At 45.3% G+C, this 124,195-nt stretch overlaps 2 protein-coding genes across 4 annotated transcripts; both read right to left on the bottom strand.

The window, feature by feature from the left end:
- Positions 1–12,855: 12,855 nt before the first annotated feature.
- LOC115476542 (protein-glutamine gamma-glutamyltransferase 6-like) lies at positions 12,856–61,508 on the bottom strand. Of its 3 annotated transcripts, none has more exons than XM_030212966.1 (13): positions 61,389–61,508; positions 55,221–55,365; positions 50,276–50,518; positions 43,300–43,418; positions 39,991–40,119; positions 35,467–35,644; positions 30,725–30,860; positions 30,416–30,519; positions 28,223–28,465; positions 26,470–26,847; positions 22,255–22,412; positions 19,716–19,849; positions 12,856–14,007 (listed from the first exon to the last, which is right to left on the bottom strand). In XM_030212966.1, exons 2-13 carry the CDS (start codon positions 55,351–55,353, stop codon positions 13,854–13,856), a joined length of 2,109 nt encoding a protein of 702 aa, XP_030068826.1. In that variant the 5' UTR covers positions 55,354–55,365; positions 61,389–61,508; the 3' UTR covers positions 12,856–13,853. The 3 variants fall into 3 exon arrangements, with proteins under 3 accessions (XP_030068826.1, XP_030068825.1, XP_030068827.1); XM_030212965.1 differs by having other exon boundaries at positions 55,221–55,394; XM_030212967.1 differs by lacking the exon at positions 55,221–55,365.
- Positions 61,509–74,623: 13,115 nt separating this feature from the next.
- On the bottom strand, positions 74,624–120,923 carry LOC115475888 (protein-glutamine gamma-glutamyltransferase 6-like). The gene is made up of 14 exons (XM_030211953.1): positions 120,885–120,923; positions 114,508–114,603; positions 112,476–112,640; positions 108,970–109,203; positions 106,980–107,098; positions 103,467–103,595; positions 100,823–101,000; positions 98,792–98,927; positions 96,092–96,195; positions 93,001–93,243; positions 86,018–86,350; positions 79,237–79,394; positions 76,238–76,371; positions 74,624–75,225 (listed from the first exon to the last, which is right to left on the bottom strand). Exons 2-14 carry the CDS (start codon positions 114,524–114,526, stop codon positions 75,075–75,077), a joined length of 2,103 nt encoding a protein of 700 aa, XP_030067813.1. The 5' UTR covers positions 114,527–114,603; positions 120,885–120,923; the 3' UTR covers positions 74,624–75,074.
- Between the last annotated feature and the right edge of the window lie 3,272 nt (positions 120,924–124,195).

Raw genomic sequence — 124,195 nt, forward strand, 5'->3', positions numbered from 1 at the left:
GCACCCCCCTCCCCCCCCCCCCCCCACCCCGTCCACCTGTGCACCTCCCTCCAATTGCAGAGCTGGCTATAGCCGGGGAGAGAGCCTGGGGGGGGGGGGGCAATGCATTACTCTCTCCAGAAAAAAAAAGATTAAATGATCCCAGTTCCAATTTAATTCATGTGTTAATGTGGGATAAAATGCCATAAATAAGTAATAATATAAACTTTTAATGTTGAGCACCTGATTCTCAAAGTGGACATATTCCAAACACTATAATGAAAATAAAATGAATTTTTTCTACCTTTGTTGTCTGGTGACTGTTTTTCTGATCATGCTCAAGGCCCAGTATCCGATTCTGCTGCTATCTGTCCTCTTACTCCGTTTCCAGGGCTTCCTTTCCATTGTATTTCTTTACTTTCCTCCTTTCTGCTTCATTTCTTGCTCTATATCCATAAGTAAAGCTGGGTCCTCCGCAGACTTGACTGTCCAGTGGATCCAGCTTCTGCCTATTTTCTTCATCCATGTGCAGTTTTTCTCCTGTCTTCCTTTTCCCTCATCTCCTTCCTCACTCTTCCATTCCTCCATCCATGTCCATCATTTCTTTTCTCTCCCTTCCCTTTCTTCCATCCATGTCCAGCACCCTCCTCTCCCCTGTCCTTCCTCCATCCATGTCCAGCAACCTCCTCTCCCCTGCCCTCCCTTCAGACCCCTGTCCAGCAACCTTCCTATCTCCTCTTTCCGCCCCCATCCACGCATGTCCAGCAACTCTCCTCTTCCCTCCACCATCCATACCTAGCAATTCTTTTCTCTCCCTGCCCCCCTCTATCCATCCATCCCCAGCAATTCTCTTCTCTCCCCTGCCCCCCTCCATTCATCCATCCCCAGCAATTCTCCTCTCTGCCCTGCCCCTATCCAGCCATACCCAGCAATTCTGTTCTTGCCCCTGCCCCCCTCTATCCATCTATACCAGCAATTCTCTTTTCTCCCCTGTCCCCTCCCTCCAGCCATCAGCGATTCTCCTCTCGCCCCTCCCGCTCCCATCCATGTCCTGCGATTCCACCTGCCTGCCCGGAGCCCTCTTCTCCCCTCCAAAAAATTTACAGTGCAGGCTGAGCTCCGTTCCCGCATCTGCCTCCCTCACTCTCACGGCAGCGCTTCCCAAATGCTGCCCACCGCCGCCACGATCGTGGGATTTACCTCCCTCCGTCTCAGCACTCAGCAGCAGCAGTAGCGAATCATACACGCTGCCTCCTTCTAACCCAGAAGCGTCTCCTCTGCCGCTTCCGGGTTAGAAGGAGGCAGTGTGTATGATTCGCTACCGCTGCTGCTGAGTGCTGAGAGGAGAGAGGTAAATCCCGCGATCGTGGCGGCGGTGGGCAGCGTTTGGGAAGCGCTGCCGTGAGAGTGAGGGAGGCAGATGCGGGAACGGAGCTCAGCCTGCTCCCTCCGCTCCGCTGCCTCAACTGCTGGGTGGGCCTGAACCAAAACTGGGTGGGCCTGGGCCCACCCAGGCCCACCCGTGGCTACGCCCCTGTACACAATATCAACCGGCTCACCTTTATCCACATGTTTGTACACCCTTTCAAAGAAATGTAGTAGATTGGTGAGGCAAGATTTCCCTTCACTAAATCAATGTTGGCTTTGTCTCATTAATCCATGCTTTTGAATATGTTCTGTAATTTGTTCTTTGTAATAATCTCTACCATTTTGGCCCAGTAGGTTCACATCAGGTTCACCATTCTATTATTTCCCAGATCACCACTGGAACCTTTTTTAAAAATCGGCGTTACATTGGCCACCCTCCAATCTTCCTGTACCATGCTTGATTTTAAAGATAAATTACATATTACTAACAATAGTTCTGCAAGTTCATTTTTCAATTCTATCAGTACTCTCGGATGAATACCATCTGGTCCAGGCAATTTGCTACTCTTCAATTTGTCAATTTCACCATTACATCTTCCAGGTTTATAGAGATTTCCATTTAGTTACTCCGACTCGTCAGCTTTGAATACTATTTCTGGCACCGGTATCTCTCCCAAATTTTCCTAACGAGGCTACCTACTACTAACTACTACTACTATTTAGCATTCTATAGCGCTACAAGGCATACGCAGCGCTGCACAAACATAGAAGAAAGACAGTCCCTGCTCAAAGAGCTTACAATCTAATAGACAAAAAATAAATAAAGTAAGCAAATCAAATCATTAATGTGAACGGGAAGGAAGAGAGGAGGGTAGGGGGAGGCGAGTGGTTACAAGTGTTACGAGGTCAAAAGCAATGTTAAAGAGGTGGCTTTAGTTAGATTTGAAGACTGCCAGAGAAGGAGCTTGACCTACCGGCTCAGGAAGTCTGTGCCAGGCATATGGTGCAGCAAGATAAAAGGAACGGAGTCTGGAGTTAGCAGAGACCTACCTTTTTCAGCAAGCATTCCCATAGCAACCACTGCAGGTTTTGACCACTCTGAGCCTGTCCTTGCCCTCATGTGTGTCCCCTTATCTCCTGTCTTCCTATCTTTAATATTGTAGCTCCCCCACCTTTCCTCTTCTGGTCAGTGTGTCTTTGTTTTCTCTATCTTTCTAATTTTTTTTTTGTATAGTCTGTACGCCGCTTAGCTGGTGTTACTGATAGGCAGGAGGATAGCAAGCTCGTATAAACTTGGGGGAAAAAAGCATACTAACACTTCATCAAACATTTTCTTCGTACTGCAGGATGTACAAAATATTTTGAATTTCATTGGGTGAAAGATCTGAAGCATATGCGGAACAGGAAATCTAATTACCGTAAACCTTACTGAGGGAAGAGCAAGAGGGGGGAGGCGGTGGGATGTGGAATTTCTGTACAAAGAGTAGAAAACAATTGATAATACATTTTGACCTTTGTCTGCATTCTCCAGAATTTCCCCACTTGCTTCCAGTGACAAAAAGAGCGCGGTAGAAGCAGGCCTTCTCCATGCATTTTCCCCACCTGCTTCAGCCATTTTGCTGCGAATTTGTGCTGCAGAAATTCTGCTTCTAGGAGCCCCTGCGCATTGCACCGCAATAAAAAAGACGCGATAATCTCCAGGGCCGCCAAGAGACCCAGCCAGTGCCCGGGGCAGGACCAGACCAACGCCCCCCCCCCCTCCCACCTGGGCTGCCTCTGCTTCCACCCACTTGGGCCGCTTGCAGCACCGCACCGCCCCCCCCCCCCACTTGAGCCACCCCCCCACCCCCTTACCTTCCTGTCTCAGTGACTGCTGCTGTTCTCGCCTACTCCTGTGTGCCAGGAGTCAGACCCGGATGACTGTATTAACGTGATATCGCGTTAATGCAATCATCCGGTTCCTGGGCAGCATGCAGCAGGAGCAGGAGAGACAGACCCGGAAGCAGGCAGGCTGAAGAAGCTTGCTGGCGCCAGGTCAGGGGATTTTGCCCCACCCCCTGCCCCCCTATCTCGGCAGCCCTGATAATCTCAGACGCAGAGTCTGTATACTGGTGCTATACATTGTACTGTCAAGGGTGGGGGGCAGCAGGCATAACCATGACACCAGTTCATCATCTCCCCTTGGACAGGTGCCTCTCTCATTGGTTATTCTTGGATAGTGATGCCGAGGATGCAGGACTTATTTTGCACCTCGGCGTCCCCCAGCTCTGTTCTGGAGGCACACCCAACTGACCTGATTTTCAGAATACCTGCAATGATGTGTAAGATACATTTCCATATCTGGCTCTGGAGTGAATGCAAATCAAATTCATGCATGTTCACTCCAACTATCCAGAAATAAAATAGGTGTGCCTGCAGGACTGGGTTGAGAAAGTGTCATAGATTTATAGTGACTATTAAGAGATTCTTTAAAATTACAAAGCAGCAGAGATCAGACCAATTTGAATTTCCAGCCGAAGTGCTTATTAAATTTCTGGAGAATGAAATTTCAGGTGTAACTGGTTTTTTTGGAAACTACTCAGGATAATTTCACTGTGCGTTCTACTTTATTAGTTCCTTTGCTTCAGAGTTGGAAAAAGTTTTAAGGGGCCCTTTTACGAAACTGCATAAGCGTCTATGCACGCCCAACGCACGCCAAAATAGAGTTACAGCCAACTACTGTGTGGCTCTTGCGGTAATTTCATTTTTTGGCATGCGTCCGATACGCGCATCTGAAAAATATGTTTTATTTTCGGCCGAGCGTAACGGACGTGCGCCAAGTGGCATTTGACACGTTTAGGTCATTACCGCCTGGATTTTTTACTGCTAGGTCAATGGCTGGCGGTAAGGTCTCAGACTCAAACTGGATGTGCGGCAATTTTGATTTTGCCGCACATCCATTTTCGGCAAAAAAAAAGAGGCCTTTTTTTTACAGGCGCGCTAAAAAATGGATTGGCGCATGCCAAAACCTGTGCCTACCCTACCGCAAGCCATTTTTCAGCGCTCCTTTGTAAAAAAGATCCCCTTGGTTTTGAAAACTTATTTTAAAATGAAAAATTATTTTATTTTGTGGTGCAAAACATCAAATATTTCCAGACTTAGCTAGAGCTACGCAGCTTCGGCATAAACAGTTTTTGCAATTAAAGAGTCGTGTTTTAACTCTACGGGTTACTTTTTTTTTTTCTAAAGTTTCCTTCAAAATGTATTATAACTTTTCCTGATGCCAACTATGTTTTCTTTGAACCACATCAGCTAGAAAGGCTAGTGATAGATAAGGAAGCTGAGTAATTGATCAATAGGTAGAATTTTGTTTAGGTCACTTTAAAGTAATATCCAGGAGAAATTATTGTTTAATTATATTTTCTTTGATTTTTTTTCCTGTATCTTCTCTGCCTCCCGAGATGTGGGCTAATGGTTTTTGAAAAATCTTCAATTAAAAAATAAAGGGCCCTGTTTCCTAAGCTGCATTATAGGCATGTTAACATTTTTAATGCGTGCTAATCATGTATGCACTTTAACTGTCTACGCACCTACAATATCTCTATAGGTATCTATACAGTTAGCATGCCCGTTATTTGTAGGCACGTTAAAAATTATAACCCGCCTTAGTAAACAGGGCCTAAAATGTCTGGAGTATTTTGTGTCTGAAAATATCATTTCACTAGTAAAAAAGGCCAGTTTCTCACACAAATGAAACGGGCGCTAGCAAGGTTATCATGTAATGGCGATTATGTTTTTAAGGGAACCGTTAGAAGAAATGTTCTGTCGTGATTAGTAATAATTGAGAAGGGTGTATGAGATATGGATTGTTTTATCTATGGTTTTTTTTTTAATCTTTCTTTTTTTGTGATTTTTATTTATAGTATTTTTTAAAAGATAAAGAGTACGCAGACTCCATCCATGTCCAGCATTTCTCCTCTCTTCCCTCCCCTCAATCCATGTCCAGCATTTCTCCTGTCTTGCCTCCCCTCCATCCACGTGCATCTCCTTCCTGACTTCTCTCCCCTCCATCCATTCATCCATGTCCAACAACTCTCCATTCTCCCCTGCCCTCTCCTCCATCCACCCATATCCAGCAAATTTCCTCTCTCCCTGCCCCCTCCATTCATCCATCCATGTTCAGCAATTCTCCTCTCTCCCCTGCCCTCCCCTCCATCCATGTCCAGCAGCTCTCCATTCTCCCCTGCCCCGTCCATGAGAGATGAGAGGTAGTGAGGAGTCATAGAGTGGATGCATTTAAAGGTCAGTAAGAGGAGTTTGAACTGAATACGGAAACGGACAGGGAGCCAGTGAAGTGACTTGAGGAGTGGGCTAGTGTGGGCATAATGATTCTGGCAGAAAATAAGTCATGCTGCAGAATTCTGGACAGATTGGAGAGGAGAGAGATGGCTGAGCAGAAGACCAGTGAGAAGTAAATTGCAATAGTCTAAGCGAGAAGTAACAAGGGTGTGGATAAGGGCTCTGGTGGCGTGTTCAGAAAGAAAGGGGCGAAATGAAATGAAAAAGAAAAACTTGAAATTGTGGTTTTTCCTGTGTTGTAAATAGTGCACACTTTTCTGAAAAAGTGCATATTGTTGGGAAAGAGTGCACCAGTATTCACGAACACTGCTAACTATTGAAAAATAGCGTGTACACTTTTTGAAGACTGTACACTATTTCCCAAAGACTATGCAGTTTCCTGATAGCATGCATGTATGAATAGTGCACACATGAATAGTGCATGCATCTGGTGCCCAGTTACCTTCTAGGTAGCGGCCCTGTATAATCCCCCTCCGACCCCCTGGAATGGAAACAACCCCCCCCACTGGCCCAATCCTGCCTTCTCCTCCCCCCAAAGATACAGGAAGTGCACACATGTATGCACTATCAGGAAAGAGCTTGTGTTCTTTTGGAAATAGTGCACTCTGCTTGTGAATAATCCACACTCCCAGCAGTGCACACTTGTACGTAAGAGTGCAAACTATTAGGGATATTTCTTCAGACACAAACAAACAAAGAAACACAAAGAAAATTCCCATAAATGACATGGAAATGAAAGGACAAATCATAATCTAATATACATATGTAGTTCACATCATACTTAGGGGCTCTTTTTCAAAGCTGTGTTAGGCTCTATGCGTATGCAGTGGGGGCCAACATGAGACTACCACCAGGCTACTGCACACCCCTGGCATTTATTTCAGATTTACCTCACGCCCATAAGGCCTGGGTGATTTAATTCCTCCCATGTGGCGTTTCCAGCGGTAATTGGCAGTTGACGTGTGCTGACCAGTCACCCCACGTAGAGCACGTGAGCCCTTACAGCTAGATTAATGGGTGGCATTAAGGGCTCAGGCTGGTTTTAGGAGCTCGCTGGTTTCAGTTTTTAACGCATGCCCTTTTCTCATCCCATTAAAAACAGCCCTTTTTTTTGCAGACCAGTGGCTTAGCCACAGGTGGGCCTGGGTGGGCCGGGGCCCACCCACTTAGGGCTCAGGCCCACCGAACAGTAGCCCACCTTTAGTAGTAGCTGCGGGATCCCAGGCTCGGCCAGCTGAAGACTTCCTCCAGATGGTAACGAAAACGCTACTCTCCATGATACCGGCACCTGCGTATGTTCAGCTTTCAGCGCATGCCTGCTGCAGACTGCCAAGGTGGAAAGAAGTGTTTTCCCACCAGCTGAGATATTTTTTGGGTGGTGGTTGGGGGGGAGGGAGAACAACTGGTGCCCACCCACTTCTTCCCTAGGCCCACCCAAAATCTGTTGTCTGGCTACGCCCCTTGCAGACATTGTAAAACTGGCCCAGCACGAGCCAAAAACACACACCTACACTACTTCAGGCCACTTTTTACCGTGGCTTAGTAAAAGGACCCCTTAACGCGATGAGTTATCTTGTTGGGCAGACTTGGCGGACCATACAGGTCTTTATCTGTCATCATGTACTATGTTACTCTATGTAAATGAAATGAAAATGTTCGGCTGCACACTCCTAGTCTATAGTAGATTAAGATGCTATATGAAGCTGAACTACTGAGGCAGTGAACAGAGCTGCGGAGAGATGGAGAGCTATGCATTTTTGCTGAGCGCCCCCCAGTGGCTGTCTTGAATAATGCCCACAGCTTTGAAGAAGGTTGGGACAAATAGATTTGGCATGAGTTTGATGACTGAATAGGGGGAATAAAAAAAGAAAGCAAGCATGGAAATACACTAGAAGGTTTCCTTCTCTATACTTCTGAGGATCTACCTGACTTACACATATGTCAGTTAGGGTTGTTAGGGTCCCACATCTATGCAAGTCATGCCACTGCATATACAGTTTTATTTATTTATTCACTAGCCGTTGAGCCCGTAAAAACGGGCTGGTATTGAGGTTTTCTTCCCCCCGCGGTCACCACCGCTCCCCTCCCCCCCCCGCGAAGTCGCCACCGCCGCCACCCCTCCACCTGGCCCGGACCCTCTCTTCCCTTCTGAACTTACACATCCATTCGCCGAACGCAACAACGCACATCAGCTGAGCTGCCCCTTCCTTCTCTGCCTGTGTGTGTCCCGCCCTCGCTGACGTTATGTCACAGGAGGGCGGGGCCACAGGCAAAGAAGGAAGGGCTCACTGCAGCTCAGCTGATGTGCGTTGCTGCGTTCGGCGAATGGATGTGTAAGTTCAGAAGGGAAGAGAGGGCCCGGGCCGGGTGGAGGGGTGGCGGCGGTGGCGACTCCGAGTGGGGGGGGAGTGGTAGCGACCTCGGCAGCGCAGTTTCCCTCTCTGTCCCGCCCCCCCCCCGTCATCACGTATTGACGTGGGGGCGGGACAGAGAGGGAAGTCTCTACTGCACATTTGCGAGTGAGTCGGTCACTCGCCATTTATGTTTGATTCTTGTATCCCACTGTTATCCAAAAACGAGTTTCGGTTCAAAGTGGCTTACAATTCACATTTTGGTGGAGTTACAATCAAGTTGTGCAACGTGGAGAGGGCATCTATAGTTCGTGTGGTTGAGGAGAACATGAGTTACATGAGAAGCAAAATAAGATGATATGATGCACATCCAGAAGCATTGCTCAGTCCCATGTATTACTTTTGAAATGAACCAGAGACGTAACATTGAACTGAGTATGTATCATAGCATGGAGCTGTCTGGGATAAAACTGAACATCTGTCATATTCTATCACATTACTTCATTTATTTTTGTTACATTTGTACCCCGCACTTTCCCACTCATGGCAGGCTAAATGCGGCTTACATGGGGCAATGGAGGGTTAAGTGACTTGCCCAGAGTCACAAGGAACTGCCTGTGCCTGAAGTGGGAATTTAACTCAGTTCTTCAGTTCCCCAGGACCAAAGTCCACTACTGTAACCACTAGGCCACTCCTCCACTGTTGCTACTATTTGAGGTTCTACATGGAATGTTGCTATTCCACTAGCAACATTCCATGTAGAGGTCGGCCCTTGCAGATCACCAATGTGGCCGCGCAGGCTTCTGCTTCTGTGAGTCTGACGTCCTGCACGTACGTGCAGGACGTCAGACTCACAGAAACAGAAGCCTGCGCAGCCTTCTACATGGAATGTTGCTAGTGGAATAGCAACATTCCATGTAGAATCTCCAATAGTATCTATTATATTTTTGTTACATTTGTACCCAGCGCTTTCCCACTCATGGCAGGCTCAATGCGGCCTTACATGGGGCAATGGAGGGTTAAGTGACTTGCCCAGAGTCACAAGGAGCTGCCTGTGCCTGAAGTGGGACTTGAACTCAGTTCCTCAGGACCAAAGTCCACCACCCTAACCACTAGGCCACTCCTTATCTGCTGGACAATTCCTTCCATCTCCCTACAAAATAGTAAGGGCCCGAAATTTACAATCTTAAGTTAGGGGTCTTTTTACTAAGCCACGGTAAAAAGTGGCCTGCAGTAGTGTAGATGTGTGTTTTAGGCGTGCGCTGGACCAGTTTTAACCGTGTCTGTGTAAAATGGGACGGGAAAAGGGCATGCGATAAAACTGAAACCGGCACGTGCCTAAAACCGGCCTGAGCCCTTAACACCACCTATTGATCTAGTGCTAAGGGCTCACGTGCTACATGCATGGCGACCGGTCGGTGAACGCCAACTGCCGGATACAGCCGGAAGCAATAAAGAACGACAACATGGATACAGCAGCTCAGAAGTTTGCTTGCATAGTTTTGAGTGTATGGTGATGATGGCTGTGCGTGGAAGGGGAAACAGAGATTCACCTAAGTGGCTTCAACTTTTTATCAACCCGACTCCATCTATCCACCTCCCCTCCGGCCCTGGATGCCCTCCTGGCACATTTCTCAAGGCACCCTGGTGGTCTAGTGGCTTCTTCAGGGCAGGAAAGATCCCCACACTTTCCTGCCTGCTGGTGATCCTTTCGCTGTCCCTGCTTTTTAAAAATGGCTGCCAAGAGTTCCAGCAGTGGCCTCAGAAGACTTCCACAGAAGTATTGTGAGGGCACCGCTGGAAGACTCGGCAGTCATTTAAAAAAGGCAGAGACAAGATGATCAGTGCTATGGCAGCAGGCAGTAAAGAGTGGGGATCTTTCCTGCCCCGAAGAAGCCACTAGACCACCATGGTAACTTGAGGTATGTGCTGGGAGGGCACCCTGCACTTGGGGGAGGGAAGGCACTTCTGCGGGGATTCCACAGGACCTGGGTTAATCCCCATGGGATCCCCACAGACCTGGAGGGGGTCCCTGCGGGAATCCTGCTATCCCCGCTCACGTGTAGCTCTCTACTGTGGAATACCAAGGGTAGAAGCTTGAAACTTCTCAATTTTCAGGTTGTAAAGGCTAGAGATGAGGTCTGGATGGAGAAGCCAGCCCTCCTGATGTGTGGTCAGTGCTGGGAAATGAAACAGGTTGTGAGGAGGTAGAACTGCCAGATTCTGGAGGCCAGTGGGGTATTAGTATATGAGAATCATTGTACAATTGCTCTGTTGAAATTTGTGCAGTATTCTGAGTGGAATTGGATGGCAACCATAAAGAAACAGTCAAGTTTGTAGAACTGGTAGTGTATCTGCTACGAGATATGAGGGAGAAGATAGCATGGAACAGCAGACAGGAAGCTTTGCATTATCTTCATTGGTAAAGAGGTCTGAGGTGTTCCCCAATCTAAGAGGAACATCAGAAAATCTACATTGTGTGGTTGAAGCACCTACTGAGCTTTTTGGCTAACTGATTCCTCAATCTGGGTATGTAAGTGGCCTATATCTGGGATCTGCTTTGCTACCATTAAGTCCCAGATTCTGGCTGCTTCTCAGAGATAAAGTGAGCCTGAATTCTCTTACATGTTTATATAAAATGTTGCTACTTAACTGTTCATCTGACTTAATACAGAAGGACTGTGAAGATGTGGGCAAGAATACCCTTAGGGCATAAAAGATTGCCTTGAGCTCCAGGTGGTTAATGTCAAGAGTCCTCTCGTATCTGGTCCACATTTTTGAGACATTATTCCCCATCTGACTTTTGCAAAATATTTCCAAAAATCCAGTAGTGAACATGACCATTTTCAACCAGAAAAACATCCAACTTTTTGTTTTGAAAATAGCCATTTGCTAGATGTTTTGGTGCTCAGTGTATGTTTCTTGTAGGACCATTTTTGAACCCCCACATGCAAGGGAAAAATGCACATAAACAAGTCACTGGGATGTATGGGGGGACAGTATTCTTAGTAGACTGGCCACACAGACATCCCAGTAGAGCAGTGGGGCAGCCTAGGGAGCAGTGCACTGGACATCACATAGAAAGGTGGCAAGTACACATCTCACCATTACCCCTTTATTTTGTACGGTGAGCCCTCCAAACCCCACCAAAAACCTACTTTAAGCCATTTTTGAGACATTCCTTGTAAATATTGGTTGTATGCATAAGTTCCCCACTCTCAGGATGAAGCATCTGTGCTGAGGACTATCTGATGCTGCCATGGTGCAAAACACACACACACCCTGTTAGGTTGGATGCGTGTATCCATCAGCTTAACAGAAGATGAAGATGGGACGGTATATAGAATATGACACAAAGAAGTGAGCGCTGGTTCCACCGGAATTTGAGAAACCACTCAAATGTTGCATATCCAGACACACTAAAGGCATGGTGTGGAGAGTGGCAACCATGTGCCCCAGCTGGCTGCGAAACTTGAACATTTGCTTTGAGCACTTGGATTTTGTCTTCAGGAAGAAAAGCACTGGCTTGGGTAGAGTCTAAGACATTCTCCAGTAAAAGAAAAGATGTTGGTTGGACGAAGTATAGACTTCTGAAAACTGCTAAGGAATCCTAGACACTATAGAAGTTCAATTGTTTTCTGTAGACAAATTAAGGACTGTGAGTCTGACTGAGCCACTAGAATCTCAACATCCAGGTATGGAAACACTAGAAGGCTTTGTTTGTGAAGGTGCATTATTGCTAAAATAAGATACTTATACAGTAATACCTCGGTTTTCGTTGGTTTCGGTTTTCGTTTATTTTTTATTCCACGAAAAATTTGTCTCGGATTTCGTTGGCGTGCCCATGTGACCTCACTGCTAATTTTGTGAAAACAAAGCACGACCCATGTGTTCTCCTGCTCATTGATTCATATGGAAATAATTGCCTCGGTTTTCGTCGGTTTCGGATTTCGCCGATTGTTGTCAGACGGATTATCAACGAAAACCGAGGTATCACTATATATCTATATAACATTTTTCTTCATTGTGATCAGAATATTTTTCTTATATTTCTACATTAGCAACCAATCTTGGAACCAGTAAATTATTAGAGAAAAAAAAGCAACCTTTTAATGTCTTAAATTAATTATACAAAACCAAGTATTGTTTTAAACAATGGAACAAATATACAAGTTGGAAAGGGTTCTAATTTCCGTCCATGCCTCTTAACCCCGACATCCACGCCTACCCAAACCCATTGAACAGCTCCATGTGTTACCTCACCCCCCTGTTTACTAAGCCGTGCTAGCGGCCGCTGCGCGCTAATGCCGACGCAGCCCATTCACTTTGAACGGGCTGTGTTGGCGTTGCTGCGAGGTGGCCACTATCGCAACTCAGTAAACAGGAGGATTAATATAAAATCCAGCTCCAGTTTCACTGAACCTTGAATTTCTCAAACCTTGAATTGAAGACGTTTTGGATATCTTAAATAATTATTTGACCAGTTCAAACTATCAGCTCCAGGGGCAGTGGGACTTAGGCCCTTTTTGAAACGGGCGGTTCTTAGGGGTAAGAAAGTAATCCTTCACCAATGGATAACGGCAGAAGCCCCCACTTATCAGCAATGGAGGTCTAGAATGATTTCCTTATGTGCATTAGAACGTAGGGGGGTGGGAGACCTGGCCTCACCCAAAGGGGATGCTTATTGTCGGAGGTGGTCGCCTTTCTGGGATTCATTAACCCCGGTAGCGCGTAGTAGAATTCTTAATTGTTGACAGTACACCATGGAAACTCGGGGGGGGGGGGGGGGGGGGGGGGGGAGCGAGGGGGGGTTGGGAGGTTTGGTGGGGAAGAGACTTTAGACCATTTGAGGACAATGTCTGTTGATGCCCTGATGGGAATTTTTGGTTAGTTGGGGAATGACTTGTGGTTATTTGAGTCATGGAGTGCCGTTGGGGATCATTAGAGTTTTAGATGCATTGGGAACTTTAGAGTTAGGTTTAGTCACTATAGGTATATGGATGTACTTAATGGTGTGGGGGGGAGGGGGAGGGGGAAAACTGTTATGATGGTTTAAACGTGTTGAATTTGATACCTGTTAATGGCCAAAGGTGCTGGTGTCTTGTATGGTACTTGGTTATTACTTGCATATATCAGTAACAAAAATGACTGACATAGAAAGCACGTGGAGGAGGCTAAAACTGTGAATGTTTGCATGATAGATCTATTAGTATGAGTTTTTACATAAAATAATAATACTGTTTTGATATGGAGTCTCATCACATAATTTCTCCATTAAAACGTTGAAACCATAGAATAGAAAGTGATGGAGGGAGGAAGATGGGAAGCGGGAAGAAAATGTAAAATACACTGTGACTTCAGTTGTATGATGATACTCTGTATGTATTCTTTACTTCGAGTAACGTACATGTTATTTTATGCTATAGCTAATAATAAAAAAGATTTTAAATATAAATAATATGCGATGGAAGAAGTTAAAATGAAGATTTATGGTAAATACATAGTTTCAGGAGATACTGAGGGCAAAGTCCATTCCATCCATTTCAGGCACGCATTTTCCGCTGCTTGGAACATACCCTACCAATCATTAAAGTTTAAAACTCATACACAGAAACCCAAGTGAAACATGGAGCTGGGATAAGACTCGAATCTCATCTTCTGCAATTATGGGACATGTGGACACTTTTGACTCACGTCTGTACATTAAATGCTGTTTTCTATTTTGAACAGGATTTTGGCAGGTCTAATCCAAGTAGTACATGAGCCGGATGATGATCCAAATGTGGTCTCTGCCCAGCGTTGTGTGATATGAAATGATTAATAAGCCTCTTCCACCTCGATACTCTTGAATCCTTTAATATCCGAAAACTTTTTTGAAGTAAAGTCAGCCAGCAGCTGTCTGCTGCCACTCCTGTAGGGGACCATTTCGAATATGACACTGGCGCTTTCTTTTGGCTTGAGCGATGGAACCCTAAGGCATAAAAGAAAAACAGGCTGGGTTATCATCAGTCAGTTTCAGGATGAGTTTTGTCAGTCGGTATTAATGGGGTTAGTAGTGAACTGCAAGATTAATTTATCATCTGTCAGGTTGACAAGTTCATTCAAATCACGCTATTTTGTGTCTTGCACTGTTCGGGAAGTGAATATGTCACAAACATGCCCAGTATTTATTTATTTATTTATTTATTTATCGCCAGAGCTGGTGGTGGGAGGCAGGGCTGGTGGTTGGGAGGTGGGGTTAGTGCTGGGCAGACTTGTACAGTCTGTGCCCTGAAAATGACAGTTACAAATCAATGTAAGATATACACAAAAAGTACTATATATGAGTTTGTCTTGTTGGGCAGACTGGATGGACCGTGCAGGTCTTTTTCTGCCATCATCTACTATGTTACTATTGCATTTGTACCCCACATTTTTCCACCTATTTGCAGGCTCAAGGTGAGTTACATTCAGGTACTCTGGATATTTCTCTGTCCCAGGAGGGATTTCAATTGGCTACCTCTGGATTGCAAGACCGGTGCTTTAACCTCTAGGCCATTCCTCCACCTGTTATGCTTTAGGGTTCTACATGGAATGTTGCTACTCTGAGATTCTGCATGGAATCTTGTTATTCTTTAGAATTCTAGAATCTTTATTTATTTGGATTTTGCTCACACCTTTTTCAGTAGTAGCTCAAGGTGAGTTATATTCAGGTACTCTGGATATTTCTCTGTCCCAGGAGGGCTCACAATCTAAGTTTGTACCTGAGGCAATGGAGGGTTAAGTGACTTGCCCATGATCACACGGAGCAGCAGCGGGATTTGAACCGGCCACCTCTGGATTGCAAGACCAGTGCTCTAACCACTAGGCCACTCCTCCACTCCACTTTTGCTCAGAAAGGTGCTGAAAACCTATTTCTTTTCAAAGCAACAATTCCACTCAGAAATATGTGTTTTATCTTGCTAGATAGAAATGATCTTTACATTAGTCAGATTAATAGATACTGCTACCATTGACTTCTTTCTTTGTTATTGTTAATTCCTGCTTTTATGAGAAGATTTGTTATTGCTTGTAATCCGCTCTGCAACCTTTGGCTTAAAAGCAGAATTGAAATTCATTAATACAATACAATACATCCTGCCAGTGTTGTGAAACCCTGTCAGAAACTGCAGCAGTCAGCGGTCTAAGCCGTCGATGCCAGAACCGCATGTATGCGCGGTTCTCGTGAATGCTCATTTCAAGCATGAAAATTGCGCTTGTGCAAGGTGTCGACTTTGGCGGTGCTGACTGGGGTGGGTGGGGGGAAGGGGTTCGATGGGATTCGCAACTTCAGCAGACGGCTGATGTCTTCAGCTGGTGAGGCCTAGGTATCCTCACCAGTTAAGGTACAGCACGTTTAATTTTACAGGAAATATGTGCCCAGCCAACCTACCCATCGGTCCACGCAAATATTGATTTCTGGCTATTGCTGGTGCTTAGTGAGTTCATCAACATGCGTTAGACCCAAATGAATTGTGAATGTTGCTTACACAGAGCAGAACGCTTCATTATTCCTGCAGGAATCAACCATTTTGTGATAGCAACTACTAGTATAGCAAAGAGAGGGAGCAAAGTACAAACCAAAGTCCGAAGAACAAAAACCAAAAAGTACCGGGGGCCTTCAAAAAAAAGGGGAACACCTTTGGTCATGTATTTTGTTGAAAACAATCCTTAAATGGACCCGACATGGTCCGTGTTTTGGCACGCAACGCCTGCGTCAGGGGTCTACATTAAACACAGAAACAATAATTTATCAACAATATAAATACACATATATTTAACTTTAAAAGATATTGTTTCTGTGTTTAATGTAGACCTCTGACGTAGGCGCTGCGCGCCGAAACACAGACCGTGTCGGGTCCATTTAAGGATTGTTTTCAACAAAATATATGACCAAAGGTGTTCCCCTTTTTTGAAGGCCCCTGGTACTTTTTGTTTTTTGTGATAGCAACTACGGACACCCCCGCATTCTGTATAGCTCGTCTAGAAATCTGCGCCAAAATGGGTGTGGATTCTATAAGAATGCACGTACCTTAACAAGCTAATGAGCGCTAATAACAACACTTAACAAAGCAATAATGAGTAATAATGGGCACTGATTAGAATTTAGGCGCACAACTTCCTAAGTGTATTCTGTAACAATGTGCGCCAAACTTCTAATGCGCACAGGCCAAAATGGGCAGGGTTATGGGTGGGGAAATGGGTGTTTCATTGGCATTCCAAAATTTATGCCCCTAGTTGTAGAACGTACTATATTCAAGGTCTGCACTCTGGTTCATAAAGTCATTCATGGAGATGCTCCGGCCTACATGTCAGACCTTATTGACTTGCCACCGAGGAACGCTAAAAGATCAGCAGGCACTTTCCTGGGGTCTTCACTTCCCAAGCTGTAAAGGTCTAAAATGAAAACTAATACATGCGTCCAGCTTTTCCTACATAGGCACGCAGCTGTGGAATGCATTGCCACTTGACCTGAAAACTATTCACGATCTAATCAACTTCCGAAAATCACTAAAGACGTTTCTTTTCAACAAGGCATACCATAATAATCAATAATAGGAATTCTAACTCATCACTACGTCCTTGATATTCTGACTAAGAAAACAGTCAGAATATCAAGGACGTATATATACCGAATTGCTTATATCCAGTGGCGTAGGAAGGGGGGGGGGGGGCGGGAGGGGCGGTCCGCCCCGGGTGCACGCGCTCGGGGGGTGCCGGCCCCGCTGGTTCCCTGCTCTCTCTGCCCCGGAACAGGTTACTTCCTGTTCCGGGGCAGAGAGGGCAGGGAACCAGCGGGGCCGACGCAGCTCCGAGTGACGTGCACTCGGGGTGGATCGGCCCTCCCGCATGTAACAACGCAGTCCGGGGGGGTTGCGCTCCGGGAGGGGGGAGGTCGCGCTGTGCTGCACAGGGGGTGCGCAGCGGCGACCCGCCCCGGGTGCCGTTAGCCCTCGCTACGTCACTGCTTATATCTACTATGTTACACTTGTTCTTTATGTAATACCAATTGTTTCTTTACTCTTGAATGGCGCTTGCCATGATGGAATATTATAAGCCACATTGAGCCTGCAAATAGGTGGGAAAATGTGGGCTACAAATGCAACCAATAAATAAATATGGTCCAGTGCGCCTAAATCTACGTGCTGGGATTTTACACCGCATTTTCACTGTTGTAAATGGATGCTTGTAGATTTAAGGACTGAAATATCAACTATGCATATTTATTCTAGCATACGCTTATTTTTTTTTTTTGTTACATTTGTACCCTGCACTTTCCCACTCACGGCAGGCTCAATGCTGCTTACATGGGGCAATGGAGGGTTAAGTGACTTGCCCGGAGTCACAAGGAGCTGCCTGTGCCTGAAGTGGGAATTGAACTCAGTTCCCCAGGACCAAAAGTCCACCACCCTAACCACTAGGCCACTCATCCACTGTTGTTACTATTTGAGATTTTACATGGAATGTTACTATTCCACTGGTAGCAACATTCCATGTAGAAGTCGGCCCTTGCAGATCACCAATGTGGCCGCGCAGGCTTCTGCTTCTGTGAGTCTGACGTCCTGCACGTACGTGCAGGACGTCAGACTCACAGAAACAGAAGCCTGCGCAGCCTTCTACATGGAATGTTGCTAGTGGAATAGCAACATTCCATGTAGAATCTCCAATAGTATCTATTTTATTTTTGTTACATTTGTACCCTGCGCTTTCCCACTCATGGCAGGCTCAATGCGGCTTACATGGGGCAATGGAGGGTTAAGTGACTTGCCCAGAGTCACAAAGAGCTGCCTGTGCCTGAAGTTGGAGTGACGCTTTTTTAAACACCATATATAGAATACTACTACTACTACTACTTAACATTTCTAGAGCGCTACTAGGGTTACGCAGCGCTGTACAGATTAACAAAAAGGACAGTCCCTGCTCCAAGGAGCTTACAATCTAATGGGCGAAATGTCAAGTTGGGGCAGTCTAGATTTCCTGAACAGAGGTATGGTGGTTAGGTGCCTCCTTAGTGACATCAGCACTGGGCAGAGTAAGTTAGAGAGGGATCAGGAGATCTATAAGGCTTGGGCCTCGAGCTTAAAGGGATCCTCAAATTTAAACATGTGTTTTGCACATTATTTCGTTTTCATCTGTTATTTTTATTTCATATTTGTTACAGCGAGGGGAGGAACCTGGGACTTTCCGCACTGCTGAGAGGACCTGCTATGCTCAGTTCATGTGGCACAAATTGGATGCTCCCAGCAACCTCAGAAAACCCACTCAATGTTAGATTACAATTCGTCAAGTATAAGTTGGAATTTTCACCTGGCTGGGCAATTTTCTCCTTGGCTTCTGAGAATAAAGATTTTGCTTCGAAGTAATTGCTTCGGTTTTGAAGATCCTCTTGTTTAGTGGGATGGATTGGGTTGGGTTAGGGTACAACTGGTGATTATTTTGTCTGTATTCTTTTGAGAACCACTGCTTTAGTCAATAAAATAAGGACTTTTAGGGTTTGGTTTATAACAGAATGCCTATGTGAGGTCCCAAAAAGTGCCAAGTTTGTTTATTTTTTCAAAGTAAGATAGGTGCCTATGGAATTACTGCCCAGGGAACGTGGTAGCCGGACGGTATGCCAATTTGATATGCGTTGGACACGTGTAGGTGCTTACGCACCTTTCTAAAAGGGACCCTCATAAAATAACTAGGTGCCAATATTTAGGTTCCAACCTTTACATCTACTTTTTACATGGTGCATTGGCACCCAAATGCCAACTTAGGCTCTATTTTATAATCAAATTTGGGCACCTAGAGGCTGTTATAGAATATTTATTTATTTATTACATTTGTAGCCCGCGCTTTCCCACACAATGCAGGCTCAATGCGGCTTACATAGTAATTCAAAATACAAAGTCTTTTCAAATAAAGTTGAGCTTAAATAATGTATGATAAGTTGAGTTTGATAATGTATGTTTAGGATAAAATAGGGTAGACAGGATAGGATAGTATAAGTTGGGGGAAAGGGGGTAAGGAAGGATATAATAAAGGGGAGATGGAGAAGAGAAGGATGGGATGCGTAGAGGGGGAATGGGGAGGAGGGGTAAGTAAAACCAATGATGAGGTCGGTTTCTAAGTCAGAACAGAATTGGGAATGGAGGTTGGTAAGATTAGGTTGGGACATTAGAGTAGGCTTGCTTAAAGAGGTGAGCTTTCAACATTTTTCTAAAGGGCAAGTAGTCGTTAATTAATCGTATAGGTCTTGGTAGAGCATTCCAAAGCTGGCTGCCCAAAAAGGAGATACTTGCTGCCGCTTGCTAAAAGGAGCCCTATGTAAGTTCTATGCACTCGTCCAGTATTTACTCTGCTTCAGCATTTTCAGATAGCCTAAAAAAACTGGACTACAACGAACTTTTTTAAAAATTTGATTACCAGCTGGAACACCCATCATGAATGATGGCTGCCACAGATTTTGGGCACCTAATTTTTAGGGCCCTTTATAAAATTGCCCTCTTTCTGTGCATGTACTTTCTATGCATGTATACGGTCGTACAATTTTATGGAAGTCCTTTTGGAAAAAGCTCTCCCCCTCCATGTGCAGGATGTTCTTTAACATTGATTCAAAGACTAGCTTTCTTGGAGTGACTCAACAATACCAACAAGAGTACATCCCTCTTTACTTACCACTTCCTGAGTTTCCCTTCAATTAAACCACTGCCTTCCAAATGCAGTACACCATCTTTTATCCACTCCGAGAGAGGATTGACTAACATGACTTCTACTTCAACTGGTTCATGTACCACAGCATCTCCATGCACCTGTGAACAAAACAAACAAACACAACTTCTTGACCCAGAATCATTTGACTTTGATTTCTTTCCTATCCTCAGAGCAACTGAAAATTAACTTAGGAGGTAAGGTATCAAAGTTTGGTAAACAGCTAGCTTTTACTGCACTTTAATTTTCCATGGGATTCAGCAACCACCGTGCCTCCCAGATGAAGACCACCTCCAAAGACCTCCTGGATCAAGACCTCCCCATAACTCCCTCCAGATCAATATCCTCTGAAGCCACTCCAATCAAGACCCCCTTGAAGACCTCCCAAATCAAGACCCTCCCTGAAGACCCCCGATGGAGGCCACCTCCGAATGCACCCCTAGATCAAGGCCCTACTGAGGACCCCTAATCAAGACTCCCTGAAGCCCCATCCAGATCAAGCTCCTTCTCAAAGACTCCCCAGGATCAATACCCCCCTAAAGATCTCTCGATGAAGGACACCTCTGAATATCCCCCTAGATCAAGACCCTCCATGAAGCCCCCCCTGATCAAAGCCACCTCCTCTGAAGAACCTCCTGATGAAGATCATCCCTTCCAAAGAATACTCTGAACAAGACCCCCCTCAAAGATCCACCTTCAGCAAGGGACCAATGGCTCCTTACTTGGTGAACCAGTAGGAAATATGACCCCTAGCAAGACTACTGCTAAGGGTGCCATTTTGGACACAATGCCAAGAGGGCAGGAGTGAAAGGGGATCACTTCTGCCAAACAGCCACTGCACCAACAAGTAAAGGGCCATGAAGCCCTTACTGTAGGCAGGTCTTTGGGGTGGCCTTGATATAGTAGAGGTCTTTGAGGGTCTTGATCTATAGAGTCTTTGGAAGATCTTGATTTGAGGGTGTGGCTTTGAGGGGTAGCCTTCATCGAGGGGCATGATAGGGGATTAACAGAAGCACCGCAACCTCTTTAACAATGGACCTGGTAGTATCAGGCCACTGCTTTCAGGCCCAGTACTCCAGCTTGGTAAAATAACCCTAGCTTTTGTCTTTGTTTATTTTAGCATGATTTTGAGACCCAGTGCACACCGCATTGTGCTTTTTACTATGTTAACGAGCAATAACATGTCTTAAAGCCCTAATACAGCTTGACAACTTCCCCCCTTAGTGGCAATTTTGGGAAAACCTGTATGTCTTTATAAAACTAGTTCTGAAAAACACCAAAAATTGCTTCTGAAATGAAGCCACAGACATTTGTGGTGGTGTAAATGTTCACATGTGTGACTGTGTATATTTTATTATATATACTGCACATACTCCACCCAAAACCCAACTCTGAACATGACTATACTTGCGTTGTGATCACGGATGCGAGTTCTTGTCATCGCACACACTTTTATGCAGTGGATAATTTATAGGTGACGTAAACACTTGAAAATACCTTTATTGTCTATTCTACTATGACTGTTCCTGTCCAATATTTTGTGGAGTTCTTTTCAGTTTCAATTTTATTATATCTTATTTCATTGTGAACCGCTGCGATCTTGTCTAAGTAGTGGCGGTATATGAAATTTCTAATAAACATTTAGGGGCCCTTTTACGAAGGTGCACCTAAAAGTGGCCTGCGCTTGTGCAGGCATGTGTTTTGGACGCGCGCAGGCCCATTTTGCTCAGCACGCCTGGAAAAAAAGGCATTTTTTTTGTGCGCCGTAAAATGGACGTGCGGAAAAATTAAAACCAGCACTTGTCCATTTCCAGGCTGAGACCTTACCGCCACCCATTGACTTAGCGGTAAGGTCTCACGCTGTAACTGGGCGGTAAGTGGTCAGCGCACGTAAACTGCCGGGTAAGCGCCGCGCGGTAGAAAATATTTTCTACCTTGTGTTTTGGGCATGTATCAAAAATGGAATTACTGCCCGGGGCTTGTGGTAGCCGGGCGGTGGTGCCAAATTTGATACGCGTTGGATGGGCATGGGTGCCTACCGCCGGGAACGCCCCCGTGATAGAAAATAATTTTCTACCATGGGATTCGGTGTGTGCCAATATCAGAATTATTGCCGGGTGTACACGCTACAACGGCAGTAGTGCTGATTGGGCATGCCCCGCGCCTTTGTAAAAGTGCCCCCAACTGCTCAATTTGGATGTTCAGTGCCACCTGTAATCCAAATAGCAATGCTGAAGGTGTGCGGTGGCCAGTGTTAAAAAAAAAAAAGGATGACTGATGGATAAATATTGGCCCATTTTTTTAAATTTCATTTTGTTTCATTCTATTTCTCGTGTATGCTATTTGGAAAGTATGTGCTCTAAAATTGAAAATGAAATGAAACAAAAAACTATGAAAGCCCCCATAATAAAGGAAACCAAAAAAAGGGGGGAAACCCCCCACGATTGCTATTTCATTCTTCCTTATCGCATTTCTATTCAAGGCAGCTGATTGGACAGTTCTTTACCATGATTCTGATTGGAGGTTTCTCCAGAGAGATGACCTTCCGCACTAGCAACTTCCTCCCTTGTTTCACTTCACACAGGGCCGACACTTCTATCATGCAGTCTTTAGTTAGATGTGCTTCATATTCAGAGTGTGAAATTTCTAATGGGAACTGTTTCTCTGAAACGGTAAAAATCAGTCGTAAGGCAATGGACATACAGTCAGCTTCTATGCAGCTTATTTGACACCTACCGTTGTGGTTAGCATATCCAAGAAGACGAATGCTATAATGGCGTAGAGTTAGTAACTTGTACCCAAAATTATGCACCATTAAGATCCACGCTAAGGGCTTGATTCTATTTATGGCACCTAAAATTAATGCACGCTAGGTAATTATGCCTAAGCGTATTCTAAATGCCTCGCGTAAATCTATATGTGGTATTTAGAATACGCTTAGGCATAGTTATTGCAACTGAATGTAAGTGCGTCCATTTATACCAACGAAAAGCTGGTGTAAATCACTGCACGTAGATTTACTCACAACTACGTGCATAACTTAAAGGAATGCCTTCGATCTGCCCATGACCCGCTTATGACCCTCCCATTTCCACACCCCCTTTTTTGACTCACATGTAAACTGTAGGCGTGGACCCGTGCCTAAATTAATGCATGTACATTTCAATTAAATCTAATTAGTGACAATAATTGTTTGCTAAAAAGCCAATTATTGGCCCTAATTACCTCATTATTCAATTAAATTGTGCATTCAAATTAGGTGCATATCCAAATTTGCATGTGCAATTTTTAGCGCCTTTTATAGAATAGCGCTTAGCGTGACTCTCATACCTAACTTTTGGCATGAGATTTACGCATGCTGAAATTTGGTGTAATGCTGGCACATAATGTAGGCATGGAAATGAGATTATTCCTATAACACTGCGCCTAAATCCTGAGAATTCCCCTTACCCACCCATGCCCTTCACATGGCCACACCCCCTTTTGCAGTTACACAAGAGGAAAGTTGAGCCCCTAACTTTAGGCATCATTTATTGAACTTTGGGGAATGTGCACTGTTATTTGAATATTTTTTTCTGCTGAATTTTTCTATTGCCTATATCCAGATCATTCTTCCTGTCTTGGGTGAATTTCTTCAAAAGGGCAGTAAATGAATCCAAATAAATAAATAAACAAACCTAGGGTTTTCTCTAAATTTCATCTATTACACTAATATTCTATAAAGGCAAGTAGGCACCTACTTTCGTTTATAGACTAAGTGCTACGTAGGTGAGGTACCTAAATAATAATCTAAATTTGAACAATTTGTACCGTGTCTAGGAATGAATGTTGGAGGCCTATCACAAGCTCCACCCACAACCGCAAACAATCACTGAACTCAAGAAAGCGCTGCAGATGATCGGAGACAGCCTGTCACAGGGACCGATCGATAAGGCTGTTAAGAACATCCCAAAGCAACAGAAGGCCCGTGTTAAAGCTGGGGGTAGACACTTTGAGTATTCACAGTGACTGCAAAATCCTGACACATTTTTTTTTTGTTACATTTGTACCCCACGCTTTCCCACTCCTGGCAGGCTCAATGCGGCTTACATGGGGCAATGGAGGGTTAAGTGACTTGCCCAGAGTCACAAGGAGCTGCCTGTGCCTGAAGTGGGAATTGAACTCAGTTCCTCAGGACCAAAGTCCACCACCCTAACCACTAGGCCACTCCTCCACATTGTTAATGGTAGCCTTTGAATGGCATTATTTTACTGGGTTTTAGCTCAAACATTTTTAATGTGCAAAAATCTATAGGTAGTAACGCTAAAATGTCAGTAACGTCAACATAGCTTAAGGTACTACTTCAGGAAGCAGGAGAAAGCTTGGCTCTTCAAACAGGCCTTTAATGGAAGAAGTAACTAATGTGTTAGTCTCACTCACACACACACACAAGGAGTGACACGGGCTGCATATACTGCAGCAGGACATGATTATCCACTCCTACCCTAGTTCAGATAATATTTAATCACCTCTCTGACCTCATGTGCAACTTTCTTTAAATTAGTCCCTTATTTTCTAACTCCTCTTACTCTCTTACCTATCTATATGTTAATGGTGGCGGGAGGTGGGGATGGTGCTGGGCAGACTTATACGGTCTATGCCAGAGCCGGTGGTGGGAGGCGGGGCTGGTGGTTGGGAGGTGGGGATAGTGCTGGGCAGACTTATACGGTCTGTGCCAGAACCGGTGGTGGGAGGCGGGGCTGGTGGTTGGGAGGTGGGGATAGTGCTGGGCAGACTTATAAGGTCTGTGCCCTGAAAATGACAGATACAAATCAAGGTAAGGTATACACAAAAAGTAGCACATATGAGTTTATCTTGTTGGGCAGACTGGATGGACCGTGCAGGTCTTTTTCTGACATCATCTACTATGTTATGTTACTATGTTAACGATCTCTCTGACCTCATGTGAAACTTTCTTTAAATTACTCCTTTATTTTCTAACTCCTCTTACTCTCTTACCTATCTATAGGTTCCATCCCTCGTGAAAATGCTGTGCAGCAAAATGGTTAACTTACTGCACATACAGTAACAAAAGAGAGGGTAACAGCATACAAATATAAACAGAAACACAAGAAAAGCAAACACTGGGCCTTCAGGATTGAGAAAAATGTTGTCCTTTATTCTGACAATGACCCGACATGGGCCGTGTTTCGGCGTGTAAATGCCTGCATCAGGGGTCAAGATAGTACTTTAGGTCTGCTCAAGGATTAATAAGATAAAATAGAATAAACACTCAGGATATGTATCCCAAAGTCTGTAAGTAGTCTGTGTACGCTGCGAAAAACGCCGTCAGTAATAAATGATGCTGTACCAACTCCTGTTGAAGAGCTCCTCCCATTTTGCTTCATTTGGTGAAACTTGTTTTCATGAAATAACAAGTTTCACCAAGTGAAGCAAAATGGTTAATGGTGATTGCCATTGCGGCATAATTGTAAGCCACATTGAGCCTGCAAATAGGTGGGAAAATGTGGGATACAAATGCAGCAAATAAATAAATAAATAAATAAATAAAATGGGAGGAGCCCACAGGTCCTTCTAACACATTGAGGGGCATAATTGAACGAAAACGTCTATCTCCATGGGCGTTTATCTCCGAGAACGGGTCCGTGAAGGGGCGGACCGAACCGTATTTTCGAAAAAAAATAGACGTCCATGTTTTATTCGACAATTTGTGAGCTGGGCGTTTTTGTTTTTCAGCAATAATGGAAAATGAAAGCGCCCAGCTCAAAAACGAATAAATCCAAGGCATTTGTTCGTGGGAGGGGCCAGGAGTCGTAGTGCACTGGTCCCCCTCACATGCCAGGACACCAACCGGGCACCCTAGGGGGCACTTTTACAAAAACAAAAAAAAAGGTAAAAGAGCTCCCAGGTGCATAGCACCCTTCCCTTGTGTGTTAAGCCCCCCAAATCCCCCTCAAAACCCACCGCCCACAAGTCTACACCATTACTATAGCCCTAAGGGGTGAAGGGGGGCACCTACATGTGGGTACAATGGGTTTGGGGGGGTTGGACGACTAATAAGCATTAAGCAGCACAATTGTAACAGGTAGGGGGGGATGGGCCTGGGTCCACCTGCCTGAAGTCCACTGCACCCCCTAACAACTGCTCCAGGGACCTGCATACTGCTGCCAGGGAGGTGGGTATGACATTTGATGGTGAAAATAAAAAGTTGTGAAACATCATTTTTTTGTGGTGGGAGGGGGTTAGTGACCACTGGGGGAGTCAGGGGAGGTCATCCCCGATTCCCTCCGATGGTCAACTGGTCATTTAGAGCACTTTTTTGGGACCTGTTCATGTGAAAAAAAGGGTCCAACAAAAGTGTCCTAAATGTTCGCTAAAAACGCCTTTATTTTTTCGAATATCGCCCTAACGCGTACATCTCTCGGCCGAAAACCACGCCCCAGTTCCACCTTCGCCACACCTCTGACACGCCCCCATCAACTTTGTCCGCATCCGCGACGGAGTGCAGTTGAAAACGTTCAAAATCGGCTTTCGATTATACCGATTTATTCGTTTTTGTGAGATAAACATCTATCTCCCGATTTGGGTCGAAATCTAGGCGTTTTTCTCTTTCGATTATAAGGTGGATTGTTACTTTTTCTCATAGGCACTGATCTGTTTTTTCATGAAATAAGAAAAGAAAAATTAGTGAAGTATGTTATGCTATAATTTGAAAGGTTACCTTCTTTTGGACCAATTGTTGCATAAATCGAGTCCCTCAAGATCTCATATGTTGGTACCCCGGTGTACATGATGGTTGAAGAACTAATCTTGCCCTTTACGTGCTTGCTCTTGGAGGTCAAATTTTTGAGAGTCAGAAGTATGTGGATATCGTCGCCAAATGCAGGGGACTCACGCAGCTGGAACTTTCCAGAAATGTCAGGCACACCTGGATCTTCAGGGACTTCACTGGAGGCTTCAGATCTGATATTAGGGCGTCTTTTTCTTGGCTTCTTATTCCTCCCGATAATGGCTCTTCCCATGTCTTTTTTGTCGATTACTCCAGCTTTCAGTAGCCTTTTGCGTGCCCTAATATACACCATTCTTTCTTTAGCAGATCCTGAAGGATACAGGAATATGGTTATATACTGCACCTCATGAAAAGCCAAAAATACCATAGTATACTACAAAAATGATAATACAAACAAAAGAAGTAGCTGACTAAATTCTAAGAGTAATCACATAACAAGGTATGTAAATAAGCATTTCTTCTCATTATAATGCTACTATTACTAATCAATTATATAGCATTACTAGATGTATGCAGTGCTGTACACATGTGGAGGTACTTTCCCTGACCTTAGAGGGCTCACAATCTATGTTTTTGTACCTGGGGCAATAGTGGATTATAAGTGACTCGCCCATGTCACAAGGAGTTGCAGTGGGAATTAAACCCAGATTACTAGGATCAAAGACCGCTGTACTAACCATTAGGCCACTCCTCCCACTATAACTATGTAATACCTTAAGTGAACTCATAGAAATACAGTATAAGAAAGTTACTATTATAATCATTGGCCCCAACATTGAGACAGCGGGAGTTAGAGCAGCTAACTCCCACTGTCACTGGTGAACCCTGGAAATTCAATGCTGGGGCAGTATCCGGCCACCAGCATTGAATTTGTGTGTGTGTGTGTGGGGGGGGGGGGGGGGGGGGGGGTTGGTGCTTCAAACATAGCTGGATAAGCTGATATTCATTGGCTGACTGGCAAGGTTCTAGTGGCCAAAGATTGACCTGCTATTTACACAGGTCTATCCGGCTGCTAAACTTAACCGGTCAGCTGCTGAAAATCAGTGGTAACTGGCTATGTCCTGCGAGCCAGTGACTAGGCTAGCTGCTGACCGGAATATTCAGTGGGAGATAACCGGGTATCTCCCACTGAATATCAGTGGCAGTGGTGTAGCTACGTGGGGCCAGGGGGGCCTGGGCCCCCGTAGATTTGACCCTGGACCCCCCTCCCGCCGTCGCCGTGGGCTACCTTTGCTGGACGTCAGAAACAGAACGAAGCCTTCGGAGGAAGAAGAGGACCCCCTTGACTGGCGGGGATTGGGGGTCCCCCGCCAGCAAAGGTAGCCCACGTCGACGGCGGGAGAGAGTTGGCGGCGGGAGGGTCGAGAGGGTCATCGGCAGGGGTCATCAAAGTTGGCGGTGGCGGGGGGGGGGGGGATCGGCGACACCGGGGGGGATGGGGGGCTAAAATGTGCCCCTCACCTTGGGCTCTAGCCCCTCCTCCCGCCGAAGTCTGGCTACGCCCCTGATTCAGTGGATAGCTGGCTTAAATGTATTTAACTGGCCAGGTACTGTTTCTGGCCGGTGAAATACTGTTGAATATCATGCAGATTAGCTTTATATATATATATATATATATATATATATATATATGAGAACTTTTTTTTAGCTTATAAGATCATACTCAGTGCTAGCTTTTCTTTACCTTCTGGGTATTTGTAATTTGCTGTAATGTCTACACGGTCATCACTGCCTACTGCCTTGGTGCTGATGTTTTGTCCAACTAATTTGGTATCACAGTAAACTCTCTCTTTTATATTCTTGTCGTAGTAAATCCAGGTAGATCGGTCTGCATTCACTGAGGCAAACACAAATGCAGTGTCATAGTCCATCTGTACATCTCCTTCCTTAATGGCTTTGACTGAAGCAGGACCACAGCAATACCTTCCTGGAACAGCAAGACAGATGAAGAACTGTAGATGCACAAGGCAGTAGGAGATCAAAGAGTTGCATTTTAGAAAGGACATACAAATCAGAATTGGGACATCCAGGTCAGGACATCTCAAGTTCCGCTAGCATTTTACAACAGGATCTGCTGACATAGAGTCTGTTTTAAAACGCTAAGCATGGTTTTTTTGTGCCATATTTTGAACCTGGCCCATTATGATTAATATGCACTAATTGGGCAATGCACAGATAAATATGAGCGCTTAGCACCTCTTAAACAGAAGGCAGTAAATGCTGCTCCTAAGTTAATTTTCTGCAAGTACCGCATGCTATTAGCACTCAACCTACACACAAAAGAAAAAAGGAAAAGAAAAGAATAAAGCCCATAAAAAGTACTGCATTAAATCCAGGTTTAATCCTATATTGAAATGCGATAAGCCCAGATTGTACCATACTTTCTGCCCGGTTTACTAAGCTGGGCTGTAGGCACTCTAACTTTTTAGCGCACGCCAGGGGTGTATCTGCGTGGGGCCACAGGGGCCTGGGCCCCCGCAGATTTCGCCCTGGACCCCCCTACCGCTGTTAACCCTCCCCCGCCTACCGCCAACCCTTTCCCTGCCTACCGCGGTCACCTACCCCCGAGGTCCGCTCCTGCCGGTTTTTTTTAAATATTACTTTAGCTGGCGGGGGACCCCAACCCCCGCCAGCCCAGCCGAGGTCTTTAACTTCTTCATCCTCGTGCTGTTCCTGCAATGCATCCTTCCAGTTGGACGGAGTTTGACGTCGCAGCACGTTATACGTGCAGGATGTCAACGTGCTGCGACGTCAAACTCCGTCCAACTGGAAGGATGCATTGCAGGTTTAACAGCACGAGGATGAAGAAGTTAAAGACCTCGGCTGGGCTGGCGGGGGTTGGGGTCCCCCGCCAGCTGAAGTAATATTTTAAAAAACCGGCAGGAGCGGACCTCGGGGGGGTAGGTGACCGCGGTAGGCAGGGAAAGGGTTGGCGGTAGGCGGGGGAGGGTTAACGGCGGTGGGGGAGGGTTAACAGCGGTGTGGGGGGGGGGTTATAATGTGCCCCCTCACTTTAGCCCCTGCCCCCCCTACCGCCGAACCTCAGATATGCCCCTAGCGCAAGCTAAAAATTAGCACATCCTAACGCTAGAGACACCCATAGGAATATATGGGTATCTGTAGCATCAGTGCATGCCAATTTTTAGTGTGTGGCTTAGTAAACAGGACCCTAAGATAAATGGGCCCCTAGTTTTATTTATTTATATTTTGCTCACACCTTTTTCAGTAGTAGCTCAAGGTGAGTTACATTCAGGTACTCTGGATATTTCTCTGTCCCAGGAGGACTCACAATCTAAGTTTGTACCTGAGGCAATGGAGGATTAAGTGACTTGCCCAAGATCACAAGGAGCAGCAGCAGGATTTGAACCGGCCACCTCTGGATTGTAAGACCGGTGCGCTAACTACTAGGCCACACCTCCACTATAGCAGTATTCCATGTAGAATCTCAAATAGTAGCAACATTCCAGAATCTCAAAAAGTGGCAACATTCCATGTAGAATCTTCAATAGTAGCAACATTCCATATGTTTATTTAGATTTTGCTCACACCTTTTTCAGTAGTAGCTCAAGGGGAGTTACATTCAGGTACACTGGATTTTTCTCTGTCCCAGGAGGGCTCACAGTCTAAGTTTGTACTGGAGGCAACGGAGGGTTAAGTGACTTGCCCAAGATCATAAGGAGCAGCAGTGGGATTTGAACCAGCCACCTCTGGATTGCAAGACCAGTGCTCTAACCACAGTTGTATTTAACTGGTTAGTCACTGACTAACCAGTTAAATACAACTGAATATCCATGTATAGACAACAGGATCAATATTGCCTTCATCAGCAAGTTTTTCAATACTGACCCCCAAATACTTATATTAGAACCCCTGTTACCTTCACTGATCTCCTGGGGAGTTGAATCCACAACTTGCCACCCACTGTAGGATTTTTTCAGATCATTTCTTTTGAACCAACATTCATTCCACACATGATAATTCCTGAAGATGAGAATGAACATAGATAATCTGATTTGGGATTAATTCAGCATCTCTTATACTCTAGTTAACGAGAATTTATGGTCTCACTCTCACGGGTAGATTTACAAACAGCTCTGAAGACAGTGTGAGGAGAAAAAGGCAAAAATAAAATATAGAAAAATACATGACATATAGAGTATGAGATTGTATAAGATTTTCCATATACCACAAAGCATCAATGGTTTTCTTCAGAGTCCTTCCAGTACTGTCATAATATTCATCGATACTGAGGTTTTGATCCTTGTCATGAGCAGAGACAAAGTTGGTCACCATACGTGCAGGAATTCCCAAACACCTCAGGACTAAATCAAGCATAAAGAGTTCATTATTAGTTCACCAAATATAACTTTCAAGGTAATTTTATAAAGCTGTGCACATGTGTAAAGCCTGCTTGGTTCGGATACAGAAAACATTGTGGGAAAGGGTTGAGAAGGCAAGGTACAATCCACTGGAGGAGGGGACAAGACCTCTTACCAATTTTGTAGCCGCCCGATGGAGTAGGACCAGAGGGCAGTGGCGTTCCTAGGGGGGCTGACACCTGGGGCAGATTGCCGATGCGCCCCGCCCCCCCAGGTGCAGCGCCCCCCCCCCCCCCCGGATGCAGCGCGGACCCCCCCGGCGAAAGGACCACCCCGCGAAGGACCCCCCCAGGTGCACGCCGCTGGGGGGGGTGCCGCGCGCACCTGTCCTCCGTTCGTTCCATGCTTCTTCTCTGCCCTGGAACAGGAACCTGTTCCGGGGCAGAGAAGAAGCATGGAACGAACGGAGGACAGGCGCACATGGCACCCCCCCAGCGGCGTGCACCCGGGGCAGACCGCACCCACCGCCCACCCTAGGAACGCCATTGCCAGAGGGAGGCTACAAAATTGGTAAGAAGTCTCTGCCATAAAACGTATAGGGACAGGCTTATAAATCTCTACATGTATGCACTGGAAGACAGGCGGGAGAGAGAGGATACGATAGAGACGTTTAAATACCTCAGTGGCATTAATGTACAGGAGGTGAGCCTTTTCCAAATGAAGGAAAACTTTGGAATGAAAGGGCATCGGATGAAGATAAGAAGAAATAGGCTTAGGAGGAATCTAAGGAAATACTTTTCCACGGAAAGGGTGGTGGAAGTGTGAAATGGCCTCTCCCTGTGGAGGTCTTGGAGACAAGGACTATGTCAGAATTTAAGAAAGCGTGGGGCAGGCACATGGGATCCCTTAGGAGAAGGAGGAATTAGTGGTTGCTGAGCAGGGGCACCGAGAAGGGGGGGGGCAAAATTCCCTGGGCCTGGGCCTCCGGGGGGGGCCCGGTGCTGCCACCGCAGTCCGGCCCACCCGCCCTCTGTCGCTCCCTGACATTGGATTTAAGTGCCTCACCTTCAAAAGTGCAGCAAGCAATGGCAGACCACTCCTTCCTTCCATGTCCCGCCCTCGCCTGACGTAACCTGCGAGGGCCGGACACGGAAGGAAGGAGTGGTCTGCCGCTGCTTGCTGCGCCCACGGGACCAGAGAGCTGAGAGAGAGAAGGCTGAGTGAAGAGCGACACGGGACCACAGAGCTGAGAGAGAGAAGGCTGAGTGAAGAGCGACGTGCACGCTGAAGCGCTGCTGCTACCGCGAGTCACACCGACGAGGTGAGGAGTTTTAAAATTCCAACAGAGGGAGAGAGGGGTGCCTGGAACGGAGGGAGGGAGCCTGTAATGGGGGGAGGGAGGGAGCCTGTAATGGAGGGAGGGTGCCTGGAACAGGGAGGGGGCCTGTATCTATTTTTCGGACTATAAGATGCACTTTTTTTTCCCTCCAAATTTGGGAGGAAAACCTAGGTGCGTCTTATGGTCTGGTGCGTCCTATAGTCCGAAAAATACGGTATATACCACTTAATCAACTCAAGTGGTTTAGAAAAGAACATACATAATAAAAAAAAAATCACATACAATCAGTTATATACACAATCGAAAGCAAAATCATATGATATCATATTATGGGCCCTGTTTACAAAGGTGTCCTAGCGTTTTTAGCACGCGCTAACCATGTAAATGCCCATAATATTCCTATGGGTGTCTACATGGTTAGCATGCTCTCATTTATAGCACACGCTAAAAATTCTAGAAAGCCTGGGTAGTTTTTACCCGCTGTGGTGAAAAGGGTCCTGGTGCACGGGAAAAACAGCACCCACTGTCAGCGCAGGGCACATTTTTCCGCAGCTTGGTAAAAGGACTAAGCTCCTCATGCTATAATTAGTGCTGATATTCTAACTTTGTTTCCCTGACCTGGACCTGCTGACTTATTAAGCACTTAAAATTAGCTGCTCGGGGAGGGGACATTTTTGATTTGGCAGATCCAAGAGGTCATTTTAGAAAGACTTTTCTGTGTATTAAGAGGGGGGGGGGGGGAGATCTTTTACGAAGATGCACTAGCGTATTTAGCACATGCTAATAATTAGGATGTGCTAAGCTCTAGAGACGCGACTAAATTTAGTCTCGGTCAATTACGCCAGCTAGAATCTGGTGTAAATCCCTCTGCTTAAATTAGGCGCAGAGTGAGTGTATTCTATAACAACGGGCACAGATTTTAGAAACACCCACGACCCGCCCATTTCACGCCCATAGCCACGTCCACTTTTCAACCATGCGATTTAGAATTTATGCTCACCATGTTACAGAATACACTTTGCAAGTACTGCATGTCAATTCTAATTAATGCCAATTAGTACTAATTGCTTGCTAACATCCAATTATCAGCACTGATTAGCTTGTTAACTAATTAAGTTATGTGCATTGGTATAGAATACGCTTGATTTCCACTCGGAAATCGAGGCTCGCTATATAGAATCCCGGGGATATTGCTTAACACCCATTCAAATTCTTCACTTGTAGTATTTAAATTTTTTAATAGTAATGGCAGAAAGACCTCAAAAAACCATGGTACTTGTCAGAACTTCACTGATATATAGTAACCACAGGATAAATCGCCATAATTGGTCAAAAACCTCCAATTTTTCATTGCATATATTACTCTTCACTCAATATTTTTAGCATAGGCGCCCGGTATAAGAGACTTGGACAGGCTAAGCCTCCCCTGCTGTGCTCTGAGAGGCTTAAATTGTTGATTTACCTCCATCCTCACAGCAGGAGCTGCAGTGAAAGCCCTCTAGCCTTTTGTAAGCAGTTGTAGAAATTGGTTTATGGTTTGTTTACCTTACTGCTGGGAGAGCGGGGGAGGGGGGGTTGGCTGGAGGTGTCCTGTGTTGCCAGGGAGATATTTAAAGAGGATGACTTCCTGACCTGCACTGAGGACAGATAGCAACAGAATTGGATACTGGGCCAGCATGATCAGAAAAAGTCACCAAACAAAGGTAGAAAAGATCATTTTATTTTCATTATAGTGTTTGGAATATGTCCACTTTGAGAATCAGGTGCTCAACATTAAACGTTTATATTTATTTAGTTATTTATGGCATTTTATCCCACATTAAACATGAATTAGGGTGTTTTGTGGCTCTACATGAGAATTGTGATATTATGATCCCATGTTTCATATTGTTGACGGTCTGCATTTTCAGTATGGGTGGTATATTTGGTGTATTAGGTTCTGCCCAGTGTAATATTTATGGTACAGTAAGGTTCTGAGTGTGTTTTTGCACAAAGTTGTGCATAGTGTTTTGCAGTTGAGCGATTGTGCTTAGAATATGCTTTGAGCAACCACTTTATTCTTTGACATATGATACATATCTAATATCTAAATTTAATAAAAGGTATTAATTGTGACTTTTATTTTTATATATTTATTTTTTTCTGTGTGTTATCAGACAATTATGGATTTAAGCCCCACCCCTGGCCCCACCCCCTAACCACGCCCCCTTTAGCCTCCCCAAACAGTTGGGCCACTGACCGCCTATGTTTTACTGTATATATTTCTCTTCAATTTCTCTTCATCAATGTTCATAAAACAGTAACAATATACAGAGCAGGAGCAAAAGAATAACCGGAGGCACATTTACCTTACTAATCCCAACGGGGTCCCATTTTGCCCATGGCCTTTTTAAGGGATAAACAGCGCTCCAGCTTTTATTTTCTCTGGTTCGCTTACAGCTGTGTCGATGCCGGAAGACACAGCAGGAGACAGCTAGTTATCCCTCGCTGAATATCGGTGAATAGCTGGTTAATATCTATTTAACTGGTCAGCAGTCATTCTGGTCAGTTAAATAACATAAATACATAAGTACATAAGTAATGCCATACTGGGAAAGACCAAGGGTCCATCAAGCCCAGCATCCTGTTAACGACAGCGGCCAATCCAGGCCAAGGGCTCCTGGCAAGCTTCCCAAATGTACAAACATTCTATACATGTTATTCCTGGAATTGTGGATTTTTCCCAAGTCCATTTAGTAGTGGTTTATGGACTTGTCCTTTAGGAAACCATCTAACCCCTTTTTAAAGTCTGCCAAGCTAACCGCCTTCACCACGTTCTCTGGCAACGAATTCCAGAGTTTAATTACGCGTTGGGTGAAGAAACATTTTCTCCGATTTGTTTTAAATTTGCTACACTGTAGTTTCATCGCATGCCCCCTAGTCCTAGTCTTTTTGGAAAGTGTGAACAGACGATTTCACATCCACCTGTTCCACTCCACTCATTATTTTATATACCTCTATCATGTCTCCCCTCAGCCGTCTCTTCTCCAAGCTGAAAAGCCCTAGCCTCCTTAGTCTTTCTTCATAGGGAAGTCGTTCCATCCCCGCTATCATTTTAGTCGCCCTTCGCTGCACCTTTTCCAATTCTACTATATCTTTCTTGAGATGCGGCGACCAGAATTGAACACAATAGCGCTGAATATTAGGGGGATTGTGGATATCTTGAAGACCTGACTGGCTGAGGATCCTCCAAAACAGGTTTGGGAATTACTGATTTAGTCGAAAACTTACTTGTGCACGCTACTCCTGCAAAGACCCAGCACTGGCCGTATTTTACAGGCTTGTACCCTCTTTTGCGCCATCTCCAGAGGATTTCAACGCTTCCACTCCACAGGGCTGGGTTAACCCCACCAGAAAAGTTTTCACCCCAGAGTCCTTCCAACACCCCTTTATCATCATAGCTGTTCACCTGGGAGAAATAAAACATTACAAGTTCAACGAAATATTAGTAGAACTGAACGAATAACAAAACAATTGACATTTTGTAAAATTGGTCTAAGCACCCAAGCTAGATAATACGTTGCAACACCAAATAGTGGCAAGTCTGCAAATGATCGTAAGGATGTGCTTTGGTTTCATGTCCTATTTGACTTCATTTTGTTTTCAAAACTAAGGGACCGTTCTATTAAAATTTGTTAAGCACATAACCTGTCACTTAACATGCTGTTAGGACACAGGTGTCAGCACTGATTAGCTTGTTAATTAATTAAGTTATGTAAATTGTTATGGAATACGCTTTAATATCTACACGGAAATCGAGGCACGACATATAGAATCCCGGGGATAGTGCTTAACAATCCATCAAATTCTTCACTTGTACTATTTAATTTTTAATAATAATGGCGGAGAAGACCTCAAAAAACCATGGTACTTATCAGAACTTCACTGATACATAGTAACATGCTGGCTTGACGTGCGTAAATTCATTTATTACATACATAGCATGGAATGGGGTGAGAAATGGATAGGAAACGTATATGGGTTGAGTGTGAACTGTTGACTTCTTCCAGTTGCATCTGATGAAGTGGACTCTACTCCTTGAAAGCTCATGCCTCAATAAATTGGTTAGTCTATAAGAAACCGCCTTCATCTGTCATCAATATTTATGGTGAAAAGGTCTATCGGTCATATCTCTTCCTCCTTCCCTTCCCTTCCCTTAAGAGTAGATAGTTTAACACGTTGTGTATCTACTCAGATAATTGGGTTTTGAAAGTCATCCTCACTGAGGTCTAAAAAGCAGTCTGATGAATTTCCCCAGAAGGTACATTATAGTCTGAATGTTCTCACCCTCTCTTGTCCCAGAGATACCATAGAAGAAACATTCGCCCTGATTCTATAAAGGTTGCCAAACATTGTGTGCGCAAATTAAGCCGCGTTCTGGATTTCCCTGCACAATTTAACAGAATAATGAGCCAATTAATGCCAATAATTGGCTTTTTAACAAGCAATTATTGGCACTAATTAGATTTAATTGGGACTAATACATGTAAAGGTGGGCATGGAATCTGCATCTAAAATTTACACATGGTAATGGGAGGGTCATGGGTGTTTTGGAGCAGATTTGGGGCATGGTTTTGAGTTACTTGCATGATTGCAGAATAATGGCACTCTGCTTGCAAATGTAGGTACAGACATTTGCACCACATATTCATTGGTGCAAATGGCGGTGCCTAAATCTATGCGTGACCTGTCCCGCACCAAACTTTAGGCACGGCTTACAGAATACTGTTTAAGCGGGTATTTTTCAGTGCCGATATTTTTAGGTGCCATATATATAGACCCTCATTGCCTCCTTTTGTAGTCAGTGTTCATCCCTTAAAGGCAATGGGGGGGGGCTATTCTATACAAGCCACTGAGATATAGGGGTGCCCATACACTAATTCTTACAGGATGAGGCAAATAAAGTAACCTCTTTGTTTTGTTTTTTTTTGCTGTTTTCTCAGCAACTGCTTTGAATTTCAATGTGAAATTTTACATACTTTATTTAATCACCATACTTACGTATTACTATTAAACAGCATATAATTATCTTAAGCTATGTTGAAGTTACTTACATTTTAGCATTACTACTTATCGATTTTTGCGCATTAAAAATGTTTGAGCTAAAACACAGTACAATAATGTCATTCAAACGATACAATTTACAATGGTCAGAATTTTGCAGTCACTGTGACTGCTCAAAGTGTCCACCCCCCAGCTTTAACACAGGCCTTCAGTCACTATGGGAAGTTCTTAACAGCCTTGCCGATCGGTCCCTGAGTTAGGTTGTCTCAGATCATCTGCAGCGCTTCCTTGAGTTCAGCGATTGCTTGTGGCTTTGGGTGGAGCTCGTGATAGGCCTCCAACATTGCCCCCCCACCCAGACAAAAGTCTATATCACTGTATATCATTAACAGTAAGCTGGTGTCCTAAGGTTTTTTTTTTTTTTTTTTTAAATAATGGTAGTTTTGCAGTGCCTTAGGAGGAGAGAAGCTGTCCTGTAGTGTAAGGTTTCTCCTGCTGATGTGTGGTGATTGTGACCTGGCTCAGGACAGTTTCCTATTTTGATTAAGAAAACTCGATCGCTGCATATAACATTCATTTTCTGTCAGAAAGAACTGAGACCCCTGATGCAGGTGCTGTGTGCCGAAACACGGCCCGTGTCGGGTCTATACTTAAACACCTATTTTTTCAGAATTGTGTCCTGTTTCTGAAGGCTCCTGGTGCTTTTTTGTTGGAGTTTTGTAGTGCAAACATCTTTCAACGTGCGAAAATCTCTGGGTAGCCATGCTAAAAAGTCTGTAACTTCGTCATGTTTAAAGATAATTTCATTGTACTCGGCACATAAACATAGATAGTAACAAGAAATACAACTGTAGAATTTCACATTGACCTTCCAAGCGGTTGCTGAGAAAACAGCAAAAATCTTTAGGGGGGCAGGGGTTACTTTTTTTTTTTGCCTCACCCTGTAGGCATGCCTAAACCATTACAGAATACCAGCACAAAGCTACTTTAACAAGTTAGGCACGCCAACTGATGTCATGTGAATGGCTGGTGTAAGTTGGCGTTCCTTAGTGTGCCATGCAACAACCATTTACCCTTCAGGAAAATGTTGAAGACCTACCTCTTTAAGAAAGCTTACCCGACTGACTGTACTTAAACTTTTAAACTTATCCACTTGATCCTGGTCCTGAGGACTGTTATACCTCTGACTTTATCTCCCAATTCTACTCATGCACTTCCCTTTATCTTTCCTTACCATCCTTCCTATCTTTTACCCTTCCCTATCTCTTTTCCTTTCGATTTTCTCTCTTTGCTTGTCTCTAGTTTTTAACTCACATTTCCTCAAAACCTCACAATTACTACGTTTACTACAACTTGTAAGATTCTCATCTAGACTTTGTAACTGTATTTACTATCCACCTTATAATTGAAAGAGAAAAACGCCTAGATTTCGACCCAAATCGGGAGATAGACGTTTATCTCACAAAAACGAATAAATCGGTATAATGGAAAGCCGATTTTGGACGTTTTCAACTGCACTCCATCGCGGAAGCGTACAAAGTTGACGGGGGCGTGTCGGAGGCGTGGCGAAGGTGGAACTGGGGCGTGGTTATCGGCCGAGGAGAGATGGGTGCCTTTCGCCGATAATGGAAAAAAAGTATGCGTTTGTAGCTAGAATTTAGGGCACTTTTCCTGGACCCTGTTTTTTCACGAATAAGGCCCCAAAAAGTGCCCTAAATGACCAGATTACCCCCAGAGGGAATTGGGGATGACCTCCCCTGACTCCCCCAGTGGTCACTAACCCCCTCCCACCACAAAAAATGATGTTTCACAACTTTTTATTTTCACCCTCAAATGTCATCCCCACCTCCCTGGCAGCAGTATGCAGGTCCCTGGAGCAGTTGTTAGGGGGTGCAGTGGACTTCAGGCAGGTGGACCCAGGCCCATCCCCCCCCACCTGTTACAATTGTGCTGCTTAATGCTTAGTCGTCCAACCCCCCCAAACCCACTGTACCCACATGTAGGTGCCCCCCTTCACCCCTTAGGGCTATAGTAATGGTGTAGACTTGTGGGCAGTGGGTTTTGAGGGGGATTTGGGGGGCTCAACACACAAGGGAAGGGTGCTATGCACCTGGGAGCTCTTTTACCTTTTTTTTGTTTTTGTAAAAGTGCCCCCTAGGGTGCCCGGTTGGTGTCCTGGCATGTGAGGGGGACCAGTGCACTACGAATCCTGGCCCCTCCCATGAACAAATGCCTTGGATTTATTCGTTTTTGAGCTGGGCGCTTTCATTTTCCATTATCGCTGAAAAACAAAAACGCCCAGCTCACAAATTGTCGAATAAAACATGGACGTCTATTTTTTTTGAAAATACGGTTCAGTCCGCCCCTTCACGGACCCGTTCTCGGAGATAAACGCCCATGGAGATAGACGTTTTCGTTCAATTATGCCCCTCCACGTAAACCGCATTGAGCCTGCAATATGTGGGAAAGCGCGGGGTACAATTGTAATAATAATAATAATAATAACAGGCACACCTAATTGTACTCTATAAGTTGCATGTGTCATTGGCAATACACCCATGCTCTGCTGACATGTATGTCTCCTTATTTACCAGTTATAGATTAGCACCTACCACTCGTGAATTATTGGTGCCAATCACATGTGTACATCCTAGCATTCTGTAACATATGCCCACTATTAGCACCTAAATTTGGGTGCCAGCTCATAGAATGGCCTTTCTAGAGTATACAATGTGTACATCAGGTCCTTACCATGGCACTCACTACCCTGCTCACATACAAAGGATTGTTCCTGCAGGAGCAGTCTAAGACTGGGTCTTCAAGGTACTTCAGGTTCCTATCCAGTAGAGCAAGGCAGATATTCAAAATGTTTTCTTCAAACTTCAACAAAAAAAGAGAAAATTAAAATGAACTGCAATGCCTCATTTTAAAAAGCTGTCATTAGACATACCATAGGTTTATTATAAGCATTATTCTCACGAAGCAGTTTCAAGCTACACTGTCCCTCAGGATTGAAAGCACAATATTGTAGCACCACCAGCAGGAACATCAGAGAGGACTCCCTCACAGCTGCTTAGCAGGAACATTGGTTATAATTTAGCAGTTTAATTTCATTTCATTTAATACAGGGTTTTATAGCCCACTGTTTCTGAATTTTATTTTATTTATTTTTAGTTACATTTGTACCCCACGCTTTCCCACTCATGGCAGACTCAATGCAGCTTACATATACAGGTACTTATTTTGTACCTGGGGCAATGGAGGAGGGTTAACTGACTTGTCCAGCGTCACAAGGAGCTGCCTGTGCCTGAGGTGGGAATCAAAGGGGAATCAAACTCAGTTCCCCAGGACCAAAGTCCACCACCCTAACCACTAGGCCACTCCTCCACTGTTGCTACTATTTGAGATTCTACATGGAATGTTGCTATTCCACTAGCAACATTCCATGTAGGAGTCGGCATCACCAACGTGGCCGCGCAGGCTTCTGCAAGTCTGACGTCCTGCACGTACATGCAGGACATCAGACTCACAGAAACAGAAGCCTGCACAGCCTTCTACATGGAATGTTGCTAGTGGAATAGCAACATTCCATGTAGAATCTCCAATAGTATCTATTTTATTTTTGTTACATTTGTACCCTGCGCTTTCCCACTCATGGCAGGCTCAATGCGGCTTACATGGGGCAATGGAGGGTTAAGTGACTTGCCCAGAGTCACAAGGAGCTGCAGTGTGAATTGAACTCAGTTCCTCAGTTCCCCAGGACCAGAGTCCACCACCCTAACCACTAGGCCACTCCTCCACTCTGTACAGAGTGGATTGCAACTTTTAATCACTTAAAAAAATCCTTAAAATTCAACCCCACGATATTCAGCAATTTAAGCAGGTAGAAGAGCTGTCCTAAAAAAAAAAAAAAAAAATTTGTTTTTTAAAATAAGAGGAATTTGAGCAAAACGCCCATGATGAAGAAAGTGTAGCTTTTATCCCATGTTGCAATTTACTGGGAGGAGCTTATTCTTGAGGCGATTTCCTCTTTATATGAGATAATCTTTGACTTACTTTTTGAATAACTGATTCTGTATTTATAAGTTGAGCTAAAAAGAATTGGAACCAGTGCCCCTGTGTCTATATTTTTACCTAGTGGAATAGCAACATTCCATGTAGAATCTCAAATAGGGAAAGGGAAATGGGACTTGATATACCGCCTTTCTGAGGTTTTTGCAACTACATTCAAAGTGGTTTACATATATTCAGGTACTTATTTTGTAGCAGGGGCAATGGAAGGTTAAATGACTTGTCCAGGGTCACAAGGAGCTGCAGTGTGAATTGAACTCAGTTCCCCAGGATCAAAGTCCACTGCACTAACCACTAGGCTACTCCTCCCCTCCCTTCCCTTCCACTCCACTCCATTCCACTAGGTGGTAAGAGTTCCCATGTTAATTCTCCACTAATCAGTAAGAGGTCTTTTTACCAAGTCTCGTTAAAAAGTGGCCAGCTCTATTGTCATGCCACTTTTAGCGTGCTGTGGCAACTTTTACCACTGCGGTACAATGGCCACCTTGTCATATTTTTTTTGTAATGGTTATGTGCTAACTTCCCCATTAGCACATAGCCATTACTGCGGGATCCATTATCAAGGCACAAGGTTTGGTGCCTTTTACAGAATTAGGGGGTTAGTGTTTACTAATGTCCGTTAGCGCGATTAAGCTTTAGTAAAAGGGTCCTTAAGTTTGTACGTGAAGAACTGGAGGTTTTAGGGGTTACTTTACTAAGGTGTACTAAAAATGGCTTGCGGTAGTGTAGGTGCGGGTTTTGCGTGCACGACGATCCATTTTTTAGCGCGCCTGTAAAAAAAGGCCCCTTTCTTTTTGCAAAAAATGGACGTGCGGCAAAATGAAAATAGTCATGCATCTATTTTGGGTCTGAGACCTTACCGCCAGCCATTGACCTGGCGGTAAAGACTCACACGGTAACTGGGTGGTATTGACCTATGCGCATCAAATGCCACTTGGCGCGTTTTCATTACGCGCGCCCGAAAATAAAAAAATATTTTTCAGACACGTGTATGAGATGTGCACCAAAAATGAAATTACCGCACAAGCTACGTGGTAGTCAGGCGGTAACGCCATTTTGGCACGTGTTGGGCGCACGTAGACACTTATGTGGCTTACTAAAAGGGCAACTTAGTGATTTGCCTAAGATCACAAGGAGTAACAGTGAGATTTGAACCAGGACTTCCCGGATTAAAGTCCACTGCACTAACCATTAGGCTACTCCTCCCCTCCCCTCCCCTCCCCTCCACTAGGTGGTAAGAGGTGGTAAGGACTTCCGCTCCATGGATAAATCCTTCTTATCTGTTCCCTTCTCCACTACTGCCAACTCCAGACTTTGCGCCTTCTGTCTCGCTGCACCCTACGCCTGGAATAAACTTCCTGAGCCCCTACGTATTGCCCCATCCTTGGCCACCTTTAAATCTAGACTGAAAGCCCACCTCTTAAACATTGCTTTTGACTCGTAACCACTTGTAACCACTCGCCTCCACCTACCCTCCTCTCTTCCTTCTTGTACACATTAATTGATTTGATTTGCTTACTTTATTTATTTTTTGTCTATTAGATTGTAAGCTCTTTGAGCAGGGACTGTCTTTCTTCTATGTTTGTGCAGCGCTGCGTATGCCTTGTAGCGCTATTGAAGTGATAAGTAGTAGTAGTAGTCTCTTGTAACCAGAGCTAATATTGTGATGTCATAATGCCTCAGGCCACCAATAAGAGCCAACCTCATCAGTGATGTCACAATGGCTTGATTGTCCTATACTTGGTTCACTTTTATTACATAGCTCTTTGAGCAGGGACTGTCTTTCTTCTATGTTTGTGCAGCGCTGCGTATGCCTTGTAGCGCTATAGAAATGCTAAATAGTAGTAGTAGGATTACCAGCCCTGTGCTGTAACCACTAGGCTACTTCTCAACCAAGAGCACATCCCTTCTGCTTATTGATCCTTTATTTCCATGAATTCAAGTGAACTAAAACCAGGATCGCGCTAGAAGGTACCATTTGCTCCTCACCTGTCCAAAGTTCCATCCTTCTTCCCTAATAAGTTTTTCATGTCCAAAGTAAGAGATTCCATGGTCATTCAGAACATACTCCTTCCTCTCCTCCTCATCCTCTATGTATACGTCATCATCTGGAAAACCAAAATATGAGGGGGCCATTAAATCTGTCCCTTTGTCGAAGAAGATCTGAGGCCTCGCTTTGGTGGAATATCTGCTTCATGTACTTGGTCAAAATATGTCCGACTTTAGGTGTTCTTCCCTTTTTGAAAGCTGACCCCTTATTTTTCCAAATGTTTATCTTTAGGAGTTAGACACCTAAATCTGCTCCTTTGAAAAGAGACTAGGAATGAGCAGTTAAATTTAGGGACCTAGTTTCACTTTCATTCATTTCCCAGAGAGGTGTACAGAGATAAAACATTAAAATGTAGTTCACACAAAAAAGAAACTTTTCTCATAAAAATACTAGCATTAAAAATATAAAATAATCAAAACTAGGTAGGAAACCAGGCTCATTATCCTAGAATATAAAGACACATTAGGCCTGATTTTCAGTGGCAGTGACACGTTATATTTAAAGCATGCAGCCCCCAAATTTTCATTTTGTTTAGTTTCCCATGTCATTCATTAGAATTTTTGTTTTGTTTTAGTTAAAGTAGTGCACATCCTTCCAAAAGAGGGCGCCCTCTTTCTAAAGAGTGTACACAATTTCCCAGTTGAAGAGCACTTTTCCAAAACTCACTCAGTCTATTTTTTGTCGGTTTTGAGTTATGCAGAGCTCTTTTTGAGGGGGTACTGAGTACCGGCACCTTTTCCATTGTCTGCTAAAATTGACCCATGGACCCCAAGTTTTAATGAAAGAGCTCAGGCTCTACGCACCAATTCTGCCTTGTCATAGATTCTGTGACTGGTTGCAGAAGGCCTGGCTATTGTGGGGTGGGTCCTTCAGTGATCACCCCACCCCTGAAGGGTGACCTAGCGTTTATGAACCGGCATCTTTTTTGCTGGAAAAAACGCACTGGAGTTATGTGATTAATTTTGTTCATCAAGGCAAGATTCATTTACTGTAGCTTATTCCTGGGCCAAAAACTCACTCGGTCCATGGTATTTTAATGACTTTGTGTTGAATACTCTACGCAAAACTCAATGGGCCTGATCTTTAGACCACAGGAGTAGCCAGGTTGCCTCCCGCGGTCAGTGTCAAGTCTAGATATTCAATGCCAGGTCGTTTCTGGTCACCAGGTTTGAATTTTCAGTTTACTTTTGACTGATTTGAAGTTAACCAGCCAAGTCAATATTCAGCACTGGCCAAAGACATTCCACCTATTCACGTGGCCACTTTTGGCCACTTAACTGCTGCTGAATATTCCCGGCTAGCTGGTTATATCGCACAATATAACCAGCTAACCACTATACGCTGATCAAAGTTTGACCCTGAAGTGACTTGCCTTAGGTGGGATTTGAACCAGCAACCTTATGATTATAAGGCTGGTGCTCTAACCACTAGGCCACAGCAGCAGGAGATAGCCAGCTGTCTCCCTCTGAATATCACTGGATAGCTGACTAAGTACCATTTAACTGGCCACGTGCCATTCCTGACCAGTTAAATGGTTTTGAATACAGGGGGACTCAGTCAAAAAGTCGCTACTTATTTTTCTGAAAACTGCTGCTGATGAATTGAGGGGTACTTTTACTAAGGTGCGATGAAAAATTGTCTCCGCTAATGTAGGGGTGTGTTTTGAGCATGCACAGATCCATTTTTCAGCACACTAGTAAAAAAAAAGGCCTTTTTAAAATTTTTGCCGAAAATGGACGTGCGGCAAAATAAAAATTGGTGCACGTTCATTTTGGGACTGAGATCTTACCGCCAGCCATTGACCTAGCGGTAAGGTCTCACGCGTTGAACCGTGTGGTAATCATCTATGCGAGTAGAATGACGATTACCGCCCAGTTTCTGCCACGTGCCAGAAAATAAAACTTATTTTCTGGCGCGCGTAGCGGACGTGCGTCAAAAATGAAATGACCGCAAGGGTCATGCGGTAGCTGGGCGGTAACTCAAAATTGACACATGTAGGTGCCTACGTGGCTTAGTGAAAGGGCCCCTGAGTGAGTTTTGGTAAAATGTTCTTCAATTTAGGTGCTCCCACTTATACCAGTTCTATGGCTGGCATAAGTATGGGCACCCAGATGTTAAGCATAGCTATGCTTAACATCTGGGTGCCCATCTATTATAGAGTACTAGCAGGTTATTCTAGTATTCTATAATTGAACCAAGGTGCATGGGAGCCAACTTTTCAAAATGATTGGGGGGGGGGGGGGGGCTACAGTGAATACATGTGAATGCTCCCCCTTCACAGGAAAGAAGTTTGCTCAAAATGGGGAATATTCAAGCACTCACAACACCCACAGAGCTGGGACCTATGCCTAGGCGTCTAAGTTCTGATACAGATTAAGACCTCGTACCCAGTGGCGATCCTAGGTTGGCTGCCACCCGGGGTGGATCGCCGCTGCGCACCCCCCCTCCCCCGGGTGCAGCGACATCCGTCCCCCCATTGTGCAGCACGACACCCCCCCCCCTCCGGTGCAATGACACCCCCCTCCCCGGTGCATCAAGCCCCCCCCCCCAGGTGCATTCTTGGCTGCTGGAGGGTGCAGAGAGCAGCCGCGCGCCTGTCGGCTCCACTGGCTCCCTGCTCCCTCTGCCCCGGAACAGGAAGTAACCTGTTCCGGGGCAGAGGGAGCAGGAAACCAGCGGAGCCGACAGGCGCGCGGCTGCTCTCTGCACCCTCCAGCAGCGTGCACCCGGGGCGGACCGCCCCCACCGCCCCGCCCTTCCTCCGGCACTGCTCCTACCACATATACTGCTTCAGTCTATAATATTGCCACAGTTAGGTTAGTAAGTAAGACTAATTAGTACGTTGCAATTATTGCAAAATACCGCAGCTAAATTGATATATGATTATTCACATTATGACCATGCGACAGTGCTGCTCAGATGATTGCAATGGTGATCAGTTTCTGCTCGGATAGTTTTTAAGATTGCCTGTATGGGGTTTAGCATATTGCAGGGGAACTGTTTCTCTCTCCTTCCGCAGTTGATAGCTCATCCAGCGTTGCTAAGGAGCGCTCATTTCTGTTCTGCTTTGTTGTTGGGGATCCCATCTGTTAGGAAAATTTGTTATTAAAGAATCCATGATGATTGTTTTTCTTTAAGTTGTGGAATTCCATACCTGTACAACTTCGTACGATTTCTAGTTATTTATAATTTGGCAAGGGACTGAAAACTTTATCTTTTCGATAAATACTTGAATGAGTAATTTTTGTAAGCTTTCCTAATTTTTCAATTTATGTTTTATACTTATGTAACCCGCTTAGACTCTTTATTGATTTTAGCGGGATATAAATGCCCTGAATAAAATAGAATAGAATAGAAACACCCCCTGATTGAGCAGCAAGTACAAAACTTTACTGACCTTTACTAAGGGCTTCTTTTACTAAGGTGCAGTAACGGATTTTGCACGCACTCACAATTAGCACATGCTAAATACTAAGCAGTTCATAGGAGGCTTCTTACTCCCCCCCCCCCCCCCCCCTCCGATATTCAGCACTATTTAACCAGCCAGAACGGCTGCTGACTGGTTAAATAGTGCTTAACCGGCTATCCCCCGCTGAATATCCCCAGTTAGCAATCGGCAGATAGATGGTTTTATTGGCCAATATAACCAGCTATCCACTGATTTAAAAGCCAGTTTTGCGGCTATATTTGGCCATGTGAAAACCTGGTATTTCTTTGGCCAGTTTAAAGATAACAGGGTAGGTCACGATATTGACATGGAGGGGCATTTTCGATCGTGGACGCCCATCTCTAAGGGCGCCCATCTCTGAAGACGGCGCCGCGAAGGGGCGGGGGCCGATCGTATTTTCGAAACGAGATGGCCGGCCATCTTTCGTTTCTATAATACGGTTGGGGCCGCCCAAATGTCAGAGATGGCCGGCCTCGGTTTTTGCCCATAATGGAAACCAAGGCCGGCGATCTCAAACCCGGCCAAATCCAAGGCATTTGGTTGTGGGAGGGGCCAGCATTTGTAGTGCACTGGTCCCCCTCACATGCCAGGACACCAACCGGGAACCCTAGGGGGCACTTCTAAAAATAAAAAAAAATAGCTCCCAGGTGCATAGCTCCCTTACCTTGGGTGCTGAGCCCCCCAAATCCCCCCCCCCAAATCCACTCCCCACAACTCTACACCATTACCATAGCCCTTATGGATGAAGGGGGGCACCTACATGTGGGTACAGTGGGTTTCAGGGGGGGTTTGGAGGGGTCCCATTTAATACCACAAGTGTAACAGGTAGGTGGGGTGGATGGGTCTGGGTCCGCCTGCCTGAAGTCCATTGCACCCACTAAAACTGCTCCAGGGACCTGTATACTGCTGCGATGGACCTGAGTATGACATTTGAGGCTGGCAAAAAAAGTTTTTAAAGTTGTTTTTTTGAGGGTGGGAGGGGGTTAGTGACCACTGGGGGAGTCAGGGGAGGTGATCCCCGATTCCCTTCAGTGGTCATCTGGTCAGTTGGGGCACTTTTTTGGGACTTGAACCTGAAAAAAAGGGACCAAATAAAGTAGACCAAATTCTCGCCAGAGACGCCCTTCTTTTTTCCATTATCTGCCGAGGGTGCCCATCTCTTAAACACGCCCTGGCATGCCGCTGTCCCGCCTTCGCTACCCTTCCGACACGCCCCAGCGAACTTTGGCTGGCTCTGCGACGGAAAGCAGTTCGAGCCGGCCAAAATTGGCTTTTGGTTATGCCAATTTGTCCGGCTTCAGGAGATGGCCGGCCATCTCCCGATTTAGGTCAGAAGATGGCCGGCGATCTCCTTCGAAAATAAGCTGCTTAGCCGTTATCTTTAAAATGGACAAAAATAAACCAGATATTTAATGTCGGTCACCAGAAATGGCCCGTCATTGAATTTACGGTTTTAGCGCTGTCTGCGGGAGTTTGCTGGTCTGTCTCCCATGGTCTGAATATCGGCTTCTCAGTATTTAGTGCACGCTAATCATTAGCACATGCTAAATCCATTAGCGCACATTAGTAAAAGGAGCTCTAAATGAACCCTTTAAGCAAATTAATTCTCAGTGCGCAGAAGAACTGTATCTTCAGCACGTGCATGGTTTGGTTTAGTTTAGTTGCACTTGACATACCGTCCTTCATTGCAACCAGAGAGGCAATGCAGACAGAAGTTTCTCCTTTATAGGTAATTACAATATTGCAGAAAATGTTAGTAATTATGAGGGCCAGTGACTTCATTGAGGAGCTTTCAGAATCATGGGGTTAGATGGTTTCCTAAAGGACAAGTCCATAAACCACTACTAAATGGACTTGGGAAAAATCCACAATTCCAGGAATAACATGTATAGAATGTTTGCACGTTTGGGAAGCTCGCCAGGTGCCCTTGGCCTGGATTGGCTGCTGTCGTGGACAGGATGCTGGGCTCGATGGACTCTTGGTCTTTTCCCAATGTGGCATTACTTATGTACTTATGTGGTGAAGGCGGTTGGCTTGGCAGAGTTTAAAAAGGGGTTAGACGGTTTCCTAAAGGACAAGTCCATAAACCACTACTAAATGGACTTGGGAAAAATCCACAATTCCAGGAATAACATGTATAGAATGTTTGTACGTTTGGGAAGCTTGCCAGGTGCCCTTGGCCTGGATTGGCCGCTGTCGTGGACAGGATGCTGGGCTCGATGGACTCTTGGTCTTTTCCCAGTGTGGCATTACTTATGTACTTATGTGGTGAAGGCGGTTGGCTTGGCAGAGTTTAAAAAGGGGTTAGACGGTTTCTTTTGAGTTCTGTTTTATCAATATTTGATATAATTTTAGATGATGTTTTCTATATATGTATTGCCCAAGCGATAAGTGTTATATATAGGGCATGTTTTATGAGATACATATGATTTTAAATTTATGTATGTATATACATGATATATCTGTTGTACGTGCATATACATGTATGTGTATATATTTTTTATATATTTTATATATGTTACCTAGATATGTAATATTATAGCAGATTACTCACCAATTTTATTTATTATTTTTTTACATATCTTTTATAGCCCCTGAAGCAGCCCAGTTGGGCGAAACACGGCCTGTGTCGGGCTGTTTGTACTCATATAAATATTGTTGTATTGTTTAAATAAATTGCATTTCATTTCCACACGATCTGCTCTTTTTGTTTTCCATCTTGGAGTTTGCAGACCGTCTGCCTTCGTGCTTTCTTGGACCCTCCCGTTTGGGAAGCTCGCCAGGTGCCCTTGGCCTGGATTGGCCGCTGTCGTGGACAGGATGCTGGGTTCGATGGACCCTTGGTCTTTTCCCAGTGTGGCATTACTTATGTACTTATGTCCTCTACTTGGCTCACTTTTATTACATAGAGCCGTGGTTTAACCTATTGTGATGTCATAGTGGCTCATTCCACCAATAAGAGCCAACCTCATTAGTGATGTCACAATGGCTTGATTGTATAGAATGTTTGTACGTTTGGGAAGCTTGCCAGGTGCCCTTGGCCTGGATTGGCCGCTGTCGTGGACAGGATGCTGGGCTCGATGGACCCTTGGTCTTTTCCCAGTGTGGCATTACTTATGTACTTATGGTATTCTGGGAGACAATTCATTCTCATGCAGGATTAAGTGTTTTCTGAATCTCACTTAGGCTGTGCGATTGCTGCTCATAATAGCACCTCATAAGCCAACATTTTTAGCCTTTTGTACTACTTTTCAGTGCAGCATTTGCAATTTTTTGACGGTTACATAATGATGAAGCGATACGTAATCCTGGTTTATGCTTGATGATGGAAAATCACATTAAAAGACATAACATAACATAGTAACATAGTAGATGACGGCAGAAAAAGACCTGCACGGTCCATCCAGTCTGCCCAACAAGAAAACTCATGTGTGCTACTTTTGTGTATACCCTACTTTGATTTGTACCTGGTGCCCAAGAGTTAAAGAGAAGAATGAAGTGACCAAGTCTGAAGGAGGTGGTCTTTCCTCGCTTGGTGGAGATCTGTATGCTGAGTTGGTAATATCCAATGACAGCATTTGCTGGACTGGAGAGAGTGATGTTCACCTTACTGGAACCACTGGTTTCATTCACGGCACTCCAGTAACCACTGCTCCCAGAAGTGGAAAGAGGGAAGATGGGGTTAGTATTATAATCTGAAGAAGGAGGCCCTGTGGGGGGAAAAACAGAAGGGGAATTTTGAAATGAAGTCAACCATAGCCCTGGTGGAATAATTAAAACCAAAATTAAAACAAAACTAGAAAATAGATTGTTTCCAGTTAGATGGGTGCCTTAATACTTATTTCTGTGAGCTTGAAGGGCCTAAAAGAGGAGCATAATTGAACAGGGCACCCAAGTTTTCCTGAGGGCATTGTCACAGGACGTCCTCGCGAAGGGGCAGGGAAACCCGTATTATCGAAACAAGATGGGCGGCCATCTTTCATTTCGATAATACAGTCGGGGACGCCCAAATCTCCACATTTAGGTCGACCTTAGAGATGGTCATCCCTAGAGATAGTCGTCCCCGATTTTCGGCAATAATGGAAACTGAGGATGCCCATCTCAGAAACGACCAAATCCAAGCCCTTTGGTCATGGGAGGAGCCAGCATTCGTAGTGCACTGGTCCCCCTGACATGCCAGGACACCAACCGGGCACCCTAGGGGGCACTGTAGTGGACTTCAGAAAAAGCTCCCAGGTGCATAGCTCCCTTACCTTGTGTGCTGAGCTCCCCCAAAACCCACTCACCACAACTGTACACCACTACCATAGCCCTTACGGGTACAGTGGGTTTCTGGTGGGTTTTGGAGGGCTCACATTTACCACCACAAGTGTAACAGGTGGGGGGGGGGGGGTGGGCCTGGGTCCGCCTGCCTGAAGTGCACTGCACCAACTAAAACTGCTCCAGGGACCTGCATACTGCTGTCATAGAGCTGGGTATGACATTTGAGGCTGGCATACAGGCTGGCAAAAAATGTTTTAAAGTTTTTTTTAGGGTGGGAGGGGGTTGGTGACCACTGGGGAGTAAGGGGAGGTCATCCCCAATTCCCTCCGGTGGTCATCTGGTCAGTTCGGGCACCTTTTTGAGGCTTGGCCGCAAGAAAATATGGACCAAGTAAAGTCGGCCAAATGCTCAGCAGGGACGCCCTTCTTTTTTCCATTATTGGCCGAGGACACCCATCTCTTAAGCACATCCCAGTCCCGCATTCTCTACGCTGCCGACACGCCCCTGGGAACTTTGGTCGTCCCCGCGATGGAAAGCAGTTGAGGGTGCCCAAAATCGGCTTTCGATTATGCCGATTTGGGCAACCCTGGGAGAAGGACGCCCATCTTCCGATTTCTGTCGAAAGATGGGCGACCTTCTCTTTCAAAAATAAGCCTGCTTGTGTTTCATGCTGAAATCCAGCTATATTCTACAACATAGTGTGTAACTTTTAATTGGTCCTGCTCCCGGCCCTTCAGCATTGAACATAGAACAGAAATATTTGTTAAACAATTCCGCCTTATCTTTATCAGCTTCTACATATTCCTTGCCTTCACCTTTGAGTCTCACAATGCCACTTTTGCACTTCCTCCTACCACTAACATATCTAAAAAAAATTGTCTTGTCCCCTATTTTGCTGTATTTGCTATATTTTCTTTCATTGGCATTTTTGCTTTCCTGACTACTCTACCAGCTTCTCTTAGCCCTTCCAGATATTGTTGCCTCTGTCTTCCTCTTTCTGCAATCTCTTGTAGTTTATAAAGGCTTTTTCCTTACCTTTTCAGCTACCTCTTTTGTGAACCAACGTGGCCTCCTTTTCCTCTTACTTTGATTTACTTTCCTTAGAATAGCTCCTTCCAGTTTTGCTCACTGCTTTCCCCTCCCCCCAGATGATCACCTACTATAACAGCAGAAACGGTCTCCCCATTAGAAAGTACTAAGTCAGGTGTGGCCCCATCCCAAGTGGGTTCCATTACCAACTGCTTGAATAGTTCCCGCTGTAGAGAATCCAGGATTTCCCTGCTTCTAAAAGACCCTGCAGTAGGGAAACCCCAATCAACAACTGACATATTAAAATCAACTGTTAGTAGTACTTCCCCTTTCACTCAGGATTTTCTAGAACTCAATTATATCCCCCTTCAGCCTTCTCTTTTCTAAGCTGAAGAGCCCTAACCTCTTTAGCCTTTCCTCACATGAAAGGAGTTCCATCCCCTTTATCATTTTGGTCGCTCGCTCTTCTTTGAACCATTTCTAATTCCGCTATATCTTTTTTGAGATAGTGCGAAGGGACTTGAATGCAATACTCAAGTTGACGTTGCACCATGGACCTTACTGCATATTATCCTTACTGCACAATAAGGGGCCCTTTTACTAAGCGCAGTAAGCCCATCGCAGGCTTACCGTGTGCCCAATCCAGAACTATCGCCGGGCTACAAGGGCCTGGCGTTAGATCCACCCCTAGCGTGCGCTATTTTTGGTGCTACAAAAATATGTCCTATTTTTGTAGCACCGGAACTTAACCAGTGATTATTGGGCATTGGTTACCGCCGGGTTAGCTCAGGAGTCCTTACCGCCATCTCAATGGGTGGTATTAAGGGCTCCCCCCCCCCCCCCCAAAATGGCTGTGTGGTAAATGTTTGACTTACCACATGGCCATTTCTTTTCTTCAGAAAAAGACAGACTTTTACCTGCTGTGGTAAAAGGGGGCCTCAGCTCATATCCAAAACACACACGCTAATGCTAGCACAGGCCCCCTTTTACTGCAGCTCAGGGGCGTAGACACGGGTGGGCCTAGACGGGCCCAGGCCCAGCCACTTTTGCTCCAGCCCCGCCCAGTCTCTTCTGCCCGCTCTCCCCATCCGCGTGGTCTGCTCACTTTTACTGCCCTGAAGCGCCGTTCTCCCTCCAGCACCGGCGATTCCCATAGCCAGCCTTCTGCCAGTCCACGTCGTCGGGGCCTCTTCTCAGGCACGTCCCGCCTACTCTGCAACTTCCTGCGTCCCACCTTTGCGGAAAACAGGAAGTTGCAGAGTAGGCGGGATGGGACGCACCTGAGAAGAGGCTTCGACGACGCGCGCCGGCAGAAGGCTGGCTATGGGAATCGCCGGTGCTGGAGGGAGAACGGCGCTTCAGGTCAGTAAAAATGACCAGAACTGACCATGTGCATGGGGCTGTCACGGGGGGGGGGGGGGGTGTTAGTGGGTGGAGAAGAAATGCGAGGCCTCTGCCCATCCAGTCCACCTCCAGGCCCATCTAAAAATTAAACTCTGGCTACGCTACTGCCGCAGCTTACTAAAAGGACCCCTAAAGGTTTGGGGGGCGTGTCAAGATGGCGCCGTGAGCGGTGGTGTTAGAAGCGAGCTCCTGCCTACTAACTGCTGAAATTTGATTTAAATACCTGCTTTTGAGATATGCCGCATACTAAACGTAAGGGGACGATCCGGGGGGTTCCCCTTCACCCCGCGACGTCCACACCGGCAAGTGGAGGTTTGGAGCGCTTCTTCCCCGCATTGTCCCGAAGAAGCGGAGCGGAGTCCTTAGCGGGAGGGACCGGTGAAGCGATCCCCCCGCAGGAAACAGAAATATCTCTCTCCCCGCCTTTCTCTACGACGCCTCCTTGCCCTGCAACTGCCTTGAGCGGGACGGGGTTTCTTTCGGATCCCGGAAAGGGTGATTCCGAAGAGCTCAGAGTCCAACTCTGTAAGGATATCTGCAGCTGCAGGAGAGACAGAGGTGAGCCTGGGTAAGATCTGGCTGAAGTTACTGGAAATAGAAAAAACCCTGAGACAATCTTCGGACGAGGTAAAGACTCTGAGTTTGAATGTGCAGGAAGTGAAAAAACTCCTTAGATATGGCAAAACAAGACTTTTCTTCTAAGATTGATGCCTTACAGAGAGAGACAAAGCAAACTGATGATTTTAAAATGGCTGTGATAAAAGATAATATGGAAATTAGAAGAAAATTGGAACAAGTAGAGAACTTTAATAGGAGATTAAATCTCCGAATATTGAATTTTCCTAGAATATTGGGAGTACCCCCAAAAGATACGTTCCAGAGATACTTAAAAGAAAACTTAAATTTTCCCCAAGAAGTATTTCCTCCTTTGAACAAGATTTATTACATACCAAGCACGATGAAAAAAGTTGGGACAGAGAATTCAATAGATTTACAAAATGTCACAGCCATTTTGGAGCAAACAATTGAAGAACCATCTGAAAGGGGGACGTTGATAATTTCTTTTGTATTTCAACAGGATTTAAATGCAGTAATGCGTCTTTACTTTAAATCAACTAACCGTGTATTTGCTGGCCAGAAGATCTGGCTTTACCCGGATGTGACTAAGTTTACACAAGAAAAACGTAAAATGTTTCTCTCTATGAGGTCAAAAGTTTTGGAATTGGGAGGTTCTTTCCTCCTGGCTTATCCCTGTAAATGTGTCATCAGGTTAAATCAAGTTAAATATATATATTATATGCCTGATCAGCTTCAGACCTTCCTAGACAATAAACAACGATAGAGTTGAGATATATATGGGACTGACGGAACCATATTAATTTTTATTTATATATTATGATTGTGTTATCTTCACTAATTCCTACCCCCCTATTATTGAGGTCTAAGGAAGCCAAACTTTGTCTTTATTAGGACGTTTTTCAATTATAATTTTCCTGTATTATTATTTAATGGCTGTATTACACTTTTGCAGTATGATAATCTCTGTAATAAGTATATAAAATTAATAAAAATTATGAACAATAAAAAAGGACCCCTAAATTATTTGCTCTAAGATGCAGTAAGTGCAAAATCTTATGCCCCTAAAAGGGCCCCTAAAGTGAGCCTGATGACATACATGTGATACAGATTACCTGCTGCAATGACAGTTTTACATACCTGTTACTGCAACAAAATGAAGTGTGTCACCTTTGCTGATAGGTCTGTTGAAATTCAGCGTGATACTAAATGACTGTCCTCTCCTTACTATCAGGTCTGAGCTGTTGTAGTAATCAGTATGGTGTGCCACCATATTTGAAATGAGCTGCAAATCATAGTTCCTCACTTTAAGAGCTGTAAAAGAAGATTGAATAAAAGTTGTACCTTCATGAATTTTACTGTAATTCTTCCACTAAAACGCCATCTCTTAGGCCTGGTCACTCATGAGATTTTTCTCTACACACGCAAATCACTTTTCTTGCGTACTCTCAATCTCATGCTTGTATGTTAAGCACGCGAAGGGCAATTCTATAACCGGGTGCCACATTTGCATGCCCCTTGCGTTCACAAACGTACAGAATGCCCATCGTTTTCATGGGTAAGTGGACATGTAGGAGAGAATTCAATAAATGGCACCAAAATTTCGGGGAGTGCGCCCTTTAAAGAATAGCGTTCGGCATGGATCCGGCGCTTAACTTTTGGGCACCATACTTATTCCTTCTAAAAGCAGCTGTAAAGGCTGGTGCTCAACTTAGGTGTGCTTCTGGCAAATTCTGTAATTCCGTGCGCCACTTTTTGAAATGTCCTTGACCTGCCCCCTAGCCACACCCCCTTTTAAGATCTGTGCTAAGAGAGTTAGGCAACAAGCCTTATAGAATAGTGCGCAACCAGTTGGGAGTGAAAATTCTAATCGATGTCAGTGAACTACAATAATTAGTTGTTAGTTAAGGGCTGGCAGATCAATTAAATTGTGTGCGCAAATGTATGCACCATCCCCCTGATTCTGTAACGGTCACTGAAAATTGTGCGTGCAAATTTAGGCGCAATCCCAATCAGCAAGTGCAATTTATTTGAATAGCGAGCCAATTAGTGCCAATAATTGGCTTTTTCACAAGCAATTATTGGCACATTAGATTTAATTGGGTGAGGTGTGCCTAACTTTAGGCGCGTCATACGCCCCTAAAATTTACGTGAAGCCCAAAAAAGGGGGTGTGGAAAAAGGATGGTCATCAGCATTTAGGAGTAGAATTTTCAGTCACACGCATAATTACAGAATAAAGACCCCTCCGCGTGTAAATTTAGGTGTGGTAGTCCCAGATCAGTGTATGGTAAGCCCACAGTTGTCTTACCGCTGCTTAGTTAAAGGGCCCCACAGTGCATAAATGCAAAGGGGGAGGTTTACATGGGAGGAGTACGGGTGGTGTTGCCACTTATGCGGGAACCTTACAGAATATTGTAAGTTACGTGCATCCTTCTGCATTTAAGCACTCACAGTTACTGAAGGTCTATAACTGGTGTAGCTACAGACACATAGCTTAGTTATACTAGTATTCAGTTTTTCTTTACTCAGCGTGTAGTTGGACTCTGGAACTCGTTGCTGGAGTATGTGGTGGCAGCGGCTGGCCTTACGGAGTTTAAGGGGGGTTTGGACAGATTCCTGAAGGTAAAGTCCATTGAACATTATTATTTTATTTCATTTTATTATTTTTTTTTTTTGGGGGGGGGGGGGGGGGGGGGTTGCCAGGTTCTTGAAGCCTAGATTGGCCGCTGTCAGAGACAGGATGCTGGGCTTGATGGACCCTTGGACTTTTCCCAGTATGGCGGTGCTTATGTGCTTATGTGGAATCTGGGTGAACATAAGAGTAGCCATATTGAGTCAGACCAATGATCCATCTAGCCCAGTATCCCGTTTTTCAAACTGTGGCCAAGCCAGGTCACAAGTACCTGGCAGAAACCCAAATCGTGGCAACATTCCATGTAGAACCCCAAAGAATAGCAAGATTCTGGAATCCTAAAGAGCAATAAGATTCCATGCAGAATCTCAAAGAGTAGCAACATTCCATGTAGAGCCCCAAAGAACAGCAAAATTCTGGAATCCTAAAGAGTAACAAGATTCCACTCAGAATCTCAAGGAGTAGCAACAATCCATGTAGAACCCCAAAGAATAGCAAGATTCTGGAATCCTAAAGAGTGACAAGATTCCATGCAGAATCTCAGAGTAGCAACATTCCATATAGAGCCACAAAGAATAGCAAGATTCCATACTACAAATCCCAGGGCAAGCAGTTGCTTCCCATGTCTGTCTCAAATAAGAACATAAGAGTAGCCATACTGGTTCAGACCAATGGTCCATCTAGCCCAGTATCCTGTTTTCCAAACAGTGGCCAAGCCAGGTCACAAGTACCTGGCAAAAACCCAAATCATGGCAACACTCCATGCTACAAATCCCAGGGCAAGCAGTTGCTTCCCATGTCTGAGCCCAGATCTGTTATATCAGTGATTCCCAAACCTGGTCCTGGAGGCATCCCAGCCAGTCTATTATTTCAGGATATCCACAATGAATATTCATGAGAGAGATTTGCATGCCCTGCCTCCACTATATGCAAATCTCTTTCATGAATATTCATTGTGGATATCCTGAAAACCTGACTGGCTGGGGTGCCTCCAGGACCAGCTTTGGGAATCACAGACTCTCACCTCAGTGCACCGGGGAGCCTAAAAGCCCACTTATAGAATTGCCACCTTGGGGCTAAATATTCAATAGCTTAGTTGGCTCAAAAGCCACACAAAAAAGGAGCTTTGTGTGAAAATTGGGGAAAGGCACTCAGTGAGAGAAAAGTTTTATTTTCCATCAATATTCCCAAGCTATTATAAAATTACATGGCGATATACATGCAAGAAAAGTAGCTGCATGGAAAGACAGGGTCAGATTGTAAGTATTTCTGGGGCAAAGCAGGGCAGAGTTACGATATATACATAGTAACATAGTAGATGATGGCAGAAAAAGACCTGCATGGTCCATCCAGTCTGCCCAACAAGATAAACTCATATGTGCTACTTTTTGTGTATACCTTACCTTGATTTGTACCTGTCATTTTCAGGGCACAGACCGTGTAAGTGTGCCCAGCACTATCCACGCCTCCCAACCACCAGCCCCTCTTCCCACTACTACTACTACTACTACTACTTAACATTTCTAGAGCGCTACTAGGGTTACGCAGCGCTGTACAAATTACCGGCTTTGGCACAGACCGTATAAGTCTGCCCAGCACTATCCCCACCTCCCAACCACCAGCCCCGCCTCCCACCACTGGCTCTGGCACAGACCTTATAAGTCTGCCCAGCACTATCCTCGCCTCCCAACCACCAGCCCCTCCTCCCACCACCGGCTTTGGCACAGACCGTATAAGTCTGACCAGCACTATCCCCACCTCCCAACCACCAGCCCCTCCTCCCACCACCGGCTTTGGCACAGACCGTATAAATCTGCCCTGCACTATCCCCGCCTCCCAACCACCAGCCCCTCCTCCCACCACCGGCTCTGGCACAGACCGTGTAAGTCTGCCCTGCACTATCCCCACCTCCCAACCACCAGCCCCGCCTCCCACCACTGGCTCTGGCACAGACCTTATAAGTCTGCCCAGCACTATCCTCGCCTCCCAACCACCAGCCCCTCCTCCCACCACCGGCTTTGGCACAGACCGTATAAGTCTGACCAGCACTATCCCCACCTCCCAACCACCAGCCCCTCCTCCCACCACCGGCTTTGGCACAGACCGTATAAGTCTGCCCTGCACTATCCTCGCCTCCCAACCACCAGCCCCTCCTCCCACCACCGGCTTTGGCACAGACCGTATAAGTCTGACCAGCACTATCCCCACCTCCCAACCACCAGCCCCTCCTCCCACCACCGGCTTTGGCACAGACCGTATAAGTCTGCCCTGCACTATCCCCGCCTCCCAACCACCAGCCCCTCCTCCCACCACCGGCTTTGGCACAGACCGTATAAGTCTGACCAGCACTATCCCCACCTCCCAACCACCAGCCCCTCCTCCCACCACCGGCTTTGGCACAGACCGTATAAGTCTGCCCAGCACTATCCCCGCCTCCCGCCACCGGCTCTGCCACCCAATCTCAGCTAAGCTCCTTAGGATCCATTCCTTCTGAACAGGATTCCTTTATGTTTGTCCCATGCGTGTTTGTAAACTATCCATGTGTATGTACTTTCAGTTTCTTTAAAACTTTGATATTTGTCTGTGGAAACCTTCAACAAAGTAAGTTCCATATTTTAATAACAGTGGCTTCCTGTTAAATGTCAGCATATATTTTAGTCATTGTCAACATAGATAAGATTATTCGTTGTAATTTCTGCTACACAATAACCAGAATAATTCCATATATCTCTTTCCAGTTTGGTGGTGCCATAATATCCTATCCTATATAATGAAACGCACCGCCAACGTTCTGAAGCCGAGAAAGTGAAGCCTTCAAGCCTTGAAGCATTCGTGCGCTCTGTAAGGCTCCATCTCCTCAATTGACGACATGTAGTTCCGGGTACTTCACCCGCAGCACTGACCAACCGCACAGCAGCACAAGGCCCCGTCCCTGCCGCCCTCGCCGCAATGCCGCGCCCCCCCCAGGAGAACGCTGGAGGTGCGCTTTATTATATAGGATGTGTTCGGTGCTTTTCTGTAGTACATGGGGGGAATTTAATATATGCTGATTAAAGTGGAGGAGTGGCTGGAGGGGGGGCAGGGGAGATAGGACAATCACTGGGTGGCTGGAGAGGGGCAGGGGAGAGAGGAGATTCGCTGGGTAGCTGGAGGGGGGGGGGCAAGGGAAAAAGGAGAATCGCTGGGTGGCTGGAGGGGAGCAGGGGAGATAGGAGAATCGCTGGGTGGCTGGAGGGGGGCAAGGGAAAAAGGAGAATCGCTGGGTAGCTGGAGGGGGGGCAGGGAACAGAGGAGACTCGCTGGGTGACTGGAGGTGGAGCAGGGGACAGAGGAGACTCGGTGGGTGGCTGGAGGGGGGGCAGGGGAGAGAAGAGCATCGGTCGGTGGGTGGCTAGAGGGGGGCAAGGGAAAAAGTAGAATCGCTGGGTGGCTGGAGGGGGAGCAGGGGAGAGAGGAGAATCGCTGGGTAGCTGGAGGGGGGGACAGAGGAGACACACTCACACCCAGCAGTCTCACTCTCTGTCACACACACACACACTCGCACATTCACTCTCTCTCTCTCTCACACACAGTCAATCTCACACATATTCTCTCAAACATACACACTCTGAGGAAAACCTTGCTAGCGCCCGTTTCATTAGTGTCAGAAACGGGCCTGTTTTACTAGTTGTATTATAATAGTTTTACTAGCTTGTCCCATTGTCCTACTATGACTTCAACTGAGTGATGTTTTGTAGAATGCTCTGCTATCCATTTCATTAAATAATCTTCTTTCTAATACAATGCATATCTATTTATTTGAAACTATTTCTCTACTGCTTCCTTATTCCATACAATAGGAGGGAATTGAATAAATGATGCTCAAAATTTGGCACAGGAAAAAAATCGTAACACCAAGCACAATTCTATACAGGGTCCCTCATAGAAATCACACTTAAGCACTGATTCCCATGTCTTAACTTTAGGGGCCAGACTTACACCAGACTTACACAGACTTAGGCGCCCTGAGGCTATATTCTATCATTACTTGTGCAAATTTTCACAATGCCCCTGACACGCCCGTGGCCATTCCCCTTTTGAGTTATGTGCAAGGAGAGCTAGGTGCCATTCCTTCTAGAATAGTGCAAAGCCAGATTTTAGTGAGTACCAGTTAACACGAAATAATTGGTTGTTAGCCCCCAGTTATTGACAGTTAAGGGTTCGCTACTCAATTAATTTGCACACGCATCTTGGGTGCCTGCACATATACGGAATCCGCAGGATAGCTGAACGCATACTTGAATCCTCGTATGCTAGGATATTCTGTAGTCTGAAATCTGTTTGTACAGAAGAACGCCATATCTTTTGTTGGACCGTCCTAAGAATCATCCAAAGCTCCTACTGTCCATGATCTTCGCAAGGCAGATATGTCCGTTCTGAGAAGGGTCATATGTCATCTCAAAAGTATTATATGTTGGTCAAATAAGATATATCAGGATCTGCAAAAAAAATCCAGCTTCTTTTTCAAGGGCAAATACATTTCTGCACATCAACCTGGAATATAATATGGCATCTAAAGTTACTATAGGTTGAAAAATGGAAAAAAAAAGTTTACATCTATTGAACATGGTCATTTTTTCTGATTGTGACCAGGAACCTAGTGGCAAATGCAGAGAAAGAGATTGCCATTACCTACCTGCCATGATGGCTGGCTGTTGCCTGGTGAGCTCTTTGCTTTTAATTTACACTCATAGATGGACTTCCAATTAGGTAGTGCCACTTCCAATGAAGTCCTGCAAATAAAAAATCTACAGCCTTTTCCTGTACGTTGTAAGACTGAAATTTAAATGAGTTCAGGGCGAGACATCCAGCCGCAAACATTTTATTTGTCCACCCTTCCTGAGTCTCAGACATAATATTTTGTCACATTTGGGAGTGGTTACGGGCGGAGAATTCCCATTAACTGGATGTTATTCATGTGCAGAATCTAAATGATGAAGAGTTAATGGTGACTAAAACATGACACCTTTTTTTAATGACAGTACATGAGCCATGACTAGGAAAAAAGAACAGGTCACATTGAGCGTAGCTCAGTTCTCTCATAGGCTTCACCTGCTTCTCTATCATTCCAAGAAGGTAGTTGGGTTTTTCAGAATATGGCATATGGAATGAATGATCCAGTCTGTAGCAGGGGCGTAGCCAAACAACAGATTTTGGGTGGGCCTGGGCAAGAAGTGGGTGGGCACCAAGTGTTCTCCCTCCCCCACCACCATGAAAAAAATATCTCAGCTGGTGGGAAAACACTTCTTTCCACCTTGGCCATCTGCAGCAGGCATACGCTGAAAACTGAGCATGTCCAGGTTCCAGTATCATGGAGAGTAGCGTTTTCATTACTATCAGGGGGAAGTCTTCAGCTGGCGGAGCTTGGGATCCCCACCAGCTACTGCTAAACAAACATGTGCTACTGATGGGTGGGCCTGAGCTCTAAATGGGTGGGCCCCAGCCCACCCAGGCCCACCTGTGGCTACACCACTGGTCTGTAGTACTGTCAAATGCCCTTCACAGTGCTTGATTCTTCCAGTTCCAAGTTTTCCATGACCTCTGTTTCACCACAGTAACACGTATTTGGCTTACTGGAGGAAATCTGTATGAAACCCAGACTGATGTTTGAAATACTCAATCCATACTCCTTGCACATGTCTTTCTTTTTCTCGTTAGCCTCTGACCATCGATAGAAGGGTTAATTTCAATAGCCTTTTTGGTTTTTTTTTTTTTGTTACATTTGTACCCCGCGTTTTCCCACTCATGGCAGGCTCAATGCGGCTTACATGGGGCAATGGAGGGTTAAGTGACTTGCCCAGAGTCACAAGGAGCTGCCTGTGCCTGAAGTGGGAATTGAACTCAGTTCCTCAGGACCAAAGTCCACCACCCTAACCACTAGGCCACTCCTCCACTCTTGCTACTATTTGAGATTCTACATGGAATGTTGCTATTCCACTAGCTGAAACCACTTGAGATCTCCAAACTACAAAAAATCTTTGGTAAATTCAATCACGCTCTTCACCAATCCAAAGATGAGAACTATATATATGCAAACAGCCTACCTATGGGATGTTTTTTATTTTAGTTATCACAAAACCCAAACATCTTGTATTAAATAAAAATACATATAATTGTATATTGGTTTGGGAACCCTCGGAAGATACCACTTTAAGGCAACTTCATAACTTCTTGCCTAGTGGCATAGCCTCTCTTCATTGGGTCATCCCTTAATTGACTATTTTTATGGTGCTGTTGCAAACACGCTCCAAAAGTGCTGAAAAATATACGTGCTCTAAGTGCAAAACTTCTAAAAAACTTATCTTAAATTCAATCCGTGTCTCTCGCTGTTGGAGTCCACTTAGGCTTCCCCTAAATTGCGCCCGACGCCGCGGGTTTCAGTGCTTTCATCAGGGACTTGGGTTAAAGTTGCCCGCCTTGAATTCACAACAGTCTATGAACGCAGACATCGGTAATGCTCATGTTGCACTCAATTGTTCTTTATAGGCGCTATTTAATGACTACAAGATGCTGACGTCTCTGATAATATTGCTTTGCTCAGCTAACACAAAAGACCCAACCCAACTTGTTTTTCCCAGCAGCCCCCATCGCTAAAGCACTGAAACCCGCGGCGCAATTTAGGGGAAGCCTAAGTGGACTCCAACAGCGAGAGACACGGATTGAATTTAAGATTCATTTTTCCTTTTTTTCTTTTTATTATTTTCTATTTTTTTAATTTTTATTTTAGTCATCTTCGCTGTTCTTTCCACTCCTTTTTCTGGAGCCATATGGTAACCCTATTTACACGCATATCGTGTTCTATAACGATGTGCTCCTAAATCCTATCAGGCATACACACTTGAGGGTGAAGAATAGGGGCATTTCCAAATGTTATGCGCATTGATATACAATATGGCAAAACTGTGCCTATCTGTAGGTTCCAGCATTTAAGCCTGTAAGCGTAGGCCTAAGAGTTTATGCCTAAGCGTGATTCTGTAAAGGACTCACGCTAAGAGGGAGATTCTATATATGGTGTCTAAAACAAATTGGCAGTGATATCAGTGCCGACTAAGCATATTCTATAAATGGCGCCTAGATTTAGGCGCAGTATATAGAATATGCATAGTTGATATTTCAGCGCCTAAATCTAAGCACATCCATTTACACCAATGAACATGTGTTGTAAATCCTGGCACATAGATTCGCACACACTGTGGGCCATATTTTTTTGTTACATTTATACCCCGCACTTTCCCACTCATGGCAGGCTCAATGCGGCTTACATGGGGCAATGGAGGGTTAAGTGACTTGCCCAGAGTGCCTGACGTGGGAATCAAACTCAGTTCCCCAGGACCAAAGTCCACCACATTAACCACTAGGCGACTCCTCCACTAGCAACATTCCATGTAGAAGCCTGCGTGGCTGCAAGTGCAGGCTTCTACATGGAATGTTGCTAGTGGAATAGCAACATTAACATTCCATGTAGAATCTCAAATAGTAGCAACAGAATCTCAATAGTAGCAACATTCCATGTTGTTGTTACATTTGTACCCCGCGCTTTCCCACTCATGGCAGGCTCAATGCAGCTTACATAGTATATACAGGTCCTTATTTGTACCTGGGGCAGTGGAGGGTTAAGTGACTTGCCCAGAGTCACAAGGAGCTGCCTGTGCCTGAAGTGGGAATTGAACTCAGTTCCTTAGGACCAAAGTCCACCACTCTAACCTCTAGGCCACTCCTCCACTCTATAACTATGCACGAAAAATCCAGAACGCTCATGAAACACCTACTTCCCCACCCACAACCATGCCCCTTTTTACCTGCTCACGTTAGAAATGAGGCGCACGGCGTTACAGACTATACTTAGTGAGTTGTGAGCATGAATTCTAATTAGTGCCGAACAGTGCTCATTAGCGCTTATTAAGTGCTGTTTAGCTGCTTAAGCCAATTAAGTTACATGAGGTATTATAGAATCCGCTTGGATTTTGGGGCAGATCTCTAGGCACGCTATAACTATCCCCCTCCCGCCTCCTCTACCCCTCCTCCAATGCTCATCTACCCCTTGCTCATACCTCTCATACTCCCTTCACCCTTCCCCATCTCTGCCTACCTATCTCTTTTTATTACTCCGCTTCAATTAACTAATATTTTCTCTATCAATACTCTGTAATCCATTTTATTATGTAAGCCACATTGAACCTGCTTTGAGTGGGAAAGCGCGGGGTACAAATGTAATAATCTCTCTATATAAAAGGCACCACCAGCGTTCTAAATGAAGCCTCCAGCTGGAAGTGTGAAGGGGGAGAGATATCCGGTTTCCCCATGAGTGTCTGCCCCGCCCTCGCTCTCTCTGTAACACAAACAGTGAAGGAAAACACAGCAAAGCACGAAATCAAATCGCTCTCTCTGTAACAGAGAAGGACTCAGAAGGGAGAGGGGAGAGAGGGCAGAAGCCCTCACTATCTCTGTAACACAAACACAGCACAGCAGGAAACTTAACACTGAAGGACTCGACTCCGGAGGGGGGAGGGGACAGATAGCACAGGGGAAGGGAGAGAGGGCAGAGGGCAGGGACACACACACACTCCCACATGCACACAGAAGAAAACCTTGCTAGCCCCCGTTTCATTTGCATCAGAAACGGGGCTTTTTTACTAGTAAATAAATAAAATAAAATATATAGAATCTGGCCTTAAACGTGTTAAACTTTCAGCACTGATTTTTAGGAGCTACTTATAGAACACACCTCAAAGTACAAATATGAGCAGCATATTTGCTACGTTGCTTGTTTTTGAAACTTGAATGTAAGCAGAGATTTTTTTAAGACCTGTCTCTGAATGTCCTTATTTCTGGAACATTCCATTTATATGTGGCACAAACTAACGGTTATTTAAGCTTATATGATTTTTGTATTTCTTGCGCATAGAGGTGCGTTATTAACGTTTTTCATGTCTGTCTGGTTTAAGTGCTCCCTGTTAATGTCCATTTTTCTTGTTTTGGTTACCTATTTGCCCCAATGCCATCATCAGAACATGCTGGGCTTTTAAAAGTACGGAAAACTATACTGGACTCATATGATTTATATTTTCAGGTAATTTGAAATCTGCTCGCCTTGTTATAAGGTTGCCAACTGGATCCAGATTCACCTGACAGGGTTGATACAGTGCTGGCTTTACCCCATTGCATATAGGGAATTGTAGTCTTGCTTTTCTCAGGGCAGGGGTTCCTGGACCTGCTCCTGGAGGCACCCCAGCCAGTCAGGTTTTCAGGATACCCACAATGAATATTCATAAGAGAAAAAGCTGCATGCACCGCTTCCACTGCAGGTCAGTCTCTCTCATGAATATTCATTGTGGGTGTCCTGAAAACCTGACTGGCTGGGGTGCCTCCAGGAGCAGGCTTGGGAACCACTGTCTCAGGGAATGCAATGGAGAAATCAGACTTGCATGTCCCTACATGCAATAGGGTAATCCCAGGGCTGGATCAACCCTGTTGGGTGAATCTGGATCCAGTTGGCAACCCTACCTTAGGGTATCCTTAGCCAGGTTCACTGTTTCACCTGCACAAAAGGTTGCTAAGCATTTTTGAAAATTTATCCCAGAGTGACCTGAAATTGGTGATGCTATTATAATATATTGCTTGTTCTTCACCATTATCCTTGAAATCACTGCATTGCTATGCATTACTGAAATTAGATCCAGTAGTACCTGTAATTCTGGTTACCTGATTTCTCAAGTCCTCGCTTTGTGAAAAGCTTTGCAGAGTCTAATAGTTTTGGCAGTTTTTTAAGTGCTCTACAGCAGTGGCGTTCCTAGGGGTGCGGACACCCGGGGCGGCGCCCCGCCCCCCCGGGTGCAGCGCCCCCCCCCCCCCGATGCAGCGAGGACCCCCCCCCCCGGTGAAAGACACCCCCCTGCGAAAGGGCCCCCCCCCCGGGTGCATGCCGCTGGGGGGGGGGGTGCCGCAGCGCGCGCCTGCTGCGAGTTTACTAAGTTCTCTCGTTCGCTGCAGCTCCCTCTGCCCCGGAACGGCAGAGGGAGCTGCAGCGAACGAGAGAACTTAGTAAACTCATGCAGCAGGCACGCGCCGCGGCACCCCCCAGCGGCATGCACCCTGGGCGGACCGCCCCCACCGCCCCCCCCTTGGTACGCCACTGCTCTACAGAGATACGTCTTGTATTTGAGGTATATAAACCAGCTTCTTTACAGTTTGAGATGAACGGCTTAAAACCTGTACTCATGTTCCTCAAACCTGCCAACCACTGACTGACTTTTGTAATCCTACCCATGATTCAGAAATTGGAAATTCATAATTAGCAAAATCATTCTGGTGAGTTTTTATGTAATTAACCTGACTATTATTGGAGGTAACATTCTCGAAGAAGCACCCTAGCTAATGATTAGTCATCATATTAAATGTAAAATTCTCATTATGTAGCCTAGTGGTTAGTGCGGTGGACTTTGATCCTGGGGAACTGAGTTCGATTCCCACTGCAGCTCCTTGTGACTCTGGGCAAGTCACTTAACCCTCCATTGCCCCAGGTACAAAATAAGTACCTGAATATATGTAAACCGCTTTGAATGTAGTTGCAAAAACCTCAGAAAGGCAGTATATCAAGTCACATTTCCCTTCCCTTTCCCTTTTACTAAGTGGCGGTAAGCCCAATGCGGGCTTATCGCTCAGCCATCTGGAATTACCGCCAGTCCATCGTGGGTGCTGATGGTAGCTCCAACCCCTGCCATTTTCGACGCTAGTGGAAATATTGGAAAAATATGTCCGTAGGGAGTTACCTCCTACTGGGATTTTGCAAAATCTTTGCAATCTGCTTGCAACTTTTTAATGGCTAAGGGTGTTTACCTTAACGTGTGGGAGGGCCAACTCCAGCTTTGACGTGCAGTGGTCAAAAGTGTCCATTTGAGCGCTCCTCCTCCTCCTCCTCCTCCTCAACTTCTTCCCATATGCAATGAGAAATGTCCATATGAGAACATAAGAGATCTTTCATTGATTTCAGTTCTTCCATGACCTCGTGATCTGCTGCAAACTGGTCGTGTTGCCTGCCAGCCTTTTCTGGCAGTGGCACCTTCACCACATGCTTTTTTAGCCTTGATATAACTATGTAGGTCACCACTGATTTGCCGCCCTTCATTCTTAGTTATCAAAACAACGTCAGAGGGCATAAGGGGGCAGATTCAGGAAAGATGTCAGGAAGTATTTTTTCACGGAGAGGGTGGTGGACGCTTGGAATGCCCTCCCGCGGGAGGTGGTGGAGATGAAAACGGTAAAGGAATTCAAACGTGTGGGATATGCATAGAGGAATCCTGTGCAGAAGGAATGGATCCTCAGAGGCTTAGCTGAAATTGGGTGGCGGAGCAGGTGGGGGGAAGAGGGGGTGGTGGTTGGGAGGCGAGGATAGGGGAGGCCAGACTTATACGGTCTGTACCAGAGCCGGTGATGGGAGGCGGGACTGGTGGTTGGGAGGCGGGAAATACTGCTGGGCAGACTTATATGGTCTGTGCCCTGAAAAGGACAGGTACAAATTCAAGGTAAGGTATACACATATGAGTTTTTCTTGGGCAGACTGGATGGACCATGCAGGTCTTTTTCTGCTGTCATCTACTATGTTACTATAGCAATATCATATGGGGGATCAATTATCTGTGTTGAAGAACTCAGGTGAATAGGTCTTGGTTTAAGCCGCCATACTGTGTGAAAGTGGACTCGTAAGTAGAGTTGAAAGATTTTAGATGCTACATTTCATAGACCAGTGTTAGTTGTGCATAGGAAGGTGCAGCCTGTTTTGTTTAGTTTCAGTTCGTTTCATTTCTTTTTATAATTTTTGTTTTGTTTCATGGTTTTTTTATAATTTTTTTTTTTTTTTTTTTTAGGGTGCAACTGGATAAGAAGATACTAAAGCAAGAGGAAACAGGCCCCGAGGCAGGGCAGAAATGTTCGAGACTGCCCTAAATGAGTTCCTGCTGGACCAGTCAGGAAAAAAGGAACTCACATTACCAGAAGTACAAGACCCAGCTAGGAATAAACTGGTTGTGACGGGATCTCAAGAGACAGAAATACTCTTTTTCGAATGTGCTTGTCTTTTCACCTGAGGGCCAATAGTGATTAACGCTGGGAAAAATGCTAAAATTGGAAAGGAACCTGCCTTTTTTCTCCCTGTACTTTCAGGTTTGACCAAATCTAGCTGAGTTCTTCTATTGTTTTTTTTTTTTTCTTTTAAATTTGGGCAAATTCGCTGGTTCATTCTGTCACAGTAACACTAGACCCAACTAGAAATGGACTGGCTATAAATGACTCCCGAAGAGCAGAGTGGCTTCTAATGGGAAACAGCTGCTCCCTATCCAAATGGTAACACGTTCAAAACTGGTTTGCTCCTGATCAGTGGCGTTCCTAGGGGGGCTGACACCCGGGGCAGATCGCCGATGCGCCCCGCCCCCCGGGTGCAGCGCCCCCCCAGAACAGCGCGACCCCCCCCGGCGAAAGAACCCCCGATCCCCCGGTGAAAGAACCCTAACCCTAACCCTGCCGGCTCTTCACTTTCATGCTCCCTCTGCCCCGGAACAGGAAGTAACCTGTTCCGGGGCAAAAGGAGCATGAAAATGAAGAGCCAACAGGTGCGCGGCACCCCCCCAGCGGCGTGCACCCAGGGCAGACTGCCCCCACTGCCCTCCCCCCTCTTGGTACACCACTGCTCCTGATATCTATTAATACTAAGGGGGGGCAGTGGCGTAGCGTGGGTGGCTGCCACCCGGGGTGGTTTGCCGCTGCGCACCCCCCCGGGTGCAGCATGACACCCCCCCTCAGCCATCACCCCCCCTCGGCATATCAACCCCCCCCTCAGCGCATCAAACCCCCTTGGCGCATCAACCCCCCCCTCGGCGCATCACCCAAGCCCGCCCTGAGTGCATTCTTGCCTGCCGTGTGCACGCCGCTGGGGGGGTGTCAGTTCCGCTGGTTCCCTGCTCCCACTGCCCCCCCCTTGGTACGCCACTGCTCCTGATATCTATTAATACTAAGGGGGGGGCAGTGGCATAGCAAGGGTGGCTGCCACCCGGGGTGGTTTGCCGCTGCGAACCCCCCCCCCCGGGTGCAGCATGACACCCCCCCTCAGCGCATCACCCCCCCCTCGGCGCATCAAACCCCCTTGGCACATCAACCCCCCTCAGCGCATCACCCAACCCCGCCCTGAGTGCATTCTTGCCTGCCGTGTACACGCCACTGGGGGGGGTGTCAGTTCCGCTGGTTCCCTGCTCCCTCTGCCCCGGGACAGGAAGTAACCTGTTCTGGGGCAGAGGGAGCAGGGAACCAGCGGAGCCGACACCCCCTTAGTGGCGTGCATGCAGGGTGGACCGCCCCCACCGCCCCGCCCTTGCTACGCCACTGAGGGGTGGGGGGAAGCTGAATTTAATGATACTGGAAAGAAGCCCGATGTGTCCTTTCTAGTTAGACTCAAATGATCTGACAGGACAAGAAGAAGGGATATCTTAGGGGCCCTTTGACTAAGCTGCGTAGGCACCTACACGCGTCCAATTTGGAGTTACCATCCAGATACTGCGAGGCCTGGGCGGCAATTTCATTTTTTAAGTGCATCCGCTATATGCGCCGGAAATTATTTTTTATTTTCCTGCACGCAGCGGAAACCGGGTGGTAATTGTCACTCTACGAGTGTAGATGATTACTGCACGGTTACCGCATGAGACATTACTGCTAAGCCAATGGGCGGCGGTAAGGTCTCAGACCCAAAATGGACGCGCGCCAATTTTGATTTTGCTGCAGGTCCATTTTCGGCAAAAATTTTAAAAAGGCATTTTTCTACAGGCACGCTGAAAAATGGATTTGTGCACACCCAAAACATGCACCTATACTAGCGCAGCCCATTTTTCGGCGCACCTTTGTAAAAGGACCTCATTTATGTCATTGTACCTCCAAGAAGTGCATCTAGCCAAAAAACGGCAAGCAAGGATTACGGATGGCAAAAAGCCACTCAGGAAACATGGATTAAGATTAATATAGCTAGCTATGGGCTGGATATAGTAGACTCTCAAGAGTCAATCTCTTCCTGGAAGGTAGCTTCCTTCTGGATGGAAAGCAACAAGCGGGGACGAGAATCCTCACGCAAAACGAAAACAATAAAAGCAAAAGCGTGAGGACAAATATGGAGGAAATCCAAGAACCTTTATTGGTAATCAACTAACGACCCGACACGGCCGTGTTTCGGCATCAAAGCCTACATCAGGGGTCAAACAAATTTACTATGGTTGTCACTCTGTTAAAAACCAAAAGAAAAGATGGTTGTCAGACTTCCTTAAAATGAAGAAGTTGAGAAATCGGCTATAAAGCGCCTCGACGGCAGTACACAGAAATGACAATCATCTTTTCTTTTGGTTTTTAACAGAGTGACAACCATAGATGATTTGTTTGACCCCTGATGCAGGCTTTGATGCCGAAACACGGCCGTGTCGGGTCGTTAGTTGATTACCAATAAAGGTTCTTGGATTTCCTCCACATTTGTCCTCACTCTTGTTTTTTTATTATTTTTATAGGTAGCTTCCTTCCACCATGGAGGTCATAGGTTATGTTGTCTGTTGCCTGATACCTATCAACATGGGGGGGAAATGCTGAAATTTAACAACATTGGAAAGAAACCTATCATTTCAGGTTAGAAACATCATTAGCATTTTCCATGTTGTTTCAAATGAATGCACATCCCTAGCCGTGCACTGTTTCAAATGAACAGTGCATCTTTATTATTCATAACTTTGATTGCATTACAATTTATTTATTGATTTGATAGAAATCAAACAAAATAAAACATGGAAAAGAAAATAAGATGATACCTTTTTTATTGGACATAACTTAATACATTTCTTGATTAGCTTTCGAAGGTTGCCCTTCTTCGTCAGATATCTGACGAAGGGCAACCTTCGAAAGCTAATCAAGAAATGTATTACGTTATGTCCAATAAAAAAGGTATCATCTTATTTTCTTTTCCATGTTTTATTTTGTTTGATTTCTATTGATAACCTTAAGAGTGGACTAACACGGCTACCACACTCCTCTATTTTTATTGATTTGACAAAGCACTGTAATTTTTACTGTTGCGTTTATATACTGTTACATTCTGCCCTGAGCTAAAATTAGAATTGGAATAGGTAGATTAGAAATACATGTAAATAAAACAACAATGCCCATTAGTCTAAAAAATACAATACATGATACATTCCAAAACACACCTTGTGGAATACCTAAACAAATACATCCGGGGAAATGGATTATTTGCAAAATGCCCATCCTTCCTGCAGGTAAAAGAATGTGTTGATCATTCTTTGAATTTATATGACACTGAAGACCTATGTTTTGCTTTGGCTACAGTTGGCTGTTTGCTAGGGATATCCACTCATTTGCAACAACATGTGAACATGGAAAATATATGTTGTTTCATATCATTTTTAACCAGAACGGCTAAGGACAAAACTCTGAAAATTCAAGGCTTTTTTCTACTTTTGTTAATAGCTACCAGGCATGAGCCATCCTCAAACTAGTGATCCTTTGGCGGGAGAGCAGGAGTGCCCCCCACCCAGTACCTTAAAATCACCTTGCTTCACTTTAGTCTTCACCTGGGCAGCGGCAGCAGCTTTGGCACTGATAGGCTGCCTGCACTGGGGCTTTCTCTGTGAACTGTCCCACCCTTCACAAAACAGGAAGTTACATCAGAAGGGGCGGGACGGTTCACAGAGAAAGTCCCGGGGCAGGCCACTGGCAGTCTATGAATGTCGCTGCCTGGGCAAAGATGTTTTTAAGGCATGGGCGGGAGGTGGAGGAGGGGTGGGTGATCTGACAAGAGGTGAGTATGCAACACATGTACCTGGAATAAATACACCACTACAAAAAAGAACCTGAAACAGGACCTTATTTAGTGTACAGAGAATTTCAGCTTCAGATTGTGAGTTGCATTTCCTCTAAAAAGGATCAGTAAATTAGGGCCCGATATTCAGTGACTTTTAAGTCAATAACAGCCTCAAGGTTAATTACGCCAGATATTCAATGCTGGGTAATGTCTGGGCTCTGGCACTAAACATCTAGGTAAGAGTGTTAACCGGGAACTGGTCGATATTGAGACTGGTGCCCAGTTAGCTTGGTGGTGGTTTTTTGCTCTCCTAACTTTGTACTTACTTAACCGGTTAACAGATTGAATATCACTCTAACCAGTTAAAAACTGACTCCGCCCATGTTCCACCCTCGTGGACAGGGCCACGGCAGTAACAGGCAAAATTTAGCAGTGCTACTTGCTTAAATGCTGCTGAATACTGCTGGATGGCTTCCTTATCGGGGTTTTGAATATTGGGCCCTTAATAAATAAACAATATAAATTAGAGAAAATAAGTTAAAAAAAACAACAACAATTTTCCTCTATTACTTGAACTCCTAAAGCAAAGCAATGCTACCAGCAAGTCTAACAATAGAAGCAGTTTTTAATTTGTAGCTGTACACATAGTAACATAATAGTAACATAGTAGATGACAGCAGAAAAAGACCTGCACGGTCCATCCAGTCTGCCCAACAAGATAATTTCACGTGTGCTACTTTTTGTGTATACCTTACCTTGATTTGTACCTGTCTTTTTCAGGGCACAGACCATATAAGTCTGTCCAGCACTATCCCCGCCTCCCAACCACCAGCCCCGCCTCCCACCACCGGCTCTGGCACTGACCGTATAAGTCTGCCCAGCACTATCCCCGCCTCCCAACCACCAGCCCTGCCTCCCACCACCGGCTAAGCTTCTGGGGATCCCTCCTTCTGAGCAGGATTCCTTTATGTTTATCCCACGCATGTTTGAATTCCGTTACCGTTTTCCTCTCCACCACCTCCCGCGGGAGAGCATTCCAAGCATCGACCACTCTCTCCGTGAAAAAATGCTTCCTGACATTTTTCTTGAGTCTGCCCTCCTTCAATCTCGTATCGTGCCCTCTAGTTCTACCGCCTTCCCATCTACAGAAAAGGTTCGTTTGCGGATTAATACCTTTCAGATATTTGAACATCTGTATCATATCACCCCTGTTTCTCCTTTCCTCCAGGGTATATACATGTTCAGGTCAACAAGTCTGTCCTCATACGTCTTGTAACGCAAATCCCATACCATTCCATACACATCTCAACAAGGTGTTTATTCAATACTGATTTACAGGATTTTAATAAGGAAGTCTTAGCAATATGGTCATAAAGATCGATTTTTATTTCATTCAGTCATGTAAAATATTTAGGACTAAGTTCTTCATCTTTCTTATTCCAGTATACACAGGGCAAACAATATGTAAAATATATGTGCTGTAAACCGAAGGTTTATTTATTTTAAATGATTTCACGTAGCTTTTTAAGTCTACCCCCCAAATTCTATATATGGTGCCTTGTGTGTGCTAATTTGGCCACATGGTCGAACTGCGCACAACTTGATTGATTAACAAGCCAATCAGCGCCAATAATTGGTACTTAACAACCAATTAGCGGCACTAATTGGCTTAATTAGAATGTACATAAGTAATGTCATACTGGGAAAAGACCAAAGGTCCATCGAGCCCAGCATCCTGTCCCCGGCAGCGGCCAATCCAGGTCAAGGGCACCTGGCAAGCTACCCAAACATACAAACATTTTATACAAGTTATTCCCGAAATTGTGGATTTTTCCCTAATCCATTTAGTAGCGGTCTATGGACTTGTCCTTTAGGAAACCGTCCAACCCCTTTTTAAACTCTGCCAAGCTAACCGCCTTCACTACGTTCTCCGGCAACGAATTCCAGAGTTTAATTATGCGTTGGGTGAAGAAACATTTTCTCCGATTTGTTTTAAATTTACTACACTGTAGTTTCATCGCATGCCCCCTAGTCCTGGTATTTTTGGAAAGCGTGAACAGACGCTTCACATCCACCTGTTCCACTCCACTCATTATTTTATATACCTCTATGCACATGTATAACTTTCTAGATGTACTCTAGAATGCAGTGTGTGCAAATTCTAATGCATGCAGTTTAAAAGGGGGTGTGGCCACGGGCACGGAACAGGTGGATTGTGGGCATTTCAAAAAACTATGTGCACTATTATGGAATGCATCCGATTTGCACCTAACTGGGTGCACTTCAATTTTAGTCGCACGAATGGCATGTGAGCATATTCTATAAACTATACCTAACTTTAGGCGTAGTTTATAGAATCATGCGAACCACGCGGTTTTTCAGTGTGGATTTTTAAGGCACCATTTATAGAGTTTGACCCAATGTGCTTTGAAAATGAGCACCTTATTACCCGCACTATCCACAGTCCTAGGCGAGGTGTCTAGATTAAGCTTCTGCTACTTCAACACCCTGGAATCCCTTAATATCGGAAAACATCCTGGAAGTAAGACCAACTAGCAACTGCTTCGGGCCACTTTTGGAAGGGGTGATTTCAAACTGGACTCTGGAAACTTCGTTGGGCTCCAGGGACGGCACCCTAAAATGAAGGCGTGAAAGATTATTCATTTTAGAAAACACTACTGGGCACTTTTGTCTATCCCAGTCTGTAGATTTTCAATTATTATTGCAGTAGACAGAGAAAACTACTACTACTACTACTTAACATTTCTAGAGCGCTACAAGGGTTACGCAGTGCTGTACAGTTTAACAAAGAAGGACAGTCCCTGCTCAAGGAGCTTTCAGACTGAGGGTAATGAGGGTCCGTATTCTATTGAAAGAGAACACTTTTGTTCCTCAGCCTAGAATCAAACATCATTCCGTTGTTCCAGACTAAGGGCATGAGTCAAATGATCAGTCTTAAAAAAATGCTTAATTTTAATGTACATCAAATATTTATAAGAACAATCTGACCGATATTCAGCCAGCACCAGTAAGAGTGTTTTTTTAATGTTGATCATTGCCAGCTAGATTAGCTCCAGATATTCAGTGCTGGACCATGTCCAGGCTCTGACACTGAATATCAGCGGCTAAATTTGGTGGGGATGGTCTACTGAGCTTATGCAGGTCCCAGCCGATATTCAGCCAGAGTTATGCAGGCCCTAGCTGAATTTGGCCAAGACCCATAGAGCTAGGTTTTCCAACTCAAAGTCTCCCCAATCCCCCTTCTGGTTCCCGTAAAATCCCCCCTTCTTCCTCCCCCTTCCCCCAGCCCATGAGACTGTAAACCTTCCACCTCGGAATGACCCCCAACCTGTGATGTAGATAGGCTCTTCCGGGCCTACCTATATCCCTGGTGGTCCTAGTGGGGGTGATGGTGGAGCAGGACCGAAGTTCACTCGCTCCTGTCCCTTTTCTGCCACGCGTATCGGACGTGCATAAAAATAGGGAATTACTGACTGGACCATGCGGTAGCCAGAGAGTAGTTCCAAATTGACGCATGTTGGATGCGCATAGGTGCTTATGCGCAAAAGGGCCCCTAATGGCAGAGACACAAAAGGTGGATTTTATCACATTTTATGCACAAAAATTACTCTTTTAAAAAAACGTACCTCCTCTTGAGCTGTCCTTCAAGCAGACCACTGCCTTCTATTACTAAGACACAGTCTTTCACTGTCACAGAGATTGGATTAACGATTTTGACCTCCACATCAATTGGCTTATTCACAATGGCTTTTCCCCTAAACTAGACAGAAAGACAGACTGTCCTGAATACCTTCTCATTTCAGACAAAAAAATCTAGATGGGGGTTAGAAGATTCTGACCTTTGCTGGAGGAACTATGGACAAGTTTGATCTTGTTTACATCTTTGTTGGGCATGGTCTTCTATTCAAAATGTTTGGAAGCAAATTCAGGGCCCCTTTTGCAAAGGTGCACTAGCGTTTTTTGCGCATGCTAAAAATTAGCAGGTGTTAACTGCGTAGATGCCCACAGTTATGGGCGCCTACACAGTTAGTCTGTGCTACTTTCTAGCACGCGCTAAAAACGCTAGCGCACCTTTGTAAAAGACCCCCTCAGTTTTTTTTACAACAAATCACAGGAATCTCTGTACCATTTAATTTGAGTCTTATATTACTGAGGGCCCTGTTTACTAAGCTGTGCTGTAGGTACGCTAACCTTTTAGCACGCGCCAGGGGCATAGCCAGACTTCGGTGGGAGGGGGGTCCAGAGCCCGAGGTGAGGTGGCACATTTTAGCCCCCCCTGGCATCGCTGACCCCCCCCGCCGCCATTGCCGACCCCCCTCCGCCATTGCCAACACCCCCCGCCGCTGCCAGCACCACCAACAACAACTTTGACCCCCCCCCTGCTGACGACCCTCTCGACCCCCCACCCCCACCCACCATCGCCTACCTTTGCTGGTGGGGGACCCCAACCCCCGCCAGCCGAAGTCCTCTTCTTCCTTCGTTCTGTTCTGAGTCTGACATCCTGCAAAATGAAGGAAGAAGACTTCGGCTGGCGGGGGTAGGGGTCCCCCGCCAGCAAAGGTAGGTGACAGCGGGCAGGCGGGGGGGTCGAGAGGGTTGTCGGTGGGGGGAGGGTCAAAGTTGTTGGAGGTGGTGCTGGCGGCAGTGCGGGGTGTCGGCAATGGCGGTGGGGGGGGGTCGGCGGTGCCAGGGGGGGAGCTAAAATGTGCCTCCTCACTTCAGACTCTGGACCCCCCTCCCCCTGAAGTCTGGCTACGCCCCTCGTGTACCTGTTAAAAAATGAATAAAGATTTGGAAATTTTTTTTAAAAAAGGATCTAGATAGAAAAATAATTTCTGAGATATTTAGGGATTTTTTTTTTTAAACTAAAGTGTTTGCACTTACCTTGGCTTAGTCTGTGTCATCCGAAATGTCTGATTTAATTTAGTCTGTAAATCTGCATTGAGCCAAACTGTTTGAGTAACTGTGGTTAGGGCTGGTTTTGGACATGGTGGGGCCCAGAGCAGAAGTTAAGGAGGGGGCCCCCGATCCCTGATCCCCCGCCTCCCAATCTCCCCACCTGCATTGCTACTACGCAGTCTGGCCACTTCTTCCCCTTCTCCCCACCACAGTCCGTCTCCTTTCTTTCCTCTCAACTTGCAATCTTCTTAAAAATTTTTATTTCCCTTTCCAGAGGGACCCGGCACGGCAGCCATTCTCACAAGCTGCCTCTGGCTGTCCTGACCCTTTTCTTAGGTGCATAAATGTAGGCGCCTCACTATTTAGCCAGTGGGAAGCCCGCGTTGGGCTTATTGCCGCTTTGTAAAAGGGGCCCTGATTTCCTTAGCTGTCCACCCATGCCCTGCCATCTGAAGACATCCTCAAGCCACCATACTCCTGGGACATTAAATCACTGCCACAGTCAGTGGTACTGCTTCCAGCTACAGATGCCACCATCTAATCTTACACAAGCTTAGTTTATATGCTCAGTTCTTGCATAAAGTGAGCATGTGCAAAAACTGAGCAGGGATTGGTGCAGGCACTGGTGATGTCTGGGAGTGCTACCACTGACTGCCGTGGCATTCTGATGGTCTGGAAGTTCAGTGGGCTGAGCATGTCTTCAGCTAGCGGGGTCTGGGTGAGTCTGAGCGAAAGTGGACATGCCCAGGATCTCCCAAACCCACCCATGGCTATGCCCCTATTTTCCATTTATAATTTTCAAAGAGAAATGTTATGGGTAGTTTTTGTTTGAAAATGTGTGTTAAGTATGTTACTCAAATGAAGAGCTTTCTTAGGTGAATGCATTAGGTATCAATCATAGTGGTACGAGTGTGTCTAGTGTATGTGAATGGGAGGGGGGAGGGTGTTGGGAGGGGTGGGGGGAGAGGTAGGTTGCTCTCACCAAGCTTGGGTAGTTTCTTGGGAGGATTTGTTTGGTATCTCTCTTAGAAGCACCTGGTGGGTACCAGAGTAAGTGTGGGGGGTGAGCAGTGGAATCTGCCAGAGGGGACCTTCTGCCAACATGAAACGTATAATGTCACGTTCATTGTTTAATCTTGAATTGATAATGAGTGTAACTGTTGGGCAGATTGGATGGACCATTCAGGTCTTTATCTGCCGTCACTTACTATGTTACTATGTTACTATGATCTACTGGGTAGGTATGTCTAAGGATCATGGGTTTTGGTGGGGAGTTGTGTGTGTCATGGGGGGGGGGGGGGAGAGGTTCTTGGCTAATAGTGGGTGGATGAGGATATTTTAGCTGGAGAGGAGGGTAAAGGAAAAACAATGAAGGAAAACTCGATTTTTCGGTGGTGTGGTATTGGGAATCACTCCTGACAGAGCTTCGGATATTTGTGAGTCTGGTTATTATGCTTCCGTCATATTATGGTTGTGTCAGTTGTGGAATAATGCATCAATGCTTGTGCACTCTGCTCTCAATAAAAATGATTTTTCAACGCAAAATCAGTTATATGGGCTCTTGGAAATTATTCTCCATAATCTTACTTTGTCTAGAATATTTGAGAACGAAGGTAAAGGAAAGTATTCTAGTCTTATTAGATGTTTAATGGTTGACCTGAGTTATGTTGCGTCTTGACTACGCTCCTTATTCACGACCTCACGGCACATTAGAGTCAGGTATTACCTCAATGTCTATGGGAGGGCTCTCCAGACATACGTCTTTCCGCACCAGTGTTTTAATGCCATCCTCTGTTTCACATACAGCAGTCACTTCCATCATCTCGGCGTTGTTTAAATACTTCTTATATTTAGAATAAGGGATGTCAAATGGAATGCGTTGCTCTGGAAAATTTGAACACACTCATAATGCTTCACAGTTGAGCTCCTTGGAAAATGATTGACAAAACAGTAGCCCGAGACAGTCGAGATCTATTGCTTTAGAGTTTGTTTGTTTTTTTCAGACAATTTTTATATAGTAGCAAGGCAAACCAGGCTAGCTCGGTTCTCAATATGCAGGAACCAATAGATACAGACATTAGTGGGCTTACCCAGTGGTGTAAATCTTCAAACTTTACCAAACTGGTAAAAAACTAGTGTAAAAATAAAGATAACTCAATATTGAAAAAGTCCCTTCACTTATAAATGGATTTTAAAAAAGGATGGAGATAGATGAAGCAACTACAGATGCCACCAAGATAGAATTCATCAATATCACCAATATCAACTCCACAAGAACGACAGTTGAAAGTAGATATTCCGGTTTTTAATCTATCTAGCACTACACTTTCACCTTCTCCCTGTTACCTACCTCTATCACCTTCTTCCTTTTTATTGTCCACCTCTTTGTATACTATGTTTAGATGTTTTATTCATTTTGTTTTATCTTGTAAATTAGCTATATCATGTAAGCCGCATTGAGCCTGCTGACAAGTGGGAAAGCGCGGGTTATAAATGCTACAATACAATACATAGTAACATACATAGTAGATGACGGCAGAAAAAGACCTGCACGGTCCATCCAGTCTGCCCAACAAGACAACTCATGTGTGCTACTTTTTGTGTATACCCTACTTTGATTTGTACCTATGCTCTTCAGGGCACAGACCGTATAAGTCTGCCCAGCACTATCCCCGCCTCCCAACCACTGGCTCTGGCACAGACCGTATAAGTCTGCCCAGCTCTATCCTCGCCTCCCAACCACCAGTCCCGCCTCCCTCCACCGGCTCTGGCACAGACCGTATAAGTCTGCCCAGCACTATCCCCGCCTCCCACCACCGGCTCTGGTACTGACCGTATAAGTCTGCCCAGCACTATCCCCGCCTCCCAACCACCAGCCCCGCCTCCCAACCACCAGCCCCGCCTCCCAACCACCGGCTCTGGCACAGACCGTATAAGTCTGCCCAGCACTATCCCTGCCTCCCAACCACCAGTCCCGCCTCCCTCCACCGGCTCTGGCACAGACCGTATAAGTCTGCCCAGCACTATCCCAGCCTCCCACCACCGGCTCTGGCACTGACCGTATAAGTCTGCCCAGCACTATCCCTGTCTCCCACCACCGGCTCTGGCACAGACCGTATAAGTCTGCCCAGCACTATCCCCGCCTCCCACCACCGGCTCTGGCACTGACCGTATAAGTCTGCCCAGCACTATCCCCGCCTCCCAACCACCAGCCCCGCCTCCCAACCACCAGCCCCGCCTCCCAACCACCGGCTCTGGCACAGACCGTATAAGTCTGCCCATCACTATCCCTGCCTCCCAACCTCCAGTCCCACCTAATTTTAGAACGGTGCATGAATGAAACTATCTGCAGACTTTTTGTTTTGCATTGAAGAAAACTATGCACATCTATTTCAGGGTTAATTTATGCTCATATCTGCCTTTTCAAATGTATAAGCTTAAATGCTAACACCCCCTCAACCCTGCTCCTTGGAATGCCACTGCTAAACTGTGAAAGCTGCTTTAAACTAGACTTTAGCAAGAACCTACAAATTGGAATGAAGATATCCAGGTCAGGACGTGCTAATTTCTGATGCTATTTTAGGAAAGGATCTGCTGACATAGAGCCTTTTCTGCAATACATGCAAGAACTGACATGTCTGTGCCAGCTACACGTTTATTTTGTTGGGCAGACTGGATGGACAGGTCTTTATCTGCCATCATCTACTATCACGTTACATGCGGTGACGGTACCCATTGCCGTCACTTACACATATATGTCAACTATTTTAGAAACATATATTTTTAAATTACCCCAAGCCATAACAGAGTCTGATATCATTTGTAGTATTGCTTTCGGGAGAGGGTGTCTGGAGAGGGGGAAAATTCTGGAAGACAAAAGGACGACCTTCCCTAATCTCTCCATTATATCACTGCACAATACAAACCTCTTTACATAACCTAGACCAGTGGCGTAGCCAGAAGACAATTTTTGGGTGGGCCAGCAGGTTGGATGGGTGGGCACTACAACCCCCCCCCCCCCCCACACACACACACGGTCCAGCACATTTAAAGTTATCGGCGCTGCCTCCACTCACCTTCTCCCACCGTGGCGCTGCCTCCTCTCCTGCACTTCATAGTCTCCGTCTCCCACCCCCGCGCTCTATCGGCGCTGCCTGCCTGACAGCTGACAGACGCGGCGCGATGACGTCCTGCTCCGGGACCTTCCCTCTGCCACATGCAATCCACCCTGTGTAAGCAGAAAGTTGAATCAATGCGGCAGAGGGAAGGCCCCGGAGCAGGAGGACGTTGCGCCATGTCTGTCAGCTGTCAGGCAGGCAGCGCTGATAGCAAATTGAAAGCGCTGCCGCGAGGGTGGGAGACAGAGACCGTGAAGTGCAGGAGAGGAGGCAGCGCTACTGCAGGGGTGGGAGAAGGTGAGGATGGGCCTGAGACAAAACTGGGTGGGCCCGTAGCTACGCCCCTGACCTAGACATCCTCAGGAGCAGGTGTAAACCCAGCATTGGTCTTGGGGAACATAAACACGCAATTCCCCTTCAGAAACGGTAGCCCAGCGGTACTTCCTGTTTAGCGAGCGGTAAGCCTGCATTGGACTTAGTAAAAGGGGCCCTAAACCTGCTGTTCCATGTTCAATATCGTTCGTATTGAAACAATTTTAGAAGGTTTTAAAAGCTGAGCTCTTGAATTTCTGTTCTTAAGTTATGTTTGTAAGTTTGTGCCCTATCTTCAGCTAAATTTACGGGCGTACATTTTCAGTTGAATATTCATCTTAATTTAGGAGGATCTGAGTTAAAGGGCCAATATTCAAAGAGATTTAAGTGGGCGGGCAAGGCTCCTGCCCGCTTAAATTATGCTCGATGGGCTGTCAATATTCAGCAGTAATTCACCAGGTAATGGTGTAGAATATTGGCATTGACCAGGCAACCTAAAACCGGGCAGTAGAGGGGTGGACTTGAGAAGGATCTGTGGGGTCTAGCAATACTCAGTGTTGGTTCCCTCATAGCTAACCAGGCAGATAGGACCATATAAAATGCAGACCTATCTTTGCCTGGTTCCTACCTGGCCGTGGCATTGAGTATCAGACAGTGGCCAGAAAATGTCTATCCTGTGCTCTTCTCTCCCACTCAATCCCCCCCCTACAAAGAGCGTGACTATCCACCCTCACCCCTGAAAGAGCGGTGGGACATCCCCTTCCTCTGATGTTCCATCCCCAAAAGGAGGAATGGCAGGGGCAGCTCCTACTTCAAAATGGCTGCTGCAACCTTTGGTGGAAGCCTCACAGTACCTACCAAATTACGGCAAGACTGCTGCTAGAGGTTGTGGGCATCACTCCTGCCCTTTTTATGCTAGACCAGTAGGCATCACAGAAAGGAAGGGTTGGGGAGGATCACTGTTGGGGGATCTTTTTCAGGGATAGGGGAGAAAGAGAGAGGTGGTATCGAAGGCAGGAGGATTTACCAATACTCTTTTTGGTTGGAAGGAGAGAGGAATCGGAACCGGAGGGGTAACTCGGATCTGGCCAGGTACACTTAAGTGGGTACCCAGCTGAATACTGGAACTGGTGACATGTCTAGTCTTGCCTGGATATTCAGTTCCACTGCTGGCTGAATATTGACCCGTCTGCTTATAAATTTAGGCCTCTCACTCATTTGCCTAGTGTTGGAAATCAGCGCTGAACAGTGTGTTATTTCTAGCAAAAAAGGTGCCGGTACTCAAATGCCAGGCCACCCTTCAGGGGTGGGGTGATCATCGAAGGACCCACTCCACAGTAGCCAGGTCCCCTGCAACCAGTCACAGAATCTATGACAAGGCAGAATTGGTGTGTAGAGCCTGAGCTCTTTCATTAAAACCTGGGGTCCATGGGTCAATTTTAGCAGACAATGGAAAAAGGTGCCGGTACTCAGTACCCCCAAGTACCCCCTCAAAAAAAGCCCTGGCGCTGAAGCTCCTAACTTTTTTCTCCATCCCTGTTTCCATCCACTTTTCATGCTCTTAAATTTAGGAGTTTAGTGAAATTTTGAGTACAAAGTCATGCACTCAGTCCTAGTAAATTTTGAGAACGAGGCCAATGTATAAGCATAAATCTCACAAAATTAGGAGCGTAAATCCTTTCAATATTGGGCCTGTCATTTAAATGTGTACGCTAGCATACATGTACACATGATCATTTTAGAAGAAGCGCTGCATATCTTCATGTGTGCATCCAACGTGCACAGATTTAAAGAGGGCATGATTTAGATGGACCTTAAAGCTATGCATGAATTTCTTTTTATGTGATAGGAATGCATGTTTCCTGTCGGCATTTGCACCAGCTGCAATGAATGCCTGACAGTTAGCTAACTGCTCGTTTGGACCTGAAGTTTGGAGGAGTGATTGAGAGGTGAATTGTACTTATATCTCTAGCGCTCAAAACAAATGAATGTGAATTTTGGAACTTAGCCGCTTCACTGACTCCCCCCTGCAGATGTAGTTTTGCAAACGTCACAATTTACACATATACCCCTTAATTTTATAAAAAGCGCTAAAACAGTGTGTGCACAAATACGGGAGCGCCCCAATTTGCATGCACAGTTAAGCTGAATAACGAGCTAATTAGCACTAATAATCAGCTTTTAACGTGAGTATTGGCCATGCACATAAATTTAGATGTGAGATCTACACCTGAATTTTACACACAGAGGTGTGGAAATGGGAGGGCCATGGGCGGATCGGAGAAGATCAGGGGTGTGACTTTTAGTTGCATGCCTAATTATAGAATAAGGTGGTTCCATGTCTAATTATAGGCGCGGGCATTTGCATCATGTTTTTATTGGTGCAAATGGCCATGCCAACATATAGGCATAATCCCTGGGCTTAAGGTGGCTTAGGCACTATTCGAAAAACTGTGCCTAACTTTATTACTATCCAGCTCATTTTCGAAAGGGATCGCCGGCGATCTTCCGACACAAATCGGGAGATCGCCGGCGATCTCCTGATCCCGGCCAAATCGGTATTATCGAAAGCCAATTTTGGCCAGCCTTAACTGTTTTCTCATCGCGGCGCTGGCCAACCTTCAAGGGGGCATGTTGGAAGGGTAGCAAAGGCGGGAAGGGGGCGGGGCGTGGTTACGAGATGGCCGGTTTCACCTTATAATGAAAAACAAATGCCCGGCTCGAACAAGCATTTCGCCAGCGGGACTTGGTCCATGTATTTTTAGGACCAAGTCTGAAAAAAGTGCCCCAACTGACCAGATGACCACCGGAGGGAAGCGGGGATCACCTCTCCTTACTCCCCCAGTGGCCACCAACCTCCTCCCACCCAAAAACAAAAAGCAATAAAACATTTTTTTGCCAGCCTGTATGCCAGCCTGAAATGTCATACCCAGCTCCCTGACAGCAGTATGCAAGTCCCTGGAGCAGTTTTTAGTGGGAGCAGTGCACTTCAGGCAGGTGGACCCAGGCCCATCCCCCCCCACCTGTTACACTTGTGGTGGTAAATGAGAGCCCTCCAAACCCCTCCAAAGCCCACTGTACCCACATGTAGGTGCCCCCATTCACCCCTTAGGGCTATGGTAATGGTGTAGAGTTGTGGGGAGTGGGTTTTGGGGGGATTTGGGGGGCTCAGCACCCAAGGTAAGGGTGCTATGCACCTGGAAGCTATTTTTTTTTAATTTTGTTAAGTGCCCCCTAGGGTGCCCTGTTGGTGTCCTGGCATGCCAGGGGGGCCAGTGCACTACAAATGCTGGTTCCTCCCACATCCAAATGTCTTGCATTTCGCCGGGTTTGAGATGGCCGGCCCGGTTTCCATTATGGCAGGAAAATGAAGCCGGCCATCTCATCTAAACCCGGCGATCTGCTGGCGATCCTGCTGTAACCTGGCAAGCGATTTGGCTGGCGCCAAGCGTATTTTCAAAATACGCTTGGCTCCGCTCTCTCACGGAGCTGGCTCCGAAAATGGCCGGCCAGCGATTTCACCAGCGCCGTTCAATTATGCCCCTCCACGTGGAGGTTTTTCGGCACCAATTAGTTTGGCACTATTTATAGAATTCCCCCCTAGTGAAGACCTCTTGTTTGCATATACATCTTTGTAAGACCCCTTTTTCTTCTGTATGTGCTGCCAAACACATATATTTTTCCCATGACCTTATAAGTACAGAAGGCTCCATATTCACTGAGCTTTTTGTAAAATACACTGCAAATTGTGAATGTCCTAACTTTGACTTTGACACCCTATTGGAACCTAGACGACCTACACAAAATTAAGTTTTAAATCAACCAGAATGTGATATAAAGTTTTGTGCAAAAAACATGATTTTTTTTGTCTTTGGGGAAAAAAGTGTAACAAATAGAGTAAAAATTCAGAGCAAAGCATTGAAAGCTCACATTTTCTAGGTTTCTTTTCTTCATTCAAAATTTAAAAATTCTGTAGGAAATTGGAAAAAAAGTGCAGTTTTACACTATGCCAAAAAATTTGCCATTTTTACTTTGCAATGAAAACCTGTGAAATATTTTAATAGTGCAAATAATTACCTCCTTTGGGACCAACCATAGCAGATTTGGACTCCTTCAGAATTTCATGCAGAGGCTGACCTGTATACAGGATTGAGTGAGCATCCATGTTCACCTTTACAGTCTTACTTGCAGAAGTCAGATTGGTGAGAATCAGCATTAAGTTGATCTCCTTACTGAAGACAGGGGGCTTGATCAGCTTGAACTTCCCAGATATCCCAGGTGATGTTGGCTCACTGCTGCTGAACCCTCCAGTGGTCCGTCTTCTCCCTTTTTTCCACTTGTCTTGTTTGGCTTTAAGTTCTAACAGTTTTGCACAAGCTTTTTCATGCACCTTTCTCTCCTTATCTGACCCTGTTAAGAAAAAACAAAGACTCATGTTGAATCATATGATTCTGCTCCTCTGTTAGAACTTCACTGCTTCCTTTCTGGAAATCTACAGCAGCTAAACTCAACTACTTACTTTTTAAATCCTCTTACTCTCTTAACCATCTATATGTTCCATCTTTGCTTATACCCTACGCTGTCTATTAAAATGGTTTATTACGTGTTGTGTTGACATTGTAAGGAGTATACTACGCCATACTTTGTATTGTCATTTAAATATTTTTACTGCTGTAATTGTCTAGTACATAAGTACATAAGTAATGCCACACTGGGAAAAGACCAAGGGTCCATCGAGCCCAGCATCCTGTCCACGACAGCGGCCAATCCAGGCCAAGGGCACCTGGCAAGCTTCCCAAACGTACAAACATTCTATACATGTTATTCCTGGAATTGTGGATTTTTCTCAAGTCCATTTAGTAGTGGTTTAAGGACTAGTCCTTTAGGAAACCGTCTAACCCATTTTTAAACTCTGCTAAGCTAACCGCCTTCACCACGTTCTCCGGCAACGAATTCCAGAGTTTAATTATGCGTTGGGTGAAGAAAAAATTTTCTCCTATTTGTTTTAAATTTACTACACTGTAATTTCATCGCATGCCCCCTAGTCCTAGTATTTTTGGAAAGCGTGAACAGACGCTTCACATCCACCTGTTCCACTCCACTCATTATTTTATATACCTCTATCATGTCTCCTCTCAGCCGTCTCTTCTTCAAGCTGAAAAGCCCTAGCCTCCTTAGTCTTTCTTCATAGGGAAGTCGTCCCATCCCCACTATCATTTTAGTTGCCCTTCGCTGCACCTTTTCCAATTCTACTATTGCTTATGTTTGATTTATTCTTACTGTACACTGCCTTGAATGAACTCTTTCACAAAGGCGGTAAATAAATCCTGATAAATAAATAATAAACAAATCCTTTAATGCAAGTTGCCTGATCCAGCGGTAATGAAATGTCCTTTATTCTGGCATGTGTGATGAGATTCACTCTTCTGATTGGTTGCTTCATCTAGCCAGGATTTCTCTAAGACAGTGTTTTCATTCTGACACTTTCTAACTCTCTTGCAACTATTGTAAAATAAAAGTCCTGGCTTGATGGTCATGAGAATCAAAGCCCTCCATTTCTTCAAAGGACAAAGGTAGGAATCACTTTGGCTACAGCAAGCAGAAGATGAAACATTCTATTTATTGCATTTTTTTTATCCCACATTTTCCCACCCATTGGTAGGTTTAATGTGGCTTACATGTTACGTGGGAGCAGTTACAGAGTTTCAATTGCATTGACATTTAGTTCTAATACAAATGGTTAATCATAAAGTAGACTGTGTTTACAGGTATTGTGGAGGGATGGGTAAAAGTTTGTGAAACTACTACTACTACTACTATTTAACATTTCTAAAGTGCTACTAGGGTTACGCAGCGCTATACAATTTAACATAGAGGGCCAGTCCCTGCTCAAAGAGCTTACAATCTAAAAGACAAGTGAACAGTCAGTCCGATAGGGGTAGTCAAATTGGGGCAGTCTGGATTTCCTGAATGGTAAGAGTTAGGTGCCGAACGCAGCATTGAAGAGATGGGTTTTAGCAAAGACTTGAAGATGGGCAGGGAGGGGGCTTGGCGTAAGGGCTCAGGAAGGTTGTTCCAAGCATAGGGTGAGGCGAGGCAGAATGAGCGGAGCCTGGAGTTGGTGGTGCTTTGTTGTTTCCGGTTCTGAGGTTCATGTTGGTATGTCTCGGTTGATTGAAATTAGCCAGGGCTGGTGGGAACTTCTTAAACAGGTGTGTTTTTAGGTTTTCCTGAAGTTTAAGTAGTTATTCTTGAGTTTCAGGTCCTTTGGCAGCGAGTTCCAGAGTTGGGTGACTATGAAGGAGATGCTGGTGGAGTAGGCAGATTTGTATTTCAATCCTTTGCATTTGAGATAGTGGAGGGTTAAGTATGATCTAGCTGTTTCTATCAGGTTTCTCATTGGTAGATCAATAAGATCGGTCATATAGTTTGGTGCAAGGCCGTAGATAATTCTATATATGGTTGAGTAGATTTTGAAGGTTATGCGAGCTTTAATTGGTGGCCAATGTAGAGTTTGGAGAAGGGGTTTTGCACTTTCGAAGTGTGTTTTTCCGTAGGTGAGTCTGGCTGCTGTATTTTGTGCTGTTTGTAGTTTTCTTATTCTATAACTGGGCACCTCCATTTAGATACCCAGAAGATTGTGTGGTGAGAAACCTGTTCCGTAATGGGCACCAAGATTCCATTATAGAATCCTAGTGTAACTATACATTTATACATAGAACTGGTGCAAACGCAGTCAAGTATATATAGCAGGGATACATGCAACTTACAGTATTCTGTAAACGATGTGGTAAGAGCCCCACCATTGCCCACCCATCCTCCACCCATCTGTATGTCCTATGGGACAATTCTATATCTGGTGCCCTGATGCTCAAAGCTTTCTGTGCTTGGCAGCATTTGATTTAGACGGTTATAGCTAGTCTAGCACTCACGTTATTCAGTGTCTAACGCACAAAGCGGTTCGGTGTCCCTTTTATCGTTTATGGTAACAGCTACCAACAATTCTATGCAAATGTATTCCAACAAGCTCACTAGTATTAAAATGAGCATCCCGTGCAATGTACGGAAAAGAGTGCCTACCTTCAAAATTTTCCAGCAGGTCTGGAACTGTTGTTGCACGAGGGCAACTTCTCAGTGGAGCCGTCTGCTTGCTTTGTTTAATAGTACCTGCATGTGTGTGTGTGTCTCCCACACGTAGCAGTAGTGTTAAAAAGTTGTGGAACATTTTTTTATAGTATCTGCACATATGTGTGGAATGTGCCATATGAGTGTATTATTTGTGAGTGTGTCCTGCACATAACAGCATGTGATTTCCTTTGAGCATTGAATGCTGTTTTAAAATCAGTAATTTCAATCATGGATATAGATGCAATCGGTATTTAACGGTGACTTTTGAGCATCAGCACCCAAGTGTCATAGATTTGGCCCTGGACCCCCCTGCCGATGACCATTTCGACCCCCCTCCCACCGCCAACCCTCCTCCGCTGCCGCCGTCGCCGTGGGCTACCTTTGCTGGCGGGGTACAACGTGCAGGACGTCAGACTCAGAAACAGAATGAAACCTTGCGCCGGAAGAACAGGACCTCGGCTGGCGGGGATTGGGGTCCCCCGCCAGCAAAGGTAGACTGTGGCGGGGGAGGGTTGGCGGCGGGAGGGGGGGTCGATAGGGTCATCGGCAAGGAGGGGTCAAAGATGGTGGTACTGGCAGTGGGTCGGCGATGCTGGGGGGGGGGGGCTAAAATGTGCCCCCTCACCTCGGGCTCTGGACCCCCCTCCCAGCGAAGTCTGGCTATGCCCCTGGTTTAGGCACCTTAGATGCAGTGCAATGAGTGCTAATTCTTTAATGACATTTGGGTATCAAGATTGTGTTAAAGAAAACTCGTGTAAGACAGCAACAACACACCTACATCTTGGAACGCCCACTTATGCCACGTCAATAGAAGGCATTAATGTGGCAATTTAGCATTCAATTTACAGTACTCTGTAAATTACACTGCAAATGTTAAGAATATAACATAAGAAAATAAGCATTGCCATACTGGGACAGACCGAAGGTCCATCAAGCCCAGTATCCTGTTTCCAACAGTGGCCAATCCAGGTCACAAATACCTGGCAGAAACTCAAATAGTAGCAACATTCCATGTAGAAACCCCAAAGAGTAGCATGATTCTAGAATTTAAAGAATAACAAGATTCCATGCAGAACTTCAAAGTGTAGCAACATTCCATGTAGAACCCCAAAGAGCAGCAAGATTCCATTCAGAATCCCAAGTACATAAGTGTTGCCATACTGGGACAGACCGAAGGTCCATCAAGCTCAGTATTCTGTTTCCAACAGTGGCCAATCCAGGTGACAAGTACTTGGCAAGAACCCAGAACAGTACAATACATTTTATGCTGCTTATCCTAGAAATAAGCAGTGGATTTTCCCCAAGTCCATTTTAATAATAGCTTATGGACTTTTCTTTAAGGAAGCTATCCAAACCTTTTTGTAACCCCGCTAACTGCTTTTACCACATTCTCTAGCAACGAATTCCAGAGTTTAATTACATGTTGAGTGAAGAAATATTTTCTGCAATTTGTTCTAAATTTACTACTTTGTAGCTTCACTGTGTGCCCCTAGATCTAGTATTTTGGAAAGAGTAAACAAGCGATTCACGTCTACCCATTCCATTCCACTCATTATTTTATATCTCAGCCAGACTCTTCTGTGCATATGTATACACTTGCAGCACTTTGTAACATTTATGCATGTGAAGGAAAGGGAACAGGTAATGGTAATGAATTTGATTTATCGCCTAGTTGTGCTACAACCAAAGTGGTTTACACATATAATATGCAGGTACATGCATGGGTGCATAGATGCGGGCATCCAGTTATATAATTGCCCTTCATGTGTTTTAGATCAGTATAGTACTTGTTTTATGAGGGACTGGAGGACTGATGGTAAGGTAGATTTCATTCCCATTCAAACATTAGCTTTTGTACCGAGGCATTTTCAGCACCTTGGCTGGGTTTTTTCCTCCCCTTTATTACATATCCCGTTTCTAATATACTTAATCTGGTCATTGCAACAAAGGCTCAGAGTAAGGAACTGTGCACCAAAACTCCTTCAGAACTTTGCAATCATGGGTCCTGAATCCAGCCACTAGGTGTCACCCTTAAGCTATGATCGCAGCCCACATCCCCTGCCCTCCCACTGGAGGCTATGGACATGGTTTCTCTGCATCTCCAGCTACAGTCCCAGTTGACCTGGGAAGTAGAAGGCCTGATTCAAGGACTGAACTAAGGTTCTTCTGCATTGCAGTACAGAGCACTGCCCCTGAGAGTAGGACAGAAATGGTGGTAGGTATGATCTACAGTAATCATTAAAGAAAACAAATCTACCTTAGAAGTCTAGAATAACGCATTGCCAAAAGGTTTAAGAGCTGGCAAGGTGAGCCTTTTTTTCTGGGATTATATAAACGGTATCATTTATCATTTATTGTTTATTTTACTATACCGTCACTTATTGCATAGCAAATCAGAACGGTTCACATAGCAAATATTAGAATAAAAATTAACATAAATTAAAATTATTTATGAACATCTAAAAAAGGAGTGGAGGATTGGCCTAGTGGTTAGGGTGGTGGACTTTGGTCCTGAGGAAGTGAGTTCGGTTCCCACTTCAGGCACAGGCAGCTCCTTGTGACTCTGGGCAAGTCACTTAACCCTCCATTGCCCCATGTAAGCCGCATTGAGCCTGCCATGAGTGGGAAAGCACAGGGTACAAATGTAACAAAAATAAAATAGATACTATTGGAGATTCTACATGGAATGTTAGATTGTAAGCTCTCTTGAGCAGGGACTGTCCCTCCCCGTGTTTAAACTTGTACAGCACTGCGTAACCCTGGCAGCGCTATAGAAATGCTAAGTAGTAGTAGTAGTAATGTTGCTACTATTGGAGATTCTACATGGAATGTTGCTATTCCACTAGCAACATTCCATGTAGAAAGCTGCGCAGGCTTCTGTTTCTGTGAGTCTGACTCACAGAAGCAGAAGCCTGCGCAGCCACATTGGTGATCTGCAAGGGCCGACTTCTACATGGAATGTTGCTAGTGGAATAGCTCAAAATATTATAATAATAATCTGGTTTCAATGTCTCTATATCATCTTGATACTAAAGATGATGAACAATTTATATATAAAGCGTTAATAGCAAAGATATTCCATCCAAGTATTTAAAGCATATATCTATTCTTGAACCTCAGTGATATAAATCGTCCTTTAAAGATAGGAACGATTTAAAAGAACATCCAGTTCTTCATTGGTTCTTATTTTCCTATTTTCTTTCAATTTATCTAAATATAGATTTATTTCATATCAAACACTTATCTTTTATTTATTGGTTTTGTCGGACCCAGGGGATCAAACGTCCGACGTGCACGTTTCGCCCATAATGGGCTGTCTCAAGGACATTCCCCCCGTGCTTATTTTAGCGTCAGCTCGGCAAAAGTTAATGGAAATAGTGGAATAGCAACATTCTATGTAGAATCTCAAATAGTAGCAACAGTGGAGGAGTGGCCTAGTGGTTAGGGTGGTGGACTTTGGTCCTGGGGAACTGAGGGACTGAGTTTGATTCCCACTTCAGGCACAGGCAGCTCCTTGTGACTCTGGGCAAGTCATTTAACCCTCCATTGCCCCATGTAAGCTGCATTGACCCTGCCATGAGTGGGAAAGCGCAGGGTACAAATGTAACAGGAAAGAAGGCAGACAAATCTTTCTTACTAGAGAAAATTAACCCTCCATTGCCCCACGTAAGCTGCATTGACCCTGCCATGAGTGGGAAAGCGCAGGGTACAAATGTAACAGGAAAGAAGGCAGACAAATCTTTCTTACTAGAGAAAATAAAGACAATCTCAGCATGTACAACAATCATACATTCAACAAGAACATAAATCAAAAACATCTGAAAAACGTCTGCCTAGAATTGGAGGTTATGAGCTTGATGATCTTCTGAGGTCTCTTTCAACTTTATTTTTCTATGATACCATTAAATTAAATAATGTAAAGCACTCCATACCTTCTGGATATTTGTAGTTATTTGTAACATCCGTACGGTCAAAACTGCCCACTGCCTTGGTGCTGATACATTGTCCAACCGTCCGAGTATCCGAGTGAACCCTCTCAGCTTTTTTGTCGCTATAGTAAATCCAGATCATACGGTCAGCATTCACCTCTGAATACACAAACGGTGTATCGTAATCCAAGTCCACATATCCTTCTTTGATAGCTGTGACTGAGGTGGGACCACAACAATATACTCCTACAGCACAGACACAAAGGAAAAACTAGAAGGGGTAGATTCAAGAAAGAGCACCGAACTTTAGGTTCCTGGATGATGAAGCAGGAATTCCATAATGGCAGTAATGCACAGAGCTGTCATTATAGAAACTAGCGTAAGTTTGCAGTTTTGTTCTTAACTTTATGTGCAGCAGGGGCGTAGCTACGTGGTGCCATGGGGGCATGGGCCCCCGTAGATTTGGCACTGGTCCCCCCTCGCTGCCAACCCCTTCGACCCCCCCCTCCCACCGCCACCGCCATCATTAGGTACCTTTGCTGGCAGGGTCCCCAACCCCTGCCAGCCAAAGTCCTCTTCTCCGGTGCAGCCATGTTGCTGATCTGCAAGGGCAGGCTTCTGTTTCTGTGAGTCTGACGTCCTGCACGTGCAGGACGTCAGACTCACAGAAAGAGAAGCCTGCGCGGCCGCATTGCTGATCTGCAAGAGCAGATCAGCAAAGCGGCTGCGCTGGAGAAGAGGACTTCAGCTGGCGGGGGTTGGGGACCCCCGCCAGCTAAGGTACCTGACGGCGGTGGCGGGGGAAGGTGGTGGTGGCGGCAGGGAGGTCAAAAATGGCGAGGAGGGTTAAAATGGTGGTGGTGGTGGTGGGTGGGGGGTCAGCAGCACCGAGGGGGGGGGGGGGCTAAAACGTGCCCCCTCACCTCGGCCTCTGGACCCTCCTCCCGCCGAAGTCTGGCTACGCGCCTGATGTGCAGGTGCTTATGCCATGTCGAAGGCTGGCATAAGTGGTTGTGGCTGACTGCTGGCAGTTAAGTGCGTAACTGTATTATAGTATAACCTATGTGCTTAACTCCTAGGCATGCCCCTGACCCGCCTATGCTACTACTACTACTACCACTAATCAATTCTATAGCGCTACTAGATGTACACATCACTGTACACATTATGGGCTAGATTCTATATATATGGTGCCTAGAAAATCTGAACAGAACACTTTTCCGCCTAAGCATATTCTATAAGCAGCGCCTAGATTTAGGCGCAGTATTTAGAATATGCTTAGTTGATATCCTAGCGTCTAAAACTACGCGCATCCACTTACACCAATGAAAATGTGGCAGATTTAGGTGCACAAGGCCATATTCTAAACCACCATGCATAAATTAAGAAACGCCCATTTCCCCGCCCATAACATACCCCTTTTTGCGTGCATGCTTAAAATTTAGGCGCGGTGCATTACAGAATACGCTTACGGAGTTATACACATAAGTTCTAATTATTGGCAATTACTGCTCTTTATTGCTTGTTAAGGGCTGTTGACAATGCTGATTGGCTTGTTAAGCCAATTAAGTTACGCACGTTGTTACAGAATACGCTTGGATTTCGGTGTGGATCTCTAGGTGCGTTATATAGAAGCCGGCGGTATATGCAGGTACTTTCTCTGTCCCTAGAGGGCTCACAATGCCTCTCCTATGTCCCCACTCTCCTCGAAGTTGCGCGCAATATAAATTGAGCACACAAGTCTAAGGAAAAGTTGCACACACAACTGCTAATTGTTATCAATTACCACCAATTAAAATAATTTTAAGCCAATATTGGCTTCTAATTTGAATTAATGGCCCTTTATTAAATTAAGATGTACACACAAATGACTTTATTCTATAACTTGCGTCTCCAACTTTGGGCGCCAAGTCTAAAGTTGGGCACTTAATTTTATTGAATTAAGTGGTAAATGCACAGGGACTGTTAGCAGATGCTATGATATGGACGTGTGCATTTGAAGGTGCGTTTTTCATTTCTTTTTTTTGTTTTTGTTTTGTTTTGCTTCTTTTCTCTTTCTCGATATTTACATGCCTGCCAAACAGGTTTCAGGTCCTCTTACAGCGCCGAAACAGTCCTAACAACGCTTATTGCAAACTTTAGAAAAGAGCTAAGTAAAGGCAGAAAGATCATCAACTTACAATTTGATATGTGGACCATGACATTCTACTCAGACTAGCCATTAAGCCCGTTAAAACAGGCGAAATTTCCAGCTACCCTCCTCGCTGCCGCTCCCTTCCCCCTCCGTGCCGGGCCCCCTGCACTGGCCTGACAGCGCCTCTCACCTCCGTGTATGGAGGTGAGAGGTGAGAGGCGCAGTCAGGTCAGTGCAGGGGGCCCGATACGGAGGGGGGCGGGAGTGGCGGCGGGGATGGGGGGAGGGTGGAGGTTGGTGTGCCGATGTTCGTTTCCAGGCTCCAGCTCCAGCGGCAGCGTCCGACAGTCCGACTCCATTTCCCTCTCTTTTCCGCCCTCTGACATCATCACATCTTGACGTGAGGGCGGGACAGAGAGGGAAGTCTCTACTGCGCATTTGCAGGTGAGTCGGTCACTTGCCATTTATATGTTTGATTGTATTGGTATATTTGGCAATGCTCTTCAATAGTTCAGGGGCTTTCTCATCTTTAGCAAGAGTCAACTGGGAAGCTAAAAGAGTATTTGCCGATTGTAGAGCTATTGAAACGCTTTCCAGCTGACTCTTTTTCAAGACCACCAGTGCATTATAAAAACTACCTTCTGGAGTTTTATCTATTCACGCAGCTAAGAAAAACTCCTGAGGCAGGCCTGTGGCCGAAACACAGATCTATGTTGAGTCTACAATAAATCACTGTGAATATTAGTCTGTTGTCCTGGTCTCTTGAGTCATTGGCCTACTTCCCACATCCTTTTTGCTACTAATTGGATAGTGCCATGATGATCTGCCCGGATAATCATCAGTGCTCTCTGAATAAGTGCTGGTGAAAATCCAGGTTTAATCCACTCAGTGGGATTTATCCAAGTAGCAGCCTCTTCTGCACAGTAAATTCAGCCAAATATTGACCCCCCCTTGTGTCACCTTCACTTGTTTCTTGGGGAGTTGCATCAAGAACCTGCCATCCATCAAAGATTGATCCAAGATCTTTTCTGGCAAACCAGCCTTCATTCCAGACGTGAAAATTCCTGTAAATGAGGACAAACAGAGAAACATTCATCTGATAGGTAGCAAGGAAGCAAATACGGTTATACTGCAGAACGACTTGTACAGAGAGGCTTGCAGAGTGACCATTATCTTCAAGTAAAAAAAGAGACAGTTGAGCTAGTCTCATTTTGCCCACTTAAATCGTTGGAATGTAGTTCTGGTTGACTCAGAGATCCATGAGCTGCATTTTCATGAATGAAGTGGAGGAAGACTAGTACTGACTTTGTCCCTTTGACACAGAGCTAAGAGATGACCATAAACCCTAGTGCAGTTCACGGTTTATCAGAGTCACTTCTGGCAGCAGCTCATATATCATCATTTATCAGTTTGATATTCCACAATGGACCAAAAAACAATGGCATTTAAGTGGTGTACAGAAAACCATAGATAGCTAAAGGTAAATATAAAAAAAAACACCCCAGACAAAATAAGGGAAAAAGAGGCAATAAGAAAACTAAGTAAGGGATGGAAAAGCAAGTTTGAAGAAGTGGGTTTTGAGTTCTGTTGTGAAGGTAGTGAATGAAGATTCAGAGCAGATCTGGAAAGGGAGTGAGTTCCAGAGCATAGGACCAATATAACTGAAAGTAGAAGTACTTCCCACCCCCAGCACGCCGTATGTTCCCACCCGTAACCTCCGCTCTCAGAACAAATCACTCCTATCTGTACCCTTCTCCACCACCGCTAACTCCAGACTCCGCCCCTTCTGCCTTGCAGCACCTTATGCCTGGAACAGACTTCCCGAGCCCATACGCCATGCGCCCTCCCTGCCCATCTTCAAGTCCTTACTCAAAGCCCATCTCTTCTCCCTTGCTTTTGGCGCCTAACCACCCTCCCCATTCATGTTACCTACACTGACTACATAGTTTGTAACCTTTAGATTGTAAGTTCTCTTGAGCAGGGACTGTCCTCCCCCATGTTAAACTTGTTCAGTGCTGCGTAACCCTGGCAGCGCTATAGAAATGCTAAGTAGTAGTAGTAGTAGTAGAGTGGTATCTATATGAATAACAGAAGCAGGAGGAAGGGAGAGGAGACCAGTATTAGAGGACTGGAGTGTGTATGTATGTGTTGGGTGGGGGGGGGGGGGAGTGTAGGGAATGTTAAGACGTTGTAAGTAGTCAGGGGCATAGGGAAAGAGTCCTTTATAACTGAGGGTCAATAGTTTGAAATGAATGCATGAGGAGAGAGGCAACCAGTGTTCAGAGTGATGGCGTGGAGTAATGTGGTCAAAGGGGTGGGCATTATGAAGTAGTCATTTGGCTGTAGATTGTACTATGTAGGTGCTTGATGGACTAAAGTGGCAAACCAGCATATAGGGAGTTGTAATAGTCCAGACGTGTGATTATCAAGGCAAGCAGCAAGGTGTGGATAGCAGGGGAAGGGAGAAACGAGCAAACAGAGTGAATACAGTGATGGGGATAGAATGAGAATGGACTACAGCATCAATTTGAATCTTGAAGGTGAGCTGAAGGTCCAGAAAAACACCAGGGACTTTAATGGAATCTTTATAGGAGAAGGGAAGTTCAAAGAATTACAGAGGCTTTTAGAAGTGAAGAAGAATGAGGATACACTATGCATAAAAGACTGTGTGTGTGTGTGGGGGGGGGGGGGGGGGAGGAATTTACCAACATGGGCTACCATGAAGCAGGGGCATAGCCAGACTTCGGCGGGAGGGGGGGCCAGAGCCCGAGGTGAGGGGGCACATTTTAGCCCCCCCCCCCGGCGTCGCCAACCCCCCCGGCCATTACCGACCCCCCCGCCACCACCAACTTTGACGACCCCTGCCGATGACCCTCTCAACCCCTCTCCCGCCGCCAACCCTCCCCCGCCGTCGCCTACCTTTGCTGGCAGAGTCCCCAATCTAGTAGAGGAGGTCCTTGAGCAGGGACTGTCCTTCCATGTTAAATTGTACAGTGCTGCGTAACCCTAGTAACACTTTAGAAATGTTAAGTAGTAGTAGTAGTAGTCCTCTTCTTCCTCCAAAGGCTTCATTCTGCACTTTGTACGTGCAGGACATCAGACTCACAGAAACAAGGCTTTGTTCTGTTTCTGTGAGTCTGGCGTCCATTGCTGGCTGATCTGCAAGGCTTCGTTCTGTTTCTGTGAGTCTGGCGTCCGTTGCTGGCTGATCTGCAAGGCTTTGTTCTGTTTCTGTGAGTCTGGCATCCGTTGCTGGCTGATCTGCAAGGCTTCGTTCTGTTTCTGTGAGTCTGACGTCCTGCACACGTCAGAAACAGAACGAAGCCTTCGGAGGAAGAAGAGGACCTCACCAGCAAAGGTAGCCCAAGGTGACGGCGGGGGAGGGTTGAAGGCAGGAGGGGGGTCGAGAGGGTCATCCGCAGGGGGGTCCAGGGCCAAATCTACGGGGGCCCAGGCCCCACGTAGCTACGCCACTTCCGTGAAGTTGTGTTATTTCACTGTTAACCACAATTATTAGTAACTAGGCCTCATTGCGTTAAATGGGACCTTGTGCTAAAACAGTACGATTTAGGGATAAAATATCACATCTTAATGGTACCCCATATTGGTAACTACGCAATAAAGGGAGTTTAAAAAAAATAGAATTAAATTGATATTTACCAAATGCTATCTTTGCTTAATTTTGTAGGTTGCCCCAAATAATCATAGTACTCATCGATGCTCAGGTTTGCATTGGTGTCATGAGCAGAGGAAAAGTTTGTGATGACACGGGCAGGGATCCCCAAACATCTAAGCACTAAAATCGAATAAGAAGGGATAAATCAAGATTCTATATCATAGATCTGAAGGTCTGCAATATACATTCATATCTGTCAGCTGTGATCATTTGTGATTTAAAGTGCAAACAAATCTACATTATGCCCAGACTCCGATTAAACTATAGTTTTAGTTTATTAATTTGTGTTCCACTTCCAAATAGGCGGGTCCACACTCGATACATACACAGTCTTACTACAGAATAGGACAGAGAGAAGGAGATTAACAGGTATGGCTAGATCAGAGAATGATTCATGCAATAACGTGGGCCACCCACAGTCCACACTTCCCAACTCCAAAACCCATACAGGCAACTTGCAATTTTGATTCAGCAAATTCAACATCTGAACAGTATTAGTTATAAAACAACAAGGCAAACGATCTGCAAACTCCAACGTAGACAACAAAACAGCAGATACAAAACGGAAGAATGTTCAAAAATTTATTGATGTTGTCAAATATCAGACTTATTGCCCGGGTAAGGCCGTGTTTCGCCCAAGAAGGGCAGCGTCAGGGGCAAAACTCTCAGAGATATCATTCGTCGTAATAAATGTTATTCACATGAACCTTGAAATGGTAGGTTCTTGATAGAATAATGAGTTCTTGAAAAAACAGCAGGAAGTGCTGAAGGAAAGGCATGTGATGATCGTCATTAGTGTATTCTTCCTGCTGTTTTTTCAAGAACTCATTATTCTATCAAGAACCTACCATTTCAAGGTTCATGTGAATAACATTTATTACGACGAATGGTATCTCTGAGATTTTTGCCCCAGACGCTGCCCTTCTTGGGCGAAACACGGCCTGTGTCGGGCAATAAGTCTGGTATTTGACATCATCAATAAATTTTTGAACATTCTTCCATTTTGTATCTGCTGTTTTGTTGTCTACAGTATTAGTTATATACTGCCCTTCCAGTCATATCGTATGACATAAATCCAGCAACAACCGGACTAGATGGTAATGTCATGGTCTGACTGATGAGAACCAATATCATTATCAACCAATCGAAACCTCTGCTGTTTGGGTCAAAGGCCATCTCATATTTAACAGATGGCAGTCAAATAATTCTCAAGCGGTAACACTAGAGAAGATAAATATTTCATGCTCCTAATTCCAAAGACTCATCTTCATTAAACTGGAACACCCAATGTGTAACTTCCAAACTGCCATGCTGTGACGAAACTCCCTCGCTTAACCTCTACCACCAACCACTCCACGAGAGGACAGGAGGGAAAACTTCTTCCTCTACCACAACCCAAAGACTGACTAAAATGCGGCCCCTCCCACGTATTCCAATATGGGAGGTTGGGAGGGTGACGTTCTGGTACCATGTTAGAAAGCCCCAGTTTAGTCTGTGGCTTTATTCGTAAATGTGACCTCTTGAATATCTCTGACTTCTAAGCAATCTGCAGTCTTCTGAAATATATAGAGAATCTGGTTATGGTTTCGACCTGTTAGACTGTCAATGAAATGCTTGGAAGTTTTTCTTATATATACTGTCATCTACCACATTTGCTTATTTTCGATCTGACAAAGAAGGGCAACCTTCGAAAGCTAATCAAGAAATGTATTAAGTTATGTCCAATAAAAAAGGTATCATTTTATTTTATTTTCCATCTTTTATTTTGTTTGATTTCTATTGATGACCTTTGGATGGAATTGTTTTTCTGTTGAAATTCATTCTTCATGCGGCACTCAAAGACAAACACCTGCTTGATTTGGTCTCTGAATGTTAAGGTTTCAGTAGCTCTCCATATATTGAGGTGCCTAGGTTTCCGCCTTATGCTGATATATTCTGCCATTTCATGAAAGCGTGATATCTTATTCTTTTGGAAATGAAAGGTGACTCTAACCTTTTTGTTGATGGAAACATACCTGTGCACATAACTCCAGCAAAGACCCAGCACTGGCCATATGCAACACTCTTAAATTTCCTTTTGTACCACTTCAGAAGAATGTCGGTACTTCCGTACCATCTGAGGGGGCTGATCCCATCGTAATATTTACCACTCCAGTTTCCCACCAGAACCCCTTTGTCATCGTTGCTGTTTATCTAGGAAAAAAAAGGAGGGGTATAGAAGACAGATAAAGAAATAGAACAAGGAGTTGGTTAATCAGGAATTTTTAGTACATCCTCCGTCCATGGTGTGTCTTATGTTTATTCAAACCAAAGGGTAAAAAGCTTTGGAACAAATTAGAGAAAATAATTCTTACTCAATGCATCGTTAAGCTCATAGGAACAATCTCTGTGGGTTCCAGTAGGCGCTGACCACCCTCAATATCGAGCAAGTCCCTTCACTGTATCTAGGGAGGGGCAATTTGTTTTGTCTTTGGCACCTTCAATCATTTTCAAGTGTTTTTTTTTTTTTTGGTTACATTTGTACCCTGCGCTTTCCCACTCATGGCAGGCTCAATGCGGCTTACATGGGGCAATGGAGGGTTAAGTGACTTGCCCAGAGTCACAAGGAGCCGCCTGTGACTGAAGTGGGAATCCAACTCAGTTCCTCAGGACCAAAGTCCACCACCCTAACCACTAGGCCACTCCTCCACTGTTGCTACTATTTGAGATTCTACATGGAATGTTGCTATTCCACTAGCAACATTCCATGTAGAAGTCGGCCCTTGCAGATCACCAATGTGGCCGCGCAGGCTTCTGCTTCTGTGAGTCTGACGTCCTGGTGCAGGACGTCAGACTCACAGAAACAGAAGCCTGCGCAGCCTTCTACATGGAATGTTGCTAGTGGAATAGCAACATTCCATGTAGAATGTCCAATAGTAGCAACATTCCATGTAGAATCTCCAATAGTATCTATTTTATTTGTGTTACATTTGTACCCCGCAGGCTCAATGCGGCTTACATGGGGCAATGGAGGGTTAAGTGACTTGCCCAGAGTCACAAGGAGCCGCCTGTGCCTGAAGTGGGAATCCAACTCAGTTCCTCAGGACCAGAGTCCACCACCCTAACCACTAGGCCACTCCTCCACTCATTGATGGTTATAGTTGGGCTTTAAAAAGGGTTGATTATGTTCCTGGAGGAAAAATCCATAAACTGCTATTAAGATAGACACTGCTCATCCCGAGGAGTAAACAGCATAGAATCTTGATACTTTCTGGGATCCTGTCAAAAAATAAAAGGGAAAAAAAGCCACTCCAAAAATGAAATAACAAGAGGAAAAACAAAAAGGAGGGAAAACCGCGGTGACCAAAAACTGAAATACAATTTCAAATGTAACTAGAACTGAGTATAATAGTAATGAGAAAAATGTAGCAAGGAGACAACAGACATTAATCGGGACAGGTCATTGGATCTCTTACAGTCCCAGCTGTTTCAAGTCCCAGTTCACTAGCATGTGATAATCAATCACTTGCCTCCACTGTGCCCAACCGAGAGCAAGAATTTCCGTCTCTTGGGTATAGAGCAGAAATCATTTTGGAGTTCCTGAGGAAGTTTTGGACGAAACCCTGCGGACTCTTGATGACTAGCTGAAAGTTTAGCGGACCTTGGATACTTCATGGAATACATACTTTTAAAGGGAGCAAATAGACAGAGCTCATTTTGGTGCGAGACGCAGTGGTGCCTTTATTGATGACATCATGGCGACCCAGCGTCCCCAATTTTAAGGAGAGACAACTGATGGAACAAGATAAGTGTCTCTCTCTTTTCCTATGTATTATTCATGTGAAGAAAGATTAGTATCGGGTCTATGCTTTAGTCTCCACCGAGGATGAGTGGAACAGTAGGTGTTAGCTTGACACTTGATGTCCATATCTTCATTCATTCTTATTACCGTGGTAGAGCAATCTACTCTCACATGATTAGAGCACCTAAGAGTGGTTTGGTGAAGTCACGATATAAATGAAAAAATATAAAAAACCACGGAGGGGTTCAATGATTCAGATGCTCAACCTCCCGCAGAGACTGTAAGTTAAATATACGGTCATATTTGGGTGAGTTAATACTCTGAGAACCCTCCAAAATAAATATTAGATTATATATGTGAGAGCCGGTTTCCAGGGTATTTAAACTGAATGTGAGATCAAGCTACCACCTGCATTATGGTATCCACGTTTTTATAGTATCTGGTTTGTATTTTGTTATCAGTTTTAGTTACCGGAATACTTGTTATTAGGGATCTTTTTTGAATCGGTATACCACAACTGGAATAATAAGCAGATTTAATTTAACAAACACTTTTTCTTCTATTTCTTCTATTTTTAAAGGTAGATGCTTAACCCAAGCAAATAAAATTTTTATATAGATAACAATGTGTTTATTCATACCACTGAATAGGGCTTAACACATAGAACTCAAAGAAGTCTTTAAAAAGAAGAAAGGTTTGCATTTGTAGTGAAATGGATGAATACCACTAGTTTTCATTTATTTAACAACAAAAAAATAATCTATTAAATTCTACTGCAAAATGAATTCTATAAGTAGACATTTTTTTGTGAATTTTAGTGCGAACGTATAGTTTTCACCTTCAGTACACAGCTCTGAGTAGTTGATTAATGATCTCACCATAGCACTGACCACTCTGCTTACGTAGACGGGATCACACCTGTTGGAACAGTCTAAGGCTGGGTCTTCGTAATGTTTCAAGCTCTGATCTAGTAAGGCGAGGCTGATATCCAAAATGTTGTTTTCAAACTGGAAGGAATCACAAAGATGCTCAAACCTTCAAGAAGATATTGTGGTGGAGCTGAGATACTGAAGCCACTGAAGAGAAGTCATCAAAGAGTTACTTCAATAACTTTTATTACAGGATTTTCTCCTTTATCCAAGGACTAAGGGGGGAAGTTATCAAGCTGTGTTATGGCAATGATCTATGTTATTTGCCCCTTAAAGCATATTAAAGGGTAATAACTCGAGTTAGATTACTGCACTGCAGCATTAGTGAAGTTACTATGGGGTAAACAGTAATGATATGGAAAGCATGCAAATGTATGCAACACATCTCATTGCTATGCAAATGTTATAATTTACCTCAAGCTGCATTATATCTGGAAAAATAACCCTAACTTTTTACCATCCTGAGTGAATTGGGCCTCAAAGCCATGGCTCAGCCTTGCCAGGCCACATCTTAAAGCAGCTGCCATGCACTCAAAGAGCTCCCACCCCATGAAAACCCTAACCTCCTGATTCACATCCCCCCCTACGAGCACCCCTAATCCTTCATCAGAAGCACCACCCTTGATCCATATTCCCATCCCTGCCAATGAACACCCTGATCCTGTCATCAGCCCCCCCCAAGGAACCTCCCAACCCCCCCCCCCCCCCTGAGCCTACTGTTACAAGTCCTGGTGCAGGGGTATAGCCAGACACCCAATTTCGGGTGGGCCTGGACCCAAAATGGGTGGGCAGAAGAACCCCGCCCCATCCCACAGGTGATTTGGTCTCGCCTTCTCTCGCCTGCATGCCATATGGTCTCTCAAACAACTGCCCTCTCCTACATACCTTTTAAATAACAGATTTTCACGAGCAGCGAGCAGCAACTAATACACACTGCTCATGTTGGCTCCACAGCCTTTCCACTGATGCAACTTCCTGTTTCCGCATAGGCGGTAATACGTCAGAGGTAAGGCTGTGGGGCCAGTGCGAGCAGTATGTTGCTATTTCCTGCAGGCGAAGATCTGCTATTTACAAGGTATGCAGGAGGGACAGATGTTGGGAGTTTTCAGCTGGTGAGACTTGGGAATCCCTGCCAGCCACATCATAGGTGTACTGCTACTGGGTGGGCTATGCCACTGCCTTGGTGATTCAGTGGATCCTGGGGCAGGAACAATTCCCAATCACTCCTGCCCTCACCGGTGCCTTCCTTCAAAATGGCAGCAGTGACCCTAATGGGGGTCTCATGGTAATACTGTTAGGCAGGGGTGTAGCCAGACTTCGGTGGGAGGGGGGGTCCAGAGCTCGAGGTGAGGGGGCACATTTTAGCCCCCCCCCCCGGTGCCACCGCCACCCCCACCATTGCCAACGCCCACCCCCCGCCATTGCCGATGCCACCAACGTTGCCCCCCCCATTGCCGCCGCCGCTGCCACCATCAACTTTGCCCCCCCGATGACCATTTTGACCTCCCCTCCCGCCGCCAACCCGCCGTCGCCTATCATTGCTGGCGGGGGACCCCAACCCCCACCAGCCGAGGTCCTCTTCTTTCTGCAAAAGGCTTCCTTCTGTTTCTGACGTCCTGCACGTTGTGCATGCAGGACGTCAGAAACGGAAGGAAGCCTTTCGCGGAAAGAAGAGGATCTCGGTTGGCGGGGGTTGGGTTCCCCCACCAGCAAAGGCAGGCGACGGCGACGGTGGGAGGGGGGGGGTCGAGAGGGTCATAGGCAGGGGGGTCCAGGGCCAAATCTACAGGGGCCCAGGCCCCCCAGGCCCCACGTAGCTACGCCACTGCTGTTAGGAGTCATGTTAGGGGATATCTCAGGTTGCTGACTCCTTGATAATTACCCTCCAAGTGACACAAATCTCAAGTGTAAATCATATTTGGGTCAGAAAGTAGGGATGTGCATTTGCTAACACATATTTGATTTATTTGGCCATCTAACAATTTTAGGGCCCCTTTTACCAAGCTGCGGCAAAAGGGGGCCGGCGCTAGCGTCGGCACGTGTTTTACACATGTGCCGAGGCCCCCTTTTACTGCAGCGGGTAAAAGCGAAGTCTCGCCTTCCTGCAGGAAATGGCCTTGCAGCAAGTAAATCGCAGGGCCATTTTGGGGGGAGCCCTTACCACTACCCATTGAGGTGGCAGTAAGGGCACCCACGTTAACCCGGTACTAACTGGGCAGTGCGTGGCACTGCTCGATTACAGCCAGGTACACTCCAGTGCTATAAAAATGACGTAGGAAGTGCCACTGGGCTGTAGATTGAAGACAGGTCTTAAGACCTATTTTTATGAGAAAATGTATAATTTTGAGGGAAAATTAAAGAACCCTGAGTCTCATAAGTACCTAAGTACATAAGTAATGCCATACTGGGAAAAGACCAAAGGTCCATCGAGCCCAGCATCCTGTCCCCAACAGTGGCCAATCCAGGTCAAGGGCACCTGGCAAGCTACCCAAATGTACAAAAATTCTATATATGTTATTCCCAAAATTGTGGATTTTTCCCAAGTCCATTTAGTAGCGGTCTATGGACTTGTCTTTAGGAAACCGTCCAACCCCTTTTTAAACTCTGCCAAGCTAACCGCCTTCACTACGTTCTCCGGCAACAAATTCCAGAGTTTAATTACGCGTTGGGTGAAAAAATGTTTTCTCCGATTTGTTTTCAATTTACTACACTGTAGTTTCATCGCATGCCCCCTAGTCCTGGTATTTTTGGAAAGCGTGAACAGACGCTTCACATCCACCTGTTCCACTCCACTCATTATTTTATATACCTCTATCATGTCTCCCCTCAGCCGTCTCTTCTCCAAGCTGTATAGCCCTAGCCTCCTTAGTCTTTCTTCATAGGGAAGTCGTCCCATCCCCGCTATCATTTTTGTCGCCCTTCGCTGATATTTAATGTGGGATGTAATGCATTTGCTCCCCTGTCTGTTGTCCTATACTATCCTATGTAATTTCTCTTCTAGCTTTTATAAATATTTTATTGCTAACCACTTACTTGTTGTTAGGATAGATGGTATATTAAATAAATGAACCCTGCACTCTGAACCTTAAAATATAGGTGACTTTTATTAAATAATTAAAATAGCTTCATCTGTGAGTTGTATATGGTATAACCTACATATATGTTGGAGGAAAAAGAAGTTAACCTTCTTGAATTAATTTAAAAGGCTTTAAAAAAAAAAGCAATATTCAGAGCTCTAGAAATCAAAATATATATACTGTCCTGGCAAAATAATGGAACTCTGATCTGTTCAAAATCTAGAGCTTGCCAGAGAACTCTCAAAATTCAAACATGGTCCAGGTCACTGTCAGTTGTTTTCTTTAATAACTTTTGTCCCCCAAATGCAATGACTCTCCAACATTACCCATAATTCCTCCCCAAAACACAACACTCCATTACCCATAATTCCTTATAAACCTCTACCTGTCCATAGTTCCATCCTCGCTTTTCAATATATTTTTCATGGCCAACATAAATGGTACCATAGTCAGTCAGGACATATTCCTGCCTCTCATCCTCCTTTGGCATATAAACAGCATCATCTGAAAATACAGTAACAGAGTTATACTAACTACTGGAAACAATAAGACGCACAAATAGAAAATATGATGGCAGATAAAGGCCCTTGTGTCCAAAGTGTGAAGAAACTTTGCAAAAGTGTGCATAAGTACATATGTGTTGCCATACTGGGACAGACCCAAGGTCCATCAAGCCCAGCATCCTGTTTCCAACAGTGGCCAATCCAAGTCACAAGTACCTGGCAGAAACCCAAATAGTAGCAACATTTCACGTAGAACCCCAAAGAGTAGCAAGATTCTAGAATTCTAAAGAATAACAAGATTCCATGCAGAACTTCAAAGTGTAGCAACATTCCATGTAGAACCCCAAAGAGTAGCAAGATTCTATTCAGAATGGGACAGACCAAAGGTCCATGAAGCCTAGCATCCTGTTTCCAACAGTGGGCAATCCGGGTCACAAGTACCTGGCAGAAACCTAAATAGTAGCAACATTCTATGTAGAACCCCAAAGAGTAGCAAGATTCTAGAATTCTGAAGAATAACAAGATTCCATGCAGAATTTCAAAGTGTAGCAACATTCCATGTAGAACTCCAAAGAGTAGCAAGATTCCATTCAGATCCCAAGTACATAAGTGTTGCCATACTAGGACAGACCAAAGGTCCATCAAGCCCAGCATCCTGTTTCCAACAGTGGCCAATCCAGGTCACAAGTACCTGACAAGATCCCCAAAGCAGTACAATACATTTTATGCTGCTTATCTGAGAAATAAACAGTGGATTTTCCCCAAGTCCATTTTAATAATGGTCTATGGACTTTTCCTTTAGCAAACCTTCCAAACATTTTTTAAACCCCACTAAGCTAATCGCTTTTACTTCCTGTGAAAATAGCACAAAGGGGTAGATTCTACATATGGAGCCTAAAAATCGGCACTGAAATCAGCGCTGACTATCCTATAATCGGTGCCTTTATAGATGACGCTTTATTTGATATTTTAGAGCCTAAATCTACATGCATCCATTTACACCAACAAAAACATGGTGTAAATCTCAGCATGTAGATTTAGACGCAGTGGGCCATATTCTATAATTATGCATGTAAATTTTGGAACACCCATGAAATGCCCATTTCCCTTCCTGTAACCATGCCCCTTTTTGCCTGCGCATGTTAAAAATTCAGCACACATCTAATATAATAATTTGCTTCTCCAACGTTCCAATGTGTCTACCTGCATTCGTAACCATCTCCTGACGTCACTCTCCCGCAGTAGAAGCCTGCTTGCCTAATGTCAGGAGATGGTTATGAATGCAGTGAGAGACATTGGAACGTTGCAGGAGCAGCTTCAGCCCTTCCTCCACAAGCACCACCATCTCCACCCAGGGCCGCCAAAAGACTGGGCCGGGCCCAGGCCAAGGCCACCCTGGGGCCCCGCTCCTGCCACCCTCGCCGCCATGACCCCCTGAGGTTGCCGCTGCCACCGCTGCCCCTCCACCCCCCCGAGGTCGGCACCACTCCCCCCCCCCCCCTGAGGTCACTGCAGCCACTGCTCCCCCCTCCCCCCCCCCCCCCGAGGTCGCTGCCGCTTTCCCCCTCCGTCCGCCACCGGGCCGAGCCCCCTGCATTGAAATTGCAGTCTCACCTCCGTGAAAGCAGTGCTGCAGGCAGCAGAACGCCTCCCTTCGACCCTCCTTCCCTCCTGCCCTCGCGGAAGTTGCGTCAGATGAGGGCGGGACACAGGGAGGTAAGGAGGCCCAAAGGGAGGCATTCAGCACGTCCAAAAGTTGGACGTTTCTGTGATGGGGCAGTTGAGGACATCCAAATTCTGGACGTTTCTGGAATGGGCAGTTAAGGAAGTCTAAAATAATCAAAATACGCATTGAAAAACAGAGTTTTCTACCTGAAGACCAAGGATTAAAGAGCAATATGAACTGTTTGAGACTTTTTAACGATGTCTTGCCCTTGTAGTGGATCTGGGCACTAAGTCTGTAATATCCGATAACAGCAGTAGTGGGGCTAAAGATGGTGATATCCAAGTCTTTGGAATCAGCAGATTCATAGGTTGCTTGCCAAGTCCCGCCTTTCTTTCCAGGCTTAGAGAGAGGGAAGGTGGCCTTTGTGTTGTAAGAAGGTCCTGGGAATAGAACAGAGATCAAAACAATTACACACTGTATAAAGCATCAGATAAGAACAGAGATAGAATAATTGGAAAAAGACATTTGATGAAGTGTCATAATAGTTTTCACTGTATATGTGCCTATACATATCTATGCATGCACGTATGTATTTATGAGACAGTACAGACAGTATTGTAGAAACTATTTAGCATCACATCTATGTTAGTTGAATGCTCTAATGTGTGCTTATTAGGTGTACCATTAGTATTATGCTAACATTGTATTGTATGTCTGATATTTATTTATTTATTACATTTGTATCCCACGCTTTCCCACAGATAGCAGGTTCAATGCGGCTTACATAGTAAATAGAATTACAAAGTCTTGAAGGTGAATATTACAAGTTGTAGTAAACATGGAGGGGAATAATCGAATGCGAAAGCCCATCTCCATGGGCGTCTATCTCCGAGAACGGGTACATGAAGGGGCGGGACAAACCGTATTTTCGGAAAAAATGGGCGTCCATCTTTTTTCCGATAATACGGTTTGTGCCAGCCAAATGCATCAGATTTGTGCGAATTTGAGCTGGGCGGTTTCGTTTTTCAGCGATAATGGAAACTGAAGGCGTCCAGCTCAAAAACGAACAAATCCAAGGCATTGGGTCGTGGGAGGGGCCAGGATTCGTAGTGCACTGGTCCCCCTCACATGCCAGGACACCAACCGGGCACCCTAGGGGGCACTTGTAACAATTAAAAAAAAGTTACCTACCTCTGAAGTCCATAGCTCCCTTCCCTTGGGTGCTGAGCCCCCCAAACCCCCCCCCCCAAAACCCACTGCCCACAACTCTACACCATTACCATAGCACTTATGGCTGAAGGGGGGCACCTAGATGTGGGTACAGTGGGTTTTGGGGGCAGTTTAGAGGGCTCCCATTTACCACCACAAGTGTAACAGGTGGGGGGGGATGGGCCTGGGTCTGCCTGCCTGAAGTGCATGCACCCACTAAAACTGCTCCAGGGACCTGCATACTGCTGTGATGGAGCTGGGTATGACATTTGAGGCTGGCATACAGGCTGGAAAAAAAGTTTTTAAAGTTGTTTCTTTTGGGTGGGAGGGGGTTAGTGACCACTGGGGGAGTCAGGGGTGGTCATCCCCGATTCCCTCCGGTGGTCATCTGGTCATTTAGGGCACTTTTTTGGGACTTGTTCGTGAAAAAAAAGGGTCCAAAAAAGTGACCCAAATTCGCGCTAAAAACGCCTTTCTTTTTTCGATTATCGGCCGAGGACGCCCATCTCTCCTCGGCCGATAAACACGCCCCAGTCCCGCCTTCACCACGCCTCCGACACGCCCCCGTCAACTTTGCCCGTTTCTGCGACAGATTGCAGTTGAAGACGCCCAAAATGGGCGTTCGATTTTACCGATTTGGGCGCCCACGGGAGAAAGATGCCCAGCTCCCGATTTGGGTCGAAATATGGGCGTCTTTCTCTTTCAAAAATAAGGCGGATAGTGATAGTGGGGTTTTGAGGAAATATGAATTGAACATAGAAAGGTAAACAAAGATAGGATGTGCAAAAGGAAAAGAGATTGGGAGGGGTAAGGAGTAGGAAGGATGGAGAGGAAAAGATTAAGGGATGAGCATAAGGAGATTAGGAGACATGGTCTAAGGTATAATAATCGTCAGGACAGTAATCATGTGGGTGAATGCCAGTGCTGTTAAATGTGTATATTTTTGATACTGTTTCATGGTAGTTCTATTATTAGGTTTCAATTTACTGTTTTCATTTACTGTATTTATGTTTATTCTTGATCATTTGTTATGCTGTTAACAAAATTGCAAGTGTTAAGTGAAACTGTACCTGCTGTACACCGCCTTGGTGGAATCTCTTCATAAAGGTGGTTAATAAATCCCAATAAATCAATACATTCTGAAACTGTAACATGCATGTGTGCATTTATGAGACTATACAGACTGATACTGTGTATGCATGCATTCTACTGCAGCAGCATGGATGTGTATATACGAACCATTCTGAATCATTACATGGGAATAGCATATGGAGTTGTAAATATGGATGGTTTGACCTCTAGCATGGTTTACATCTTCAAATATTTGACTGGACAAAGAGGAAACATGAAAATGCATGAGGTCATATTCAAAGTGAAGGATCGTCCAAATCGGTATAATCGAAAGCCGATTTTGGACGTCTCCAGCTGCTTTCCGTCACAGGGATGGACAAAGTTCACGGGAGCGTGTTGGAGGCATAGCAAAGGTGGGACTTGGTCATGCCTAACACTTGCATGTCCTTCACCCTTAATCGAAAAAAACAAGGACGTCCCTGACGAACACTTGGATGACTTTACCTGGTTGTGTTTTTCTTACAACCAGGGCACAAAAAGGTGCCTGAAATGACCAGATGACCACTGGAGGGGATTGGGGATTACCTCCCCTTACTCCCCCAGTGGTCACTAACCCCTCCCACCCTCAAAAAATATCTTTAAAAATATTGATTGCCAGCCTCTATGCCAGCCTCAGATGTCATACTCAGGTCCATCACAGCAGTATGCATGTCCCTGGAGCAGTTTTAGTGGGTACTGCAGTGCACTTCAGGCAGGCGAACCCAGGCCTAACCCCCCCCCCCCCCCCACCTGTTACATTTGTGGAGGAAACAGTGAGCCCTCCAAAACCCACCAGAAACCCACTGTACTCACATCTAGGTGCCCCCTTCACCCATAAGGGCTATGGTAGTGGTGTACAGTTGTGAATAGTGGGTTTGGGGGGGGGGGGTTGGGGGGCTCAGCACAGAAGGTAAGGGAGCTATGGTCCTGGGAGCAATTTATGAAGTCCACTGCAGTGTCCCCTAGGGTGCCTGGTTGGTGTCCTGGCATGTCAGGGGGACCAGGGCACTACAAATGCTGGCTCCTCCTACAACCAAATGGCTTGCATTTGGTCGTTTCTGAGATGGACGTCCTTGGTTTCCATTATCGCCGAAAATCAGAAACGACAAAGTCTAGGGACGGCCAAATCTAGAGACGACCAAATTTAAGGAGTTTGACGTCCCTGACGTTATTATCAAAACGAAAGATGGATGTCCATCTTGTTTCGAAAATACAGGTTTCCCTGCCCCTGGATCGGGACGTTTTGCGAGGACGTCCCTATCAAAACAAGGACGTCCCTTTCGAAAATGCCCCTCCACGTCACCTTACCCTTGAGATATGCATTAAAAGTTACCTTTGTATAAGGTGAGTGTGAATGAGATTTCCATCTTAAATGAATTTGTATTGAAATCACCTGTCTCAGCAGTAAACATGACGCTGTCCTCGGGCTCCATTGCCCTGTTGAGTGTTAGGGTGATCCTGAAGCCTTGTCCTCGCCTAACTATTAACTCTGAACTTCTGTAACAATCAGTGTGATGTTCAGTCTTGTTAGAAGCAAGCTGTAGATCGAATTTTAGAACTGTGTTTTGGAATCATAAAAAAAAGCAATTAAACCTCCTTTAATAAATTCTGATTTGTCACCAAGTGTCGCCCTTTCTGAATTCTCTGCAGTGATTTTCTTAATTGCCAAGTCGAGGTTTTACTACGCTACTCATTATGACAGTTAAAACAAAATACTTTTTTTAATTTCTTAATGTGATTTGCATTTCCTCCCTGAAGAAATATTATTATTCAAAAGCACAATATTTCCTACTAATAGTAATAGGCCAGTTCGTTTGCATGGTAAGGAAGAAATTTGTCCAGGAAAACCTCCAAAAAGGGTCTTGTTAAAACAAAATAATAATAATCCTCATTTATAACCAAGCAGTTCTAAGCAGGTTACATAAGAGTAAAAGGAACAATCAGATAAGATCAAATTCTAGAACAAATTACCATATAAGTAACAAACAAACAAACAAACAAACAAACATAAAACAAACAAACAAACAAACAAAAAACAATTCACTTAACATTATGTTTATGATCTCTGTTAAATTAATCACAGTTTCCCTCTTCTGTTCATCTTGTGCTTGACCCACCTTTTGGAATCACTTCTGTGATCCTTTTAGTTCAGATTAAAGCGCCCTTTCACCAAACTGCAGTAAAAAAAATGGCCTTAGGCCCCCTTTTACAAAGCAGCGGTAAACCCCCTACCACTCGCTATAAAGGAAGCACCGCCAGGCTACTGCAGCAGCCCAGCGGTTATTCTCACCCTCAGTGCGCTGTCAAATCAGCTGCTTGAAAATATTTTAATTTTTCTAGCGCCGGGGTGTACCCGGCGATAATCTGGCAGTGCCACGTGCTGCCCCATTACCGCAGGGTTAGCACGGGAGCCCTTGCCGCCACCTCAGTGAGTGGCGGTAAGGGCTCCCCTCCGAAAAATGGCCGCACGGCAAGTGCTTCACTTGCAGCATGGCGCATAGGAGCCGACTCTGTGGGTGCTGTGGGTGCTTGAGCACCCCCAATATTGAGAAAATTCCTTGTATGTGTCCAGGGAGGAGTTATTTCCACTGGGCTTAGCATCCCCAATAATTCTGAAAAGTTGGCGCCTATGAGCATGGCCATTTCCTGAAAAAAAAAAAAAAGAAAAGACCTGCCTTTTACCCGCTGCAGAAAAAAGGGGGCCTCAACACGCGTCAAAAACACATCCCGATGCCAGCGCAGGTCGCCTTTTGCCACAGCTTGGTACAAGGGGCCCTTAGTGCGTGCTTATGCGGGCCATTTCTGTGCACTAAGACCATTTTTACCTCATGGGTAAAATGGTTGATTTTTCTATTTCCAGCATTAATGGGCATACGCTAATTTTCCCATTAGCACATGACCCAGTGGCGTACCAAGGGCGGGACGGTGGGGGCGGTCCGCCCCGGGTGCACTCTCCTGGAGGGTGCAGAGAGCAGGCGCGCGCCTGTCAGCTCCGCTGGTTCCCTGCTCCGTCTGCCCCGGAACAGGTTACTTCCTGTTCCGGGGCAGAGGGAGCAGGGAGCCAGTGGAGCCAACAGGCGCGCGGCTGCTCTCTGCACCCTCCAGCAGCCAAGAATGCACCCTGGAGGGGGGGGGGCTTGATGCGCCTGGGGGGTGTCATACTGCACCCTGGGGGGGGGGGGGGGGTGCAGCGGCAATCCGCCCCGGGTGGCAGCTGACCTAGGATCTCCACTGACGTGACCACTTACCGATACCCATTTTATAAGCTATAAAGTCTCAGACGCTAACCACGCGCTAATCAGTTAGTGCATTAGAATGTAGCAGAAAAGGGTTCTCTCCTGAAGAAGAATTTTTGGGGACAGGCCCCATATCATGCATTGTACAATTTGCTACGGTATCCAAAGAAGTTTCTATGTAGAACTTACCAGCCAACCTGTCAGCCATGGTGATGCTTTTCTTGTACAGTTTTCAGAGATGTCACAGTATGAGTGTAAGATGTAATTGAGCCTGTTGGGGTCCAACTAGTAGAATGGTAAAATCCCACAGGTTAATTAGTTATATCTAGCTAAAATTCATCCCACAGGTTAATCAGTTTCATATCTAACAGAAATGCCAAGTAAAACTGAACTCTTGCGGTATTTAAGAGATAGATTGACATTGGTAGTCCACCTTCGCTCTGCCAAAATTCTTCTCCTGACCATGTCTATTACATATAAAAAAAAAGTCTTCATATAATTATGCTCAAGTCTCAGTATCATATTTGCTTACGTGTCTCCCCCTCTGTATCAATCAGCCTTTTCATTAAGAATGCTGAAAGTCAACATATAGGACCTTAGACTCATAAATCATGAAGTTTTGAAACGTTTGCCTCTTACTACAATATACTTCTCATTCAGGGTGCGCCGAAAAATGGCAGGCACTGGTGTAGGCGTGTGTTTTGGATGCATGGAAGTCCATTTTTAGTGCACCTGCAAAAAAGGCCTCATTTGGGGGAGGGGGGATGAAAATGGGCGTGCGGCAAAATTAAAACCAGCGCGCGTCCATTTTTGACCTGAGACTTACCGCCACCCATTGCCTTAGTGGTAAGGTCTCACGCGTTAACCGGGCAGTAATCATCAGCGCTTGTACACTGCTGATTACCACCCGGGGCATGCGGTAGCCAGGTGGTAGTTCCAAGTTGACGCACTTTGGTCGCGCAAAGGTGCCTACGCGGCTTAGTAAAAGTGCCTCTCTGTGTCCATACCAAATGTTGTCCTGAAAAATGGACCTGCGCGCGTCCGATACACGCATCTACACCAGCGCAGGTGGCACACCGTAGTAAAAGGACCCCTTAATATCTTTAGATTTGAATGAGCTTGAAACTGAGTGATTTTGTTCTGTACAGACCTAGTTTCTCCTCCTCTGTAATGCCGGGTCACTTGCTCTTTCACTTATCTCTCTGCATTTTCCTCTGTTCTCTAAATGTCTGATTTACTAAGACTTTTCACCCATTCGGTGTCTCTGGGGAACAGAAAACAGCTTAGGAAATCAGGCCCTAATCATGCTGCTTTCTGCTGTTTCCTCACATGTTATACATCTGAGCAGTTAGTTCTTTCCTGATCAGAATGAATGATGCAATCTGACTGGCTGCTTCTTACAGAATCTTGCAATCAGGGCCAAATGCCTCATTTTCTCCAATGGAATTCAGACATATTAGCCAATGTTCATTTATTTTTTATTTTTCTTACATTTGTACCCCACGTTTTCCCACTCATGGCAGGCTCAATGCAGCGGGCAATGGAGGGTTAAGTGACTTGCCCAGAGTCACAAGGAGCTGCCTAGTGCCAGGAATCAAACTCAGTTCCTCAGAACCAAAGTCCACCACCCTAACCACTAGGCCACTCCTCCACTGTTGCTACTATTTGAGATTCTACATGGAATGTTGCTATTCCTCTAGCAACATTCCATGTAGAAGTCAGCCCTTGCAGATCAACAATGTGGCCGCGCAGGCTTCTGCTTCTGTGAGTCTGACGTCAGACTCACAGAAACAGAACCCTGCGCAGCCTTCTACATGGAATGTTGCTAGTGGAATAGCAACATTCCATGTAGAATCTCCAATAGTAGCAACATTCCATGTAGAATCTCCAATAGTATCTATTTTATTTTTGTTACATTTGTACCCTGCGCTTTCCCACTCATGGCAGGCTCAATGCAGCTTACATGGGGCAATGGAGGGTTAAGTGACTTGCCCAGAGTCACAAGGAGCTGCCTGTGCCTGAAGTGGGAATCAAACTCAGTTCCTCAGGACCAAAGTCCACCACCCTAACCTCTAGGCCACTCCTCCACTCCACAGTAAGGCTTTGAATGTGAAACTATCTGTACTATTGTTTTTATATTTCAGTACACCACAGTATCCACACTTTGGGTCCCTTTTACTAAGCCGCGTAAGCGTCTACGTGCGCCCAACGTGCGCCAGAATCAACTTACCGCCAGACTACCGCGTGGCTCTTGCGGTGATTTCATTTTTGGCGTGTGTCCGACACGCATGTCTGAAAAATATTTTTTATTTTCAGATGTGTGTAGCGGACACGCGCCAAGTGGCATCTGACACACGTAGGTCATTACCGTCCAAATTCTTTACCGCTAGGTCTATGGTTGGCGGTAAGGCCAGAGACCCAAAATGGACGCGCAGCAATTTTGATTTTGCCGCGCGTCCATTTTGATTTTGCCACACGTCCATTTTCGGGGGGAAAAAAAGAAGATGCCTTTTTTACAGGCGCGCTGAAAAATGGATTGGCACACGCCCCAAACCCTACACTACCACAAGTGTGTTCAGTTTTGGAGGCTGTATCTTGCGAAGGATATAATAAGAATTGAAGCAGTGCAAAGAAAAGCTACAAAAATGGTATGGGATTTGCGTTCCAAGACATATGAGCAGAGACTTGCTGACCTGAACATGTATACCCTGGAGGAAAGGAGGAACAGGGGTGATATGATACAGACATTCAAATATTTGAAAGGTATTAATCCGCAAATGAACCTTTTCCGGAGATGGGAAGGCGGTAGAACGAGAGGACATGAAATGAGATTGAACGGGGGCAGACTCAAGAAAAAATGCCAGGAAGTATTTTTTCACAGAGAGAGTGGTGGATGCTTGGAATGCCCTCCCGCGGGAGGTGGTGGAGATGAAAACGGTAACGGAATTCAAACATGCGTGGGATAAACACAAAGGAATCCTGTTCAGAAGGAATGGATCTTCAGAAGCTTAGCCGAGATTAGGTGGCAGCACCATTGGTGGGAGGCGGGGCTAGTGCTGGGCAGACTTCTATGGTCTGTGCCCTGCAAATGGCAGATGCAAATCAAGGTCAGGTATACACATAAAGTAGCACATATGAGTTTATCTTGTTGGGCAGACTGGATGGACCGTGCAGGTCTTTCTCCGTCATCATCTACTATGTTACACGTAAGCCACTTTTCAGTGCACCTTTGTAAAAGGACCCCTTTATTTGGAAGATTCAACAAGGGCTCATTGTCTGCTGATCTTACAGAACCTAAATTCCCCTGACTTACTGAATGCAAATTATTTGAAAGCTCTGCTATCTCTACTTATATGATTTTATGAAGTGTCGTTATGGTGGAGATTAGAAAATCTTCCTGTTCTTCATGTTAATTTAGCTGTGATAAAATTATCACGCACATAAAAAAAAGTGACGATGAATGACCAATCTTAAACAATGAAATTAGCCATACAGAGTGGAGGAATAGCTCAGCAGTTAAAGCTCAGGCCTAACAGCCCTGTAAGCCAGGGTTCAAATCCTGCTGCTGCTCCTTCTGTTCCTGGGAAAGTCACTTACTGGCCCTTTTACAAAGCGGCGGTAACCCAACGCGGGCTTACTGAACTCTAATCTGGAGCTACAACAAGCCCACCTTAGCCGCCAGCGGAAGTTCCAGCCTCAGCATGCGCCATTTCCGGTGCTAGGGAAAATTGTGCTACGTTCTTAAGCACAGCACCTCCAGGTTAGTGTGAGAACCCTTACCGCCACCTCAATACGCCCTAATTCTATATATAGCACTCAAGATTGCATGTGCAAATATAAGCATGGACCCAATTTGTGTATGCAATTTAATTGACAGATGAGCCAATTAGCGCTAATTGGGTGTTAATAAGCAATTATCAGCGCTAATTGGCGTTCATTTAAATTTATGCCCACATCTTTAGGTGCCAGGATTGGCGCGCAATTTATATGTAAGGATCAGAAAAGGTGGAAAGGCCATGGGAAAGGCATGGGCAGATTTGGGGCATTCCAGGAATTTGCACAAAGGGTTACAGAATAAGGGAGATCCGTGCCTGATTTAGGTGCGACAATTTAGACCAGGTTTCACTTGGTGTAAATCCTCAGGTCTGAAATTGGGAACGCATCATGGTGCCAAACGCTATTCTATAAACAGCGCCCAACTCTGAGAAAATTAGATTTTATCATAATATGACTTGAATTGTGTTAAAGAATAACTTGCATAGAGTTTGTTTTGAAGCCCAGCTCTGAGAACCATTTATAGAATAGTGCTGTGGTAATATTTATTGGCGCCGAAAAATACAGACTTTAGTCCATAGTGTGCACTACTTGCTAAGAGTTTGTACTATCGTTGGCATATGAAAAAACACAAAATGTGATTTTCTGATCATTTTTGTTTGTTAACAACATGCAATGACGTGGGATATGTTATCGCAAATGACAGCTCATCCCTACCATTGACAGCGGTCAATCTCTGGTTCTGTCCTCACTTGTACCTACGAATCCCTTACATTTACCCTAGGCTTACTAAGGTGTGCCAACGGCGTTCATGCATGCTAAATGCCACACAGCAGGGGCGTAGCTACGTGGGGCCACGGGGGCATGGGCCCGCGTAGATTTGGCCCTGGCCCCCCCACCGCCAACCCCTTCGACCCCCCTCCCGCTGCTGCCATCGGGTACCTTTGCTGGTGGGGGTCCCCAATCCCTGCCAGCCGAAGTCCTCTTCTCCGGTGTAGCCGCATTGCTGATCCACAATTCCAGGAATAACATGTATAGAATGTTTGTACGTTTGGGAAGCTTGCCAGGTGCCCTTGGCCTGGATTGGCCACTGTCGTGAACAGGATGCTGGGCTCGATGGACCCTTGGTCTTTTCCCAGTGTGGCATTACTTATGTACTTATATACTTATCAGCAATGTGGCCGCGCCGGAGAAGAGGACTTCGGCTGGCGGGGGTTGAGCCCCGCCAGCAAAGGTACCCAACGGCAGCGGCGGGGGAGGGTTGGCAGCAGAGGGAAGAGGGTTCGAAATGGTTGGTGCCGGGGGGGGGGGGGGGCAAAGGTGGTGGTGGTGGTGGGAGGGGTCAAAAATGGCGGGGGGGGTCAGCGGTGCTGGGTAGCTAAAATGTGCCCCCTCACCTTGGGTTCTGGACCCCCCTCCCGCCGGTCTGGCTACGCCCCTGCCACACAGCCCATTGTATACCTATGGGTTATAGGGCATTTAACACACAGTAATTCGTTAGCGCACACTAAATCCATTAGTGCACCTTAGTAAAAGGACCTCATATGGGTCTAGCTCCAGTGAGAGGATTTTGTATGTATCAGTCATCATTTTCATAAGGAAATATCCCACGATTCTATATATGTCACCTAAAATTATTAGGTGTTAGGCAATTACGCCTAAATGTATTCTAAATACCATGCATACATCTACGTGCGGTATTTAGAATATGCTTAGGCATGGTTCATGTGACTAAATCTACGTGCATTCATTTACACCATCGAAAAGCTGGTGTAAATCCCTGCGCATGGATTTACGCTCACTGGCCCATATTTTATAACAACATGTATAGATTTTGGAATGTCCACAAAATGCCCATTTCCATGCCCCTAAGCATGCCCCTTTTTGCCTACATGCATTAGAAATTAGGTGCAGTACATTACAGAATATGCTTAGCAATGTATGCACATAAATTCTAATTTCTGCCAATTAGTGCTTGTTATTGCTTGTTAAAATCTGTTAAATGCTTAACAGCTTGTTAAAACAATTAATCTACGTGCGTAGTTATATAATACGCCTAAATTTATGCTTGGAACTCTGGGGAATAATGTGTTTGAACTGGCCTATGGACCCCCGGGAAACTGTTTCTGATTTGTAATGTGTCAAGTTAGAAGTAATGTGCACTCTCCTTTGATGCCTCTATCCTCTCCCCTAGAGCTTATACTTCAAGGTCTTTATTCCTATTGCAGGATCTGAACTCTAGTATGTGTTACATAAGAACTTATGAACATGGGTAAGACCAATGGTTCATCTAGCCCAGTATCCTGTTTTCCAAACAGTGGCCAAGCCAGGTCACAAGTGCCTGGCAGAAACTCAAATTGTGGCAACATTCCATTGTAGAACCCCAAAGAATAGCAAAATTCTGGAATCCTAAGAGTGACAAGATTCCATGCAGAATCTCAAAGAGTAGCAACATTCCATGTAGAACCCCAAAGAATAGCAAGATTCTGGAATCCTAAGAGTGACAAGATTCCATACAGATCTCAAAGAGTAGCCACATTCCATGTAGAACCCCAAAGAATAGCAAGATTCTGGAATCCTAGAGTGACAAGATTCCATGCAGAATCTCAGAAACATTCTATACTACAAATCCCAGGGCAAGCAGTTGCTTCCCACGTCTGTTGCAATAGTAGACTATGGACTTTTCCTCCAGGAATTTGTCCAAACCTTTTAAAAACCCAGATACGTGTTTTATGGCTCAGCGCAGTTTTGAGGGGGGGGGGGGGGGGGGAGGGACAGGGGATTTAACTCACCTTTTCAGTTGTGGCTCAGTGCAAGCTACGTTCAAGTACTCTCCTTGTTGGGCTTACAATACAAATTTGTATTTGAAGAAATGTAGAGATAAGTCAGCAGCCAAGGTTATAAAGACCATTGGCGGGATTTGCACCCTGGTTTCCCAGCCCACTGCTATAACCACTCCAATGCTTCTCAACCCTATCCTGGAGGCATCTCAGATAGGTATTCAATATTACCACAATCAATATGGATGAGAAATGTGCATATGCTGGAAATCCACTGTACGCAAAATTTAACTCAGGAACATTCAGGGTGGTAATCCTGAAAAATTGACAGGCTAAATGTGCCTTCAGTGGAGGTTTGATAACCAATGCATTCGGCTACTCTTCTGCTCCTCGCTCTCAGACTCTAGACTCAGGCCTTGTCCTACTGATATTAAGATTCCCATTGGTTATACTTGCCGTGCTTTAGTTCTGATTCCTTTCCTCTATCTGGGATTGCTGAAATGATGCTCTCCTGGAGACGTAGCAGCTCACCGCTTTATGTTTCCTGGTTTTTGTTTCAGTTATGTTTCTCCGGTTCAGTAATAAACAATCATTTGCAGGAAGTAACGGTTGTATGGTCGTGCCTGTCAGTTAAGGGATCCTTGTGGCAGCAAAGACAGCTCCTAAAGTCCACAGTGCACCTTTGTACAAAAGCACTTGAGGGAAGTTGCAAACGGGGCTGAGGTTAAATACTTCAGAGCTTTGCTCTCTGCTCACAGTACAGCTGGGCTCTGACACTCCCACCCACCCAATTGCTTCTGCACTTTGCCTCTCCTGCCCTATCTCCATCTGCTTTTAGCTACAGAAAGAGGGAGGAGCCAACAAACAGAGCATAAACCATTTTGAAATAAACTTCAGCATGCAACTCATAAATTACAGACAGAGAGCATTAAGGTTCATCCTTTACACTGCATATTGAGTGGAGGAGTGCGGTTAGGGTGGTGGACTTTGGTTCTAGGGAACTGAGTTCAATTCCCACTTCAGGCACAGTCAGCTCCTTGTGACTCCGGGCAAGACACTTAACCCTCCATTGCCCCATGTAAGCCGCATTGAGCCTGCCATGAGTGGGAAAGCGCAGGGTACAAATGTAACAAAAATAAAATAGATACTATTGGAGATTCTACATGGAATGTTACTACTATTGGAGATTCTACATGGAATGTTGCTATTCCACTAGCAACATTCCATGTAGAAGGCTGCGCAGGCTTCTGTTTCTGTGAGTCTGACGTCCTGCACGTACGTGCAGGACGTCAGACTCACAGAAGCAGAAGCCTGCGCAGCCACATTGGTGATCTGCAAGGGCCGACTTCTACATGGAATGTTGCTAGTGGCATAACAACATTCCATGTAGAATCTCAAATAGTAGCAACAGTGGAGGAGTGGCCTAGTGGTTAGGGTGGTGGACTTTGGTCCTGGGGAACTGAGGAACTGAGTTTGATTCCCACTGCAGGCACAGGCAGCTCCTTGTGATTCCGGGCAAGACACTTAACCCTCCATTGCCCCATGTAAGCCGCATTGAGCCTGCCATGAGTGGGAAAGCGCAGGGTACAAATGTAACAAAAATAAAATAGATACTATTGGAGATTCTACATGGAATGTTACTACTATTGGAGATTCTACATGGAATGTTGCTATTCCACTAGCAACATTCCATGTAGAAGGCTGCGCAGGCTTCTGTTTCTGTGAGTCTGACGTCCTGCATTGAGTTCCATTCCCACTTCAGGCACAGGCAGCTCCTTGTGACTCTGGGCAAGTCACTTAACCCTCCATTGCCCCATGTAAGCCGCATTGAGCCTGCCATGAGTGGGAAAGTGCAGGGTACAAATGTAACAAATTATATATATATATCATAACAGTGTTTGAGCAAATGATGGAGGGGAAACAGTGGGACTCTATTCCACAAATACCTTCTAGAACAGTCAAAGATCAATTGCATAATTTTGCTAAATATACGTTTGGCAACTCTATAGATTCTCCTGCTTTGAAGCAAAGGGGTACCCTATCCGTCCATAAGGGAGATCGATGGCTTGATGCACAGCTGGTCTTGTGTCTTTTTAAAAATTATTATTAGACATAACTAGAACTGTACCGACTGGTTTGATATTTCATTGGTAACGCTGCCCTGGGGCTGGATCAAATGACTTTTTATTGCTGCATAATAGGTTTATCAGGGCATTTAACAGAATCGTGTTCCTCTTCCCTCCAAAGAAAACTATTATTAAGCTTGTTTATAATTTCACAAGGAAGATTGAGGAGACCAAAAACCTTTACTTAAAAAATGTGTTCAGCAAACAGGATGACCTCGCATAGGCAGATCTTATTTGCATGTATTTCCTTGTAGACAAACGGTTGATATATGCCTTTTTCAATGTGCCTTCGACAGATAAGAGATACTTTCTGTCAGACTCACAGAAACAGAAGCCTGCGCGGCCGCGTTGCTGATCTGCAAGGGCAGGCTTCTAGATGGAATGTTGCTAGTGGAATAGCAACATTCCATGTAGAATCTCAAATAGTAGCAACAGTGGAGGAGTGGCCTAGGGATTAGGGTGGTGGACTTTGGTCCTGAGGAACTGAGTTCGATTCCCACTTCAGGCACAGGCAGCTCCTTGTGACTCTGGGCAAGTCACTTAACCCTCCATTGCCCCATGTAAGCCGCATTGAGCCTGCCATGAGTGGGAAAGCGCAGAGTACAAATGTAACAAAAATAAAATAGATACTATTGGAGATTCTACATGGAATGTTGCTATTCCATGTAGAAGGCTGTGCAGGCTTCTGTTTCTGTGAGTCTGACGTCCTGCACGTACGTGCAGGACGTCAGACTCACAGAAGCAGAAGCCTGCGCAGCCACATTGGTGATTTGCAAGGGCCGACTTCTACATGGAATGTTGCTAGTGGAATAGCAACATTCCATGTAGAATCTTAAATAGTAGCAACAGTGGAGGAGTGGCCTAGTGGTTAGGGTGGTGGACTTTGGTCCTGAGGAACTGAGTTCGATTCCCACTTCAGGCACAGGCAGCTCCTTCTGACTCTGGGCAAGTCACTTAACCCTCTATTGCCCCTGGTACAAAATAAGTACCTGAATAGATGTAAACCGCTTTGAATGTAGTTACAAAATACCACAGAAAGGTGGTATATCAAGTCCCATTTCCCTTTCCCTATTGGAGATTCTACATGGAATGTTGCTACTACTGAGATTTTGTTGCTACTATTTGAGATTCTACATGGAATGTTGCTATTCCACTAGCAACATTCCATGAAGAAGCCTGCCCTTGCAGATCAGCAAT

This window comes from Microcaecilia unicolor, chromosome 8, assembly GCF_901765095.1.
Source record: "Microcaecilia unicolor chromosome 8, aMicUni1.1, whole genome shotgun sequence".
Taxonomy (NCBI): domain Eukaryota; kingdom Metazoa; phylum Chordata; class Amphibia; order Gymnophiona; family Siphonopidae; genus Microcaecilia; species Microcaecilia unicolor.

What these genes read in the sequence shown, in the direction of transcription:
- LOC115476542 (XM_030212965.1), bottom strand. An exon ending in CTTTAACTCTTGGGCACCAG is followed by an intron (nt 43,419 to 50,275) that starts GTACAAATCAAA and finishes TTGGTTTTCCAG; the next exon opens with ATGATGACGTATACATAGAG. An exon ending in AACCTCCAATCAGAATCATG is followed by an intron (nt 19,850 to 22,254) that starts GTAAAGAACTGT and finishes TTTTGTTCACAG; the next exon opens with GTGCATGGAGATGCTGTGGT.
- LOC115475888 (XM_030211953.1), bottom strand. An exon ending in TGCTGGAGTTATGTGCACAG is followed by an intron (nt 98,928 to 100,822) that starts GTATGTTTCCAT and finishes ATTCGATTTTAG; the next exon opens with TGCTTAGATGTTTGGGGATC. An exon ending in TAACTACAAATATCCAGAAG is followed by an intron (nt 86,351 to 93,000) that starts GTATGGAGTGCT and finishes TTTTCTTAACAG; the next exon opens with GGTCAGATAAGGAGAGAAAG.